Genomic DNA, 121,896 nt, shown 5'->3' on the forward strand with positions numbered 1-121,896 from the left:
TCACCAGAAATATAGCTCCTTCTCCAAGATCTTCCACTAAGTGACTCCTGACCTAGATACGGAACATTTTCAGCCTGTGTCTAGACTTCTAGCATTACTCAAAGATAAGGCTCATGAAATCAGTTATGGTCTTAGGACTCATGGTAGAGATCTGAAGACATCAAAGGCAGATGAAGCCAGAGAATTGAGGCACCCCTTCATGGGCAGATCCAGGATTCTAGGGGATCTAAAAGATACATAATTTGAGGGTCTAAATTCATTTTCTTAGACTCAAAGGTTCTACATGACTTGGTCCCTTATAAATAATCTTTATGAAGCCTCATATTAAATAAGAGGGAAAAAATTCACCCACTTGAATTGTCAACCAAATTGATGTTTGATTGACAGGGAAAAGAAAGCAATGGATCTGTGGCTCCCAAAATCCATTTTTTTAAATTATTTTTTTGGGGGAGGGCGGGTACTAGGAATTGAACTCAGGGGCACTTAACCACTGAGCCACATCCCCAGCCCTATTTTGTATTTTATTTAGAGGGTGTCTCACTGAGTTGCTTAGTGCCTCACTTTTGCTGAGGCTGGCTTTGAACTTGTGATCTTCCTGTCTCAGCCTCCCGAGCCACTGGGATCATAGTTCCTGTGCCACTGTACCTGGGTTCCAAAATTCAGTTTTCAAAAGACTATTTGGGATAATCTTTTGCCACAGGAGACCCCTGGCCCAACACTAGTTATACAGAATTAGAGTCAGTATGGATGTGAGTGTGGCTCCATTGATCTGAATTTTAGCCCAGAGTATCCCCAGAAAGTCTGATGCAGAGATGAAGTTTAAGATCACCGCTCTAAGTCTAGGCACAGGATCCAGATTTGGAAATCATTAACAACAGAACTTGGTTTATATTAGTTATAAGTGGAAAGATGAAGAGGTAGAAAGTTCTTAATCCTGGGCTGCTCATAATAATGACTGGACCCATACTCCTCCCCCATTCCGCTCCCAGATTCAGATATAACTAATCTGGGTGGCCTCTGTGTGTCATCTTTTAACATTCCCCAGACCATGTAAAGTATACTTTAAGAAATATTGTAGGAAATGATCCTAAAACGATACCAGGATACATAGGATTTCCTCAAGTATTGCATTATAACATCCCTCTTTCTTGTAGGAAAACAGCAATTCAGCCAGACTCAGTGGCCACACCTGTAATCCTAGCAAGATGAGAAGCTGAGTCAGGAAGATCACAAATTCAAGACCAGTCTCAGCTAGTCTTGAGACACTGTTTCAAAATAAATATATATATATATATATATATAAAAGGTGCAGGGATGGAGTTCAGTGGTAAAACATCCCTGGGTTCAATCCCCAACCTCCACCAACAATAAAAAAATAGCAATTTGAACCATGTTATGTTATGTCATTTATTTCAAATATTCTTAGGGGGTCTCAGTAATAAGATTTATGAAGTTTTTAAAGGAGTATGTAGTAGCTACTAGACAAGGGTAAATCAAGAAAAAAGTCGTGAAAATGAAATCTAGAGAGTATTTTGATTTAGGAGACAGAGCTCTGCTTTGTGACAGCAATTAGACTCCATTCATTTATTCTCAGTGCCTTTACCATATTCATGTGAATGCATATTATCAAACCCTCCTCGTCTGCAAGTGGAATATATTTCTCATATTGAAAATGGCAAGTTCCACTTACACCCAGACAGATGGCCATAAAGAACAATGAAAATATTAGAACAAATATTATTAAATCTTTAAAGTGAAGAGAAGTGCTTGATGAATCCCACATGTACCAGTTGGCACCTACAACCATTAAACAGAGACTAGCTTTTTCGTCTACACCCCCACACTATCACCTTGAGCAAACATAAATATTTTAAAGAACTGCTAAAATCAATCCAAATTTTGGCAAAAATCAGAATGATAAAAAAAAAAAGTGGCACCAAACTCACAAGAGCTAACAGGTGTGGAAACAAATCTAAGAGAGGAAATGGAAGAAGTAGCAAGCTCAAGAGACTTTCAACAAGTCCTTACAACCACAAAGCAGGAGCATGAGTTCTGACCTAGACAGGAGCTCCAAACAATACAAAAGGTGTTTAAAAGAAGGGAACTTTATTTTGGCTTTTAATTCATGAATAGGTAGGTGGCTTTTCGCCACAGATGTGTAGTTAAGCTTGTCTTGCCAGAATATTCTCGGAGAGCAAGTCGATCAGAACAAATTCCAAGAGGTGCACACCAAAATAACAGCAAGCTCAGTAAAGGGGAATCTTACCTTTTCTGCCATTCTTACCTCAACCTTGACACTGCAGCATCAAGACATCTGCTGCTAACAGTGTTTATAGAATGGGAATTTTAATTGGAGGCTCTTAAAAGATGACACCAGAGGTTAGGCAATAGACTGAGAATTGCTAAAGACACATTTTACACAAGACTATAAAGTCTCCACATTAGTCTGTATGTCCTCAGTCACAAACAATCCTGGATTTCAGGTACCACTGCTTCTGATAGCTTACTACACTTGCCTAGGCAATTCTAGACCCTAAGAAGATCTGTCCTTCCTCAGTGCATGCTAGAGAAAAAACTATCATAACTGTCATTTTCTTTCTTTCTTTCTTTCTTTCTTTCTTTCTTTCTTCTTCTTTTTTTTTTTTTTTTTTTTTTTTTTTTGGTACTGGGGATTGAGCCCAGGGGCACTTAACCACTGAACAACACCCCCAGTCCTTTTTTATATTTTATTTAGAGACAAGGTCTCACTGAGTTGCTTAGGGCCTTCCTAAGTTGCTGAGGCTGGCTTTGAGCTCACAATCCTCCTGCTTCAGCCTCCTGAGCCGCTGGGATTACAAGCATGCATCAAACACCTGGCTCGTTTTCTTGAAAATACCTCTTCTCCCTATTTTGCATTTCTCAAAATAAAACACGCACACACAAAATAAAACACACACACGTGCACGCACGTGCACACACACACGCACACACAATTTTATCCCTATCTCCCCCACTTTTTTTTTCCCATTCCCACCAACTAAATGACTCAAACCTATAAAATGTCCCAAATTTCTTCCCATTTAATAAAAAATGTCTTCCAAATTTAAAACTACTGAGGAATAATCTTTAAGTAGCACATGCATCTAATACAATGTAAAAAATAAGCATAAGCTTTTGGGAAAGAATTAAGAACAAAAATAACTTGTCAGGATTGACAAGTCTAGCACATTATGCTAGAAATAATTAAGAGGTTTTTTTGTTGAATGAATAATGCATAATTTCGCTGGCTCAGATTGTTCTCTTCTTATTTCTTCATTTTTCTTTTGTAAATAGAAATTAGTTATCAGAATTGCTCTGGTGAGCATGTTCTTTGACAATTAGCTGTGGAGGTTCAGAGAAAGTCTAGCAGAAAAAAATACCATGGAGATCTAGTGCTCCTTGGAAACGAGAGTATGCGTGTGAGCTGAAGAGGAACAGTTCACCTGGGCTCCACTTCAAGTCCACTGTAGTTATTGCACTAGAGCCCCTAGGGATATTGAATTGTTAGAAATACAGCATTACCATGCTCCCTGCTGGGTGAACTTCAGTCCTGCTCCAAGTAGAACAGAATGAGATGTACTTAACAGGAGGGAACAGTCTAACACAGATTGGGAAACTTCATTAGGATTTTAAAACTAAACCAAAGATGACTGAATTTTCTGAAACTTTGTCACCTAAGTCAGGCTTCCAGAATTTTCCAACAAATATATCTTTCTGATCTGGAATCTTGCACGTGTCCACCTTAAACTGTCTCTTATGAGCTTTGTTATTCTGTCAATGTCAAATCCAGGTGCACTTGTGGATTCCCCAAGACTAAGACTAAAGGAAGCTCCTGGATTCCTGTCTTCCACCCTCACGTCATCGCAGCTAGTGGAGTAACTAGTGTGGAAGGGTTGGTTTGTGCTTTTACTAACATATCCAAGAAACTGCTTTTGGAAAGTAGAACAGTAGTGAAGAGAAGAGCAACAGAAAGCAGAGGCAGAGGAGACACTGAGAAGTAAGACCCTACTCATCTTTCATACACCGCATGAAAGCTTCCGGAGTCCCTCTCCCCGCCAAGTGGAGCTCACCTTCATTCATAGCCAACTGTTCCCTTTTTCCCCTTCTACCAAAACATGTGTAATCTTTTGCTGCAGGTGTTGTTCACGTTTGAACAAAAAACGTTCATAAATTATTTTTTAATGAATTTTAAAAACAAGGATAAAGTTCTTGCACTGACTTTTTCTTTTTCCAGAATAATCATGGAAAATTGGGGAAGGTCCATACTCATAAATCATGCAGTCATAATATTGTGAATCATCTCATCTGGGTACTGACAGGAGGTCTTCAGCCAAGTTTTTATATACAGTGTTAACTATTTCATGGATTTGCTCTGAGTATAGGAAGGCATATACATTTTTAGTATGTCTTTCTCTATTTGTAGTTAGAACTTTTCTGGAGAGAGAAATGTTTTATTTTATAAGCAAACTCTCATTTATCCAGAGAATCCATGTCAAAAAACTAATCTGAACTTTTGGGAATTACTGAATAAATGCATGCTACTTATTACCCAAGACCTTGGCTTAAAATTTTTTTTGAAGTTATGTTGAATAATTGTGTTTTAGTATGACTGATTACTTGAAATCTGTTTTGTATGTACATGCATACATGATTGTATGATAATCTGATTAATTAAAAGATGAAAATATAAGGATATTCCTTTTTGGGGGAACTGTGATTCTCTACGCATTTTTCAGTTGTAAAATATGAGCCTTTAACTAACCATTAAAAGCAAATTCAACCATAGGTCACTCATTGTGTCTTATGTGCTTATGGTCTTTCAAGAGGGAGCCAATTTCAGAAACCACAAATATTTCAGTTGTGTAGTTTTCTCTTGGCACAGTATCATGTGTGTGTGTGTGTGTGTGTGTGTGTGTGTGTGTGTGTGTGTTGGAGTAGTGATGAAAAGCTGGCCCAGGGGACAGTTATGTGGTCCTAATTGGGTACAGAAGGCAAGGAAAGACCAGGGTTTTGCTCCAAAACTTTTCAAGTAAGTTGATGTTCTCATTTTGTAATTATTTTTCCCAGAACTTTCCCACATTATTTAGTCTTTGAAATACAGTAATTCTTAAGTATTTATTTGATGTAGACTTACACATATAACTCCTCCAGTATGCAAAATTTCTTCATGACTTTAAAGTTTCAACTCCTTGCCCATTTGGTTTAAAATTCAGTCCCCTCGTGCTGGTATTTTGGTGTTGACTTTTGGTGTTTATCTATCTGCAGGGTGTTAGGGCTCTCAAAGTGAGTATCTAAATTTCTATTTGAGGAAGGTTGAGGATTCTATGAGAAATGTCTTCATTCTCGTTTCATTTCATGAGAATTTCTCTCTCCTAAGGGCAAAATTTCTTTTAAAAGGAAACAGAATGCTCTAAGCACAAGAGAAACTATTAATAAATTTGAACTTTATTAAAGTAAATAAGTTATTTTCTACAAAACAAAACAAAAACTCCAAAACCCAAACATCATTAAAAGAGTAGAACAGCACACCAAATACTAGGAAAGATATTTGCATATAAAGATCAGTCAAAGGACTTTTGTTTAGAACCGAAATCCTTCAGTTGCAGCCCAACTTTTAAAAACAGAAGATTTAAGCAGAACTTCACAAGGTGATGTCCAAATGGCCAATATGCACACAAAATACTTCTCAATATGATTAGTCATCAGTGAAATGCAAATTATAACCACAGGGGTTATACTGTACACTCTCCAGAATGGCTAAAACTAAAAAGACCAGTAATATCAAGCCTCTCATAACCTGCTGATTTGAGTTTAAATTGTGGCACTTTTAGAGAAACTACTTAGTGGAATCTTAAAAGGGCTCTGCATTCAACTGTCTTATGACCTGGTAATTCCACTAGATACGAGAGTGTTTATTTCCATCAAAGATGTATTCAATTGGCCTTCCATATCTGGGAGTTCTACATCCATGGATTCAACCAACTGCATGTTGAAACTAGTAGGGGAAAAATTGCTTGTGTACTGATCATGTATAAACTTTTTCCTGTATTATTTCCTAAACAATGCATTATAATTATTTAGATAGCATTTACACTGTATTTGGTATCATAAACAATCTAAACATGATTTAAAGTAAATGGAAAGATGTGTATAGATTATATGCAAATACTATACTATTTGACATAGAGACTTGAGCATCCACAAATTCTGGCATTTGGTAAGGGTCCTGTACCAATTCTTCATAGATACGAATGGAAGACTAAATAGAAGTTATTTTTTGTTGATCTTTAAAATATATTTTTTTAGTTGTTGATAGACATTTATATTTTTTTAGTTGTTGATAGACATTTATTTATTTATTTATATGTGGTGCTGAGAATCGAACCCAGTGCCTCACACATGCCAGGCAAGTGCACTACCACTGAGCCACAACCACAGCCCCGAATAGAAGTTATTCTTAATAGTCCCAAACTGGAAACCTGTCCATCAATAGAAATGAATTGGTTTGGTGTATTTATAAATATGATTAATAACTCATCAAACTATGTGGCATACTTCCATCTCAGAGACATAGTATTAAGGAAAAACAGTACAAAGTCTGCAAGAGTATGACCTTTATGATGCCATTTATATAAAGTTTAAAAATAGGCAAAACTAACTGAGAGTGATGGAAATCAGAAAGTAGTATCTCAGCAGGGTTGGTCATTAATTTAGAAGGGGCTTGAAAGAGCCTTCAAGGTGTCTTGAAGATTATATTTTAATCTGCATGGTAGTTACATGAATAACTGACTTCCTCAACAAGACTCCTAAAGTGCAAGAAGTAAAATAAAAAATCAATAAAAGGGATGGAATCAAACTGAAATGCTTCTTCACAGCAAAGGAAACAATCATGAGCGTGAAAAGAAAGATTACAGAATGGGAGAAATAATTTTGCCATTTGTACCTCAGATAGAGCATTAATCCCCAGGATATATAAAGAACTCAAAAAACATCAAAAAAAATAACCCTATCAATAAATGGGCAAAGGAACTGAACAGGTACTTCATGGAAGAAAAATAAATGACCAACTAATGTATGAAAAGATATTCAACATCTCTAGTAATTAGGCAAATGTGAATTAAAACTACACTGAGATTTCACCTCATTCCAGTCAGAATGGCAATTATCACGAATACAAGTCACAAGAAATGTTGGTGAGGCTGAAGATAAAAAGGTACACTCCTACATTGCTAGAAATCTGGAGACTATCATGCTAAGTGAAATAAGCCAATCCCCCCCAAAAAAAAATAGATCAAATGGTCTCTCTGATATGTGGATGCTAACATACAGCAAGCAGGGAAGGGAGGGGAATAATAGAAGTTCATTGGATTAGATAAAGGAGAATGAAGGGAAGGAGGGGAAGATGGGCATAGACAGTGAAATCAATCTGACATAACTTTCCTACATTCATATGTAAATACACCACAGTGAATCTCCACATCATGTACAACCACAAGAATGGGATCCTAATTAGAGTAAGATATACTCCATATTTGTACAAATATGTCCAAATAGACTCTCCTGTCACATCTAACTAAAAAGAACAAATAAAGATATATAATTTAAATGTACTTCAGATTTGTGCATTTGTCTATATTTTGACTCAATAAAAATGTTATTTTAAAGCAAGGATGGAAAGTAAAGCAGAGGAGCATCCATCAAATTTGAGAGGCAATACACTATAGTGCACAGAGAAGAACAACTTTAATACTGAGAAGAAAATTGTTTCAAAAAAAGGAACTAGAAATATATGGTGTTAAATATACCTCATCTCAATGGAAAATTAGTTAGCATTATAAATATTCCGTGAGAGTCTTCTTAACATTTAAATAACACCCCCAGTTCTCTTCCAATTAAAAATGCAGTTAGTTTTATTTGCATAACTTGACTTTGGTAAGAAGCTCAATTCTACCATGTCATTCTAAAATAAATCTGCATCTCATGCCGGCATCATTTTCACTTCATTAATTAACATCTAATTTAGAAGCATATCAGCAATTGAAGCATTCTCACCAACAGGGCCAACTAAAATAGGTGCAGACAAATTTAAACATCGTGGCAATGTGAACAAATGACCCTTTCCTGTTCTGCGTATACCAATTTCAACATCTCTTCCCCTGTGACGACTTCTCAAGCTGCTTCATCAGAAGTAATCACTCCATTCTTATGTTCCTGTAACATTCTGTTCTAAGCCTGATTCTAGCACTTGTCTCTTTATAAATAAGACTTGTTAACCTGAGAATTCGTTGAGGAAAAAGAACAGTCTTATTAACCTTGCCATGCCTTTCACCCTGTAAACCGTGGGCATTCCATCAATGTTTTCTGAATGACTGAATGCATTAATAGACAGTTCTACTTCGTCATCTTGGGATGCATTTAACAACTTTGGAAATAAAGATTGCACCCCCATAGCCATGAGTTCCCAGAACTCTCCCTCTTGCTCACACTGTCCCTTCTGTTTTAGAATGTCTGTATTCTACTCAGACCTCCCATTGAACTTCTCTTTCATAACTTTTCTTCACTCTTTATGATTCAGTACAGGGGTTGAGAGCCTTCACTTCCTTCTGAGACTAAATTAGGTGTTACTGGCGCAGGTGAATCTCTAGCTCTGTTCTTGCCCCATGGAATCACTTTCTGCTCTAGGTCTCTATTTGCCCTGGGTGCTCAGACAGAGCTCAAAACTCCAGTCCAACTGTAAGGACCAGTCAAATACACAGGATATTTAGAATAAGACATAATCAAGGAAGCAGATGCCACTCCCTGGTGCCTCTTTCCTCTTAAGCAAGTTCACTGGAATGACACTGACACTGCACTTTCCAAGAGTCAGAACCCCTGTGGGACTGAAGAGGGAGGTACTCAGCTCACACATTATTGGCCACCTACTTCCAGGGGATACCTGCAGCTCCAGTGTACAGCACAGGCGAATTTGTATGGAAGTTTCCTATCTGTGCCATCAGGGAAAAGGGGCACACATTCCTTGAATTTGGACCTTGTCCCAGTCCCTTAATTTGGTGTAGCAAACATTAATCACATCACTATTCCAAGTGTTGGGCCTACTGCTCTATCAAAGGGCTCAGGCCTCTTACCCAAATCCAGGATTCTGTTCCCAACTACAAAGCTCCACACGTAGAAGGCAATAGCACCTCCATGGTGATGGAGGCTTCTCACTAGTCTACTAGCATATCCTGGGAGGGCAGGGAACATTTGTCATTCATTCTGTATTAGCCTAGATTTGGTACTAGTCCTGGAGGAGGAGGTTCAACGTCTAGGAGCCCCTCCCTAAGGACCTTCCTATGGAATGAAGCAGGGAGAAATCCAGGGGACTTCAGAGAATGGCCATGACAATGCTCAGGAAGGGGCCAGGGTCACTGCTACCTCTAGAGGCTCAGGACTCTTCCAAATGAACAGCTGGAGCCATAATCTCCGCCTCCTAAACTTCCTCCAAATTTATGTGTTTTGCTTCCTCCTGGTGCTGACCTCATTAGTGACAGACTGAGGAACCTGTTGTGGCAATAAGTCTTGCACTTCAAACCCCTCCCCAAATGCTCAGGTGCGGTCAGGGCACATTGAGCAACAGTCGCTGAAGGTGATGGCTTAAGAGCAGGCCTCCGTGGCAGGTGGCCTCACCTCTCCACTGCCTCACTCAGTCCTAATAGGGTGCCCTGATAGAGAGGCCTGGGTGGGCATGAGCTTGGTGGGCAGTTCATAAATTAGCCTTTAATACTTACTGGGCAGTCCAGGCTCTATTACCAGACAAGGCAATGTGGTGTTCTACTCTTTAGGCTTACAGAAGGGTTGGCTCTGCTGACCACACATTCCTCTTTCCTTTAGGTTCCTTGAAAGAAAGCAAGTCATGTCTTGTATCTCTTCATTTCCAGTTTCTACTACTGTGCCAGGTGTAGGAGGCACCCAGGGAATGTTTGTTGATCAACTGAGTAGACTCACTGGCTTTAAGTTCCAGCCCATTTCTTTCTGCCTTAGCATCTGTGTACTTATAAATGACATTGTCTGCCTGGTTAGTTGTCACAAGCTGTCCATGGGCTGTGAGTGGACTGTTGTGCATAGTAGCCAAATGAAGGGATAGGTCTGGCATTGGGAACTCCCTATAGCCCCCCCTCGGGGATTGATTGCCTGGTGCAGGTGAACCTCCCCCTGGAGCTGTGCCTAAGATCCCACACAGCACCTGAGATGGGTGTGACCTGCCAAGATGTCAATCAATCTGCTGACCACAAGACATCATGAAGCAAGATTCTGCCCTTGAAACCTTATCCCTGCTTTTAATGTCCCTGCTATAAAATAAACAGGGGCTCTCTTGCGCTCATATTCATTCTCTCTCCTCTCTCTATTTCTCTCTCTCTTTCTCTTTCTCTCTCTTTCTCTCTCCCCAGCATGAAAGCTCAACCCATAAGATCCAAGGAGAGCCATCCTTTCCCCATTTTTTGGATACTACTCTCTGTGTTCTGTGATTTTTGGCTATTGCCTTCTTAGCTTCTTGTTGCAGCCAGCCCATTGAAACCCAGTTTGTCTTGTCTGCGCAGCCAGAGTTACACAAGCCTTATTCTAGTGTAACTAGAATAATGAGTCTCCCTTATTCTGTACATCCAATCCATGGCCAAAATATATCGTGAATTTGATCCATCACTGAAGCCAGATGACCTTTTAAAAATGTAAATAAGATCATGACGTTTTCCACTCATTTAAACATCTAAAACCACCCTTATGGAATCATCCAGAACAGTGTTTTACCACAAAGGTGGGCACCATAGTCCAATCGAGTCAACACATAAAATTAACCATCACAATATCATCCACCATATTCTAGCCCCCCCTCTTTCTTCCAGTTTTCTAAAAATAGCTCTTTGGGTCCTCACATTCTTTGTAAATGTTGTTCCTTTTGCCTAAGAAGTCTTGCCTCATTCTCGACCTGGTTAACACCACTATTCTTTTGGTTAAACTATATGGCCATGAGAAATCAGAAGACTCCATCTTGTAGCCACCTGATGGAAGAGATTCCATCAAGCATTGATTTGCAGAAAGGAAAAACATGGTACGAGACACCTAAGACTTTACCTATGAAACATCTACAAAGCCTGTCTGGCTTGTTGTTCACACTAGGAAATGGTGTCATATACATGTCAACAGAATCAAGGAATTCAGCTGGAAACAGTGCAGGTGGGGTCAGTTTGGAGAGACACACTAGAAAATAGCCTGTTATGTCTCTGGAAAAGAATGATGTGCCTAGAAATTAGATTGAGAAGTCCCACAATAATCCACTCATATCCTCTAATTCAGAAGACATAATCAGAAGCGAGGACAGGTCTAGTTGGGAGAGAAGCCATCTGAAAGATGTCTTTGTTCTATGAGTTATCTGATTCATGGGAGATACCAGGAGAAAATAGAGAGAACTCAAATGTAGACTAAAACTGGCATGAAGGGGTTTTTCCTTCCCATTAGCAAGACCCACAAGTCCCTTTCATGCCTAGTTTAGAGTCCTAGGATATTATTGGAGCTTTTCAAGTTTCCTCTGTACATCTCATTCCCAGGGTTTTGTTTGTTTGTTTGTTTTTTAAGCCTTTTAGTTAATTTATTATTTGCCTCAATTGTTATACAGCATCTCAGGTAGCCATAAAGCTAAATAATCACCTCTAATTGTTTTTAACAAATATCCAAGGAGAAAGGATTTTTGCACTGAGTTAGCATTGAGTCAGGTCAAATAAAGATAGCCCTCCAAGTAGGGTCTTCCCGGGAACCACTGGAAAGATCAAATAATGGCAATTCTCTGGAAATGAGGTTTTGAAGCAACTACAGCTCTGTCTGACCCCTTTGAAGGTTTCCAGGGGGCTGGTTTCCACTATGATTGAAGGTAAATGATTTTTAAGGTAACTTCAAAGTTAAAGAAGAGAGAATGGAACTGGTCATGTTCACAAGTCAGAAATCTTGTTTTTAATAAGATTCAGATATTTCATTTTCACTAAGGTTGACCTAGCCTTCTTTTCAATCTCTTTTTTTCTTTATGAGTATATGTGCATTTAGAGTAGAATCCCAGAGTATGAAAGTAATAAGCCAGAAAACAAACTGAGCCTCAATAGACCGGGAAAGGGTAGGTACTTCTTCCAAATTTGTACTGCAGGTTGGTGAGTGTGAGGGCTAGAAACAAGGTCTCTCATTCTTGGACTCTTTTCCAAGTTTTACATACATATCATATTTCAGATTCATTACTTATGTAAAATTATTCAGAGTGGGATGATTGAGGTCAAGAAATTCTGCAGTCTTTTTTCAATACTTGATTTCCCTGAAGAAATAAGCTTCCCCAAATTTGGCAACTGGTATCACTTGACATTCCCTACCAATTCTGGGGTGGAAACATGGTTTTGTTAGGCCATTATACTTTTGAATTTGCAAGGTAGTGCTATCTACCCTTACTTCGTTGAGCTGATGTTATCATTTGGATATGAGGTATCCTCCAAAAGCTCATGTGTGAGATAATGCAAGAATGTTGGGAGGTGACATGATTAGACTATATGAACTGTATTCTAATCTATGAATTAATCCACTTGAATAAATTTAGGCAGGTTAGGTGTGACTTGAGGAAGTAGGTCACTGAGGCCACACCCTTGGAGGTTTATATTTTGTGTCTGGTGAGCATTGTGTTCTCTCTCTCTCTCTCTCTCTCTCTCTCTCTCTCTCTCTCTCTCTCTCCATCTTCTGATTGTCATGTCCTGAGCAGCATTCCTCTACCACGCCCTTCCACCATGATATTCTGCCTTCTTGGGGCCAGGGTGGTGGAATTGGCCATGTATGGACAGAGCCTCTATAACCCTGAGCCAAAATAAACTCTTCCCCCCCTCTAAGTTGTTTTTGTCAGGCTTTTTAGTCACGGTGATGCAAAAGTAGAGTAAAGCAGCTGGATAAAAACTGGTCCTATACTTACTGAAAAGCTGTAAGCAACGTATACATTTGAGATCTATGACATCTTTTTTTTTTTATTGTTGGTCGTTCAAAACATTACATAGTTCTTAATACATCATATTTCACAGTTTGATTCAAGTGGGTTATGAACTCCCAATTTTACCCCGTATACAGATTGCTGTATCACATCAGTTACCCTTCCATTGATTGACAAATTGCCTTTCTAGTGTCTGATGTATTCTGCTGTCTGTCCTATTCTCTACTATCCCCCCTCCCTTCCCCTCCCCTCCCCTTTTCTCTCTCTACCCCTTCTACTGTAAATCATTTCTTCGATTTGTATTATCTTGTCTTACCCCTCCTTTCCTCTTATATGTCATTTTGGATAACCCTGAGGATCGCCTTCCATTTCCATGCGGTTTCCCTTCTCACTCCCTTTCCCTCCCACCTCTCATCCCTGTTTAATGTAAATCTTCTTCTCAAACTTTCGTCCCTACCCTGTCCTTGTTTACTCCCCTTATATCAAAGGGGTCATTTGGTATTTATTTTTTAAAGATTGACTAGCTTCACTTAGCATAATCTGCTCTAATGCCATCCATTTCCCTCCAAATTCTATGATTTTGTCATTTCTTAATGCAGAGTAATACTCCATAGTGTATAAATGCCACATTTTTTTATCCATTCATCTATTGAAGGGCATCTAGGCTGATTCCACAATCTTGCTATCGTGAATTGTGCTGCTATGAACATCGATGTAGCAGTGTCCCTGTAGCATGCTCTTATTAGGTCTTTGGGGAATAGACCGAGAAGGGGAATAGCTGGGTCAAATGGTGGTTCCATTCCCAGCTTTCCAAGAAATCTCCATACTGCTTTCCAAATTGGCTGCACCAATTTGCAGTCCCACCAGCAATGAACAAGAGTGCCCTTTTCCCCGCATCCTCTCCAGCACTTATTGTTGTTTGACTTTCTAATGGCTGCCAATCTTACTGGGGTGAGATGGTATCTTAGGGTAGTTTTGATTTGCATTTCTCTGACTGCTAGCGATGGTGAGCATTTTTTCATGTACTTATTGATTGATTGTATGTCCTCCTCTGAGAAGTGTCTGTTCAGGTCCTTGGCCCATTTATTGATTGGGTTATTTGTTATCTTATTGTCTAATTTTTTGAGTTCTTTGTATATTCTGGTTATTAGGGCTCTATCTGAAGTGTGTGGAGTAAAGATTTGTTCCCAGGATGTAGGCTCCCTGTTTATCTCTCTTATTGTTTCTTTTGCTGAGAAAAAACTTTTTAGTTTGAGTAAGTCCCATTTGTTGATTCTAGTTGTTAACTTTTGCGCTATGGGTGTCCTATTGAGGAATTTGGAGCCCGATCCCACAGTATGTAGATCATACCCTACTTTTTCTTCTATCAGATGCCGTGTCTCTGATTTAATATCAAGCTCCTTGATCCATTTTGAGTTAACTTTTGTGCACGGCGAGAGATAGGGATTCAGATTCATTTTGATGCAAATGGATTTCCAGTTTTCCCAGCACCATTTGTTGAAGATGCTATCCTTCCTCCATTGCATGCTTTTAGACCCTTTATCAAATATAAGATAGTTGTAGTTTTGTGGGTTGGTTACTGTGTCCTCTATTCTGTACCATTGGTCCACCCGCCTGTTTTGGTACCAGTACCATGCTGTTTTAGTTACTATTGCTCTGTAGTATAGTTTGAAGTCTGGTATCGCTATACCGCCTGATTCACACTTCCTGCTTAGCATTGTTTTTGCTATTCTGGGTCTTTTATTATTCCATATGAATTTCATGATTCTTTTATCTATTTCTACAAGAAATGCTGCTGGGATTTTGATTGGCATTGCATTAAACTTATAGAGAACTTTTGGTAATATCGCCATCTTGATGATGTTGGTTCTGCCTATCCATGAGCAGGGTATATTTTTCCATCTTCTAAGGTCTTCTTCTATGTCTTTCTTTAGGGTTCTGTAATTTTCATTGTATAAATCTTTCACCTCTTTTGTTAGGTTGATTCCCAAGTATTTTATTTTTTGGGGGGATATTGTGAATGGAGTAGTTGTCCTCATTTCTGTTTCAGAGGATTTGTCGCTGATATACAGGAATGCCTTTGATTTATGCGTGTTGATCTTATATCCTGCCACTTTGCTGAATTCATTTATTAGCTCTAATAGCTTCTTTGTAGACCCTTTTGGGTCTGCTAGGTATAGAATCATATCATCTGCAAATAGTGATAATTTAAGTTCTTCTTTTCCTATTTTTATGCCTTTAATTTCTTTTGTCTGTCTAATTGCTCTGGCCAGTGTTTCGAGGACTATGTTGAACAGAAGTGGTGAGAGAGGGCATCCCTGTCTTGTACCAGATCTTAGAGGGAATGCCTTCAATTTTTCTCCATTCAGATATGACATCTTATTATTTCCTATAAACAAATGAGTTTTGAAGTTTACTACTAAAAACTTTTTAGGTGCTGGGAAATCATCAGGGGAAAAAAATGTTCATTATACTTTATTGCTTTCTGGAAGTCTTTGCTGCAAATAACGGGTATAAGAAGATCATGAGCATCCAAATTACTATGTCCACTATGATTAATTTTACTGAGTCAAATTAAACCAGTAACAGTTTGTTGAACAGCTGGCATGTGCTGCATATTATAGAGAAAACTTAATAAAAGATGGACTGATGGAATGAGGAATCAATGCTGACTCGGCCACTAGCTGGTTATAAATCTTAGGAAAGTCCCATCTTTTGTCCTTTAGCTTCCTTTAAGTCATCATAGTTTGATTCAAAAGCTCAATTCCTGCTCTAAATGAGATTAACAATAATTGTCAGTAAAAACAAACAAAGGAACACCCATTTCCTCCGTAGTCTGAAATAATCATCACAAAGACCTCGCCAGACCTTGCAGAAGCCCCTCCTACCTAAAGGAGGGGAAGAAGGCAGCTCCTGCTCCTTGCTCTGGGGCACCAGTTCCCAAGTACCCTGTAGCTCTCTGGGCTGCATCCTGAGAGCTTCTCTGAAGCATGGGGGAAGCATGTCTGAGAAGTGAGAGCAAGGGCTCAGAGTGCACATCCACTCCCAGGTGTGCAGCAGGCTCCAGGAATTTAAGAAATAAACACCCTACTTGTCCTAGACACTAGGCAAGGGAAAGTTGTTTTCTGCCTTTCTTCCTCTCAAGCTGACCTGACAGTGGGATTCATCTGTAACCTGTGAGTCAGAGAATCAAGCTCATTACTTCTGCTCTATAAAAATTCCTCCCAAATCCTGGTTATTTTTGTCATGTTTTTGTACACTTGATTGTGAGATGTCTAAAGGGAAATAAATCCAGGCTGAAAGGGTAAAGTTTCTAAGCTGCAAAGCCTGAGTTAAAATGTAAGGGACCAGGCATTGTAAAGTTTCTGAACTGCACACAGAACCTGAAATTCCTGAGGCAGTTAAGACAATGCCCCACTGACCATTTAGTTGATTAATAGCCTAGGACCCTGTGCAGCTTGGCACGTAGGCATTCAGGGCCCAAACTAATCAGTTTGAATGTAACCCCCTCCTTAGGAATGACCTATCACTCCAGCCCGACCTGTTCCCGCCAATGAATGTACTAATCAAGTCTAAGAATTGTTGTTTGATTTTCCCGTGGTGTAAGGTGATTTGTTAAAGGAGACTGTAATGTGTGTAAAGTCCCCGCCCTTCCCAAAAAGTTTACTTAAGCACTGCTCAACCCCTGCCCGGGGCTCTGGGCTGCTCTCCCTTCTTGAGTGAGCATGGAGCCCCAGCGCACTGGATCAATAAACCCCCTTCTGCGGATTGCATGAGTCAGTCTCTTGGTGGTCTCTTCCTCTGACATTCGCCGGACCCTTAAATCTAAATGCTAAGTGGATGCACTTGTATAAAAAAAAGATCATGTTTATGGGCTCAAGGGTAAAATGAGCAGTTCAAGTGATTTAAAAAAAAAAAAACTAAATGTGCAAATTTAATTAGCATCTTCAACAAACTCACCTTATCCTAGGAAGCACAAACAAGAGAATAAATAAATCATGACCAAAGCAACCTAACCACCAATCAACAACAACAAAATACTAGCAAGGGTTAAAACACAAGTCTAATAGATTTTGCTTAGAGTGAATGTACTATAGCTTAATAACATGATTATGAAATTAAGCTATTTGAAAAATATAATCCTTCCCTATAAAAACAGTTCTAACACTATATATGATTAGAGCTACCATGACTACAAATGCAACCAGTCTTAGAGAAAGTTAAGTCAGAATTACCAAATACAAGTCCATATACTTTTCTTATACTACCTGAAGCCTCTTAGTGTCATTGAGGCTGAATTCTGGTTCCACTTGATTGTGTCCTGGAATCCTTCCTCAGAAAACCTGATGGCTAAGCCTGGTTCTGTACATTCCATTCCTTCATCCTTTGCATTGTAAGGAGAGCCTGCTGGAGCCAAAATTAGACAGGCAGATAGGCAAGGGTTGGATCCAAAGAATGAAGGAACTGAAATGTTAATTCCTTCAGAGCCCTTCCTCCACCCTTATCAAGATAAACTGCCCCTGCTCCAACCTGCTGTTAAGATAACCTGTCCCAGGAATGGTCCCTCCCTACAGGGAGATGTAAAAGTTGTTAATTAATGCACCCTGGGCCCCCTTCCTGCCCAGACCACTCCACCTTGGTCCCTTGGCCCTGCCCCTCTGCTTCTCTCATTTTGGCCATCCCACCGAGCATCTCCTGGGCCTACTCACATATGCAGGAAGGAGAGAGACATGGAGAAGAGAATGGGAGAACAAAGGAAGCCATGTAAAAACTGGTATCCTTGGGATACCAGGACACCAGCTATGGCCCCCTCTCCCTCCTGGGAGAAGTCTGTTACCCTTTTTAAATAAACCCTGCCTTATATGCTTGCCTCGGCATGCTGCTCTAATGTTATACTTCAACACGTGAGGAAGCAGGACTCGCCACCAGTAACCGGGGGTATCATGGCTATTCATGAAGCACTTGGAGACCAGACTCCAATGCCTGAATTCTGGATCTAGCTTTTTCATTAATTATGATGTTGAATGATTTACTTCACTTTTCTGAACTTGAATTTCTTCATTTGTAAAATTATAGGATGATATTAGAGCTTAGGTAGCCCTAAAATTACTCTAAAGTGACTTAATTTCATGTCACACAGAGGTGATATTAAGATTTTTTAAATAATATATTAAGTTGGGCATGCGAGAAACTCCATTAAATCTTTTTTGGCCACCAGACAACTTTGGGTTAAACTGGAATGACCAAATTGTGCCCATGAGATTCTGGATACTAGCACTCCATGGTAGAATTATTTTGTCAAAGCACAGAAATACAGCTTAATTATTTATAAAAAGTGTGAATAATAACCCCAGCCATAAGGCTTATAGTACTTTTATTAACATTAAAAGATAATGTGGTAGCATTATAGAACTATCAGCAAATTTTGTCTCTAACAAAGTAACAATGGCCTACAGAGTAGTTGTCAACTCATACCAAACTAATTTTTCACAACACCCAAGATGGTGATTAATTGTACTCTCCTTATATGCTCAATAGCCAATCTCTGTAAAGATTCATCAAATTGGTTTATGAGTAGATTATAAAAAGTTCATATCTATGAGTTGGTTACTTCTTAGGTTCATTATGAATTTGGGTTTTAGAAGTTACTTCTGACAGTGTGAAAGTAATTCTTCTTTTACTATAATTTTCTTTAATGTAATAATAAATATCAACTTAATAAATAATATGTCAGCTAGGTGCAGTGGCATATGCCTGTAATCCCAGCAGCTCAAGAGGCTGAGGCAGGAGGATTGCAAGTTCAAAGCCAGCCTCAGCAAAATCAAGGAAATAAGCAACTCAGTAAGACCCTGTCTCTAAATAAAATACAAAATGGGCTGGGGATGTGGCTCAGTGGCTGAGTATCTCTGAGTTCAATCATTGGTAGCCTAAGACAAATATATAAATAAATAATATAATATATAAAAAATATTTGACCTGGGAGTGGCCAACTTTTTGTTCAAAGTTAGCAAATAGTTCTGTCTGACTCCCAAGCCCAGCCTCTTAACCACTAAGCCATCATTGCCTTTAATGACCATGTCTTGCGTCACATCAGCACAGATGAATTAATGTTGTTATACTGTGTACATTATTTGCTTTATAATCAGTGACTCCTCCCAATATTTGTGGGCAATCTCATTACACTAATGATCTAAAGGAATGAGATGGAGTTGGTGTAGCAAAAGCTTGCATTTAGAAGTAATATTTATGAGATCTGGCATTTTATTTAACTTCTAAGAGCCCTGAGACTCTGAGATTAAATATAAACCACAAGAAAGAAATCCCAGACTTCATGTAAAGCAGCTTCTTTTCAGAAACCCAACAAAGTAAATAGGATTCAAAATGTCCTTTACTTCTTTTTGAAGCAAGCCCTGACTCCAATCTTAGTCTGAATCTTACCTAACTCCTTTCCTTAATCCCTTGTGCATTTCACACAAGCCAGAATCAGACTTCTAGTAAGCAAGCAGCCAGGATGTGGGTTTTGATGTGTTGTGACAGTTCTCTCTCCCAAACAATATGGATATGGGTATATGGAAAGGAAGTTCTATTTTAACAAAAACCTGAATGTTTGACATAGAGTTCAGGCAGCAAGAGGTGAAGACACTGAGAAGACACAGAAGACATCCAAGGGTTGCCTGTGATCGCCTGGGAAGCCCTCCACAGCCCACTGAAGAAAAGAGGTTGAAAAATGAGACTCCTCAAGTGAGTGTTGGTTGTGACAGGCTATGATTAACGTAATAGCACAAGAAAGAGGTGAATTGTCTGTTTTTAAGCAAAAAATGAAAGGGAATAGTCTAGAAATGTAGGGCCTTCCTGGCCTAGAAAAACTGACTGCTTTTTGACCTTTAAAAAAAAAAAAAAAAAAAGCTAAGAAAGACTTTGGATGACACGGGCTCTGTGATTCCCAAAACAAATTGTAATTAATATTAGTAAAAATAAGCTTCTCTTTTGCCGAGTCACTAAGCTACTCACGTTTTCTTCTTTTAGCTGTTGAATGCACCTGTTAGGGTTTAGACCTGAGGTGTGGGAGAGCAAATGTGGGAGACCATGCAAGAACATTCAGAGGTGAACTGATGAGATGCAGAGTGTTTTGACTTCATCAGTTGGTGGATTAGCTGGGTGGTAATTGTAGGCAGGTGTGGAGGGAGGAGGAGGTCCCTGGAGGGCTGCCTTTGGAGTATATATTTTAGCCCTAGTCAGTGCTGCTGCTCTCTCTGCTTCCTGATTGCCCTAAGAGCTGTTTTCTTTTGCCATGTCTTTCCACCATGATGTTCTTCCTCACCTTGGGCCAGAGTTATGGAGTTGGAGTTATGGAGTTTATTTTAGTTATGACCTAAAAAATGACCTTTTCTTCCTCTACATTGTTCTTGTCAGGTCTTTTGGTTACAGTAATGCAAAACTGACTAAAACAGTGCCCTGAACCAACATACATTTATTACCATATTTAGTAACCATAGTTCTTTTTATCCCCAACCAGGAGTTGTGTGTGTTGATATTTTTTTTTGTGCAATTAGTAGATAGGCTCTATGAGAACTGGATCTTAGCTCAATAAAATCATTTGAATTTAATAGTGTTATTGGTGCTGCAAATCTACGTGACATACTCAGTGTTAGGATGAAAGTTTGTGGTCCTTGATTTTAATATTTAACATTTTCTGTTTTTTTTTTTTTTCCAATGGCCAAACTCACTTGCTCTCTCAGCAATGAATAAAAACGTTTTGCTGTTTGGCAATGGAATGAATTCTGTTTCAGTTTATCCGGAGAAAGAAAATACATACAGGTTAATGCTAAATAAGAACCTTCTTATCTAACCCTTGTAAATTAGATTATTAGCCAGAAGCAGGTAAAAATAAAATAGAATGATGAAGAGCTTACAGAAATAAAAACTTTTAACTTTTCATGGTAATGTGATGGCTCTAGAGTTGTTGGTGGGGTGATATTTTACAGTAAAACATTCCTATCACAATTTTTTTTGCTCTTTAAATGAATCTGAGTGAAATGATCTTCCCCCTTTATTAGTTTTTCATTGATGTGATCAAAATAATGAACATAAACAACTTGGAGGAGGAAAGATTTTTTTTTGGCTCATGGTTTCAGAGGATTAAGTCGGTTCGCTCCATTGCTCTGGACCGGAGATAAGAAAGAACATCATGACGGAAGCGGGTGGTGCCGGAGGGGTGGTGCTGTTCAGCTCAAGGAAGCCAGAAAGCAGAGGTAGGGAGAGGCCAAGGGACAAGATACATTCCCGAGAGCATGTTTTCTGTGATCTACTTTCTCCAGTCATGCCCCACCTGCCTACAGTTTCTACTATCTCTCAAAAGTCCACTCAGCCATCAATGGATTCATCTACTGATGAGATTAGACCCTCCTGTTCCAACCACTTTCCAAAAGTCTACCTTTAGAAAAGTGAATTCATACAAAAACATGGAAATTATTTTGTGGTCATTGTCATTACACTTTGCTTTGAAGACGACTTTTTGTCAATAGTCATGCAGAAGCGATTCATCCTGTCTGGTCACAGTGTACTGATGTCAGAAGTCACAGGACAACGCCTTGTAGTGGGGTAGCCTCAGGATCCTCCCAGAGTCTTCCACGCCCTCCTGCTCCTTTTACCTGGTCAGAGCCGCCTCATCTCTCCTGAATTCTCTTAACAGCTCCCCAGTTAATCACCTGAACTCTGTTTCTGCCCTCTACAGGGCAGTCACCAGAATGATCCTTCTAAAATGAAAGTCAAAAAATTTAAAAAAGAACTGTCCTGCTCTGGGGTATATGCCCAAAGGAAATGAAATCAGCATCTTGAAGAATTATCTGTGCTTCGTGTTCACTGAAGCACTATTCACAGTAACTGAGATATGGAAACAACCTGAAGGTCTGTTGACACGTGAATGAATAAAAAAAAAAATGCCCTTCTGCCATGGAATAGTATTCAGCCTTAAACAAGGAGATCCTGCAGCAGTTTCTCAATCAAACTGCTTAATGTTTGACACATCTACTGCTGTCTTCTTTGTCTTCTTTATGTCCTACATTAGATTGACCATAGATTGTCTTGGATATTCATTTTAATCTAATTAGTATAATATTCTTGGTATTGAAGTGGAGGTTTTCTGTAAGCATAAAAATGTCACAGGTGGTGAAAATGTTCTTGATTAAGAACCAAACGAACCTAGCACCATTGTCAACATGATGGTGACACTGAGGGTGTGAATCTTATTCCCTATGATAAAAGAATCTCTGCAGAATCTCTTACTTAACAACCTTTCTTTTTGCCCTCCAAGCTGATTTGAAGCAACCCATCTCAGTGATTTTCTCCAATCTTAGGAGAAACCACTGCCATATCTTTTATATATTGCTCAGAGGCCAGATAACACCCAGTCCCTGTCTGAGGAACTTTGAAATGGATGGCAAAATAGGGTAGGAATGCTGAAAGCTTATTGGAGTTAGGATTCTAACTCCACTGGAAGTCAGTGCCTTACAGACGTGGTACCCACTTAGGATTTCAGCTTTTCCTGTGGTCACCGAACCAGTGAGGAGGAGGTCACTGACTTTGCTTCCTCTCAGCAAGGTGTCCACCTTCCTCACTAACTCTCAGAATGCTTTTCTCTCCTTGACTTCACCAATTTTTTAAGTCTTTAACTTTTCATTTCTTCTTAGGTCCTTGGTCTTTTTAGTGAACTGGTATTTTCTGTTTTCTGCTGCTCCTCCTGATAACAGTGGTGTGGTTTGGATCTGGAATATTCTCCAAACACTCATGTGTTGAAGGCTGGGACCCCAATGTGGCAATGTTCAATATGGGGCTTTGGGGAAGCAGTTGGATCATGGGGACTCTAACCTTAGCCGTGGATGAATCCGTGGATAGGTTCATAATTCAATGACATTGTTGGGAAGTGGTGCAAACTTCAGGAGGTGAGGAGTTATTTGGAGGAAGTGGGTCACTGGGGGCATGCCCTTGAAAGGTACATCTCGTCCCAGGCCCCTCTGTTACTCTCTTCTATATTTACTTCCTGGCTGTAATGAGGTGAGCAACTTTGCTCTACCACATCCTTCTGCCATGATGCTCTGTGCTTCACTACGGGCCCCAAAACAATGGAGCCAACTGACCATGGACTTAAACTATCAGCCAAAATAAAATTTCCCTCCCTTAAGTTGTTTTCCTCAGGTGTCTTGTCACAGTGACAAAATCTGTCTAACACACTGGTATTCTGATACTACCTTGGGTTTCTTGGTTTTCAGATATTGTGAAATCAACTAACCCACCCCTGTATCTTGATCTCTGGGCCCCAATCAGAACTTGCCTAATTTGCATCACTATTAATTAAGTACCAGTTCTGTGAGACAAAAACTCATTAAGCTAAGCTATTGACATATTTGGCCTTAACCACTCATCTTCGATGGATGATCCTTACACTGCATGGAGTTGGAAATGTATCCAAAATTCATATCTCACATAAATCATGATATAAAAAAACACATGGTGCTCTGCTTTATTTTAGTATTCATATTTCATATGCCATTTTGAAGATTAAAACTCCAAGTGATTTACTGTGACTGGTACCATATCATTAGACTTCTAATTGCATGCATATAAGGCCCTGTTTAAGGAAAATAGACTAAGAATAGATATTTTTATTGGGCTATTTCAGAAAGGCTTTTTTTATGATTTCTGATGAAAATTACAGAAATTCAAATGTGGGAAATAGCTCAGGTTGTTGTTCCATTAAATAAAATAGATGAAAAAGACTATATTTTTCTACGTGCCTATGAATCAGTACTCTCAAAATCATTCATATACTGGCACAAATAGAAATTGCTAAAATTACATTGTCCACTGGAGAAAGCGGATTATTTGCTCAGCCCAAGATGAGTGATCGAAGGGACTGTGGCTATATGAAATCTACCTTAATAACCCCAAAGGCTGGGTGGGGCGGGGGTCAAGAACTTGCCATATCTGTGACTTCTATTTTGTCACATCAGATGAGAAGCTATCATATACCTAGGATTCCGTATGAAAGCAAGTGCACAAGAAAAATGTTCAGCATCATTTATGACTAAGGAAATGCACATCAAACTATAAGGAAGTATCCACTCACACACTAGGATGTCTACAATAAAGCAAAGTTTAAAAATAGAAAATAGCAGCAAGTGTCATCTAGGACATGGAAAAATTGCAATCCTTGTTCAGTGCTGGTGGGAATGTGAAATGCTTTGGCCATTGTAGAAAACAGCTGGGCAGTTCTTCAAATGTTCATTAGAGAATTACCATGTGGCGCTATAATTCCACTCCTAGGTGTATATCCCCAAAGAACTGAAAGCAATTTCTCAAATAAAAATATGTACATTCCTGTTTACAGAAGCACCATTTAAGTGTGGAAACAGCCCAACTCTTCATCAGTAACAAACATTTTTTTGGATAAACAAATTGTGGAATATCCCAAAATGGAATATTATTCAACACAGAAAGGAACTGATACATGATATGATGTGAGTGAACTTCAAAAACATTCTATTAGATGGAAGAAGCCAGACATAAAATATCATATAATATATGATTCCATTTATAAGAAAGAACAGAAATAGATAAATCGAGAGAGGACTCATATTGCTGATTGCCGGGGTCTTAGAAATGGGGGTGGGCAGAAACTGCTTAATGGGTTGGGAATTTACTGTGAAAGTGATGCAAATGTTTTGGAATTAGATAGAGATGGTGATTGCACAATATTGCTAATGTACTTAATGTCCACTTAAAACATGATTCACTTTATGTGAATTTTACTACCACAAATTATTTTTTTAATTATGTAAGTGAAGTAGAATTGGACATTTAAATATTATTCTATGCATTTCATCAATATCAATCCTAAGGTTAGCAATCAGGTACAAAGTTTACTTAAAACTAGTCCATGTGTTCCAGAATGCCTTTTTCCATTAAGTAGAAGAATTGTGCCAAGAGGAAATGGTTTATTCTATTTCAATTGAATGCTTTTAACATCAGACACTTAAAAAAAAAAAAGAAAAGAGGTCAATGTATTAGGTTAAGTGGATGAATAAAGAAAAGAAGGAAGATTAGAGAGTAAGAGACTCCTGTCTTCTTCACTTATTTTCCTACCACTTTCCTAAAGCAGGTTATACCCTAGGCCTTGGCATTTGTCTTTCATGGGGTTAGATGTGTTGGAAATGAATGGAACATGAGGATCCTTCTTGGATCATAACGTGACTGTAGGAAAGCTCCACTTAAAGTTGTTTTTCCACAGAGAAACACACAGTGGTTTTATCTTTTGCACTCATTTGAAGCAAGTAAAATTTATCCCACTGTGATGGTTAATTTTATGTGTCTCCCTTGGTCAAAATGCTATGCCCAGTTGTTTACTTAAACATTAATCTAGGTATTGCTATCAAGGTGTTTTTTGGATGTGATTAAAATCAGTTGTCTTTAAGTAAAATATATTACCCTCCATAATGTGACTGGGTCTCATCCAATTAATTGATAGACTTAAGAGCAAGGACCGGGATGTCTCAGAGAAGGAATTCTACCTCTAGACTGCATTATAGAAATGCTGCTTAAGTTTCCAGGCTTCAGACGTAAGACTGCAACATTGACTCTTACTTGAATTTTCAGCCTGCTAGCCTTCTTTACAGATTTGTCTTGCTAGACCATCAATCATATGAGACAGTTTCTGGAAATAAATTTCATGGTAGATAGATAGATAGTTTGCTTTTCATTTCTGTGACCAAGATACCAACAAGAACAACTTAGCAGAGGAAAGTTTATTTGGGGAACCACTCTTTCAGAGGTTCAGCCCATGGTCAGCTGACTCCATCACTGTGGGTTTGAGATGAGGCGGAATGTCATGGTAGAAGGGCGTGGGGGAGGAAAGCTTCTCAGCTCTTGGCAGCAAGAAGGCAGAGAAAAAAAATGTGTGTGTGTGTAGGGGGGTGTGTATGTGTGTGGGTGTGTATGTGTATGTGGAAGAGGACCAGGGACACAATATATACCCCAAAGACACACTGCTGGTAACTTACTTCCTCTATTTACAGTCTCCCTGCCTTATAGTTTCCATCCAGTTGGGCCATTCAAATTATTAATCCACCAAAGGAATTAATCCATTTGATTAGGTTACAGCTCTTATGATCTAATCAATTTACCTCTAAACATTCCTACATTAACACAGGAGTTTTGGGGGGACACATCAAACAATAGCAGATAGGTAGGTGATAGATAATATATAAATTGATAGATGAAATAGACAGATCGTTACCCTATTGAGTCTCAATGCCCTGGAGAACTCTGGCCAATACAACTACTTTAGTGCTACCCTCTATATGCTAATCATGGGCAATGCTCCTGGCTGCTGAGAGCCATAGCCAAGTAGGAATGATTCATGGCAATTTCCTTGTCAGCCTACCCAATGTTGCTTAGAGGGAGGACTCTCCATTGTGGAAATGGGCTTGCCTTGGACCCAGGTCATTTGCAGTGACATTGCATGAATGTTTAAGAGTTTTGGTTTGAAAGGTGACCTTGCTCAGGGATTAGGGAAGCTCTGGTTTAGGGTGGATCCTGCTGGATTAGGGTGGCTCCAGTTTTAGGGTGAATCCTGCTTGGAATAGGGCGTATCCTGCTGCCTCAGGCGCCCACTCCTTGAGTTCCTGTGGAGTTCTCGAGGGGTTCTGAGAGTATTTGGGATGCAGAGCCGGGTAGAGGGAGTGTATTTTTCCCAGAACGTGCATGTAGAGTGCCGGTGTGAGTTCGGGAATAAAGAATTGCTGTTTGAATCTACAAGGCTGTGAGTGGCTTGTGATTTTGTGCCCACCCAGACTGTGGCACCTGGCTACTAAAGGGGGCCACTAAGACCCTTTCAACAACCCCCCATGCCACTATATAAGAAATAAAGGATTAGCCCCACCACATTAATTGCCTTTAGACTCACTTGGAGAAACCAAAGGTTAATTTGATGTTCCCTGATTGTTCCCTGATTTTTCCGGCTTGGCCAGACATAGTTTTAGCCATACCCCAAACCACAGATCACTAGTGTCATCAGGAACTCAAAGACAGAACAAAGTGATGGTGCACTTTCAATCAAATCATATCAAATAACTAAATGTACTCAATGCAACGTGAACTCCTCAAAGAAAATAAATTAGAACAACATTCAGAAGGAAGCAGCTGACAGCTCTCTTCATTATTTCCCAAGATAACAAACAGAATTATCAAAGTATCCTGTAGACAGTCAGAATCAAATGAATTTGGAAAAGGCCAGAGTTTTATTGCATCTGATTCCAGGGAGACAGAAGATGCAGCACATAGACCTGTGGGACCCAGAGCAAACAGCTGCACTTATGCACCGTGTGCAATGACACATCCATGTCCTTAGGGCAAACAAACCTTCCTAGGAGACCAAGAGAGAAACGCAGTTCCTTTAGTTCTTACTAAATCCAATAAAGGAGCTTTTCATCTGATATGCTCAGTGTTTTTAGCAGTCAGAAAATTATAAATTAGAAAAATAATTAAATCATCACCCATCAGATTTATGGGTGAAAAATTAAAAACATTATTATGCCCAGGGCTGACCAGATTATGGCAAAAACTGGTAAAAAGAACACTTTCACACATTGCTGATACCAGTATCAATTGCTAAGTCATTTTGGAAAATAAATCTGTCACTATCTAACACATCCATTAACATTCACAAGGTACACATTAACTCTCCTATCCTACTTGGAAATAAGCATGGGAATATGAGCATTTACATGCAAAGATATGTTGGTAGAAGAATATGTATACTTATCTAAAGAAACAAAACCCAACAAGCCTGAAAATAGCCTATATGTCTATGGAAGAGAATGGTTGGATAAATCAGGATATTCTCCTATAAAATATCAAGCATCTATTAAAAGTAAAAAGTTATGTCAGCACATATTAAAGTGAAGGGCTATTCACTAAATCAAGTCCAATGGAAAATAACTAGCAGAGAGAGACAGTGTGAACCCACTTTTTTTATTTTTTTGTATCAGGTATTGTACCCAGGGGCACTTAAGCACTGAGCCACATTCTCAGCCCTTTTTTATATTTTATTTAGAGACAGGATCCCCCTGAATTGCTTAGGGCCTCTCTAAGTTGCTGAGGCTGGATTTGGGCTTGTGATCCTCCTGCCTCAGCTTCCCAAGTCATTGGGATTACTGGCATACACCACTGCACCCAGCCCACTTTTATTTTTAAAACCCTGCATTGAAGGGCCATATGTTTGTTCACATATCTTTGCATAGAAAACATAGTTGAGCACTAACTTTGCTTCAGATGAGATGGAATTACACAAGGGGTTGGAGAAGGATGTGGGAGAGACTGCTGATGTCTTGTTTTTATGCTTCTGTATTGTTTGATGTATTGATTTTTAAAATTTTTTCTGTGTATTACAATATGTTCTTCAGATTCTTAAGAACCTTTCTGGCGAAGAAGATACTGCCCCTCCCAAGGCTAGTTAACTCTTAAGAGTGGCCAGGGCTCAGCCAGGAGTATGCTTTTGTCATTCAAACGACCAGAACAGACTTCTTATATAATAGTGTAAAATATCTGTCATTGTTAAAAACTGTAATATATAAATAAAATAAAATTTAGTATATAAATTTAATATATAAATTTTAAAGGCAAGTGACAGTTTAGTTCTACCTGAAGAATGTGTCATATAATCCTATGCTTTTTTGACAAATGACTAAACAGATGAACACCTCCACAAGACTGGGTTGATTCTTGTCCCTCCAATCTCCTCTTGGTTGCAGGGTACAAAGCACAGCTCCTTCTGCCTGCTTCTTAGTTCCTCCAAATGTCACTGACCTCTTTACCACTTGTGATTGGTGAAAAAGCATTAACTCAAGATGTGCAGACGTGGCCAGCCCAGTGTGCCTCTCTGGGTCTCCATCTTCTTAAGTGTAAAGGGGGTGCCGAGGAGGTGACTCTTTGTCTTTGTAATCTGATATCCCAGGTCTGCCCCTCACTCCCCCACCTGGGGGTACTTTGGCTCTTGTTTTGGAATTCCTGTTCACATCTCTTCTGTCCCAGTTGGTTTGTCTAACAAATATGCAGCAGTTAAGTTCATAATTTATACCTCTTATTCTAAGTGATTGTTATAGTTTAGATATTAGATTTCCCCCAAAAGCTCCTATGTGAGACAGCACAAGAACATTCAGAGGTGAAATGATCGTGTTGTGAGAGCCTTAATCCAATCAGTAAATTAATTCCTTGATGGAGATTAACTGAATAGTAACTGAAGACAGGTGTGGTGTGGCTGGAGGAGGCAAGCACTGGGAAGTGTGCCTTTGGGGTATATATCTTGCATCTGATGAGTGGAGTCTCTCTTTCTCTATCTGCTTTCTGATCATCCTGTGAGCTGCTTCCCTCCACCACACACTTCTGCCATGATGTTCAGCCTCACCTTGAGCCCCAAGGAATGGAGCCAGCTGTCTATGGACTGAGACTTCTAAAACCATGAGCCCCTAAATAGACTTTTCTCCTCTAAAATTGCTTTTGTCAGGTCTTTTAGTCACAGCCCTGGAGAGACAATGAAAACTTTGTCATGGCAGAATTCCACAGGTTCCAGGAAACTTCCTTCTTCTTTTCTCTAATCTCTGCTCCCTGATGGACTGTTTCTGACCCAGTTCTCTGTGGTGCCTCTCCTAGGTTTCAGCTGAGGATTTATGATCCTGTGGAGACATGTGACTCCTGGCTCAGATTACTGGTGATTTAAACCACCTCTCTAAGTTCTTTTCTGAAGACTCCTGCAATTACCCATATTGTCTCTGGTTTCCATGTTTGGTCCGCTGAAGAAGCCCTCAATAATACTAATCTTTGTGTTGGCACTCAGTGAACTTTCAATAATCCTTGTGCTTTATTTTTTCTGAAGTGGGTGTATTCACAAAGAATTGCCTGTTTCAGAAATAAGAGAAGAAAAATTGGTGGCACTGTCTGGGGCAGATAAAAGGCTCTCCACCACCATTCCCCAAGCAGAAGAAGAACAGCCAAAGTTGGTCATGCCCAGTGATATTTTATTGTGCTGGTGGGAGAGGAATTTGCTACACCCAGACATGGGCCATTTGCATGTGGGTGCAGAGTTCAGATTCACCCCATGCCTCCTGCTGAGCTGTAGTGGTGGGCACAGGTCTCTTCCTTTCCACGCCTACCTTGACCCCAGTACTTAGCACAAAAGCTGTTGCCCCATCTGAGAAGAACCTGAGGTAAACACCTGACTTAGCTTGGGCTGCTGTAACAAAATACCACAGCCTGGGAACCAACCAAGCTGCCCTTCAACAGAAGAATGGATAAAGAAAATGTGGTACATATATACCATGGAATATTACTCCTCCCCAAAGAAGAATGAAATTATGGCACTTGCTGGTAAATGGATGGAACTGGAGACTATCTAAGCGAAATAAGCCCATCCCCAAAAAACAAAGGCTGAATATTCTCTCTATAAGACAATGATAACACACAATAAAGGAGGGTGTGGTGGGGAAGAATAGAAGTCCATTGGCTTAGACAAAGGGGAATGAAGGGATGGGTGGGGGATGGGAATAGGAAAGACAATAGAATGAATTGGACATACTTTCCTGTGCTCATATATGAATATAGGACCAGTGAAACTCCACACCATGTACAACCAAAAGAATGGGAAGTTATATCCATGTATGTATATATGTCATAATGCACTCGACTATCATGTGTATCTGAAAAGAACAAATAAAAATCCCCATAGCCTGGGTGACTTACACAACAAACATTAATTTCTCCTCGTTCAGGGGACTGGAAATTCAAGATCAAGGTACCAGCATGGTCAGGTACTGGGAGAGGCTCTGTGTCCCCTTCTCAGTGTTCCTCCACATGGCAGGAAGAAAGCTAGCTGACTCTGGGCTTTTCCTATAAGGACACTAACGTCATTATTAGGGTTCCAGCCTCCTGACATAATAACTCTGTAAAGGCCCCAGCCACCTAATACTGTGACCCTGGGGACTGATGTTTCCAATATGAATTGGGGAGTTAGAAGCCAAACTTTGAGGCCATTGACATACCTGCCTCCTTCGATGGTATGTTCCTTCCTGTTGGTGGACTTTCTTCTCATTGGAACAGTAAGATAGGACATTTGGGATTGGGCTTGGTGAAAGGGGTAGGCAAAGGAAGCCTTTTGAGTTCTAAGCAGAAAGAATGGAAGGGAGGGAGGGAGGGAGGAAGGAAAGCAAGCCTTAGAGGTCTATTCTTTTCCTCCAGTGCTACTTTGGGGTGTAAATAAAATCTTGCTTTTTCTTGCCTTGTCCACATGAACATATCCTTCTCCTGAAGCCTGAAGCCGGGGAGAAGAGAAGGGTGGCTGCTTTAGGGCCAGCCACAGGTGCTGGATGGTTTTTCTCCTTAGTTATGAATGAGTGTGCTTTTCTAACAATGCCCACGCAAACTTTCTAACATCCACTTACTATAAGAAGAGAATGTCATCACCTATTTCTTAGAAATAATAAAAAGTGATAAAAATATTTTAATATATAAAAATTTCAAATGTCTTGCAAAGTACCATTATAGAATATATGGCTATTTAAAAAAAAAAACTCAACAAACTTTCATCAACTGTGTTGATTCATTTAGCTAGATCTATCCACAAAAGCCAAATTGAATTCTGGTAATAACTTTGGGCAAAAAGTTTTAAATTTTTATCTTATGCTACTTTGAAATATAGAAGAAGAAAAAGAAAAAAACACAAGAACTGAAATTAAAACTTTATTTGGTCAATTTATATTCTTCTGCACAGATTAAGAAAGGCCAGAAAGAGAGATCTATAGATGTTCTTGACTAGCTAGCCACCGGCAACACTTTTACATCTGGGATACTTCTGAGATCCTACAATGAGAATCAAGCGCACTGGTATGCCAAAAGCAGGTGCCTGAGGGCTGAGGATATAGCTCAGTTGGTAGAGTGCTTGCCTCCAATGCTCAAGGTTCTGGGTTCAATCCCCAGCACCACTACCACCACCATCACCACCACCACCCCCAATGATTGAGGAAATAGTTCAAATGATTCTTTGAGGAGGAAGGACATCACCACCACATTTCGAATCCCAGGACAGGGCTGTGAAAGGTACAAACTTGTCATTGTCGCCTGCTTCTTCCCTATCTTAGCCCTCCATCCCTTCTCACGCCATTCTTGAGAGGGAAAAGATCCAAGGAAAATATACATGACTTTGTCTAGAGATGACAATGTTAGAAATACAGACTGGACTGGGACAAGAGTGTCCAAGTCCCTTAAAGACAAATGAAGAGATCCGAATGTTATTGAATGATAACAAACTGCCACGGGTTTTAAACTCTATGGGAAGCCTCTCCATTGCTGTTTTGTCTTCTATTTTGGCTCTTAGTCAAGATGTGTAGAAATCTCCTGTGACATGTAACTAATCCACAGGGCCACATGAATTTTAAAAATGACCTTCAAAAATCAAAGACCTTTAACTTTCATTACTTTTAATATCAAAGTAATAAAAGTTGATATTTCAGGCATCAGATGGAGGAAGGCAGCGAGAGAAGGGCCTGGGGTCACAGTGCACCCCGAGCTTTTCCATCAGAGTGTAGAAAAAGCTGGTTTGGGTGCATTTCTCAAAGGACTAGAGAAAGACAAGGACACAGTCTTGAAACTACTATAAGCTATTCAGAGAAGCAGCAAAAACAATGGGATTGTATGTAAGAAGAGAAGAAGGATAGGTAGTGGCATGGACAGATAGATACCATTCTTGGTGGTACCCACTGCCTATCTCTGCCCCTCCCCATTAGGTCATTGACACATGAGATTTTTTCATTATAAGAAGCTTGAGATGCTGGAGGAGATGTTTAATTTTAGCCTCCCATTCTTTACTTTCACTATGATTCAGCCTATTTGTTTTGAGTTTTTGGCTTCATTTTAGGAAGCAGATGCTTAACCTCCTGTTCCTTGAGCTAGTAATCTCTATAATTAAGAGTTTTGAAAGAATACTGGAAGGGGTACAGCCTAGTTCTTGGATAAATTTATATCTGTGCGTGGGAAATGTATTTCCTTCCGATTACTTTAATTATCATCTTGAGCGTCTATAGCATTTGTTTAGCATTTAAATTTCAACAACAGAGCTTTACTTGGAAAAGACTGCAGAGATTCTTGAGGAGAGACTCCTTTCAAATTAATCTTCCAATTTTACTTCCATATTTGCAACCAGTGAATTCTTGTGGACTCCTTTCAAGTTTTAAATGTATAACTCAAGACAGCTCAGATCAGCTTGGCTGGGCTACATAAATGACAAACCCGAAATCCTCAGTGGTTTTAAATCAATATCAGCTTCACACCAAGTCAGGAGGATCAGTTGGCTTTCCCCCGTTTTGAGGTGACACCATCTAGAACTTGTGGCCTCCGGGGTCACCATGACAGGGAAAGGGAAAGATGAAGGAGTATATGGGATCCTACATGAAGCTGGGTGCGGTGGCGCACACCTGGAATCCCAGCAACTGGGGAGACTGAGGCAGGAGGATCGTGAGTTCAAAGCCAGCCCCAGAAGATTAGCGAGGCACTTAGCAACTCAGTGAGACTTCTGGCTCTAATAAACACACACACACACACACACACACACACACACACACACACACACATAAAGACTACATGAACTAGGACATCAAGTGACATGCTTCACTTCTCCCAAGGACTGATGGGTAGACCCACAGCCCAACATCTCTGCAAGGGAAGCTGGGCAGGTACAAGAGTGGATGGATATTTGGAAGACATCATCAGCTTCCATAACAATAAAAGCATTTAAAATAAGCTAGGGACATAGTTCAGCGATAGAGCACTTGCCTAGCCCGAGTGAGGTCCTGGGTTTAATCCCAGTACTGCCAAAATAAATAAATAAATCCACAGAATATAAAAACAAAGAAGGAAGAGGACTATTTTAATAGTGTACCTTTTTCTGCTAGCTTGACGTGGCCTCAATGCTGTATGTCAGAATCTACTAACTATACTGACTCCTATTAGATACAGACCTTATTAGAACATGTGACACTCTCAACTGAGTGGCTCCATGTGGAGCAGGCTATGAGGATGCCTTCAGTTGGTGTAAAAGTTATGAGTGGCCCCTGAGAGGGAAAAGACCCAAGGAAAATATACACGACTTTGACTAGAAACGACAATGTTAGAAATACAGACTGGGACAAGAGTGTTCAGGTCCCTTAAAGACAAAAGAAGATATCCAAATATTATTGGATCAATGACAACAAACCACCACAGGTTTTAAACTTGTTCTGCAACTCTATGGGAAGCCTCGCAAACTGGTTTTTGTAGCTCAGTGTCCCTGCCCAATTTCTGTGCCCAACATGGTTTAGGAGACACATCATACTGTATGTCCTTCTTGGAATCTCACAGTAACAACAAACACAATAAACACTTGAGAATTCCTGAAATAAAGAAATGTGTTAAGTTTACTTAATTCAATATTTCCAAAATGAGCTTAAGGAAGCATATTGGCTATCGCTATGTAATAATGAGCACATGTTTAGCAATTTTAAGCCCATTTATTAGCTCAGAGTTCTGTTCATCAGAAGTCTGGCACAGCATGACTGGCTTCTCTGCTCAGGTTATCACAAGATTGAAGTCAAAGTGTCGGCCAAGCTTGATTCTTGTCTGGAGGGTCTGGGGAAGTTCCGACTATGAAGTGCCTACTTATTGACAGAATTTTGGTTATTTGTAGATACAGAATTAAAATATCCATGTCTTTTTCCCCCCAAGGATATTATTTTTCCATTTATTTTTTATTGGCACATTGTGGTCGTACATACTGGTGGGATTTGTTGTAACATATTCATACATGCACATAATATTAGAATATAATTTGGCCAATATCATTCCCTAGTATTTCCCCTGTTGAAATGTCCATTTCCTTGCTGGTTGCCAGCTGGGTGTTGCTCATGTCTCTTAATAGTCTCAGGTTGTTCTTTCAGATTCCTTCCAGGTGACATCCATAGACTTTGCCACATTCTGGGGCTTTGCATTCTTCCAGGTCAGCCAGAGCATGTCTCTGTCTTCCTTTCTCTGATCAGTAAAAAAGCTCTTTACTTTTAAAGGACTCCTGTGATTAGATCAAGCCCACCAGGTTACTCTCTGTATCTTAAGGTCAATTGCTATATCACATCTGCACTATCCCTTCACCACAGTAGGTAGATTAGTATTTGATTGAATAACTAGGGCCAGGAATCTTGGAGGTGTATTTTAAAATTTTGCCTACCATGATGAATTATGCTTTTTTCCCCATAGAAATCTTTTAAAACATGGCAAAATGCCCGGTTTGATAAACTGGGCTGATGATGTAGAGAGAACATTCAAGAGGGCACTGGCAATCAGAGGTGTAGAAGATAGAAGTTGGTGGAGAGGCTGTTGCTCTTAAAAGGAGCTAAAATAGGCATCTATGAAAAATATCTGGAGATAGAATGGAACTCTGAGGAAATAAAGGAGCTGATGATATATATATATATATATATATATTTGGGAATTATCCCAATGGATAAGATTTTCTAAAGTGGGTAAATAGGAGGAGAACAGAATAAATCTGGGGATGGAGTGAATAATCAAATTCATTAAAATATTTCATCAACAAAAATGTCAAGTTAAATTCCTAAAACCATTCACTTATTAGGGCAAGAGAATACTGCAGTCAAATTTATCTTAGCATTAAAGTATTTTATAGAGCATCCCATGATATCATTACAGATAGATGAAAGTAACACAGAGGCTTTGAGAATGACACAAACAGCTGCATTCAAATAATGATGAACAATGATTCATTGTCAGGAATTGATGGAAAAGAGTCCTGGCCTTAGAGGTAGAGGGAGACCTAACCATTTCCACTCAAACACACACACACACACACACACACACACACACACACACACACGCTTGAATGAATGAATACTTGGTTGCATGATCTTGAACCAGTCAACCCACTTTCCAGGTCTCTGTTTCTCAGCAATCTGTATGTTGCAGTAGAGGGTCTGAAAAATTCCTTTATCTCCAAGAATTCTAAGAATTAAAAATTACAAAGGAAGTAAAGTGTCCACTTGCAAAGCATCATATAGTTATTATCTAGCCTGTTCAATATTTTTTCTATGATATGCATAAGCACATTTTAACAATTTTGTAGTTGAAAGAAATCTGAGACGTAGATGGCAAAAATCCACATAAAATTGCTGGAAGGAATCTGGAAACGAACCCACAAATAAATATCCAATCCTTTCACTAAATAAAGATTGTTTTAGAACTTAAGATATATTTTTTTCAGTAATATAAATATCACAGATTGTAATGTGGTTTCTAGACCAAACCCCAAGGACCTCATTGATTAATTCCTGAGCCCTGGGTTACACTGTTCTCTAACTGACTGATTCCATGTTCAAAACTCATGTAACTTAGAATTCTTTACACATTCCTCCCTCAGAACAAAACTTTTCTTCTACAATAATCTCAACTAGATGCTGTTCTAAAATATTTGTTGTTTTAAAAACGTTTTAAATGATCATGTTAATAAATGGAAAGTTATGTCTTTCATGCTGTGGGTGAGGAATAGGTTCTAAAGTCAACATATAAAGGTAAAATAGTCTATAATAAAAATTACCATTGAAAATTCTATAGGCAGATGCCACATGAAGACCAACCTATGGTAATTTTGTAACTCCAGCACAGCTACTTCTCCATTGTTGGAACAGATTCTTCAGTTAAACACCAGATGAAGTAGTTGGCTTGTATTCAGGGGCAATATTGTATCCAAAATTATACATCTTAAAAACCCTAGGATCACACTGAGCACAGCCAGAAGCTCATTTGTTTTCAGTTCTCACCTTGTCCTCATTCTTGAACTGAATAGGTGGTGATTGGAGTAATGTGGAGTCAATTATCTATGTATCCATCTATTTCAAATATATGTCCAATGGATTATACTGTACAGACAGCTTAGAGAAACATGGCAGATTGAGCAATTTATCTCTCTGCTTCTAATTCCCCAGAAATAACACTAAGTGTGTGTGTGTGTGTGTGTGTGTGTGTATATATATATATATATATATTTCACAATCCAGAAAACAAGATAGTATTGTCTCAGTTGAAGAGAAGTAATGGCAAATTCCCCAAAGAAAGAGATGGGATGTTTGATTGATGGATCACATCCTGACACTCAGGTAAGAGAGCACTGCAGTGAAAGTTGTGTTGAAATGTGCCTTAAACTTGGAGGTGGTAGGTTGGGGAATTGAAAGGAGCCCTGGGGCAAACACTGAGGTCTGCTTGGGGTGCAGCAAAAGCTCATCCAGGCCATTGGTCACTTCCTGCAGAATCACCTGTCTTCTTGTCCAGAAGTTCAACTACTGTCATTCAGGAACTAGCAGCATATCCCATCCTTCCCTGACAATCTGTGCATAAAGGTTATGATTGGAAAATGTAGTAAACTTGCTAACTAGTAAAAAAAAATTAATAGTCATCAAATATTTAGGAAAAATTTGTGCAACAAAATATATACCAAACTGTTTTTGCCACCAAATTTGGCCATTTAAAAAAGCTAAAAATATCTTACACTGATGAGAATGTGGAAAAATAATATTGGTAGAATAAAATTATTATAAACAAGGCTGGGGCTGGGGCTGAGCAGGAACGCACTTGCCTAGCATGTGTGAGGCACTGAGTTCAATTCTCAGCACCACATATAAATAAATAAAATAAAGGTCTATCAACAACTAAAAAAATTTTTTTAAAAATTATTATAAACATTTTTGTGAACCATTTAGCAGGGTTTTTTTTTAATTTTAAAAGGTACATACTTGTTTTACTGGTGATTCCACTTCCTGATATCAAAAAGGGCTGTCTCATACATGTGCACAGAGAAATTCTTCCATCTCTACACAGAAAACAGTACCTAAGAAATCTCATTACAGCATTATTTGTAAAAGCCAAAAAAGGAGAGGGCGTTGGTGAAAAGAAAAGAAAATGAAATTATCTAAATGTCCATCAACAGGGCCATAGACAAATTATGATACATCATCATTATGCCTATTAGTTAGCTGGGAGTTTCATAATGAAGCGCAGCAGACTGTGTTGCTTAAATAACAGAAACATTTTCTCACAGATCTGGAAGTCAAAAGTCTGAGATGAAAGTGTCAGCAGGGTTAATTTCTTCTGAGGCTTGTTCCTCTCCTTGGGTTAGAGTGCCCATCTTCTTCCTGTGTGTTCATGTGGTTCCTGTGGCCTGCCTCCCACCATCTCTCTATGTCCTAATCTCCTCTTCACACATGATCACCAGTCATATCAACTTGGGGCCCACCACTATGACCTAATCTAATCTTAATTATCTCTTTAAAAGCCTTAATTCCAAACACAATCATATTCTGACATACTGGGGTTAACATCAATATGCAAATTTGAGGAAGATACAATTCTGCTCACAACACTCTTATATTATGCAACAGTTAAAAAGAAAGAAACTACATGCAGAGACATAGAAAGTTCTATGAGATAGAAAGTTAAGTGTAAAGTGCAAACTGATCTAATTTGCTTAAAAAAAGAGAGATGGAAACAGACCAATACCAGGCTCCCTGTAAAATTAAATTCAGACACATACACAATAAAGCAAATTGATCTCATTTACTTTTAAAAACCTAGTATTTGTGAGAGAAAATGGACTAATACACTAGGATAAGAGAGATGGCCAAGGGAACTTTGTTTTATATGTATTACTTACACTTGTATGAGAATATATTGCTGAATTGTTTGCAAATCCCTTCCCCCCAAAATTCCAAAACTAAAGCAGACAAATACCGTGCTCCCTGTAAAATTAAATTCAGAGACACACATAATAAAGCAGAAAAGTCCTTGTCTTCTGTCTTCATTCAGTGCACAAAGTGGAATGGATCCTCACAGGTTATTTTCTACACATTTACACACATGGATACATAGAGTCAGAGTCAGAGCACTAGGGAAGTGACCGTTCTAACTGGAAAACTTGCGAAAATGGAAGAGGACACTAGTAAAAACAACACTGGACAAGAAGTAGAAACAAAGACCCCGTGGTGGCATATACATGCTTTTCCCCCCACACAAATGAGACATGATTCATATGGTACTGGAACTGTTGTTCATCACTCTCCCCTCTCAGACAGCTTTCCTCTTAGAACAGGTAGGGTCTACCCCCACTTTGCTTGTTCCAATGGCTGTATAATTCTTCAGGGTGTAGATATACCGCAATTTATTTAAACAAGACTGACCTTCTAAAATTATTTTAAACTAGTTCTTTTGTTTTTACTAAAGAGATGTCTGCCTATGAGAGAAAGGGGAAAAAAAATCAAACCATGTAGAAACTTCTAGAATGGAAAGCTAGAGTCTTCTCACGGCGTTCCATTACCTTGAAGTAATCACCTTTAGCAGCTCATAGTTCACAGCGCTTCTGGTAGCTAATTTCATCATTTAAAATAATACATCCGTTTATGGATTTCCTGGATGAAAAAAATTAAGCATCTACATGAAAGATGAGAAACATAATGCATTTAGACTACCTTCTACAACCTCTCCCTGCTTCCAAAAATCTCATTACATTGAGAAATTAGAGTGATTAGAGTAAGTTCCTCTGATACACGAATGCTGACAAGCTCCCAGGGCTATCTGCATTTAAAGTGTTTTCATGCAAATTAATTTCTAGCAGATAGTAAAATGAAAAAAAAAAATCAAGTAGATTTTTGAATAGGGGGATGTCCAATGGGAAGGATATCTGGCCAGGGCCATTCTTCATCCTTTGCCAAGGGGCAGTCTTTCCCTACTTCCTCCAAATCTCATCAGCCTCAAAGACAAGGTCATCCTTTATGAGATGTTCCTTCTCTCCTGAAAGGGCTGCTTATTTATGTACAATTTTATCGTTTATCAGCTGGGGACTCTATTCCAACGTATGTCAGAGCTTGGTGCGTTGACACATGCCTGAAATCCCAGCGACTAGGGAAGCTGAGGCAGGAGGATCACAAGTTTGATGCCAGCCTCAGAAATTTAGCAAGACCCTGTCTCGAAATAAAAAATTAAAATTAAAGAGGGCTGGGGATGTAGAGCTCAGTGGTAGAGTAATCTCCAGTACCAGAATCTCCAGTGCCAAAAAAAGAAGGAGGGAGAGGAGGAGGATGTATATCAGCCTATTTCTTTATAGAGAGTGTGAAAAAGGGAAGGAAAGAATCTCTCCCAAAGTGCAGCTGTTACCGCTTTTGTTGTTGCTGCTAATGCATACCTGTAGGCTTTTACCTGATTCCACTGAGTCCATTTTACTGAAGTCAAAGTCTGAAAGCACTACCAGTATTCCCTCTCTCCAGCCTAGTAGAAAACCTCCCTATCAGAGAAGGATGACTCAGGTCCTGTGCTTGACACTGTAATTAGATTTACAAATGAATGATTGCATTAAAGGGATTACGATTTTTTTCAATTATCTTGATTTAATCTCTTCTATTAACTTAATAGAAATCTTGGTCAGAGGAATCAACCAGGAATACGATGTCATTTGCTAATGAAAAAATTGCATCAAAACAACAAGGCTATGGCCTAGATGAATGTATACGGCTCCCAGCACTGAATGCAGTCTTACTTGATCCTTTCTATGGGAGGGAGGAAGGAAAAGAGGGAGGGAGGGAAGAAGGAAGGAAGGAAGGAAGGGAGGGAGGGAGAGAGGGAGGGAGGAGGAAGGGAGGAAAACATTTTGAGAGGTTTTCTTGGCATCTCACTATTGATTAACATAATTAAAATTATGCCTTGCCTAACTCAGCTCCTTAACAAAAGTGGATTGAAAAGTAATAGCCCAGGCATTTTATGTTTCTGGACTGATCTAATGCTATCATTCCTGCATGTCTGTGTCCTGGTGGCCCAGTTTATACATGTGGAGTTTGACAGGCTCAGGAACATTTTCACTGCGCTGATAGGTTTCTTTCCTGAGAAAACACAATCAAACCGTGTTCCTTGGTCCAAAATGTGTGGACCCCAGAGACAATTTTAAATTTGCTGAGTTGATGTTTGGAAAGTACAGTGGGTAGTCTTGAAGGCAGGACCATGGTCAGAGTTTTGTGAGACAGTCTTGGAGGACTGTTTGTTTTCCTGTGAGGAGTCAGAGAAGAATGGGGGAGAGAAGTAGACTGTGTATTCCTACATGAAGAGAATCACCTTGCTATCTTGAACACTGAGAACTAAATGCACGAATCTTACTCCAAAGTTGTGAACAGCTCCGGTGGACTCCAAATTTTAGATCTTGTAAGTATTTATTTTCTTCCCAGTGCTTAAATATTTGTTGTGTTCTTTCTACCGTGTGTAAGGCATTGTTCTGTGGGTTATTGGGGGCGGGGGGGGGGAAATTAAGTAAGGCAGACGCCCTGTCTCCAAAGGGAGTGTTGAGATGAGCTGATGTACACAGAAGGGAACAATGGTCAAGGTAACTGTTGGTGGAAAGCAGTGTACAAGGTGGTGACTGAATGTGGCTTAGCAAGCAAGAGCTCCAGATTGGAACTATAATAGGTAATAGCAGCTGTTAAATATCATCTCTGCATTTGATGGTTAATGGCATGCTTTCCCACTCTGGGAGCAGAAGAGTATATGGGGTCTCAAGCTTCATTTTAAAAACTCATTCGAGAGTCTGGCTTACATGTGCCAAGTTCTGCCAAGAGCTGCCAGTCTCTTGAATCAACAGTTAACTTTCATCTCTGTTGGCAAATAAGGGTTTCAAATGTCATAAATTAAAAGCTGACTGATGAATTTAAAAGAAGGATCTGGTCCTCTGGCAAAATCCCTCCAATGACCTGCCTCCGTTCCAAGGTCCTCTCAGACAGATGAGATAAATGCATTTGAGTATGTCCTTGCTGGAAGTCATTTGACAAAAGCATTCCTGGAACCATGGGCTAATAGACTTAAATATTTTGCTGCTGTCAGCTTGGAAGGCTCTTGGAACATTGAGTTTAACCTAGAACGTTAAGCTTTTCAATCTTTTAGCTATTGGGTGGAAACTGATAAGGATAGTGACATGGAAGTTAAAATATACCAACAGAGCATTTAAGAACCTCTTTGCTGTGCTTTGATCTATCAGCATATTGCCTTGTATTTGGTTCCCAAGGCAACCAATAAAAGTAATCAGAGCCCACTTGTGGTGCTTCTCAGCCATATGTATTGAACCCCAGTGTGAGAATATGGGGGTCTCAATATGGAGTGCTGAGGGAGCAAAGGGCACCAAGATGAGAACATTCTGCTTGCTTAGGGATGGCTTCCAACTGTGGGTGAGCTACTTCCCTTAGTTGCCTTTAAAATATTTTCAGATAAAATCAGGGGCTAGAAATGTAACTCAGAGGAGGGCACTTGATTAGCATTCATGAGGTCTTAGGTTCAATCCCTAGTACTGGGGGGGGGGGAATATAAAAACATGAATCACACACACACAAAATCACAAATTGAAAGCAAGAAAGATCAAAAATTGATTTTTTTTTCTTTTGTATCAGGGATTGAACCTAGGGGCACTTAACCACTGAACCACATCCCAGCCCTTTTTCTTTTTTAAGACAGGATGTTGCTAAATTGCTGAGGCTGACTTTGAACATGCCATCTTCCTGCCTCAGCCTCCCAAGCTTCTGGATTTCATGTGTGTGCCAGCCACTGCACTCAACACAAGAACTCATTTTTATTGATCACATATGTCAGGCACTTGGCCAGGCACATCACATCACATCACATTTGATCTCTAATTTAATCCTCCAAATACCTATAAAGATAGTTGTTTGTATGACAGAAGCAAAATTTCTTCATCCTTCCCATCAATATGTACAACTATAATTCACCAATAAAAAAAATGAGGAAATTGAAAAAAAATTCTTAGTCCTTTAAAACCCCTCAAATGTTACCCAGAAAGCATAAATTCTGATCACCAAAGGGCCCAATGTTTGCTGATCTCAGTTAGGTGGAAGTACTGTAGATGCTAGAGCTAAATAGTTCTACTTAGGCAAGGCAGAGGGAAATTGGAGATAAGAACAGAGGAAAAGATGTAGGAAAAGATGTAGGGAAAGGAGAGGCTGTGTGTAATATCAGCTCAGGGCAAAGACAAAGAGGCCAGGAAGCTGATGACTGAGAAGAGACATCGGAGGGAAAGAAATGTTTATAGGATTTAAAAAATAATTTACTTGTGATCACCATGGAGATGGGCCATTCTGTGAACACTGGGTGTCAACACAAATACAAGACTGAATCATAGTCCTGTCTGAACACAGTCTTAGATGTGAATATGGTCTAAACCAGAAAACACCACCGCGTCCCAGGAGACTGCCTAATCCACCACCTACAACCTGACCTTTACTCTCGGCTTTGCTTCTTCTAGATAAAATGTATTGAGATACCCAGTTATAGAATTATGTCCTCTTCCTGAGAGCATCTAGACAAGCTAAAAGTCCCCCCACTCTCTCCCTCAAGTCATCCAGTATCCCCTAATATGAGCCCAGAGATTAGAACCAGTCCTCTCTAACATTCTTTTATTTTTATTTTTATTTTTTTTTAATTTAGAGTTGATTTTATTTCTGAAAATGATATATATTGAAAAGAACATTGAAATGGAGATCAGAAGATTGGATCCACTGTCTGATTTGGCATTTTCTAGTATAGTGATCTTGGAAAAGTTTCTAAGTCACTATTTATTTGTACACCTGTATTACAGGAAAATTTACAGCCCTTTCCTGTCTTCTAGAATTGTGGCTATCAAATAAAACTACATGTGAAACTGCTTTGAAAATTATAAATGGTGTATGTATATCCTTATTTTTTTAAAAGTGGAGACTTGCAGTGGGAGAAAGTGGAAAGAAACTTTGGCATCAGACAGGCCTGTTTCATAGTTATTCTGCCTCTTCTCAGCAGAGCTTTGTGGCCATGGGAAAGTCACTTAATCTTTCTTGATCTCAGATTCCCCGTATGTTAAAATGAATCTAATAAATACCACCTTCTTGTAGTTTTAAGGATTAGGAGAGAGAACGGATGGAAGCTCACAGACATTTGTGTTAGTAAGTTTTGTTGTTGATGGTGGTGCTGGGAAATTGAACCCGGGAGCCTTGGTGTATACTCTACCACTGAGCTCTGCCCCCAGCTCCTGTCTGCACTTTCTAAGTCATGTCTCATGCCCATGAATATGTCAGGCTGTTATCTTAATCATAAAGGCACTTGAATTTAGAGGTCAAGGGACCATCCCAAGTTTACTGAGCCATGTACCAGGAGATGTAGAACTCTCTAACATTCTTATCGAGGCACCAATGCTTCTCCACCATGTGTGTTCTCTGCTTCAGCAAACCCAACTGTCCAATTGCAGGTGTTTTCCTGGTGTCTTTGGCTACAGGGCTTTGACCCTGTCTACATATTGCTGCTGCTTTTCTGTCTGCTTCTCTGGATCATCTTCTCTTCTGTATGTGTCAGGGTTCACTAGAGGAACAGAACCAATAGAAGGTAAGATTATAAAGAGGGAATTTATTAGATTGGCTTACACAACCAGAAGCTGGGTAGTCCACAATGGCCATCTGCAGGCTAGAAAGTTGGAGGAACCAGTAGCTGTGCAGTCCAAGATGCTGAAACCTCAGAACAAGAGGGATCAATGTTTTTTTTTAACCCAGTCTGAGACCTAAGGCTTCTTGAAACTTCCTGGAGAATCAGTCGCAGAGTCCATTTTGGAAAAGTGAAGGAGCCAGACTGACATCCTCAGGGGATCCCACATTCAGAAAGAATCCAGCTTGCATCCACTGTAGCTTCCAATTTTTATTCCATCCAAGCTTCCAACTTATTGGAGGCTGCTGCTCATGCTTAGAGAGGGTCTCCCCTTCAGTTTGCTATCCCCCATGTCAATCATTCCTTGACACACCCCCACGGACACACCCAGGAGCCTCTTAATCCAATCAAATTGACAATTAAAATTAACCATTACATCTTCCAAATATCCAAAGCTTAGTTTTGCTTCCTTCCCACCCTCCCCTCTCCTCTTCTATCTAATACCCCCTTCACAGCCTTATCCATACTGCTGTGTACTGTGGTCTATTTGCATAGTGCTAATTTTCATATATATTCCAGCTTTGATCTTTCTCATAACTTTGGTCTCTGGCATTCATCTGCTTATACTCTTATGTCCAACAAATATCTAAAAGAATCTCCTACTTGCCCATAATTAAACTTTAAACTTTTTCCCCTTCAAACCTCCTCTATCTCCAAATTTTACCATCCCAGAAAATAGTATCAACAATTAATTCGATTTCTCTGAACAAATGATCTTTGACGCTTCTCACTATTTCACACTCAACATTCAATTCACTTAATTCCTTTGGGCTCAGTCTTTAAAATATGTTCTGAGTTCGAACATTTCTTGTCATCCCCACCCCCAATATTATACCATCATGTCTCTCTCCCAAGGTTCTGCAGTAGACTCCTGGCCACTCTTCCTGTTGCTACCCTTGCTCCTGCTTCTGGGTCAGAGATGAGTCTAATATTATTAGTATGGTGGAAAGAAATTTACTAGAAGCCGTTCAATAGTTTATAGAATCAATAGAGAGGCTGAAGAAACAAACATCAATCTGAGCCCACAGTAAAAACTCTTGAGATCCACTCTGTAGGACCAAGACACTGAGAGAGCCATGTCGTTTCTACAGTGACACAACTGGTCAGCAGACACATGCAAAACCATGCTGTCTGCTGTCAATGGGAAGATACTCTGGTAAAGAGAAGCCACTCCTGGCAATTATACTTTCCAACAGAAAATGGAACTAGCCAATCCATGGCCTTTACCTTACTAAATCATAATTGAGTGTAGCTCATTGGTAGAAGCTACATCAATCACATCCAGAACTCCATTTAAACAGGAATCCGGGGGACATGGCTTTTAACTTTTTGGTGCCTGTGGGATAGGAAGGTACTCTAGAAAGGTGTTGGAATGGATAATGAACATGAACACAAGTGCTTATTACATTCCCTGCTTCACTTAGCAGAGTGATCCTGTTAAATACAAACTTTACTACATCACTTCCTTGCTTAACACCCTCCACAAACCTTGTGCCATCATGCTTGGAATAAAAGCTTAAATCCCTACCAACCTTGATTGGAAAGAGGCTCTCCTTCCACTGTGCAAGGGTTTTTGTTTATTTGTTTGTTTGTTTTCACATACAGTCAACTCTTCATTTCCATAGAGTCTGCATGATTCAACCAACTACAAATCAAAAAAAAGTTTTTTAATTATATCTATACTGAATATATACAGACATTTCTCCCATCATTATTCCCAGCATAACAACTACTTACATTGTATAAAGTATTTTAAGTAAGTTGGAGATAAGTTGGAGTATATGGAGGGTGTATATGCAACTACTATACCATTTTATATCAGGGATTTGTGCATCCATGGAATTTGGTATCCATTGGAAGAAACTGTAGAGAAGGGGTTGTGGCTGGTACAGCATTTGCCTAACATGTGTGGGGCCCTGAGTTTGATTCTCAGCACCACATATAAATGAATAAAATAAACATATTGTGTCCAACTACAACTAAAAAAAGAAAAAAACAAGGAATGAGTGAACTTCAATCAAAACAACACATCACAACAGATTGAATGAAGCAGAAAATGTGGGAATCTCTTTTCTATGAAGCCAAACATTAAAGAAACTTATAAAAATGTAAAATAATTTCTCACAATTTTGGGGGGAATAAAACATGTTTTTTCATATTAAATATATACACAAATATGTAATGAATTTTAATAAGTTAGTACCTTCATTCCTTTTTTTTTTTTTTGGACTGGGAATTGAATCCAGGGGTGCTTTTTTTTTTTTTTTTAAAGAATTTTAATATTTATTTTTTAGTTATCGGCGGACATAACACCATTGTTTGTATGTGGTGCTGAGGATCGAACCCGGGCCGCATGCATGCCAGGTGAGCGCGCTACCACTTGAGCCACATCCCCAGCCCCAGGGGTGCTTTACCACTGAGTTTCATCATCCCCAGTACTATTTCTTTCTTTCTTTCTTTATTTAGTGAGGCAGGATCTCACTAAATTGCTGAGGGTCTTGTAGGTGTCAAACTTGCAATTCTCCTGCCTCAGCCTCCTAAATTGCTGGGATTATAGGTGTGCACTATCATATCCAACTGAATTAGTACATATTTCTAAATGCTATCAGTTTCTAATATGATAAATGTACACAGATATATATCAGATAAACAAGAGTTCTTTGAAGTCTTCATTAATTTTTTAAAAGTATAGAGGTCTTGAAACCAAAAAGTTTAAAAATTACTATTTTATAGTATCTTATTTGATTAGTCTATCCATAGAAGGAAAATGAAATTATATAATGCTAATTGTACATTTTATGCAACTAAACCAATTAATTTAGAAGATTATTTGTAAAATAAAAATGTAATAAACAGCCAAGGAAGTTTTGAAAAACTAAATGTAAAGAAACACCCTACTTGTATAAAAATAATATATAATTATAGTAGTAATTAGAACTGTGTAGAATCAGTACAAAAAGTAGTTAAGCAATCAATGAAATAGAAATAAGTACAGAAATTAACCTTAAAATGTAATTATAGAAACCTATTGGTATAAGCAAGTCAACCAAATGGAGAAAAAAATTGCTCAATAAATAATGTTAGAACAGATTTGGGGGAAAACATGATGTTAACCCTTTTTTAACCAAGGATCTTAGTTGTAGACAATGAAATCCACTTAATCTATTTTAAAGTAAATGGAATTTATTAAGGGTATGGGAAATGTGTGCAAATTGTTGCAGTGAGTACATGAAGAAAAGAATTTCAAGCAGGGCCTGGTGGCACATGCCTGTAATCTCAAGATGTTTAGGAGGCTAAAGCAGGAGGATCACAAATTTAAGGCCAGCTGCAGCAACTTAGCAAGGCCCTCAGCAATTTAGTGAGAAAGTGTCTCAAAATAAAAAATAAAAAGGACTAGGGATGTGGCTCAATGGTAAATTGCCCTTGGGTTAAATTCCCAGCAGAGCCGGGCACAGTGGCACACACTTGTAATCCCAGAGGCTTGGGAGGCTGAGGCAGGAGAATCGTTAGTTCAAAATCAGCCTCAGCAACTTAGTGAAACCCTAGGCAACTCAGCAAGACCCTGTCTCTAAATACAGAACAGAGCTGGGGATGTGGCTCAGGGGTTAAGTGCCCCTGAATTCAATCCCAGGTACAAAAAAATAAATAAATAAATAAATAAATCCCAGTACAAAAAAAGAAAAGAAAGAAAAAGAAAATGATCTCAGTCTCAATTTCTAGGAATGATTACCAAAACCACACCACAGAAGTAAACAGCCCTGGCTAATGGACACATATACTACAAGAGGAAGCTGTAGAAACAAGATATTTCTTCCACAGCTCTGGCTTCAGAGCTATACTCCTGCCATCTCAAGAAGCTGCCAAAATAGGAACCCATCTTATTAATTAAAAGTGGCCACCACAGTTGCTGATTTCTGGCTGCAGTGCCTCTGCTGTGATCAAAGCCTGCCAAATGAATAATCCATTCATTTCCTTTCTCTCTAAATAGGTCAGTTCTAATTACAAAAAAAAAAAAAAAAGTCTCACATAAGAAGCTCTGATTGGTAGAATGAGACCCACATCCAAAAACCCTCGTTATTGACGGGGGTATCCACTTGGTTGACATGAACCTTACCTCACACCATAGCAATATAATACTAACAATCAAAGGCATGATAAGCAAATACAGACATGTATTTTTTGTAATCATGGAGAAGGAGAAAAATTCATAAACAAAAGTAACCCCCAAAGCCATTAGATGAAAGATTAACAGGTTTGATGACCTAAAAGTTGAAAAATGTTATATAACAAAACATACACAACAAAATAAAAAGACTTGTAACTGGTAGAAAACATTTGCAATATTTATAGCAAACAAAGGGTTACTAGAATTTTAAAAAGCTCTTTTACAAATCAATAGGAAAAAAGGCAGTCAATCCAATGAAGTCAGGGGAAATACAATGAATAGGCAACTCATAAAAGGAATATAAATGAAAAAAAGTTGTTCAACCTTCCTAACAATTAGGAAAGTGAAAATTAAAAGAACAAGGAGAATTTTTTTAGTAGAAAATTGACCAAGAAAAAAATGACAAAGAATTTTAATGTCTATAGTTTTTATGTCTCATGAACTACAGTTGGCATAAAATATTTATGGAGCTTTCCCTGAGGAATAGCCATAATTTTTTAATTACTATAAATATCTTTTAATAAAGACATGACACTTTTCACTTTCCAACCTACTAGGCTATTCATATATGTGCTTAAACAGACATAAACAGTGATTTTAATTATTGCAGTTCACAATAACAGAACTTGAGAAATAATGAAAATATTTTAAAAAGTATGGTTAGATAAAATAAGGTAAATTCATGTGATAGATGTCACAACAACAGTTTAAAATGAGACAAATCTATATTTATACATAAAAGGAGTTTTCAAGGCATAATTGCCGAATAAAAAAGACAAATTGCAGAATAACACACATCATATGATGACATTTATGTAAAGCTACTCCATCACGTTTGCATAGACAAATATATTTTGCAATTGCAGGGAAGTCTAGAGTAGTAACATGAACTACTATACTAGCAAAGGTTACTTTTTGGAAACAAAGTGCAGTGAGTAGGTTGTGAAAGTTACTTTTTTTCTGTATATCTTCCTTATTATTTGAATTTTTATAAAAATATATTTAGATATTATTTGTACAATTAAAGTATAAAAGCCTTTCAGTCCTTTTTTTAAAGTTGTAGTTGGACACAATACCATTTTACTTATTTATTTTTATGTGGTGCTGAGGAATGAACCCACAGCCTCCCACATGCTAGGCCAGTGCTCTACCGCTAAGCCACAAGCCCAGCCCATGATCATATTCTTAAAAATTAATTAAAGGGGAGGGGAGGGGAGGGGAGGGGGGATAGTAGACAATAGGACAGACAGCAGAATACATCAGACACTAGAAAGGCAATATGTCAATCAATGGAAGGGTAACTGATGTGATACAGCAATTTGTATACGGGGTAAAAGCGGGAGTTCATAATCCACTTGAATCAAACCGTGTAATATGATGTATTAAGAACTATGTAATGTTATGAACGACCAATAAAAAAAAAAAAAAAAAAAAAAAATTAATTAATTCTGTGTGATTTTTTAACCACCTGACCTATTTACAAAATACATATTTATTGATTTTATAATTAGAAAATAAATAAATTTTATTTTCTATTTTAATACTAATTATTTAGTTTTCACAGTAAAGCTATCATCACCAATTTCCATGTTCCTAATTTCTCCCCATAATAATTATATCTCATTTTCCCACCCTACATATGAGCATGAATTTTGTGACTAATTATAGACATCAAAAGGGGAAAGGAAGACACAGTAGGCGAAGACTCTAAAAATCCTGTCTTTCTTGAAATAATGTAGTGGTATTGATTTAGAGCAGTTGAATCATTACCATCCCTTCTGTAAATACATCAATCAAACAGAAATAGCTACAAGAACTGAACCTCTTCCTGCTCAAAAGTGCTGTGGCTGTTGGGTTACTAAAAATCATGGAAGACTTGAAACTGCAACAAAAGGAATGTAGGTCAAATTTAATGATAAATTTCCCATCTGTGGTAGTTATTAAATGCTTGAAGAATCACAAAACTCTGATGATCTTCTATCCTGAAAAAAAATAATTTTTTTGCATCTTTCTCCATCACCAACAGTACTTCAGCCATTCTGCAAACATTTTCTCAGTGCCTTCCATGTGTCAACTTTTGTGCCTGCCACTGGGAAGTATAAAGATGAATGAGACATGATTCTACACTCAAAAGAATTTGTCAAACCTGTGGGAGGAATGAAATGCACTTTCCTATTCATTCATTCTTCATCCAATCACTCATTTGTTGGAGAAGAATCATCAAGTACCATAAGTGTCAGCCATTTGGCACTGGGAATGCAATGGGGACCAACACTCAACTATGGACAGTATAATAAGGAATATAATAAGGAACTGTGGCAGTTAGAATGGAGCAAGATTGTTCTACCTGTGATACGGAAATAAAACTTTATATAAGGAGTATTTGTGATCTGTCTCATTAGAGTTTAAATAGGTAAAGGTATGGGAGAAGGGCATTTCAGATTGAAGGAACTATAGGAGCAAAAGCAAGAGAAATGTGATAGTTGAGGGTATATTGAGATAGTGCCTAATGCATTAACTCAATAAGTCAATTGGATGCCAGGTGCTGTAACAGCCCCCAACTCTCTGTAGCTCACATCACAGCTGATTTTATTTATTTATTTATTTATTTGATTTTATTGATATGTTTATTCTTACTAATACAGCAAATATGATTTTTAAATTTTGTACCAGGGATTGAACTCAGGGGCACTTAGACATTGAGCCACATCCCCCACAGTTGATTTTAGTATTCAGTCAGTGGTCTTCAACATGGAGATTTACTGCCCATGAATCTAGTAGTTCTGTCTTCCTCAGTAATTTTGTATGCAGCAGAGACATACATAGAAAGAGAGCAGAAGAGCAGGAGACAGAGTGAGAAGTGGGACAGCAGGGGATCAAGAGCTAGGGATGAAGACAGAGATTGCAGGGAGAAAGAATCAGCCACAAAAAGGCCTATATCACTGCTGCCCACGTTCTTTTGGCCAGAAAATGAACATGGTCCACTTAACCACAAAGGATACTGAGCTATGTGGTTTCCTTGTGTCCAGAGGAGGTGACTACAGTATTATTTCTGTCACAAAGACAATATTATGTATCAACACTAATTCATTTAAAAGGACAATTGTTTCATATTTAAGTATTTAGTATTTAAGTACTGATACTCTGAACATAATCACCATTACATATATTGCAGGCAAATACTGAATAACTACTTTGCAGGATGAGGCATTAACCTCTGAAACGTAAGAAATACTTCAATATACTGAAGGAGCTTAAATTTTAGATAGCAATAAGGACTTAACATGGACTGAGATAAATAGTACATATGGCATATGGCAAGTGCCAAAATACAAAGTAACACTCTTTATGGCTGTGATTTATAGCTTATATAACACTATTATGAGATATTCCGCTCTCTGAATTTCCTTACATAATTTTAATTTTGGCTTATAGTATTCTTCAAACACCAAGGCAAATGTATTGGCTTTTTGAAAAATCAGAAATATGAAAAAGAAAACTGCAGATTCTGATGAACAGTGTGTTATTGGTTCTCTGAGGGAAGATGCAGTTCATCTAGCTGTCATGGTGATTTATTCAGGAAGCCTCCTGAAGGGAGTTATTCAATCTCCTGACAAGTTAAAAAGAAAGTTTTGGTATTTTATTTGGGTCATTTACATTTCTCATATAGATATGGTTTAGTTTGTCTACCCTCTGGCACAAGATATATATTTTAAAGTAAAATATTATGGTGATGTTAAAAGTATTGTCATTGGATATTATTTAACAACAAGATATTTTGCCCAAAAATACAGCTTAAAAGTAAAAAAAAAAAAAAAGTATAATATAATCCCAATTTGCTTGACACAGGAAGGAAATAGAACATGTTAATGGTAATGTCTTTAGCGGTACAGTTATAGATGTTTTTAATTTCATTGTCACACAATTTTGAATCTTCAGATGTTTTTAGAGTAAACATTTCTTTCTTTCTATATTTTTTCACCGCCCCCCCACCTCATTCTGGGGATCAAACCCAGGGCCTCATGCATACTAGGCAAGCATTCACCACTGAGCTACATCCCCAGTCTGTTTCTTTTATATGCACTCTTTATCTCTAAAATCCCTTACATCTCTTAAACTTGGCATGCACACATAATTGCTTTATTAACATGATGTGATTCTTTTACACTATTTTCTCATAAAGGCAAGACCTCCCTGAGGAAACCATTGCTTTGTTCTTGTCTTAGAATAATTGGCCAGCAACATTAAAAATTAATCCTCTGAGAAGCAAATAGGTTTTTTTGCTCCTAGATGTTTTCTCTCTCTCTTAGTCTTTAATAAAGAGCTAAAATATCTTTTCAATCATTGTTTTTCTCTTTTTTCCACTCTAACATGCACCTAGATTCTGAAACAATACTTGAAATACTTCCAATGTAAAATTTTACCAACAGTTGAACATGACAATCAGTGACATGGAACTCCAGAATCCTAAGCCATTCCAGGCTTTCTTTGAAGTTAAAGCTAAAATATACTAAATTTATATTTTCACTCCAGTTTACAGACTTATGTATAAATTGAATTATTGGGGGAAAATGTTCATGTTATTTTCATGTAATGGGGCTTTCTTTTTCGCATGAACATTTCTTAAGTCAAATTAACCCTTGTGTAAATGAATTTATTTTTTTAATGTGTATTCAATCTAGATTTGGGAAAACTGTGCTTGACATCTTGCTTAAATTCTTCACTGCAGGTTATACTGATCTGATTTATGATCAGATAGAATTGAGCTCATGAGGGAAGGTTACCCATGATGTTACACTTTCCTGAATGTGGCTGGAAAGTTTAAAAGAAAGTTTTGGTATTATATTTCTTTCCTGATGAGCTTTTGTCACATGGAATGAAAGTCACTATCCAAAATGATGTACAAATTCTCTTCTTTAATAATGGAGACTGTCCAGGCAAGAATTTTCTCACCTGTCTGTCCCAAGGCAGTGACTTCAACTTCTGACAATTTCACCTATAGTCTTCCTGGGGGAAGTCACTTATTCCTACTGTGCTATTCTTTTGGCACAATGGCTTTTTTTTTTTTTTACTCAAAAAAATATTTTTTATTCTTGTCAATGTTTTCCTTTCACAGTGCTTGGGATCAAACCCAGGGTCTCCAGCATGCCAGCAAGCAATATTTTTGGTTTTGAAAACAATCTTATCTGGCTTTTTGTGGGTGCTTTGTTTGCCCAGTTGGGCTTTTTATAGTTTTATCACCTTCCTACCGGTTATCTTTATTTGATTTTTATTTCCTTTTCCTTCTTTCATGTTAAGTAGGAAAAAGGATGCATCTCTTTTCCAGATTGACAGATATAAAGACAGTCCCTGTACCAAAACAAGGACCCAGTTTCCCCCCAGTTATCTGTGTCTCAGGTTCTTGGTGGTCTCCATGACAAAGAATAAGCTCTAGTCCCATCTGAACCCCTGAAATAATGATATGAAACCAATCTTTGCAACTACTATTTCAAACATAATCAGTTTTCCTAGAACAATACAGAGGATGACATGACTCAGACTGAGAGAGAGAAGAGCTACAAAGGCTGTACTGTGCAAATATCAGGCTTATTCTTAGTCCAAACACCTGGAAAGAATGTGGTAAAAAGGTTTGGTTTTTCTTTCTTTCTTTTTTTTTTTTTTTTTTTTTTTTGCAGTGCTGGGGATTGAACCCTCACTCATGCATGCTAAGCAAGCATTCTATCACTAAGCTACATTCTCAGACCTGAAGAGAATCTGTATGCATGCTGCCATTTATCAAAGTCCTTTATCAAAATCACATCAAAGGATCACAGTCTTGGAGAGGACTTTGAGGTGTCTAGCATGAGTTCCTCTCAAATATGGATTCCCTCTGCAAATATCATCAATAAGAGAGCCAGTCCTTTTGGTCTGCCCAGTCAAGGATAAATAACTGTACTCTTGAAAGAGTCCTACTTCAAGCAGTTTAAACCTGAAAACTCTCTTCCTCTTGTTGAGTCTAAATTTTCTTCCCCAGAACTCACATTCACTGGTCCAAGTCTGCCCTCTGGAGCCTCTTGGAATAAGTCTCCTTCCTCTTCAGTGTCATAGTTCTTCCTAAATTTGTCAAATGAATTAAATAAAAGCTGTTATTGAGTGTTAAATCTACATCCACTCCTTTGAAATTCAGCTTGGAAAATAGGAGCCTTCTATTGAAACTTTAGGTCATAAATAAATACCATTTCCAAAAGGCACCAAATCCCCTTTTATTGCCCAATTTTCCAGATCCAAGAAGAATTTTTTTGTTGTTGTTTTAAGAATGACGAGGCACCTTAATGATCTACTAACTTACCTCGAACTTTTCAGATAGATAACTTAAGGCCCAGAGATCTAGACTGAGTTAGGGTCATAGAGCTCCCGTGGTAGAACCCTACAAGCAGTACTGCAATTATGGTTTTACCTTTCTTGTTCTCAGAAGATAACTGAACTTCAGTGATTACAGCTCATTTTCTAATAAAATTTTCTTATTGCACAGTTTCCTGAAACTACTTTACCATAAGTGAATTCTAGTAGTATACATTTGCACCTACTCTTTTTTAAATTTTTTTTAACAAAATGATGGGATTTGTTGTTACATATTCTTATATGCACACAATATAACAATATAATTTAGCCAATATCACTCCCCAGCAATTTCCCCCTCGGTCCTCACCTCCCACCCCTTGGCCCCTTTCCTCCATTAATCTCCTGTGATTTTCTTGAGATCCACCCCCATTTTTCTTTTCCTTTTTCCTCTCTAGATTTCATATGTGAGAGAAAACATACAACCTTTGACCTTCTGAGCTCGACTTATTTTACTTAACATGATGGTTTCTAATTCCATTCATTTTCCCACAAAGGACACAATTTTTATGGCTGTATAAAACTCCATTTTATATATATATATATATATATATATATATATATATATATATATATATATATCACATTTTCTTTTTCAACTCATCTATTGATGGACACCTAGACTGATTTCATAGGTTGGCTATTGTGAACTGTAGCACTTAGCCTTAAATGTTAACTTATTCTAAAATTTTCTGTACTTGCATTCCCCCCCAAATTCCAAAAATACCAAGAGGAAAAAAAATAGAAACCAACCATCTCAAAATTCACTCTCTATTTTTCCCAGAATATCAATTCTCCATGGACTACACATGCTTGTAAGTACAAGTACTTATGGTCATGAATTGTCCGTTCCAAGCTAAAAATAAAACTCACAAACAAAAACCCCAGTTAATGCACAAATCAGACTTGAGATTCTGTACCTGAGAGTGCTTCTTGAAAAGTATTATGTAATCACACCCGGGAGAAAAAAAAATAGAAACAATATAAATCAAGTGATACATGTCACTCACTGTTCCAGCAAAAAGCTGACTCCAGAAATTTACAGGACCACAAATAGCAAAGGAGGAAAGAGCAACATGATAGAAAGTAAAACAGGATGGAAAGGTAATACCTACATAGCTTTAGAGATGCGGAGGAAGCGGGTAAATGATCCAAACGACATCTGAAGGATGACCCAGTTTCCTAAGAGGCAAAATAAAGGTTCTACCTCTTCAGCAAACCTTATCACCCTGAAAGAAGAGGGAGCAAGGGCTTGTATTGGTGAAGAAAGTGATTTATTAAAGTGTGTATTAGAGCTTCTGCCATAAAGAATGCTCTTGATAGTGTCATTAGGATAGCAAGCTTTGCATAGTGTCTTGCTAGCAAAAGAAACAGGATGTATTTGGAGATAGTTGACCAATGGATTTGTGGCAAAAGAAACAAAGCAAACAGCTTAAGTGGCAATGTCGAGGTCATCATTCGAGGATGTACCTGCTGTGTATTTAATTGAGCACTGTGCTGTCCAGAAAAAAATCATATACTTCTATGTCAGAAGATGAATATGGTCCTTCAACAAAAACTCACTGAATTCTCCAGGTGCACAGTTCTGAGCTACACTTGGAGGATACAAAAAGGAATCCTATACCTGTTCTCCCTCTGGAAGGCCTATAGAACATGATCCCTGTCATGGAAACTCTGACACTTTCCTTGAAGATATTCGTTTCATTTTGAGATTGCACATTTTATTTATTATCGTTGTGATATCCAGGGTAATGTCTGTTGTTGCTCTAGATTATAAATGCCACAGAAGTGAGTATTTTATCTGTTTTACTCACCCTCATTTTCCTAGCACAGTGCCTGACACATAAATTGCCATTTAATATTTGGTGAAAAAGTGAATGAATGAATAAATATTTTTATGAGGATTGTGATAAGTGTGGTAAGAGGAACAAAGACAAGAACTACTAAATTCTCAGGACAGAGTGGTAAGTTCCAGAAAAAAAAAAGCTAAAAGGTTTCATGGAAGAGATGGATTTGACAGTTAGGAAACCAGGTTAGGCAATTATTACAATCAGCTAGGAAATAATGGAACACATAAAACTAGAGTAGAAACAATTAGAAGAGAGAGAAATAGATGGATAAATATACTGCAAAGATAAAATGGGCAGATGGTGTGGCTGCCAGTGGTATATAGAAGGCAAGGAGAAGCAAGAGTCTAGGAATGTGCCAGGTGACTGGGAGGACAAGATTTGTAGAACAAAGCAAAGAGTAGCTGGATTAGGTCTATGCAGGGCACAGGACCTTGCTTTTAAATAGATCGAGTCACCCTGATGGAGATGTCAAGCGAGACACCAGCAATGTGGATCTGGAGGTTTATGAGAAGACTAGTTCAGAGGTACAGATTTTTGAGCCATCTCCATAGAGTTTCTCCTTGCAGTGAGAAAAGTGGGTGAGGTTGTCTAGAAAAAGATCATAGCGAGAGAAAGACAGGGGATGGAGGATCAGGGGCTTGAAAAATAAGGAGATCTGGCAGGTCTGTTTTCACATAATTCAGGATGACAGAGAGGAAACAGATTGTTTCTCTTCTGGACAAAAAAAAAGAGAACTCTGCCAAATAAGAAGCCATCTGATCCACCATGCTGGGAAATTCACTGTTGACCCAAGAAGGTTACACAGCATTCACAGGTGTGGAGGATCCCAGTTCCTTAGACAAAGGCAGCAGCTCTAGACTCTGGCACCAAAAGGACTGAAGAAGTAAAAGGCTTAGGATTTAGGCAGACAGCACACTGGGGTATAGCCCTTGCACATCCCAGGATGCCAAAGACAACTCTGGTTAGCGCTCCCATTTCTAGATCGTGCTGATTTGTATTGTAAGCAGCTGTGAGCTCTTTGATCCTCAGACCAGTCTGACAGCTTTGTTGCAAAAAAAAAAAAAAAAAAAATCCTTCAAAACTAATGAGGCCTTAAAGCTTGATCTTTGTCTGTCCCTATTGTGGGACTACTTTGTCTCCAGTCTTCTGAAGGGATTGTTCTGGGGAGACTGGAGCATCTCACAGTTTCTTCCTGTAAGCCAAAGCTGGTCTCACCCCTTTCTACCATGCAGCAAGGTAGTGTTATCAGGCACTAGTTAAAAGCACTCAAGAAAGTGAGATGACTTTGAAACGAGGAAACATTGGTTAAAACACAGCAGTTTTTAAAAATTCTTCATTATATCAATGATAGATAAAGCATACAAAGTGGCTAACAGCCAGGACTTAGACCAGGGCCTTGAATATAGTAGGTGATCAGAGTTTAAATGAATGAAATTGTGACACAAACATCATGTAGCTTGAGACTTATGGCAATATATACAAACTCAATTCAAATACATGCATTAAGTTATCACTAAGTACTGGGACTGTGATAAGAAATGAGGATAAAATGGGTAAGATAATGGTCAACAGCGATAGAAAAGAACTTACATGAATTATTTACCCAAATCCCACTCTTCAAGATACTAGAGGCTAAAACTTAGGGCTACATGAACTGGAGAAATCTCATGATTTCCCTTGGACCCTGAGAGCCAGTTTGGGCCCAGGTTGTGAGCAGTGCTGCACCCCCCTCTATGTGTTTGTGTTATCTAATGAGACCATGGAGAGGTGGTGAAGGACCTCAAGCAGTAGGGTCATGAAATAATCTGGTTTTAGTATTTATTGATCTTATTTTTATTCTATATTTCCTTCAAGAAATGGTTAGAATAATAGCTGCTAAATTCTAAATATATTTTCCATATGGTTCAGAAATTTTTTCTGAAAAAATATTTATTTTACTAATAAAATGTCAGTTGGAAAATGTGGCTTGATTTGCAGAAATTTATTTTAAGGTAACCTCTCTAAGAAGGTACATCTTCTGTTTGCATTAGAGACTGCTGCACAGAATAAAGTCATGGAAGGAAGACTCATAGCTCTATTTCCTGTCGTGAAGGTATTACAGGCAACAGTAGGTTATACGGTTCTATCGGCCCAGGTCAAAAAGAAGAGAAACGTGATCTGCATTGATATGACTTTATCATGGAGCTTCATGAGGAAGGAAGAAAGAACATATTAGTCTTCACAACTATGAACAACTCAGAAGGTTCTGGACCATCCATGAGGAAACACAGCAGTGCCAGGAAGTACACAAGAGTGAGCTCCTTAGTCACCCAGGCACCGGTTGCTCCCAATAATGTGACTTGGTCAGGCATGTGATTCAGTTTAACTATCTGTGCTTCTCCTGAGGCAGTGAACAGAGTGGTGAAGAGTGTGTGGAGCACTCACTGCCTGAGTTCAAATCCCAGCCCTGCCTCTAAGACACCTCTAAGGAGTAAGGAAAAACCTGATCTGCTCAGGTCATCAATATCCAACATAGTTTGTACCTAATGGGCAGTGTCCTCCAGAGTCTGCTTCCTAAGCCATAGGATAAGTTATGTCATTCCTTTGGGTAAGCAGCAATCCTTGACTGAATTAGTCACAGGATGAACAACACCAACCTGTGTGTAAGTTACCACTGTGGCTGCCTTTCTCAGAAGAAGGCAGCAAGCAAGGCAGGTACTCAGCGGATCATAGCCTGCCCTTGCTACTTCAGGAGGTGTGGGCCAGAACTAAAGAGTTAACAAAGGAACTACATTATCCAAGCAATATAATAATGATTATATAATATGTTGATAATATAGGGCAAAAATGAGTAATATTAATATATGGTATAATAGATACATAAATATGCACTATACAATTATATACTGTAATTAAAAGAAGCTTAGTTAATTAAGCAGTACAAACTGAGGTGTAAGATTATAAAGAAATATGGAATGCTATTCAGTGTTCACACAGTGGTCTGTCTGGCTTCTGTCAAGACTATGACGAACACGAGTCATGATTCATTCTAAGAGAAATCTATTATTTCAATAAAGACTCCACTTGTTATGCTAAGTGAAATAAGCCAATCCCCAAAAGCCAAAGGCCGAATGTTCTGTCTAATATGTGGATGCTGCCACACAATAAGGGGGGCAGGGAGAGTAGAAGTTCATTGGATTAGACAAAGGGGAATGAAGGGAAGGGAAGGAGGATGGGAATGGAAAGACAGTAGAATGAATCGGACATAACTTTCCTATGTTCATATATGAAGACACAACCAGTGAGACTCCACATCATTTACAAACACAAGAATGGGATTTTAATTAGAATGAATTATACTCTATGCATGTATATTATGTAAAAATATACTCTACTGTCATGTATATCTAAAAAGAACAACAACAACAAAAGGCTTGTTAATAATGATCTTATGTGTAACATCACTGACATCTTTATATTGTTTCCTTTTTCATTTCTTTTCTTCATAATATACAAATTCTCCATTCTAGGAAATGCCATAGGATTGGTTATGACTAACCCAGGGTAAAAGTTCATCAAATTTTTTTCCCTGAAAAATGTCAAGCATCCCAATGAAACAAGAATACAATAACCCCATGTACCCACCCAGCATCAGCAGCTGTCAATATTTAGACAACCCTATTTTATCTATCCCATTTCCCTTTTTGCTGAGATCTCAAATTCTCATATATAAAAAGAACATAATACTGTTTTTAAATTCTGCTATTTTTTTCTAGTGTACAAATTTTCTTTATATCACACTTTTCGTTCTATTCCCATACCCAAATACTCTTGGTGGGCCATGGAAGAAGTGCTTTCTCTCATGGTCTCAACTAGAATAATCTCTGTTATGGTTTGGATCTTAAATGTCCTCCAAAGGCCAACAAGCTAAAGACTTGGACTCCAGCTGTGGTGCTATTGGGAGGGGGTGGAACATTTAGGAGGTGGGGCTTAGTGGAAGGAAGTTAGATCATTGGGGGGTGTGTCCTTGAGGAAGATATTTAGATTCTAGCTCCTCTTTTTCCTCTCTTTGCTTCTGAGCCATCAAATATGAGCAGCTTTACTCTGTCATACACTCCCCACCATGATGTGCTTGCTATCTTGCCACAGGCCCCCAAACAACAGAGCCAACCTATCATAGACTGAAAACTCTGAAATTGTGAGCCAAAATAAACTTTTCTTCCTCTTAAGTAACTTATCTCAGGTATTTTGTCACAGGAGCAAACAGCTAACACAATGTCTTTATTTTTCTCCCTGCTTTCAAACAAAGAATTAGAAATTCAAGTCTGCAGACTTTAGAGATTCTACAGATCTGCTTCAGCCGTCTATGAACTCCCAGAATACATATGTAAATATCTTTATCATTTGTTTATTAGGTAGGGTGCCTCTAGAACTTCTGTCACATTCTTATAAGGATCTATTTGTACAAAAAGTTAAGAACCTCTACCATGCCCATATCTTGAAATCACATCAAACATACTTTTATTCTCCCTCCTCCTAAGCCAGTTCCTTTGTATCAAAATTCCTCACCTGTCACTTCCTCTAGGATTATTTCCCTGACCACCTCATCTGAATGTGAATGTTTTCCTAAAACATTTAAAACAGGCCACTTTCCTGTTCATCACACTCTGTTTAGAAAACATTCACTCCATAAGTATTGATTAGGTCTCTACAATATGTCAGGCACTATACTATTTAGATGTGCTTTGTCTTGCTCTGTTGGAAGAGGCAGGGAACATTTCAGTATCTAATACTCGTCCTCTGTACTGAAGTTGCAGCTTCACTGAATGGAAACGAAAATGAACAGTGACATTTCTAGTGGGTGGCATTCAGCTGAAGAAGAATACATAAAACCAGGCTCATGACCTTCCCTGCACCTCACCACTAAACAGGGGTGGGGGAGTGAGGGTACTTACAGAAAAAGGCAATGCCTATTTGGTTACCCTTGGCATGACAATAAAGAGGTGTGAGCAGATGTTCCCTGTACCCCACCTCAATATACTGTGGTACTAGGAAACTGTTCCAGAATCAGAAACTGTCTGCTGATCTCCAACAGGCCCTCTTAGTACCACCCTGAATATACCAGTGTCTACACACTAGACATACAGCTGGGTCCACACAAACGAACGAGACTGGAAAAACAACTCAAGGTGAAGTGGTCCCTCCATCCCATGGGAACGGGAGTCCCAGCCTTGTTCATAAAGGTCAACAGAACAGTTAAAGTACTAATCATTTGACTTGGAAAACTAGGGTTTTTGTTTTTTTTTTTTTAAATACATAGACCCCTGATGACAATTGAGTAGTTTACTGATAGAGGTTGAATGTGATTACGCTAAAGACGTGGTGGCAGAGAGATTCTTACAGAAATAAGGGGGTGTGTGTCTGTGTCCCCTTTTGGGGAAAAACTTCTAGGTTCCATCCTGTCCTCTGATAGATGCCACTTGATGGGGCTCCTTTGGCAAAAACTCTTTAACAGATGGAGCACACTGTTTCAGTAAAACGATTCGGAGCGTCCATGCAGTGGCACTCTGGACTATGCAAAAATCCTCTGATCTAGTTATCTATCCCATGTACACAGGTACCCAAGGGGGGGCATTTCCGTTGAAGTAGGTGGCTGCCAGGACCAAATGAGAAAAGACGCCCTGAAGCGTCACGGTGTTGTCACCCCAGGTACTGCGTTGCAGCGCTTTGGGCCGACCAGGTGTACCCGCCTCGGTGTCCTCGCCCACTGAGGACGGGCCACGCCAGAGACCGAGCAGAAGAGCGAGGGGGAGGAGGCAGGAAGGTCACCCCCGGCCTCAGGCAGGGAGAGAGCGCTCGAGCCTCACTTCCCCGGCACGTTCGGAGGGGACGGGGTGGGGAGGGGACACTCCCCCGGCTCGCCTGGCGTCCGCCGCCCCTCCAAGTCGGCTCGTCCTCCCGACCCGGAGACGCCGAGGGCCCGAGTTCCCGGACAGCCGGAGCCGGAGCGCCGCCTCCTGAGAGGTGAGGGCGGGTCTGGGAGGCGGGGTGGTGACTGGGCGGGAGCCCGCGCTCCCGGGGCCGCGGGCGGTCGTCCAGGTACCGTTGCCGGGACTGCCCGAAGCACCCCGAGCTCCGGAAGCTCGTTTCCACGCGGGGAAGGGTCTGGCGAGGGTGGTACTCCGGCCGCGGCGGGAGGAGCCGGGCAGCGAGCCTCGGAGCGGGAGGCCTCTGGGGCCTCGCTCCAACTTCTCTTCCAGAGCCCCACAGGAGCTCGGGCGCGCGCGCGGGCGCGCGCGCGTTCCCCGCGGCCTCGCGCGCAACAGCACCCCACGCGCTCGCGCGCCCTCCGTCTATTTTTTTTCCCTCTTCCTTTCATTCTCACGCTCCAAAATAGGTCAAGAGGTGGAAGTTACACCTAGAACCGCCCCGACCTGGATGCAAAAGAGCTTTTCTTCGGCAGCTCCCCGGAGAGCACTGTAACTATTGGGTTCGGAGAGCTTCCCGCCCCGATACCGTGCCGAAAGCGCCCGCGACCCGGGCGCTGACAATGGTCTGCAGAGGGGAGCCGCGAGAAGCCTCTTTTCCGCCCTAGTTCTGCTGGCTCTGCGCCCTTTGGGAGGAGAGGGCGCGACAGGTCGCCTTGCACGCCCGGGGTCTGACCGCCTGGGTGAGTTCCTGCTCTTCCTAGGCCGTTCCAGTCGCCGTGGGTGACCTGGTTACCCTGCAAACTTAGACACGACCCAAACCGGCGAGCCTGCGGGCAGTAAGGGATCGCGGGATGTGCTTCAGATGGGAGAACCGATCAGTCAGAGCTGAAGGGGACACGGTTAGTGGCTTAGAGGCGAAAATGAATTTGTATTTTCGTGGAGTGCACGTGTATCTTTCCCTTCAGAAGCTATCACTTGGGAATTGATTTTTAACTAGCAGGAGGCGGAGAACTAAGATAACTCGAAGGCAGAAAGTTTTCAAAGCTGAAGATGAAAATACGGTTTTTAGAAAGGAATGCCAAAATAGGATGGTAGGATTTATATAATATTACTTGTGTTCTCAATTTCTCTCTCTCTCTCTCTCTCTCTCTCTCTCTCTCTGTTTATATTGCTTTGGTTCTTTGTGATACATGATATAAGCAAACTATACTTTATGTAGAAAGAAGGGAAGATTACAAGATATACGGGCAAAGCTTTATTTAAGTGGGTATGCATGAATTTGAATGTACATAGGAAATTTCACATGGGGAAAAGAGCTAGAATGAATCTAAATAGCTTTGTATTAAGGTTATTGCAATATTACAGGTAACGATTGGTGTTGTTTCAGCAGAGGAAAACATTATTCGTGTGACTAATTAGCAAGTCAAATCCTTTGCCTTCCTGGCTAATGAATGGTTAATTTGTTTTGAAGTTTACAAGGGAGACTGTAGGTTTTTATGTCCTTGATTCCTGGCTGAAAATGCACTGTAAACAACTCTGATATTGTGAGTGGTGCCTTAGAGAGGCTCAGAAGAGAGGATCACTGGAGAAGGATGCTAGCGGCTCTGATGCCGTTGATTGCGTGTAACTTATTTAAAGGAGACCTTGACAAGTTGGAAAGTATCTCGTCACTAAGGAAACTGCTTCAGAAAACTGCCGCTTTATTAATGTGCTTGGTCAGATTTGAAAAAGAGAACTCTTACAGACTCTCCCTAATTCAAAAGAAATCATATTTCTAGAAAGATTCAATTACTGTAATGATGTTCTTTGGAAATAATTTGCCCCGCCCCCATTGGGGGCATATATCTTAATATAGTTAAAGCATCAAGGTAGTTTGGAGGTTTCCATAAAATTTTACTTACCAGAGGGATGATGACATTGAAAATACTTAGTCTGCATAGTTAACTAATTCTGCCTTAAAATAGAGGGTCAGGTTAGCAGGAGGAAGTCCCAGAACATCTTAAATCTCTGTATATGTGTATTTTCCAAAGCCAAATCTTACTTATGATTAAAAGGGCTATGTAGAAAAGGTATTAGTCAGACACCGCATATAGTATTTCTGAGAGATGGGTATGTGAATACTTCAATGCATTTCACTTGAAAGTATGGAGAACTAGGCTCCAAAATTTGAGACACATGTGGTAGGCTTTATCATTGCTTTGAAGAAGGCACAAGCTAGGGATGCTTAGCAATACTCAGAATCTAAATTTTGAGAGAAAAACGCAATGAATTTCTTGTGTTATTGCATGTGGATGTTGGGTTTATATTTTTTTTATTGGTTGTTCACAACATTACAAAGCTCTTGACATATCATATTTCATACATTAGATTGAAGTGGGTTATGAACTCCCAATTTTACCCCAAATGCAGATTGCAGAATCATGTCGGTTACACATCCACAATTGGGTTTATATTTTTAAGAAGGAATTGAGTGAATACTCTAATTGCAGTTAGCCCATGGTGTAACGAATGTTAAAATTAGGCTGTCAGCACTTGTCTGTGCAATTTTATGTTTTTACTCTTAGACAAATTAGGAAGTGTTCTGAAGAGTGGCATGCAAGTATTAAGATAACTGAAGAATTATGTAAGGACAAACTGAAGGATCTACATATTGAGCTGGATCTGGCATAGTTTGGTCCCTGGGAAGGCTGAAAGGAATAGTGATCCTACATGGCCATAGCTTTTGTGATTCTCTTCTCTTGATGGCATAAGAGAGGATAAAAGCCCTAGCTAAGAGCTGTTCAAAGAGGGGATAATGCCATTTATTTCGGGTACTTACATCTCATGCAGAGACCCTTCCAACTACTCCAGGGAGGCTTTTTAAGTTTGAACTAGATTGCCTGGAATGAAATTTAGCTTAGTGCCATTTCCCCATCTGTGAAATGGGCATAATGATCCTTCTAAGGTGGTTATGAGAAGCAGATGGAATAATGAGTGTGAAATGCTGAGTATACTGTTGGCACATTGTGAACAGTCGTGAAGAGTGGTTATAGTAAGAAGTAGCAGTGTTGATTTAATATCATTTCCCAGGGCTGCAGAGGGGTTGCTGCATAATTGACTCTAGAATTTAATATTTGAGTCAATGGGTCATTCCCCCTTCCTCTCCTAGTCAGTGTTGCCTAGGAGCTTGAGGCTAACACTGTCACACTTGCTTCTCCTCTACCCTAGACAGACCTTTGAGTTACCAAGGTTAAAGAGGTCACTTGCAATTATTTTTGGAGATAATGATGAGATAGATAATAGGGCGAGGGAGGAGCTTTCCAAGTGAACTTGTAAAATAAATTTTATGCATTTGCTTAACTAGTTTCTGTTAATGTCTTTAGAAATATAGTCTTGATAACAGGATGTTAATTTTTGGTTTTTACAAAATTTACATCCTTTAGGATTTAGAAATAGGGTCTAGTATTTAGACTGTGGAAAGGAAGCAGAAATACTATTTATTCAGCTTTTCAGGCATTCAACATTCCCAAGGCACCCAAGGTACTAAGAGCAAGAAAAACATACTTGAACCTTTTGCTTGCAGAATGCATGTCTGCTGGTAAGAGGTAAACCTATCATTTTAATCTTTACTAAGTGCTTTGCGGGGAAAAATGTCAAGGGAAGTACTATAGTCTAGGTGTGTGTCCCTCCGAAACTCCTGTTGAAACTTAATCCTCGGAGTTGTATGTTAATGGTATTTGGAAATGGGGCTTTTGGGGGTCAGAATAATGAGGTCATAAGGCTGGAGTCCTAGGATTGTATTAGTGGTTTTTAGGAAAAGATCCAAGTCACTAGGCTTGCTCTCTTGCCATGTGATACCTCTTTGGGATTTTGCAGAGATTCACCACCAGCAAGAAGTCCCCTACCAGATGCTGAGTAGAGCAATATTCTTAGATTGCCTAGCCTCCAGAACCATGAGATAAATAAGACTCAATTCTTTATGAATTACCCAGTCTTTGCTACTCAGTTATAGCATCTAGAAATGCATGAAGGTAGAAATAAGGAATTAGATCTGTGGGATAGGAGGTGAGGAATGCTTACATAAGGAAGTGATATGAGGGAAGAATGTTTAATGCAGAATAAACAGCACCTGCAGGGACCCTGAATGTGACTGTGTGTGTGTGTGCGTGTGTGTTTCAGGGAGAACAAAGAAGAGAGCAGGTACTTTTGAAGAAGGGAGCAAGACAGTATTTAGGAGGCCGAAGCAGTAGGTCTGTTATGAGAAACATTTTTTTTCTATGTAAGGCTATGGTTTGAGTAGAACTCTTAATTGTTTTTGAAACATATTACCTTAGAGTTTTTCAGACTACTCTACTGAATTAGAAAAATGATATTTGTAATCTTTTATTAACTGATCAGAAATGAAAACAGTTTTACCATGATAGATTAATTTGCCAGCTCTTTGTATTATAGTCTGAATTTAAAATACTTTGGATTAATTTCTTTTTCAAATTGAACAGATTTTCTGTTTAAAATACATGTCATGGATACTTCTAGCTATCATAATATCACACCCACACACCCACACACAGTCACCCCTTCAGTTTTAATCCATATCTATAGAAGAGCTGCAGGGACGGATTGCTTCATATTTCTCACATGGAAAGGTCACCAAAGTATCTGAGAGTCCCTGAGCCCAGCTCTGTGAGGTTGTGACATACACTCTGCAGAGCAGTGGCCGGAAGCAGCCTCCCCCTTGGATTGCTCTCTCAAGGTCATTTCAAGGACTTGGTGTGCGGTTCTCTTTCCCAAGTACATAGTATTATTCTCTGTTTTTTTCCTTGTCTCCTTCTCTCTCCAGTGTTCCCTATGGTTATTTCCCAGATTTCATAAGTTTTTTCTTTTTTTTCCCTCAATTCCAGACCCTAAAGTGCCATCAATCCTGACTTAGGTTTTGTATTGCATAACTGTGTTTGCCAGATGGGCACAACCTTTCCCCCTTCATGGTTCTCCCAAGGTATTCCCTTCCATCTTGGTGTACAGAATGCTCTCATCTCTGCCTTCACTTTCTCTTATCAGTAAGGTTGCAGATAAGGGAAACAGCCCTAGCTACCATAAGCATAAAGAGCTTTAATAAGGGAATTAGTTGCTCACAGAGAAGGTTGGAAGGGAAAGTTGCTACTTATAAGAGATGCGAGGATCTTGGCTAAGCCTCAGGAGGTGATTCTCAGGCAGCTTGCCTGAACCTGCCCAGGTTTGCTCCCATTACTGCCACAGGCTGGAGGCTGGGAATGAGAACCACTGGAACTGCTGACATCAAAAGCACACTGTTTGGCTGTATTCCATTGATCAGAGAAGCTGCTGCAAAGTGCCAGGAAGCTAGTGACTGACCATTGCTACCAACAACAAAAACCAGCTAGCAAACATCATCCTTAGAAACCCTCCACCTCCCTTCTTCTCCATCTCATCTTATTGGTAGAATCTATTCCATGCCCAGAGTCCTGGGGGCAAGGGACTCTGGGAAATGTAATTTTTAGGCCTCTAGCCAGAGTTGTGAAATAATGTACAGTTGAAGGAGGTAGAAACAAATGTTAAGTGACAAGCCATCATATCCAACACATCTAAAATACAGTTTGTTGGAGATTTAGAATACTTAATTTGAAGCAGGTTGAGATTGATTTTGGAAGATGTGTTATAAAAATCAAAACCAACCTAGTAGCTAGCATGGTAGCACGCACCTGTAATCCCAGTAGCTCAGGAGGCTGAGGCAGGAGGATCCTGAGTTCAAAGCCAGCCTCAGCAATTTAGCAGGGCACTAAATAACTCAGTGAGAACCTGTCTCTAATAAAATACAAAATAGGGCTAGGGATGTGGCTCAGTAGTCAAGGGCCCGTAAGTTCAATCCCTGGTACCCCTCCCCCCCCCCAAAAAAAAAAAACCTAGTTACTAACCAGTTACTCTTTCAAACAGATGGATATTATAGGTTATAATTACTAGAATAAGCATTAAGTAAATAAACAAAAAATTTATTTTAAGTAGAAATAAATTTTTAAGTAAAAAAAAATATTCCTTTGATTTGGATTAGTAATCAAAGTAAAATATTTTAAAAAATGATTTTTAAAATGGTTCTCCCCACCAAAGCTCCAGATAGCCTTCCCATTTCATGAATCATAATGCAAAGAAAGAATATAGTACTATTATTAGAAATAATAGTCCTGACTGGCTAGTTTATTCATTAGATGTATTAACTGTGTACTTGTGTTTTTGCTGAATCTATCTTTTCTCTGTAACTTTCATAGTGTTCTTTTTAAGGATTACAAAGATAGACATGATCTATTTATCATAGATTAAAATAAGAGTATGCTTGAATTTACTCCAATCACTTATTTTATACCCTCACACCTGTTCAATTCCCTTTTTTTTTAACAAACCACTAATGTGAATATGATTGGATCTCTTCTATTCCTGGGTAATAAATTATCAGTTTATTCTCACTCAGAAATTACATGAGTATATCTAAGAAGAGTCTTGATTGTTGGATAAAAATCATCTTGAATTTGCCTCTGATGCTTGGAGTTAGAAAAGGACAGAAGGGTAGCTTAAGGAAATGGACTAACTTGGTGAATTTGTCACTGTTTGCATGCATTTTCTTAGATTGAGTATCTCAGAAGTTAAGATTATTCATCTCTTGTTAGGTGATGAAAGCATTTTAGTGCAGAATTACAAATGCTGCTGGGAGCAAATTATACTATAATATGACTGCATTTTGGGGTTCAGTGGTGATAATTTTGGCTCCACCCCAAGCCACCTCAGATTAACACATGAAGATAAAACAATGCTTGTACTCTGTAAATGCAGCTTTAAGTCTTCCATCCAGGGAATAACTAAATTGAATGTTATTTGACCAAATAAAGGAGAGTAGGAGTATTCATCTTTGTGTTATAGTAATGCATGAACGCTCTCTCCCTTCAGGCACTTTTTCCCTTTGATTCAAATTTGTACAAACATTAGAGGCAAGACCCTGGGTTTCCCTTACTCTAGGTTATAAGAATCATAAATTCTTGTTTTCTCTTGCTGCATGGAGCTTGGTTGAAAATAGAGTTCAAGTACAAAATTTCCTTCTGTGGATTGAAAATCAAAATTATCTTTTAATTTGCTAAATAGTCTATAAAATTTTTTTAGAAAATCCCAATCTAAAATATCTCTCAGGTTAGATCATTGATGAGCCATATGGAAGGGGGGGGGGAAGCCAGGTAAAGAGAACATGCATCTTTTTTAAGGCAAAATTTGAAGAGAATTAAGCAAAACTAGTATTTGAACATCACTGAATGATTTGTTTACTTGGCAATTCAAGAAGTGGATATTAAGAGCATGTTGTGTATGGAGAATGGTGACTGGTGTTCTATCCTTGAGAGGCAGATGGTCTAAGGGGTAGATAACAAAGGGTTGTGATAGTGGGCTCTCTTGTAATAAGCACGAAGAACATGGCTTCGTCAAAGAGAAAGTGGCATATTCTGTCATTGCAAGGTGAAAGATGGAATTATTTCAAACAAATATAGTTTTGACCTCAAAGAATAGTTGCTCATATTTTTAACAAAAATAAAAAGGTAACTAAGAGGCAAAAAGTAACTGCATTTCTTATATTTGTTTCTTCAGCCCACAGAAATTGAAATAGGTAAGCTTGTTGAAAATCAAAGGGCTTTAGTATTTAAAGAGGTAATGTGTTTGTAAGAGAAAAGGACTGCTTTTGGTACTCTAATCAATGTTCAAAAAGTAATCAGGTATCCTTAAAAAATTCTCAGACTCTGTAATTACTCACTGGACATCAAACTTAGAGTTAGAGTAATTCAACTTAAAACTAAAAAATAAATATTTAGAATTAGAGTAATTCAAGAAAATACAGAGACAGTCAGAATAAGTCCTTCGTAAACAAAGATGGCAATGAAATGATTTATGCAGTTATGAACTAGATCTAAGGTGAACATGTCTACAGTGACCAACTTGTTGTCTAAACCAGGACACTCTAAGAATAAAGAGGACAGTCCTAATATTTGCCCTGGGAAAAGAAGTCATAAGTGAAGACTACTCAGAAAACTTTGAGTGATCAAAACTTATGGATGTCCAAGATTGAGGTGCTAGTTATCTCACAGGATTGCATTAATTTTAATATTGACTTTTTTTAAAAAAAAAAGCCATTGTGGTGAGATATGCATAACTTAAAATATATTATTTTAACCACTTTTAAAGTACAGTTCAACAAACAGCATGAAATACATTCCCATTGATTAACAATCACTACCATCCATCTCCAGAACTTTTTCATCTTCTCAAAGTTGAATACCAGACTCACTAAACAATAACTCCCCCTCCCCCTCCCCAAGGTCCCTAGCAACACCATTCTACCTTCTGCCTGTGTGACTTTGACTATTCTAGGAATCTTACATAAGTGGAATCATACGGTATTGGTTGTGTTGTGACTGGCACATTTCACTTGGCATAATGTCTTTAAGATTCATCTGTGTTGTAGCATGTATTAGAATTCCATTCCTTTTTAAGGTTGAATAATATTCTATAATATGTACATACCATACTTTGTTTACCCATTCATCTGTAGTTGAACATTTCAGTTGCTTCCACCTTTTGGCTACTGTATATAATGCTGCCCTGAACTTGGGTATATAAATATCTCTTCCAGTTACTGCTTTCAGTTCTTTTTGGTATATTCTCACAATATTGATTTTATTTTATTTTATTTTTTAATATTTATTTTTTTAGTTTTCAGTGGACACAACATCTTTATTTTTATGTGGTGCTGAGGATCAAACCCAGCCCCCCGTGCATGCCAGGCAAGCACGCTACCACTTGAGCTACATCCCCAGCCCACAATATTGATTTTAAATGAAGAAGTTCAAAATGGAGGAAAAAGAAAAAAAATTATTTTACTCTATAGGATCTTTCTGATCATGTTTCTCCAACACAGTATTGCTTCAGATTGGAGCCCAGCTCAGCCTTTGCAGAATTCATCAGAAACAGCAGATGTTGCAGATAACCTCAAGAAACTTCCTGCTGCAAAAAGCATCCAAGGTCTCAAATTTCATCCCAACACAGAAAGGAAGCTCTTTTTTCTGTCATAACTACCAGTCATACACAGACTACAGATGTTGCTAGGGGGAAAGGGCAGGCATCTTAAATATCTGATTCTAGATCAGGCAAGTGGCCTTCAAGAGAACCAAAAACTAGAACAGCATGAGGTGGAACCCAGAATATTCCACGTGACCAAGAACATTTCTGAAACACAGGGGATCATGTACTTCTTGGGGAAAAGGGAATGGAACCAACTACTATTGAGTTGGGAACTGAAACAGATTCTACTTGAATATGGACCTTCCAGTTACAGAAAAAAGTAATCTACCTTTGACTGTGGATATTGATATCAGAACGCCAATGTCAAGAATATTGGTGCCTGTGATCTAAATTTAGCTAATCCCCTTATAGAAGCAGAGGCATCAAAATGTGACTATTCTTTGAAATTTTAAGTAGCTCTATTTCCACTGGGTAGGTATAGTCCTGGAGAATAATGTTGACATGTGGAATTGCCATATTCATTGGATGTAATTGTTCCTCCTCTCTTTAGGCAGAATCAGTACTCTGTAGTCCACAGAGAATACCTGTTCATTAATAACAGGATCCTTGGAAAAAATTGATAAACTTTTGTATATAGGTAGTAACTGAACTGCAGAAAATACATTTGCAGAAGTTATCTGATAATCAGAAATGGTAGCCAAAAGCCAAAGAATTATTAAGGTGCTTTCAGAAAAAAATGGACCCCAAATTAGTGTCTTTCAGCTTCCTGGAACGAACAGTATCTTCAGGTCTACTCTCATCGAACTGCTCCTATATCAATAAAGATTGGAAAATTAATAGGCAAGTCAACACAAAAACCAGCATATGAATATTTGTAGCAGCTTTATTCATAATTGTCAAAACTGGATGCAATCAAGGTGTCCTTCCATAGGTGAATGAATAAATAGATTGTAGCATATCCATACAATAGAATATCATTTAGTGATTTTAAAAAAATGATCAAGCTACAAGAAGACATGGAGGAACTTTAAATGCATATTGCTAGGTGAAAGAAACCAGTCTGAAGAGGGTACATACTGTATGATTCTAACCATATGACATGCTGGAAAGGCAAAATTATAGAGATATTAAAAAGATCATTGGTTGCCGGAGGGCTGGATTCAGAAGGAGAGATGAATAAGTGGAGCCCAGGGAAGTTTTAGGGCCATAAAACTGTTCTGTGTGAGGCTGTAATTGTGGATACACAACATTATGCATTTTTCAAAATTCAGAACTGTGCAATACAAAGAGTAGATCCTAGAATAGACTATGGGTGTTTATTAATATTCACGAATCAATATTGGTTCATTAGTGGTAACTTAAGAATCACACAGATGCAAGGTTTTAATTTAAACATTTCATGAAATATTTTTTTAAATGAACAAGAAATTCTATTTGGTGCTAGAATAGAAGATGTAGAAAGTGTTAACTCCAGGGGTCTGAGTGACAGCAGGTCCAGTAGTAAGGAGCAGAGCTCCAGGTCAAGGACATTAATATTTCTGTTGTTCCTTTCCCAGCAGAAACATCTTATCAGCTTCAATGCACCATAAGTGCAGAAATTTCTCCCAAGCTTTTAGCAGGAGAAGAGGATGCACTCAGCCAGATTTCTGAGCAGAGTTGCCATCCAGTTTCATATTGGTTAAAGGTTTGAGTTAGAGCCCACGGAATGCATTGACAGGCCAAAAACAGAGAAATCTACAGCCCCAAGTGGCAATGACATCCATCTTCATGGCCCTCCAACCTTCTACTATTGATTTTTCTTACTGCAGACCTGAACAGATTCTCCACCCGGCTTTCCTCTGCAGGAAGCTGTTGAGATTTTGCATCAAGTTGGCTGAAAAGCCAATCTAACTTCTCTTGTTTTGCTAGGAAGGAATATTGTGGTTGCTACATAATTGTAGGAAAGGAAGGAGATCATATACCATTTCCTTAAAAAGGCTAGATAGCCACTCCTGTAAGGAGGCAGTATATAGAGAAACCTGTGAGCAGAACTTTGAGCTAGATATTTTTAAAGAATCTTTTTTTTTTTTTTAGCCAAAGTAATTTATGATATCTTGTTTGATAGTTTGTCTATTCTGCCTGTTAAAATGTGAGTCTTTTGAAATGTAGTGGCAGGGTGTGTGAACAGAAAGTTTTATTCTCATTAAGATGATGAATTTGGACATAAAATGAATGGCTTTATGGGTGGTATACCACGTGAACCTCTGAAATGAGAAGGTCCTAGGATTCCTACTCCCGGTGCAACTAAAATCTGATCAACTTCATACTAAGGCTCTGTATTTTGCTATTGGCCATGTTTACCTTGCCAGCTTACTTTTTTAAGTTACCAACTTTTAACCACATTATTTTGAAGTTTGAATTATTCCCACTGCTCTGTGTATTATGACTGATTCATTAAAGTGAGAAATCAAAGACTAACTGAATAATTAAAAAATGGGGGAAATACTGTTGTATTTGGACATGTTAAATTTTATTGCAGGTAAATAATAATCACTGAAACATTCACATAGTTTATTGACTGTTTTGTGTAACATGTACTTTGGTTAAGGTTGTGTATGAGTAATGTCAGTTTTGTTTATTTGAACTAAACTGCAGGATGACATGGTGGATCTATGGACTTGTAGAATCAACACCCATGGATTCCAGTCCTTGGTCCTCAAGAAACTAATTAGATAGTTTTTGTACTGGTTGATTCTCAAGTATTTACAAAACGACAGCTTTGGTTTTACACCCATTTGCTGAATTTTGCATCTGGTTTTCTTATGTCTAAGCTCTGGAACTTCTTATTTTCCAAAAACTTGGGACACCATAAAACAAAGAAATTTGTTGACCAAAATAGAATGTTGGTCTTCCTAAGAAAATTTAAAAGACTCAAGTCATTTGTTGTCATGTTATTTCTGTGATTTTAAAACTAAATTCCAAAAATATTGTATTTCATTATTTTAAAAACATTATTTCACATTTCAACATCACTGGCATGAGTGTGCATCTTCAGTGGATGGCATATCCTCATCTTTCTTGGCAATAAGTAAAATAATTATACATATGAGAAAACAGATGGCATCCTAGCTTCCATGAAATGTTGTATATCCATTTACAAGAAATATTTCTATCCTGCCTCAGGAACTTCGGGTTGAATGTTTCGTCTTTACTTATTTTTTTTAATTTTTAGCTTAGGACCCGAATACTGTTTTCCTGTTTGTTTACTTATTTTTTAATTTTTTAAAAGGAGATTATGATGGCACCCCTTGAGGGTTAAAGAAATGATATCTGACCTTTTAAATGGAAAATAATAGGCGATATGCTTTTACGCAGCCTTACCTCTGAAGAAACAAACACAGTCATAAAATGGAGTATGGAAACTGAAAAAAATTAAACTTTCCAAAACAGTCTGGTTTATTCTGGGCACAGACTTAATAACTCCGGCTGCTAGGAGAAGTATAATTTGCTGCCACGGGAAAGCTTAAAATGTCAAACACATTCTTATAAAATACAATGCGAGCTGCCTGCAAATGAGACCGTTCTTTCAACTGGTCTATTTCCTATTTCAGTGCAGCTTTCATAATTGTGGCACTTACTCGGAATTGAAAGCCTCTCTGTGTGATGTAAACATGCAAATCATACTCCCTGCATCAGTTTTCACAGGTATTAAGCAGGTGTGGGGTGCTGCAGACAATGGGGGAGCTACGGGCTACTAAGGGGCTCAGAATATATAAAAGCAAACTAGCCCAGGAAGGAACACAGAGCCCTGAAAAGGTGTCAGGGACTAAAATGCAGAAGGCTGGCTATCAGAGGCCCGGTACCCAAGGACACAGCAGAGGTCACAGGTGCAGCCAGCCTTCCCCAGCATCCCACCCAGAGCAAAGAGCCTGTAAACTGATGTCACCAAGCCCATTTATCCAAAGCTGACCCCTCCTGACCCGAACCATATGACATGCTGGAAAGGCAAATGTTTTTCTTCATATTTTAGATAGGATTCCAACAGCATTTAAGTCCAAAGCAGACTAAATGCAGCAAATTAGAAAGTGGAAGCACTTACTGGAGATGGGAACACTGAGAATGAGAAGTGACAGCCAGCAAGGTAGGGCAGAGGAAGGATGAAGAAGTACACTTTGGCCGGGCATGGTGGCAAACGCCTGTAATCCCAGCAGCTGGGGAGGCTGAGGTGGGAGGATTGCCTGTTCAAAGTAAGCCTCAGCAACTTAGTGAGGCACTAAGCAACTCAGTGAGACTCTATCTCTAAATAAAATACAAAAAAAGGGCTGGGGGTGTGACTCAGTGGTTAAGTGCCCCTGGGTAGAATTCCAGGAAAAAAAAAAAAAAAAGGAGTACACTTTGCCCTCAAAATCTGTGGTTTCGCAGGAACTGAAAATATTTGGAAAAAACAACTGTGTACTGAACTTATACAGAATTTTTCTTGTCATTACTCCCTAAACAATACGCTATAACAACGATTTACATAGCATTTTCATTGTGTTTGATAGTATAAATAATCTGGAGATAATTTAAAATACGTAAGAAGAGTTGCATATATTTATATGCAAATACATAATTTTAAATAAGGGTCATAAGCATCTTCATATTTTGGTATCCATGGGTGGAGTGGAGTTTCCAGAAATAAATCCCCTGGAACTTTATTAAGCCTGGGAGAACATCGCTGCTATTATTGTGGCAAATAAAATATGTTATTTATAGACTACTTAGAATAAAAGTATGTAAAATATGTTCGAAAGGTTTCCATGAACATTATTAAAATATCGAAAAGGATCAATCTCAGCTTTATCTATTGTTAAATATTGTGACTTAGCGTTTACTTAAATTGAGCTGGATTTCGACATCAGTAACTATTTATTTAGCCTTGGACTTTCAGACTAATACAGAGGGCACACACACCATCCATTACATATGATGGGAGCAGATCATGGTGCAGCTGGGACTTGTGGTCTTCAAAGTCCTGTTCTTAACTCCTGCCCCACTGATGGGATTACCAGCATGCCCACAGGGTAGATTCCTGCTCAGGAGGTGTGAGCCACCTGGGAAATAAGAAGTCTGAAATAATCAGTAAGAAATAAAAACAGATCCAGAAACTAGATATGGAAAGGGGAGACCTGATGGGTCTTGCAGTCCTGATAGGAGCTGGAACTGAAAACTGGAAAGGGCTCCCATTCTTTATTTAAGGGGGAGTACATCAAAGGCAGGGATAAGGTTTTAATGGGAGGAGTCATGGTTGGGTGCTTGCTTCTGGGTGTGGCAGGGTCTTGCAGTAAACACCGTTGACTGGCATTTTGGCAAGCCACACCCATCTGGGAGAGGCTATGTGACTCCAAAGGGTCACCCCATCTCCGGAACTATGCTAGAGCTTGAGTGGGAGGTAGGTAGAATGTCACATGATCCCTGGCTTTCCTGCCTGGTGGCTTCAACAGGGCTCAGTGTACACATGGCTCAGTTCACATGTGGGTCATGGATGGCTTCTGGCACTCCACTCTCCAGCTTCCACACAAAGGCTGACCCTCATTGGATCACAGCGCAGTGGCAGGGAGGATGACAATGGTGATGTGCCTGCCCCACCAATTTTTCTTATATTAATGTTGACGTGGAAAGTGAACTTACTCCTGTTAGGCATTTGACCAACTCAGGCTTTCTCCATTTAGATTGTTAAATTCTCTCCACCAATGCGCTATAACTAAATGGATCCTTTCAAATTAAAGTGACTTTTTTAAAAATGACAAAACCTGCTGGTTTAAAAAAAAATTTTTTTTAAGTAGTCACTTCCCTGGTAGAATTACAATTACTAATCCACTTAGAATGCCAGAATAATATTAATACATTTTCAGAACATTCACTTTAGACCTTAGAGTCATCGTAGGTATGAAAGTGGTAACTGGGACTTAACGGATGGATTTTGAAGCATTATTGCAGGTTTACTTTAGCCATTGTCATTGCCTAGGCTGAGGGAATCTTTCAACACAGCTGCTAAAAAAAAGACGACAGAATAGAACTATTCGTGTTTTAAGTGAGATACTACTCAAATCACAAAGGGCATCCAAGATCCAAGGGACAATAAAGGTCTGCAGAAGTATGTGAAGGCCCTGAAATGTGGCCTGTTTGATGAAGATGAGGTCAGGAAGAGGTGGGCAGATCTTCCCAGTTTTTACTCCTTTCATTTAGAAACTTACCGGCTACATCTTTTAGATGAAATTGCTATAAATGAAAATTTTTCCTCTCATAAACAAATATTAGCTAGTGCTGAAGTCAGCTTTTTCACTGCTATCACCAAAAAAACCTGATGAGAACAATTGGGGGAGGAAACGTTTATTTGGAGCTCATAGTTTTAGATGTCTCAGTCCACAGACTGCCAACCCCATTGCTGTGGGCCCACAGTGAAGAATATCATGGAGGAAAGCAGTTTAGGACATGGCCACAAGGAAACAGAAGAGAGCCCTGCTCGCCAGAGACAGAATATATACCCCAAAGGCACACCTTCAGAGACCTGTCCCCTCCAGCGACACCCTACCTGGCTAAGATTATCATCTAGTTAATCCATTCAACTGGATTAATGCGCTAATTAGGTTAAGGCTCTTATGACCCAATTATTTCACCTCTAAATTTCTTGCTTGTCTTACACATGAACTTTGGGGGGAAATGCCTCATATCGAAACCATAACATCTAGTGAAAGATGTTGATAATAATTCAGGTTGATTTATCATAAAGAGCTCGATGGCTTCTAATTAATTACCAAAATCTTTTCCTGCTTTTAATATGTGGCCCAATTTTTTTATAAAATGAAATTAGGTTAGGAGGAATCTTAAGACAGGGTTGTTTCCAGGGGTGAGCTGATGCCCACATGAATCCCATGTTCAGCTCCCCACTCAGGGAGGACCCAGTCCTCAGAATGGTAAGGACAAGCCTGAGCATGAGGCTGCCCTCATGTCGCTGACACAGGGCTCCTTGTGTGTACCTCCTCCTCTACCAGTATGTATCTTCCAGTTAGTCACTAGAAGAGATGATATGCAGCCATGCTTTCATTAACTACATGGGCCAGGTCTGCAATACTGCACTTCAGAAGTCTCCTAAGTAAGCATATACTTACTTACATACAGACCTCACTTGGCATATAGGAGGGACTAGTTCCAGAACCCCCAAGAGGACCAAAATCTGCAGATGCACTAGTCCCTTATAGAAAATGTTTAAGTATTTGCATAACCTGCCTATCTCCTCCCAGATGATTTAAATCATCTTTAGATGACTCATAACTCCTAATACAACATAGATGCTGTATGAATAGTTGTTACAATGGATTACTCAGGGAATAATGGCAAAAAAAAAATCTGTACATGCTCAATATGGATTCTTTTTTTTTTCAAATATTTTTCATCTGAGGTTGGTTAAATCTGCAGATACTAGAGGGCTGATTATTTATATAAAACCAGAGTTCCTGCCTCTCTTGGTCACACCTGGGTTTTCCTCCTGGGCTCTGGGACAGTGCTACCTATTTTTGTATTCACATAAGTTTATAAGTCCACCACTCTTGGTTTTTGTACTGTTTACTACACATATTTACATATTTAAATTTATTTATTTGTTTGTTTGTCTTGCAGTATTGGAGGTGAAACCTAGGGCCTCTTACATACAAGGTAAACTCTGTACCACTGAACTATACCCCCAGCCCCTGACACACAGATTTAAATAGAATTGTTCTAGGTGCTAGGTTCCCTAATTGATGCCAAGTTTCCCTTTTTTTTTTAAGGTCTTTCCTGGTGATAATTCCAATACTACTTGATCTTGTTCTAGGCATATGCAAACCATACTTCTATGAATAAAATTTTATGAAAAAAAAAACAAATTTCCTCCGCTAACTTCTGTAGACATGTGTTGTTACTAAATGGCTTGGTGTGTTCTTCACTCTCCTTGAACTTTTGTTTCTGGGGTTCATGTTTCAGGGGAAGCCTGTTTTCTCTCTGTTTTCACTATTTCTAAAGAAGCATTTGGCCAACATCCATTTATTTATTTCTTTATTTATTTAGCGGTCCTGGAGATTGACTTCACACAAGCTAGGCAAGCTCCCTAACATTGAGCTATACTGTCCCAGCCCTCAGCCAACATTTATATTGCGGTTCTCTCCCTCCAGTAAAGAGAGAACATATGTGGTGGTTACATTCCACTGTGCCATGATTTCAGTTCATGTTCATGGCATGTCCTTGGGTTCAGGGTTCCCCTTTGGTAATCGTGTGTTCTGTTCAGATCTCAGGCAGTTGCCTTCTGGGCTGTCTGACACAGTCTGGCCACTGTGTCAGTAAAAGAGATGAGCTGACTGCCCCGATCTGGTCTTTTCTGAGCTGTATTCCAGTGTGTTTGATGATCTACGCAGCTGTCAATACTCTTCCACTGGTCAGGGTCTTACAAATACCCAGATAACTTTCTTACTACAGAAAATTATAATTTCATTTTGAAGTGGAACTAGAAATTGCCACCACAGCTTTTTCTTAGACTGCCTGTTTACTCTAAATCACTTCGTGCCTTTCAGACCCTGGGAATCATGAGCATGGAGACTGTGATGAGAAGAGATTTGAGTCTGCATGGTGACTACCAGTGTTTGTAAATTCTGTTGTACTCTTGGAAATTTAGAGAACATTTCTATATGAAGAATCAGGAGTCATAAAAAGGAAGGACTCTTGAGAAATTATCTATACTTCTTTATTTCTAAGAGGAGGCAACAGATACCTAGAGAAGCCAAATTACTTGACCAAGCTCTTATTGCCAGGGAATAGCAGGCCTGGGTTTACAACCTGGGTATTCTTCTTCTAGCATAGTATTGTTTTGTTGTTGTTGTTGTTGTTGTTTTGTTTTGTTTTTATCATCCCCAAATGCTGTGACTTTCACTTTCGAAGTTTTGTGAGATTTAAACACATCATATTGATGCTTCAGTTTTCACTTATATATTAGCTGGATTTAAAATGGACTTATCATTAAAGCATCTAGAATAATATCTAGTATATAGTTGAGATTAAAAAGTATCATGCACAAGAAGAATATAGAGAAACTTGCACTGATAATAATTAGTAAGCAAGAAAATCAGTAAGCAAGATAAAAAGCAGAAAATAAATATTGCTAAAAAATTTTGAAAGAGAGTTTTGCAAAGTTGAGTTACTTATCTTCCTCTGAATATATTTACCTTATATGTTATAAACATAGTTTTATAACCCATATTTTGTGTGTGTATATTGAAATTAAATATTTCCTTTTCATTTATCCAATGAATATGATGGGTTACCTGCTGTAGGCCAGGTTGTGTTCAGAGTGCTATGTGTATATTTTACCAACCCAGATTCCCTGGTGGGTATAATATCATGGTGTTTACAAACTAGTTGGAAGAAATGGACAATAAATAACTGTTGTAGGATGATGAAGTGGAAATCATTTCTTGTTTTTGTATTTTTTCAAAGAAGTGTTAGTCAGGAGTCTGGTCAGGAAAACAAACCACACTAGTGATGTTAGCAGAGAGAATTTAATGTAAGGAATTGGCTGGACCAATGTTAGAGGAGTAGAAATGCAAACAAGGAATAAGGTAGGAAGGAAGAGTGACTGCAGGAAGCGCCTCCCGCTGTGTTTGGGAGGGGCAAAGAGAAGAGCCAGGGCTTGTCAGAACCTGAGGACTGAAGGAGACCCAGACTTGGGAACTGAGAGGGGTTCCCTGGAGTTGGGACCCAGTCCTGTGAGGAGGGGTCCCAGAGCAGCTTGTGCTGATACGTGGAGAACACAGAACAGGTCCCCTGAGGATGTGGGACACAGGTCTCTTGGAAGGTCTTGCTTGGTTGGTATGGTGCCTCTTGGGGTGCAAAGGGCTCTCTGGGAGAGTGGAAAAGACCGGAAGCTAAGGATATACCTGGAAACAAACACTGCTGCCCGGGAAGGCCTGTTGCTGGGCAACACTGGCAGGAAAAGGACAGACAGGAGCTGGTCCCTTCTGCCTCTTGTGCCCACAGGGATCCCCATGGTGTCCCCTCTGGCAGAGTCACCTGGCAAAGAAAAAATGTTGTTTGTAGAGTTCCCACCCTCACTACACAGAGCAGAGTGTAGAAGGGAGAGTCCAGAGACAATTACTTGATAACAGGCACAGTCCCAAGTGTGTTAGTGGCAGTCACTCCCCTGTCCTCAAGCCAGTTGCCAGATGACACAAGCAGGACTTGTAGAAGAAATGGCTGCAATTTATGGCTTATTGTGGTAAAATATACATGACAATATTTATCATTTTCACCATTCCTTAATGTGCAGTTCGGTGGCATTATGTACTGTCACATCACTGTGCAACATCACCTCTATTCATTTCCAGCACTTTCCACCCTTCCCAACTGTCCCCGGCAACCACCCTTCTACTTCTCATCTCTGAGAATTTGTTTGGGGAACCTCATGTCATTGAAATCATAGAGCATTGGTTCTTTCATGACTGGCTAATTTCACTTAGCATAATGCCTTCTAGGTCCATCCAGGTTGTAGCACACATCAGAATTTCCTTCCTTTTCAAGGAAATCTGGTTCTGTGGCCCTTGGGATAACCCCTATGTTGAAGCAGTTGGGTGCTGGAGAGAGGATGCTTTTAGGGAGAATTTTAACATGCTGTGCTTGCTTCTTCCCTTGCTAACACACATGTGGCTTCTTGGAAGAGGAGAGGGAGCTATTTGTCCTCATCTTCAAGCCAAGTGGCAGGGGACTGAAAAGGACCACACAGTGAACTCCACGTGTGCCTCCTGCAGTTTAGGGAGCTTCGTGGTCTGTGGTCCAGCGTACACCTGGAAAGCCCAAAGGCTGGTGAAAGCAGCCTGAAGCAGTGGAGAAGGGATATTATTCGGGGAGCACCAGCACCCTCACTGAGCTGGATCACAGGCATGTGTTTTCCTTGGACTGGATATTGGCCTCACAAGACAGATGGCATTGGCCTAGGTGATGGTCTCATCTGGACAGGTGAAGAGGTCAAGGGTGGAAAGTGGTGGACATATAAGGCTAGATGACCCCCTGCTGAAGGAATTGTCATAAGCAGTCAGCAGAACAATGACTCACTGTGTCAGGAAACTACAGGTGACAGGTTTTCGGCCACGAGGGTCTGCAAAGAACCAGTGGAATGTTCCATGAGGACAAAATGCTCCAGCCTTCAGTTCCCACCATGCCCAGAGATCACTGACACTGATATCATTCAAAAAGGATTTGTATGGCTCCCTGACTTCTCCTTGCCAGCTCCTCTCCTCTAACCCTGCAGCCCTAGAAGGGCCAGAAACTAGCTGGAGCTGGGAGTGAGGGGGTCAAGAAAGAAAGGAGACCACCATGCTCCAACTTCCTACCACGGGCTTTCTGATGGCAGCAAGCTGCTCTGGGGATGAGGAATTTCAAAGGGGAATGAAATCCGGAGCCTTGATTTTTACACTGGATGGGCAATATTAATTTCAGAAGGGGGAGCGTTTTGCAAATGAAGGGTTTGGAGAGCATCTTCTTAACTGAAAGTTAATGTAAAAATCAGTGGCCCTGCCTGGGTTTTCTTCAAAAGCAGCAGAAGAACAGGCCCCACGGGCTAGATTTCCAGGGACATAAAATCGCCTACAAATCCTGCTTGTGTGACATGATGGCTTTGCAAGTCAACGTTTTCAGTAGCGGGGAAGACCTCAGGTTAAACGAAGCAGTGTGTGGCAGTCTGGGGCAGCCCGATCTGCAGCAAAAGTGATGATCTGGGGTGATGGAAAGTGGAGGACCCTGGGCCACCCCTGCATTCTTAGTGAAACAAGATTTCACCTCTTCTGCATGAAGCAAGACAGCAGCAGGTGACACTCTTTTCCTCTTCTTTTCTTGCCACCCAGTCTTCTGGGTACAGCTCCGCAGTCCTGAGACAGGCAGATGTTTTGCGCTCACCTAAAAGATCATAAGCCGGAAGTTGTCAACAAATAGAGACTTTCTAAAAGGACTTTGCCATAAGAGGAAGCAGTAAAAATAGGACCTAAAACAGACCGTGATCTGTGATGATGTAAGAGGGGATGGTTGTGTTTTTTAAGAGATCTTGAAGCGTATATTGACACTAATGGGAAAGATCCAGCCGTGAGGGGGGAAATTGATTAAGGAAATTGTAGGAGGGAAGTTGTTCATTATCCAAACAGGATTCCATGTACAGCTGATTGAGGATGTTTCATTGGATGGTACAGACAGTCTGTGCTCGTCCCTCTGGCAGGAAGAGCCACCTCTGAGAACAGATACAAATAGATGAGTGGATTCACTGTGATGAGACCCTGGGAACCCAATGTTCCACTCCCTGGAACAACATACTTGACATATATAGCAAATATTAGGTTGCACACATAATTGTCAAGCATATGTAGGGTAACATTTAGAATTTATCTTTTGCTTCTTTCTTCTAAAAGTAGTGGAAGAGGAAAAAGATGCTTTTAAATAGATGCTTCTGGCTATTTGGGGACATTCATTCGCTTAACCACCTGTAATTTTTCTGTAGTGTTCAGCCCTCCGGGTTTGACTTTATAATTATCTCTCTGGAACACTCAGAAAGTGACTAGTTACAGATTTGGGGACAGTGAGAGGTGGAGGGAAGGCAGAGGTGTAGAATGGGCAGCACTATGTCCCTCTTACAGGTGGAGAGAATTGTAGGGCCTTTTGGAAAATAAGGATTGTCCTTATCAGGCAGGGAGGAGGGGCTGCATCCATCTATTCTTATTGCTGTTCTCGGGACAATGGCCTGAAATACATGTAAAATACCTGGAAAGACTGCAGGTTTAAGTAATCTGTCAAGCCACTGGCTCTAACCAGGATTTTATTTTTTCAGTCTGTCCTGGCCCTGTGCAGCTTCAAGAGGGAAGAGAATCAAGGCTGCTTCTTGAGCTAAGAATTAAGTGGTGAGAGTTTTCCTTCTTAAGTTATGCAGATGCCTCATCACCCCCTTATTTTCCAGGCCGTCATATATTCTCTGATGGGAGCAGCTTTGACCGCCCCCCACAAACCCTGCCTTATTTGGAAACTAATTCCTATGACCACAGGTCATAACTAATTAAATTAGATTTTAACGACCGTATACTGTTGGCTGCCAGGTTCCCTTTCTGGAATATTAATGATGCTTTTTGAAATTCATATTTCCTTAAATAGATTGAACAACAGCCACCCATGCTTTTTTTTTAAATGAATCAAAATTTTGAATTGCAAGCAATAGCAATTAATTCTAGACATCTTAAGCAGGGAAGAAACTTTCTAGAATATGCTGGGGACTGCACAGACTCAAGAGAACCCAAACTGGGAAATGGGACAAGGCAGTTCGAGAAAGACAAGGTCCCTTTGTAATTGCAGTCACTTGGCCAGGCCACTGCCACCACTGCTATAGGCTAGTTGCAGCTGACACCATCACAGTGCATTGGCCTTTGGACATTTTGCTTTGGTTTCAGAATCCAGGGTTGACCAAATCTAGGTCACATGACCAGGCCATTGTGTTTGTTTCCTAGCACCGTTGTAAATAAACTACCACAAACTGGGCGGATGAGAACAATAGAAATTCATTCTCTCACGGCTCTAGAGATATCTTAAATCAGTCCTCAGTGGGGGTAATGCTCCCCTTGAAGGTTCTAGAAGAGAATCTGTCCTTGCCTTTTCCTGCTCCTGATACCGTGGGCATTTCTTGGCTTGTGGCAGCTTTGCTCTCATCCCTGCCTCTGGGCTTTTCCTCTCTGCCTTCTCCTCTTCTACTTGTTGTGAGGACACTTGCCATTGGATGTAGGATCTACCTGTACAAAACAGGATGATCTCATCTCGAGATCCTTAATTACATGTCAGTTCTCTTTTTGCAAACAAAGTCACATTCACAGGTTCTACTGATCAAATCATGGACATTTGGGGAGGGGATGGGGGGAGGTCACCAGTCAGCTCCCTATACCATCCCACCAGAGCGCAGGGAGTGGGAAATATTCTGTTTCAGTGTCTATAGTGAGAGGCAAGGCCCAGATCCCACCAGTACTCTACACAATGAGGTTGTTCCAAGGGAAAACCCAGCAGGACATTAGACAGCCAAGGTAAACAAAAGACTGTCCACCACAGTGCCAAGACCCAAGTGCGTGTGTCTAATTCAGGAACAGCACAGGGAGCACCGGTGATGAATCCTATCTGGGGCACAGGAAAGACTTCATAGAGAGATGACACAGCTGGGTCTCAGTTATATCAGGTATGTGGTCTAGAGGAAGAAGAAAATTCCAGGAAAAAAAGAGAACAAAAATATGAAAACTTCAACTGTCCAAAACCTGACCTTAGGCTGAGGAGGTGGCATGGAGATGGGGAGATTGGTGAGAGGAGAGAGTCTGAGGTAGAATGCACAGGATGAGATTTCAACAACCCAGATTTCACTCCACCTTGTGTGCAAATGGAATCTCTTCCTGAAACCCAAATACACAGACCTTATTTTTTATTTTAGTAACTACTCCTGGAATGCCTGTTTGGGGGTCAATTATATTGTAAATATATTCACATGAAAGAGGCTCATATGTAAATCATCCTCATGTTTCCCCCTTAATCCCATTGCTGGAAGATCATTAGATGATTTATAGGTTTACAGATTTCAAACAGTCCTTTGCGGGGGAAATAACTGGGATTCCTCATCTCCCATTCTGCCCAAACCATCCTTCCTGAGAGGAAAGAGGGAGAATAATGAAGGTTTTCCTTCTGCTCTGGGATTGTCATTCATAACAGCAGAACCCTCGTCTTGCAAGCTGCTGTTCTGGGGATCCTATTCCTTTTGTCTTAGCACAGACTGAGAGCTGGTTTTGTCAAATTGACACCAGCAGTGAATGCCTGGGGGAAGCCGGTGCTTTATTTTCATTTTCCTTAAATCTCATATTTGATTTTTCTTGTTCTTTTCTGGCATCCTCTAATCTACAAAATCAAAATGAATTGTAACACAGTTAGATCCAATATGGCCTCGGCATGGCCTGTGGAGGAACAACCTGGAGATAGTAGCCTTCTCCTATCAGAAGTCCATTGAGACATGGAATCCTTGAAAATTTTCAAGAAAAACAAAATACTCTTAGGGAATATATGGTCTCTCTCCTTTAAGATAAATTTCACTCCCATTGCCTATTTTCTTTCAACATATAGTTCCTCCAGGTAAATCTATAGTCCCTGTTGGGATTATAGAGGGGGTCATATTTTCCCAGTGTCACATATTTTGTTGTTTTGAAGCCCTGAGTTTGTTCTGCTCTTAGAATTTCAATTAGAAATGCCAGTTAGTTGTTCCTCTGCCTTCCATGTTCACTGTGATCTCTCTGACGCATCATTAAGGAGTTCAGTGTAGAGCTGGGAATATTAATGAGGCTATTTCACTTGCCTCATTATTTAGAGGGAGTCAGAATCACAATGTCACCCCCAAACTGTGGAATCGACTACTGCTTGCTATCTGTAATTTTCTATCAATCAGTCACACACTTGCTTCCTACCCTTGTGATTCAGCTGTCATGCTATGCTAGTCTTGTGTGAGCCTGTAGTTTCTAGACAGTGGGACCTTCCTCCCCATATCTTTGGCTCTTACAGCTTCCAATGCCACTGTTGCCTAGTTAGGTGCTTAGTCAATAATTCTTTAATTCAATTCAGTTGCAGTAGCTGTGTTACCTCTTTATTGCTGACCAAAACACCTGATAAAAACAACTTAGAGGAGGAAAATTTTATTCTGTGCTCATGGTTTCAGAGGTTTAGTCCATGGGCGGCTGATTCCATTCTTCTGGGCTCCAAGATAGGGCAGAGCATCATGGCCCTTCCTTGGGCATGGCAGAGGAAAGTTGCTCAGCTCAGGACAGCCAGAATGCAGAGAGAGAGGAAGGGAAGGGGCCATAGAGAACATGCACCCTTTTGGAGCAGCCCCCAGTGACCTAACTTCCTCCAGCCACACTCCACCTGCCTGGAGTTACCACCCAGTTAGTCCATTCAGATTTGGATGGACTGATTAGGTTATGGCTCTCATAATCAAATCATTTCACTTCCTGTATTCACACAGGAGCTTTTAAGAGACACCACCTAGCCGAGCCATAATGGTAGCATTCTAATGCAGGTGGCTAGCTGCTCCTCTAGAACTGGCATTTACGGGGGTTAAATGTTCGTGATCCTTGGTGTTCTGACCTCATTCCTTTTCTTACTCTGCACATTATCTTTTGATTTAATTTATGCCCTGGGCTGTAACTGCCAAGTCCTAGGATAATGATGATTTTTTACATGATCTCTAATCCAGCCTGCTCCCTGAGCTTCATGTCCATCTCACTTATACGTCCTTCTGTTATTACAGAAACACTGCCCAAGCCTGAAAACCCCACCTCCTCTTGCATTCTTTCTGGTGGTAAATCAGCATCAGACACCCAGGGTCATTGTTTTAACCTCTTTGTTTTTCTTTCTTCACCTGCTTATGTAGTAGACATTTATTGAACACCGTAAACCGCAGTACTAGACAAAGATGCAGAGATCGTAAGAGACGTTGCCTCTGGGCGTTGCCTGGAAAGTGCTGAAATCAAATACACAATATAAAGAACTATACAGACAATTTTATATTTTATCATATAAAATATAACACATTGATGATCATGTTGGCATTTCAAAACCCATTAACAACATCTAGATTTTCCTATATTCTGTGTCCTGCAAATGCATAAATCTTAAGTAAATGTCTTTGGATATATTCATGTGCATTCCAAAGGAAGGGTTCTCAGAGATTTTTAAGATTCCTAACAGAGTTTCCTATTGTTTACCTTGCATATTTTTTCTTCCACCTCACTTTAGTACAGAAGTGGCACATGCAACTATGTCAGCCCCATGCTTACCACAACTTCACCTTCAGAGTGTCCTTTGCCTTAATTCTTCATCAGTCACCTATCAATTTAGTTCTTTCTCCCTTTTTACCCCTTTTAAGTATCTTTAATATCATTCTTTTTTTTTAAAGAGAAAGTGAGAGAGGAGAGAGAGGAGAGAGAATTTTTAATATTTATTTTTTAGTTGGCGGACACAACATCTTTGTTGGTATGTGGTGCTGAGGATTGAACCCGGGCCGCACGCATGCCAGGCCAGCGTGCTACCGCTTGAGCCACATCCCCAGCCCCTTTAATATCATTCTTTGTCTGAAGAGTTTAACCAGGTTCTTTCTCTGTCTTCGTTGTGATCCATCTAGGCAATGCTAATCTGCACCATCGCCATAAGAGATTTCTAAAACCCAGGACCAATTTTGTCATTGCTTCTACTTAAATAACTCAAGGGTTCCCCATTTTATGTTCAGGATAAAATCCAGACTCCTTCAAATTAGGTCCTGTGAGAACTGACTCCTTCCTACTATTGTAGCCTTTGATTTCTCCCTCCCTTCCCTTCCTCCTCTCTTCCCCATCAGCTGGAGTTAGGAATGTGAACTACGGAGTCAAACTTTCTGGGTTCAAATCCTGGCTGTGCCATTTATTAGCTGTGTTACTCTGAGAAAGTCACTTGTGCTCTCTTTACCTCAGATTTTTTTTTGTCTGGAAGGTGGGAGAAATAGTAATTTCTGTTTCATACAGTTATTGGGAAGATTTCAGTGAGCTAATGGAATATGCTAAACACTTACAAGAGGGCCTGACCCATAGTAAGTAATTAATATATTGTGTTACTATTGTTGTTGTTATAAGTTTGCCTTAAATTTATCCAAAAAATCGTGATTGGTCTCATTTCTTCCTTTGGGGAGCATAGAATCACCACCTTCAGCTGACTCCCTGCCCATCTTTTGAGCTTCAGTTTGGCTGTGACCCCTTTGGGGGAGACTTCACCGCCCCCCTCCCCCACCATAGGCTGCATTAGTTGTCTCGCCCATGTGCCCCTATGTTACCTGTGCACGCTCGGATCATAACTTGAACACTCCAGATGTGGGCCATGGGCATGTGTGATTTTGAATATTTGTGAGTGACCTAAAAGTTCATAATGTTTAGCAATTTATAATGGGGTTAATAAAATTATATCTAAATATTTGTGATTATTTGGATAAAATAAAGCAAGGCATGAAGTTAGCAATTGTCAGGAGCTATCCATCCCCAAACTAAATTCTATATATTTCTCTATCTACTATATTTAAATTTTCTGTTTCTTTGTATATTTCCCATATTAAATCCTGGGTTTCTGATTGATGGGGAAGGGATGTGGATATCTTTCTCTTTAATAATTTGTAAGTATCAGAATATTTTCCTGGCAAATACTTAATTAGTATTTGTTGAATAGATGAATGTATTTTTAAATTGACACAGAATTCCTTTTTTATTTGGGTACTGGGGATTGAACTCAGGGGTACCTGACCACTGAGCCACATCCCCAGTCCTATCTTGTATTTTATTTAGAGATAGGGTCTCACTGAGTTGCTTAATGCCTTGCCATTGCAGAGAATGGCTTTGAACTCTCAGTCCTCCTGCTTCAGCCTCCCCAGCTGCTGGGATTACAGGAGGGTGCCACCACCTCTGGCTCCTTTTTTTAATATTAAAAAAAAAACCTGACTTTGCTGAGAGTGAGGTGTTGACCCTCTTCCTAGGACGATTCACACACATGACTTTACCCCAAAATTTCAGGAGGTTTAAGTTATGGAGCTTTGCTTGAGAATATGGCTTCCCATTTATTCAACAAGAAAGAAGAGAGGGAAACACATTTCTTTCCATTCTAAATATGCAGAGCTATATGGCTGCTATAGTAAAAGGACTTACCAACATTCAACTTTTTTTTTTTTTAGATTGTACTATACTAGTTTATCCTTACCCAGCAAGTTCTTGCTAAAGATAGTAGGATTCATACATTTTAGAGGCAAAATTTTCCTGTGATTTTGGAAAATTAAGGGAAATCAGTAATATGTGTAGGTATGTGTTTGTGGGGGGTGTAAATTAGACATATAGAAAAACCTCCAGTCCCGCTCCTACTCCATTAGCTCACATAAGCCTTAATCACTATCTAAAATTCTTTTCATAGGTTACTCTTTCTAACTATGGTGTTGAACACTGTCTTGAGTAGCTACCTGAGAAGGCTAATATCTTTGGGCATAGGAAAGGTATATAGGAAAGATATATAGAGAGCCAGGTCAGCTGGGACAGAGGATGCCCAGGCCAGGTCTAGAAGGGCATCCAAGTAGAGAGCCGTTAGCTTGCAGCCCTGCATGAGGGTGAATTAACAAATGCACGCTCCTTTATAGATTCTAAAACTATATGAGGAAAGATGAGGTGCTTTGATTGGTAGCTCTTTCAAAATCCTTCTTAAATGTACCTCCTAAAGAGCCAGCTTCTATGACTCTCAATAGCACAGTTCATATACTCCCAGATGGTTAGGAAAGAGTTGCCTCAGGGTGAATTATATATGCAGATTCCCAAGACCAGAGGGAAGCTTGCGAAAGCACACACAGATTGATGATTCTTAAACAGGGATCCAGATTAGGGTGAGGTGGGCAGCAGCCAGAAGTTGGGGGAAGCCATATGCATCCCACGCTGCCATCTTGAGAATCCCTGTGTAGTAAGAGGCACAGCTGGTGGTGGCAGTGGTGTACACACTAGAGATATGGAGACCAGGAGAAGTGACTGTGATCCAGCCTTGGGTCCAGTCATCTCCTTTACAGATAAGCAGTTAGGACCTGGAGTAGGGTAGGCGGGGTTTTCCTACCATACTAGACTGCTCTTGGGATCTCATGCTCTATCCAAACGCTTTTATGTTACAAAGTGTTTTTTGGTATGCAAAGTACAATTTTTTTCAAGTAGCTAGGAACCTTTTGATGGGGCTCATGACAGGCTTATAAAAAAGAAAAAAAATAAGTATGAACAAATGAAGAAGAACCAGGATTCCTTGTCAAAGTAATGGAAGTGGCTGATACTAGGAACAAAAACGGAGCAGTCCTGTTGTATCAGAATAATATAATGTAGTAACATTGTTTTAAATAGTTGATATATATTTAATTTAGTTACTGGATTCAGAGTTTACTGTCCATCCTTGTAATTTTTCCAGGAACAAGATGAAATCATTCAATTTAATTTGGGGAGAAAGTACTGTATATTTTATAGAAAGCTGAAGAATTGGTTTGTAAACTGCTCTTGTAATTCTGGCACATTAACTTTTCTCTTTAGTCCCTTCATTGCTGGATGATTTATGCAGAGGTCAAGAGGCCAGGCTGGGCTATAGCTGCTTCAGTATTTCTGTTATGTAAAATGACCTCAGTATTTGTTTTTTCCTTGTAGGGCCCATATTCCCTTCAGAGACTCCTACCAAGTGGCTGATCATGTGAAGGACCGAGCTATTTGATTTCACTCCTACTACTTTTCATTTACGTTACACATTGAGTCATGAGAAACAACTGTCACTCTCCGAAGGAGGAAACTGCCATGATTTACAAAGTCAAGAAGTAATTTCCTTGTAACCACAAGATGACTCAGGTTAGTAGCTGTCAGCTCTTACTGCAATTCAAATACTGTGTTTTTGATAATGTGCATGTTAAATAAACCTAATGAATCCCAAATCCCATAATTTTAAATGCATAACAATGTGATATAAAGTAAGCTGAAGTTTGTTTGTGCACCAAGTAGAAAAACATTTGAAAATATTTTTTTGGGGGGGGGCACGTGCAGGGGGTAAGGAAAATCTTACAAACATATTTATTTATTTTTGGTGCTTTTCTAAGACTTTAGTGATAGTTTTTTAAAATAATATAGAGATGTTAAGTTTGAAGTACCCATGAATTAAAAAGCATAAAAGCTACATATATTTCATTTAAGTCTTTTTAATAATATAAAGGTTTTAACTGTCTTGACCAACTTGTATTTGGAATTAGGATTTGAGTGTATCTTTGAAATTTAATGCAGAAATTCTTGCTCTTTCTCTTTCTCTAATACTTGTCTTCTATGGCATTTAAAATAGAGGAAGAATTTATAATACTTATAGTTGGCTTTAGTTATTAAAATGTGGCAATTATATACCTAAGGTATGTCTATAAAACAAATCACTGCTAGGGCAGGGAATCTTAAAACACAAAACAAATCCAGGTAAGCTCAGTATCAGCTCTGCTTTCCTATGAGTGCTGCTGGGCCCATAGTAGTGTATTTATAATTTATGACCAAAGACTTGAAGAACAACTTGCTGGAGTAAAGTATCATGGTTTTGCAGAGGAAGTCAAAGAAACAGCCCATTGATTCATTTGCTATATAATTAATTGTTCACACACATATATATATGATCCATACATGGGATCCATGTATATATAGCTTGAATTATATTTATCCCATATATGTGTTATCCATATATACATCATACATATCACATGTATGTATATATATGTGTGTGTAAATGTGTATGTGTGTGACCATGTATATACATGTGATCACACACATATGGATCAAATGTCATATCCACCCTCCAAGAACTTATAATACAGTTTCGAACACAGAGTTGGGAGCTTAAAATGGTATCAGGAGAAATGACCTAAAAGAGGTAGAGATGATAAATTTTCAATATGTAGAAATATAGGAGAGACCATTTTTATCTATAGTTATCCACAAAGCCTTTATGGAGCAAGAAGAAGCTGTGCTAAAATTTGAAAACCAGGTAAGATTTTGAAGGGGAATGTGTTTAGGAGAGCATTTCAGATGATAAAGTTATAGATGATAGAGAAAGTTTGCTGGATTCACCAAAGACATGAATAAGGGATAGTATAAGGGACAGGATGCAAGACCCACTCAGGAAAAAGTGAGTAGATGTGTTAGCCATTTTCTGTTCCTGTGTAAAACATCTGAGGCTGGGTAATGTGTAGGAAAACAAGTTTATTTAGCTTGTAATTTGGGAAGTTGAAAATCCCAGATTGAGTGGCTGCATTATTTCAGCCTCTGGTGGGGGCCTGCCGGGCCACATCACAACATGCTGAATGGAGTGTGGCAAGAGTGTGCAAAAGAGGTAGAGTGAAGACACGGTGACACAGGAAGTCAGAGGAATTTAGGAGCCTGGCTTGATCTTTTCATAACAACTCGCTCTTGCAAGAACTGGCCACTCCACAAGAACAACATTAATGCCTTCGAGGGAGGATGCCCTCATTACTTCATTACCCTGCACTAGGATCTTAAAGATCCTACCTCTTAAAGCTTCTACCACCTTAACATCACCATACTGGGACCAAACTTCCAGCTTGTGCAACTCTGGGGGACAGACCCAAACCCTAGCAGATTTCTTTGGGTGGAGCTGAGATTGCAGTTGTGGCAATTACAGGATCTGAGACAGGACAGGTAGGCTGGCCCCAAGCTGTGGAGGGTTTTCATGGCAACAGAGGACCCTTGAAGGGTTTTTCAACAGGAGGGAGTATTAGTAAAAGGATATTGCAGGAAAAATAATCCAGCTCTGGCCTGAAATAGAGTTCTAATCTTCTTCTTTGGATCCATGGGGTGGGGATTACAAATTGTAGGTAGAAGCCAAGCATGACACAAATGATTTATCGCCCCTAGGGACAGGAACCACTCTTGGGGACAAAACAAAGCCTTCTCAAACCTAGATCCCTATCTGTGTAGGTCAAGTGCAGTGTCTCATCTCTTTGATGACATATGAGGAAAACCTTTTCCCTGTTGCTGAAAATATTTGGCAACACTGAGGTGGATGGGTACTGGGGATTGAACTCAGGGCCACTCAATCACTGAGCCACATACCCAGCCCTATTTTGTATTTTTATTTAAAGACAGGATCTCACTGAGTTGCTTAGTGCCTCTCTTTTGCTAAGGTTGGCTTTGAACTCGTGATCCTCTGGTCTCAACCTCCCGAGCCTCTGGGATTATAGGTGTGTGCCACTGTGCCCAGCAATATTTTTACTCTTGATTTATGTGTGCATGTGTGCACTTTGCAGTGATCATTAGGAAGTTATACACTTGGAAAAAAAATCTTTTTCATTTTGTTTTATTTGTGGACATACCACATATTTAAAGTTGCCTTGGCAATCATGACCGGTGGATAGACACCTCAGTGTTCACCCTTTCTGTCACTGTTTCCATTCCAGAAACATAGCATTCAGGAAGATCATTCAAGGTGGGGACTGATGGGAGGGATGTCTTACAGAGGGACATAAGGAAACTTCAGGGTGATGGATTCATCATCTTGCCTTGCTGGCTTCCTGGGTGTATACATATGTCAGAACTTATCAAACTATACACTTTAAATATGCGCAGGTTGTTATGTGTCAATTATACCTAAATAAAAGTATTGAAAAATAAATTTAAAAAATAAAAATTAAATTTAAAAATAAAAACAGAGATATTGCTCACTTGGCTGGAGTTTCATTCTTCATCTACTCATTAAACATATGTAGTCTGAGAAGCAAAGGACATGTCATTTCAAAATGTGTCGGATTGATATATTGATTGTGTCAAGCGAAATCACCTGAGGAACTATAACTTCAGAATGGGCCATTTGACCTGTATATTACTCCGGGCAGCAAGCCATGAAGATTCTTGTGGGATGGATGTCCTTCACATACAAGGTTGAGAATTCACCCCGATCGCCATAGACACATAACTGGGGCTGCAGTGAACCTGAAGAAGCAAAAGTTGCCCTCGTCTTGCACTTGCTTTTATGTCCCTGCCCACCATGTAGCTGCCCTTACCCAGATCCATCTGGCCTTTCATTCTTTCCAAACTTACTACTTTTTGTCTAAAAAGCATTAAAAGTGCCATGCTTTAGTCATTTCTTCAGACTTCACTAGCTCCTGAAGATCCCCACGTACATGCAAAATTAATAAAACTTTTATGCTTTCTTTTTTTTTAATATCTTTTAGTTGCCAATGGATTTTTTTTAAATTTTATTTGTTTATTCATATGTGGTGCTGAGGATCCAAACCCAGGGCCTCATACATGCTAGGCAAGCGCTGTAACCACTGAGCAACAACCCCAGTCCCTTTTATGCTTTCTTTTATTAATCAGCTTTTATATTAATTGTCTTCCTAGATTTCAATCAAAGAGCTCTAAGAACTAAGGGGTGTAGAGGGTATCTCTTTTCTCCACAATACCTATAAGTCTAGTGCTAGATACTGGGGGCTAAATAAACATACAAGGAAATGTTTCTTCTTTTAAAATTAAGAATCCAGTAAAAGTACCTAATTTTCTATGATAGAAGTACCCAAGTCTTCAATAGTATACGATAACTTTGCAAAACATTTCAAGTCCTATAGAATTCAGGCATTAAATCTTCTAGGATTTAGGCATTAAATCTTCCAAGATTGGAGAATACCATAGGTAAAAATTACTACTTTGTTCACAACATTAAATTAAATTTTTAAAATACGATATGAAACTGTATCCAGTTTTCTAATTTTTTAATAATACATCTACATGAAATAGGAAAGATTGATCAAGAAAAAATTAGTAGCAAGTTACTTTTTTAAATTTTTTTTGAGTTGTAGATGGACACAATATCTTTATTTTATGTTTATGTGGTGCTGAGGATCGAACCCAGTGCCTCCCAAGTGTGAAAAGAGCACTCTACCACTGAGCTACAACCCCAGCTCATAGCAAGTTACTTTCTAATAGGACATTTTCATTATTTAGATAGTTAGCATTTCTTACAATGAGCTAAGCTATTCATTCCTTTCTTTGTTTCTTCTTCTTCTTCTTCTTTTTTTTTTTTTTGAAAAGCCTAAAATGCCTCTGGAGACCTAACCTTCCATGACAAGAAAACTTTCCTTGCAGAGAGCAGGGAAAGAGAATTTAGCAAGCCACACACTGGCCTGTGCAGCTGCTGCCAAGCAGCTAATCATGTTTAATACCCACAGCAAGTCCCATGGCTTTGCCTGAATTCAAGTGGGTGAATGTTATCCTAATCACATATCCAAAAAAGGAAATCTGAACACTGGGACTTCCCAATGGGATCCTGATGCTAGAAGCAGGAATTGTTCATGTCCTTCTGACTCTGCATCCATTGGGAAATATATTAAACCATTTACCCCTCCTGTCAACTTCCTGTTCCTTTCTTCCCGCTCTTCCATCCTCCAAGAAGTAAAGACTGCAAGTAAAACAAAACCCCAAATACTTGGTGTAAAAAGTCTGCTGAATTAGGGTGGACTCTTCTGATGGTAAGGTCAGAAATTCTACAATATTAAGCATAGCGGAAATTATGGACTCTTTGTGTTGAAAAAGGTAAGGTGTAATCCTCAGAAGCCAAACCTCAGAGACTTGAACAAGAAATCCATGCTGCCATGACTCGTTCTTCTCATTTATCTTTCCTCTCAGATTGTTTTACCTGACTTCACCCTCTCTACCTAAAGACAGGTCTTTTCTGTACAGTACAAAACATGCTGCCAACACCTTAATCTTTACATCCTTCAGTTCAGTGATGCCAAAGGCAGCACCATTTCTTATTAGCCCCATACTGAGATATCTTAGACAGCCACAGTGCTAGGCTCGCCTTTCATCACCAGCCCACTTCTGACCAAGGCCTGTGGCCCAGGATATGGGATACCAAGAATGGCCAGGCCTGGGTCATATGCTCATCCAGGGAGGGCAAGATACAAATGATCAGAAGAAGGTTGATGATGAACAGAATTGGACAAATAAAAAACAACAGCTATTCTAGTTTACTGAGTTGGATAAACCTCTAGGGGTCTTCTAAAATTGTAAATCCATTCATGCTTCCTCTCCCCATGCCTGCAACATAAAGCTTCCTGCCATTTCACTTCGAATAAAATCCCAATTAGTTTTGATTTTCAGGGCTGTACTTTATATGACTAATCCCTACCTTTCACATGATCTTCCCTTCTCTTGCGGCGTCAGCTACAGGAGCCTTCTTTCCCCAAGTATGTTTTAACCTTTGGGCAATGAAACTAGTTCACTTATCTTTACATGCTTAACCTTTCTTATCCTTCACTCCCTTTGTCTGTCTGTCTTCCCCTCTTCTCTCTTGTTCCCAACCTCCCAAAACACACACACACACACACACACACACACACACACACACAGCAGGTTTATTGTTGGGAGATAATTCTCCACATTTTGCTCTCATTTCTGCTTGTGTGTATCAACTTTTGTTCTAGACTATCTTTTCAAGGATGGTTGGATAGCTAATGGGCTTGAAATTCAGCCACAGGCCTGCAAATGCCCCAATGTACTATTCACTGATCCTCAAAAAGAACTTGGAAGATTCAATGAAGAGGGTTTGGACATTTTATTACTCTCCTGCTTCTTGGTGGCAGCAGATTAGGATACAATGGAGGGCCACATCACACCCACAAGCAGGAAGAATATATATGATAGGTTGCATGCCAACTGCACAGGTGGATTCCTTCAGATGTTTTTCTCAATGAGAACATTCTTTTACTTTACAACCAAGGTTGCTCTGCTTTGATCCTCACCTAAGGATTAGAGACAAGGGAAGTGACCAACTTCCCTCCTCCATTTCCTTTGTTATCACATTCTTTAGAGTCTTTCTTATCTCACTGCAAGCTTTCCTAAGGCACTGACTAATGTTTAACCCAACATGTCTCCTTTAGGCAGAGAGCAGATTTATCCATTTTTTTTTTCTCTGATAATAAAATGTCTCTCTTCAGGGCAAGAGTAATGTAGGTTGACTAGGAGCCCCCTTGTCAGATTGAGCTTCCCTGAAGTTGGAGATTCCTCATCTGTAATGCAAACTCACTGGTTGTAGATTTTCTGCCTCGGCATCATCTATCTGCATGAGACTTGAGGCCAAGGGGAAACATTGCAAACCTCAGCTCATGCTGTGTGCTGTGCTTTGAAAAATAACATCCTTTGTCCATGACCTTGGAGTCTTGTGCCTTCTTCCAGCATCCATGAAACTTGCAGGATAAAATCTCAGATGTTTGGTGGTTTGTTAACATATGTGTAATTGACTTCCAGTCAAAATTCATACTTTTAAAGTTTACTTTTCCCTATGTTGTAACATAGGTTATACCAAAAATTAACGAAACCAAGCCTGGAGGTATAGCTCAGTGGTAGCAAGGTTGCCTAGCATGCACAGGCCCTGAGTTCCAGCCTCAGCACTGCAAGAAAACCACAACAATAAAAGTTGCATAACCAACACTACAATCAAAACATGGACTATTTCTGTCACCCTGAAAAATATCCTCATTCCCCTTTGCAGTCAGTTCCGACCCTCTATCTCAAGCTCTGGCAGACACTAATCAGAATCTAGTACATTTAGGCTTTCTCTGATAATTAGGGGAAAAAAATCTTTTAAATTACTTCAGAGATTAAGAAAACAAAAAGAACTTGAACTCTGAAGCGTCAGCAGGATGCCTGCAATAGAAGCAAACAGGAAGGGAAAGCACAGACTGGGCTTTTTTTAGAGTCAGAATAAGAAAGATTTGCAAATGATTGATAGGTCATGAACAAGTATAGGAAGTATTAAGAAGTAGCTAAAAGCAGCGTGTTCCTGAATACCAGTCCGAGACCTAGGGAGGGCAAGCAGAGTTTGTCAGGGAAGGGGAGGGACAGCAGAGTTGATTTAATACTCAGGGGGTTCTTGTGTGCTTCCATCAGCTTCCTGGCAAAATTAGTTACTACTTTCTGTTCTCAGTTTTGCTTATGGTGTTTTGTTGTTGCTATTTGTTTTCTAGTGTTGGGGATTAAATCCAGGGCCTTGTGCATGCCAGGCAAGTGCTCCAACACTGAGTCACATCTCCAACCCTTACTTATTGGTTTTGTTCTAATGTTTACGATTTCTTTTGACTGTTAGCATTCTATTTTTTTGTTTGTTTGTTTGTTTCAAGGTTCCATTGTAAGCTTTACAAGACTGCTTGAATAGTAGCAATGAAGGTAAGATATTGTAACAATACATGTCAGCATCCAGAACACTAATTATTTGAAGTGCAAAATCATATTTTACTTTTCAATGTTTTGAAATGTTCTTTAATTAAAAACAGTGTACCTGCATAGGAAAGATATAGTTATAAGAAACAGAAATAAGCTGAAGTGAAGAATATTTTACAGCTAAAATGAGATGTGATGGAGAGTCAAAGTTAGGGAGTGAAGTACATCAAAAGCAAGCCCAGTCCTATAAAATCAACAGGTTTCTTGGAATTGAGTTACCCTGAGCTGCTGCCTAGACCCCACACAGGAACTAAAACACTAAGATCAGATAAGCCAGGCACAGTGGAGCATGCCTGTAACCCAGCTGATCTAGATAGAGGCTGGGGGTGGGGGGAGTGTCACAAGTTCAAAGCCAGCCTCAGCAACTTAGTGAGGGCCTAAGCAACTCAGTGACACCCTGTCTCTAAATAAAATACAAAAAAAAAAAAAAGGTTGGGGATGTGGCCTAGTGGTTGAGTGCCCCTGGGTTCAACCCCTGGTACCAAAAAACATAAAAAATAAACAAGAAGATCAGATATCAGTTATCCCTCTCAGTTTCCCTTTCTCCTCTCCACAATCTTTATAAAAAGACTGTGTCCTGCTTTTCTCACTATAGCTACATTTATTTTTCAGATCAGTTTTCTCCTGATTCATCTACATGTGCATGGTTTAAAATAGATTTCCAAATACAGGCTCCAAGTGACCACATCCAACCACCTGCAGGCATCTGACTATGCAGGTCCTTAGTTCAGCTCCTTAAGGCTGGACCAGACTCACCCATGAACTGTCTCCCTGAGGATCCAGTTTTCAGTGTGGGTCCAGCCAGCATAGCTAGCATCTAGCATGTGCTCCAGAAGCAGCTTCTCTCAGATACACGGTGGTGAGCAACTGTTAGGCTTCCTTCTGACTCTTCACTTAAAATTACATGAATGTTGAAGGAGACCCAGGGAATATAGTTCCCTTTGTTCTGGGGATACTCTTAAATTGGAAAACATTAAAGTAATATTTCCCAAAATATAGTTCTATAAGAAGACAAGAGATATTTAAAGAAAGAAAAAAGCATTATAGGCACAATGATTTTGAGAAAACCAAATTTGAAAAAAAAAAATCAATTGGGACACTTTAGCAGGTTTCTCAAACCTATAGTATGGTAGTGTACATTTTGGATATCAAAGAAGGGGCAAAAATCTGGGGCTTTGACTCTTGACCCCTTCATCTGGAACATTTTATTGCTCTGGAATTTGGTAGTACACAGGTTGGGAAACTTGACTGAACTGATTCCATATTCTTGCTTCAACTGGAATCCTGTGCTCTTTTTTTTTTTTCCTTTTCTTTTTATTATTTATCTATTTATTTTGGTACTAGGGATAGAACCCAGGGATGCTTTACCACTGAGCTACATCCCCTATCATTTTATGTTTTATTTTGAGACAGGACCTTGCTAAATTGCTTAGGGTCTCACTAAGTTGCTGAGACTGGCCTATAACTTTCAATCCTCCTATCTTAACCTCTTCAGTCACTGGGATTACAGGCATGTGTCACAGTACCTGTCATTTTTATTTTACTACTGTTTTACTATTATCTTACTCATGCTATCAAATTCACAAGGAATTTGCTTTTATAGTATATATAACATTCACAGAGAAAATTTTATAGGAGGGGCTGGGGCTTGGGCTCAGTGGTAGAGCACTCACCTAGCATGTGTGAGGCACTGGATTTGATCCTCAGCAACACATTAAATAAATAATTAAATAAATAAAGGTATTGTGTCCATCTACCAAAAAAAATATATTATAGGAAATTTAAATCCAGAGAGTTTTAGAAATAGCATTTTGGATAGCCCCGACTATATAAATCAATATTCATGGTCAGCAATTTATTCTGCAGCATTTAAACTTAACTATAAAATATAATAAAAATGAAATGGATTCGTATTGCCAACTCATTTAAGAATAGCAGTCTCAAGGTTACTTATAGTCAAGGCCAGGCAACTTGGGGGAGAATTAAGAGAAATGTCTCCAAGTAGTGCTGTTCTGATACTACACATTCTGAGCTTAAATTGGAACTATTTCTTAAATGCAAATTGGAAGGAATCAAGTTTATGTCAGTTGTCACTTAACATTTGCAAGTACAATAAAATTAAATGTATTTGTTCCAGGGTTCTCCAAATTATACCATCTGGTTGATTTCTTGAGGGGGGAATTTAAATAGACTTAAATCTATTGAGATTTTTGATTTAAAAGAAAAGCATGCAGGGGCTGGGGATGTGGCTCAAGCGGTAGCGCGCTCGCCTGGCATGCGTGCGGCCCGGGTTCGATCCTCAGCACCACATACCAACAAAGATGTTGTGTCCACCAATAACTAAAAAATAAATATTAAAAAATTTGAAAAAAAAAAAAAGAAAAGCATGCAGTGTTTGGATATTTCTCCTATGTGAGCAATTAAAGCCAGCCATATATTTACTTTGTAAATTCCATTTGAAGGTGCCACATAAAAATCTTTCAATTTGCGTGGAAGTTTTGACAGGCCTCACAGATTAGATTTATATGGTTAGCAGTTTGGTAGGGCGTTTTGAAGGGACTGTGGGCAGGCCCACCAAGATAAAAGACAGCCTATTGCTTCTAAAGAGTAAATCCCCCCAAAATCAATCAATCAATCTCTCTCTCTCTCTCTCTCTCTCTCTCTCTCTCTCTCTCTCTCTTGCAGTAGAAGGAATGATGGAATTAGGTACATGGGAATTTGGTGATACTGGTGGGAATGATTGTTTTGTGCAAGAATCAACAGTGGATGCTTAAACGGGAGATGAACATATGAAAAACAGAATGTGTGGGAGTCGCAAAGTATCTCTCCACCAGATATTTGTTAAATTTATAAAAGGTACTTTACAGTGACATGACCTGGTAGATGCCATTTTACCCAAATGCCTTCCACTTCACAGGCTGGAGGTAGGGAAGAGAGGACAGAAGCTATCCAGGGACAATACTTTCCTTTTGTCACACTGAACAAGCACTCTTGGCAGTGGAGGGTCCCCGCCTTTGCCTCACTCTCCTGTGTGACATTTGTTGGGGGCCTGCTCTGCCTAAGTGCTAAAGATTCAGCATTATATAAGACAAGTCCCTGCCCTTTAGGGCCTTCCAGCTAATGGTAGAGATACATATCTAAATACAACTATTACAGAACTTCGTGACACATATAGATTTACAAGAGAGGCAATTGTCCAAGGGAAGGTGCTGAGCTAGCTGTTAGGCACAAGTAGGGACAAATGGGTTTTTTTAATTATTGAAAATAATGCTGATTGGTAAAAGCCACCAAATCCTTGGCCTTTTCCCTGGGCTGCCCCTCACTCCTATGTCACACTAGAATAAAGGATTAAGTGCTAAGCAGCTGGGACCTCCAGGACCTGCCCTTGTACCATTCTCATTCCTTTCTAATTGACCTCCTCTCACAAGAAAGGTCAGGGAAGCCTTCCTGAAGGAAGTGATGCTTATGCCAAGAATGAATAGAAGTCAGCCGCATAAAGTACAGTATCTATTCAGGTCCCTGGATGTCAGGGAATGTATCACTTATGAGAAACCATGGATCATTGGGTGTTCCAGGCTCTTTGATACTGGGGGAAGATGTGAGAAATGAATCCTAAGAAGTAAGTTGAGGACAGATCAGAAAGGCTCTGCATGACCTCCTACACCAACTGTACTCAACTGGACAACTATAAAAGGCCTTTGGAGAAGTGGTAGCATTGTAAGCAACTCAATTAGATCTATATTTCAGAAAAAAATAGTTAAGGCATAATTGAGGGAAAAGCATTGAAGAGTTAGAAAATGCATTTGCAGACTGTTGAAGTAATTCAGGCAAGAAATCAGCACCTTATTTAAAACAGAAGCAGTAACGGATGTGGGAAAATGGCTGAAATCCAAAGACATTAAAAAGGTAAAATTCCTAGGGCTTCTTGATTGGAGTGAAGAACTACTTGTTATAAAACGTTAAAATCTATTTAGCCTCAGATAGAATGATCTTATCGGAAGTGAACCATTTGGTAAGAATGTGCCTGTGCTTCCAAAATTTAAGAATTCATCTTGCACAGGAACTCACAAGGATTAGCTCATTCCCCAACCATTCTTTTCTGAAGATTAGCAGATGCATACTTTGCTAATCTTTTGTCAACAGTGCAGTTACATGAAAGTTTCCCTGCAGCACCGAGAAAGCCTAAGAACCCTACCACTTTTGCAGTTGTAGGTCCCGAGTTCAGGAAGTCTGCACCTCCCTCAGCCACCTCTGGTGCGTTCTCTGACCTGCTTGCTTTGGGTGGGTCCTGCTTTCCCCAGGATGGATCAGGAAGCTGCCCTGCTGGAGAAGCAGCACGTGCACGATGTCTACGAGAACACGGCCCCCTTCTTCAGTGACCTGCAGAGCAAAGCCTGGCCCCGAGTTCGCCAGTTCCTCCAGGAGCAGAAGCCAGGCAGCCTCGTCGCCGACATCGGTAATCCAGGCTTGTGCCCCCTAGCATGACGTATATTCCATCACGCCTGTTCTTTTCAGATTCATTTTTCATTTTTATTGTAACAAGAACCCTGAAATGGTGCCCTTGGCCTGCCCGTTCCTAGAATATTCTCTTTTTATAGCAGAAATGCATACCATCAAGTCACAAAGCAGATAGAGCACAGCTTCAAACCTACATTTAGATAGGGTCCATCTTTGCACATTCTCCACCAAAGCTGACCTAATCAATTGAATGAATAAGATAGAAACGATAGTGACAATGATAATTTCATATGTAGTGATGGTCATATTTATAAAATGTGTTTTACAGTGGAGACTCACCTTGGGTAAAAGAGCCAGAATCGTGGGGCTATGGAAGAGGTCTTACATCCTTTTATTAATCTCATGGTTCCTCTTCTCTTGTATTGTGTAGTTATTTTGTTATTAGAGCATAGCTTTAAATGGATAACATTTTCATAATCACTGATTTGTCTGGAAGACTTTAGCGCTGTATCTTTCTGAATCAAGAAGTGATAAACCACAGCTCAGTAGATCTAAGACTAAAATTAACATGGGGTTGGTTTCCCATTGAGGCATGCCTGTCTAAAACTGCTTTCTAGCAATTACACCCTTGATTGTGCCCGTAAGAATCGTTAAGTCTGCAGTTACAATCTCAGTCTAGTTGACCCACTCAGTAAGGGTAAGAGAAACACATACATGTCCACAGTTCCTGGCTTGTTATATGGTTATAAACAGTGTGGAATTTTTGGAAGAGGAGCATGTCACATTGAAATTAGGAGTCTTTCAAAAATACCACTGTAATGTCGATTTTTAAAAATAAATCTGATTTCAGAGGTTGGGGATGGAATTCAGTGTGGAGTATGTGCTCTGCATGCATGGAACCTTGGCTTCAGTCCCCAGCACCTCATAAGGGGGAAAAAGATTTCAGAAGATGCAGTGATTCTGAAACTCCTACTACCCACAATCTAAGCAAAGTACCAAGACCTTAAAATTAATGGGGGAGTGGGTATTCAATAAATGGCTTTGGCACAATTGTACATATAGTAAGAGAGTTACTTTCTTATAGCTTTCACCAAAATAAGTTCCACATAAAGCAAAGATATAAGAAAATGAAATCATTGAAGGACTAGATGATGATTAGTTTATTTAAAAATATTTTCCAAAGCAAATGGCCTCTCTGCATATAACACCTATGCACACACACCTAAAATTATAAAATAGAATTGTCGTTATTCGTGGTATTCATGTTTTACGAAGTTCTCATAAATACAGAATTAGTGAATACTGAAACATTGTTCTGAGAAGAATTATAGGAAGGGTTCCTGTAAGGCTTTGGTCCCAACATTTTTGTCAGTGTATCAATGCATAACCTTGAGTTCCTGTTTAAAGGCATCTTACTTACTATCTATTGTTGATTCATTAACACTGAACTCACAATAGCACATTACAACTCATACTTGAACAAAGCTTATCATTTCCATATTTTGTTCCTAAGAGACCTTACAGCCTTCTTCTGTTCTGAAAGACTAGACTATTGGGGGGCCTTTTGAAAAGAAAGATCACCAACAAAATAATCACAAAAATGCAAAAAAACATGGCACTCGATAGATTATGGAAAGAACACTTATTTATAGTGTTGACTGAGATAAAAATCAATCTAGTCAAGAACAAAGGATAATTACATGTATTTTGGGACTTATTAGGATTGGAATCCAGGAGACACTGAATTTAAGTAGCCATGAAACTGTGCTCTTAGGTTTTGCAAGAAGATGCCTGCTTTTATAGCATAAATAGCAAGGCAGGTGGCTAATTACACCACTTCTTTGTCAGGAATTATGATTATAAGAAAGGAAATAGGCACATTCTCAGTCTCTGGACAGTTTTAAGGGGGAAGAGGAGTCTCACAAACTGTTGCAAAGACTGGTGAATTTCATTCCAGAAAATTGCATTTTGGCCCAGTTAACAAGAACAGTTTGTCCTGGGGTGGTGTAGACAGCTCCGTTCAAAGATCAGCTGCAGTTGTGTCTGAAACCTGGCTTAACAAGTTCTCCCAGCGCCATTCTAAGTGCCTGGGATCAATGCAGCTCCACTTAGATCTCCCCTGGCAACAGCAGGAGAGCTGAAACAGGAAGGCCCGATACAAGGATCTTGGGCAGGTCAAAGTTTGGGCTGCTGTGTCAATGCACATGTCTGAGAGCGACCACGCAAGTGCTCAGACTTTAGGGTAACAAGTAAATTTTAACATACAAAAGAGTAAGCAAAGATGAATCTTTTAGGAACAAAGATCAACTGTATTGATAACTTTCACTCCCATGGAAACTAAAAAATACTGTTAAGACAAAAATCTAGATAAATATATAAATGAAGTCAAAAGACAAAAAAACCCTGAAGTATCTGCAACACATCTGATAGAAAAAAAATACATTATTTTCTTAATCTCCAGGACATTTTTAAGTCAATATTAAAAAAGGCCCAACATCCTATCATTTGTTATAGTAGGGTTAACCTGGAGGATGTTATGTTCAGTGAAATAAGCAGGGCATAGAAGGAAAATACTGCAACAACTTTAAAAAGATGAACTTGCAAAGCAGAGAATAGAATAGTGGTTACTAAGGGCTGGGGCAGGGCTGGGGAGGGATGGGAGGGAAATGGGAAGTTTTTGGTTAAAGGGTGCAGAGTTTCAGTTAGACAAAAAAAAATAATAATTTTTAAAAGGGGAAGAAAAATGACAACCAAGCTGGGCAAAGTGGCACACATCTTTAATCCCAGCGGTTTAGGAGGCTGAGGCAGGAGGATTTCCAGTTCAAAGCCAGCCTCAGCAACAGCGAGGCACTAAGCAACTCAGTGAGACCCTGTCTCTAAATAAAATACAAAATAGGGCTGGTGTTGTGACTCAGTGGCCTAGTGCTCCTGAGTTCAATCCCTGGTATCTCCCCCCCCACACACACACACACACAAAATGACAACCAAAAGAAAATGGGAAAAGGATATGAACAAATGGGGTTTTTTTTAAGTTGCTGTTTACAAACTGCTTAAAGATGTTTTGATAGGCAATCCATTGACAAGGTTCAGCAACAAAGACACATAAGGGTGCAAAACATCTTCATCCCAGTCCCTGGTACCAAATAAACCCATGCCCGAGGTAACCATGCTCTTAGCTTCTTATGTACCTTGGGACAGGTTATGTAAATATAAGTATCTTTGTGCCTCTAGGAATGTGTTTGGTTGGGCATTTGTAGAGTTGCGTAAGATTTAAAACTACATAGCATTTTATACTAATAGTGCCAAGTTAACAAACAATATGTTATTTTATATACAAATTAACAAACAATATGTTATTTTATATACTTTACTGCTACAAATTATGAGCAAATAATATTCTTTGAGCACTTCAATGGGAACCAACAATTGGATCGGTAACAAATATTTCTCTGCCCGTTTGTACATATGTTTTGAATTTTGTATAATTCACACTTTTAAACTCGTCAATAAGCAGTAATGTTTTGATGACAAAAGGAAGGATATATTATAAAATAAAGTCAAGGAAGAAATAGAAGAAAATGAAAGAAAGGAGTCCAAAGGGATGAGCAGAAGAAAAGACAACCTGATAATATGACTATCTTCATAAGGAAAGTTGATTTCCAGGTTTTTTATGTTGCCAAAACCGACTGTTATGCTGTTTAATTTGACTGGTTATTACTTTAGCAATTTATAATTAATTATAATGAGTTAAAACTAGTCAAACATGGTAGTAAAAAAAAAATTCAGCAGTAACCAGGTTCCAGTTCCCAGACTGGAAATGTCTAGGCAGTTTCACAAGTTTAGTGGGAAGCTTTTAGTTAACTGAAATGTTATTCACCGCATCACCCCGTTCCCTAGCCAAGCTGATTGGCTGAGGTGTGTGGCAGGCACTCCCAGAGAGAAGCTAAATCTCAGAATCAGGGAGTAAATGAGCAGGAGAAGTGGCCTAACTAAAAACAACTTCAAAGAGCAGGAACATCACAGTACTTTCAGGCAATACTGTGACTCGGGCAATTATGGCAATACCTTGACCTGAAACACATCATACATAAATGGAGTATAATTTCTCATTCTTCTAGTTGTACATGATGTAGAATTACACTGGTCGTGTAATCATACATGTGCATAGGGTAATAATATCCAATTTGTTCTACTATCCTTCCTACCAGTATCCCTTCCCCTCCCTTCACTCCCCTCTGTCTAATCCAAAGTACCTCTCTTCTTCCCTAACACTCCCCCACCCCCGTCAATTTTAAGTGCATCAGACATGGAGGGCATTGTGTGCTTTGAAATCTTCACTTGCATGAATTTAGAAAGTAGGAGAAAGTCCAGAGCTGGATTTTTTTTTTTTTTGAGCAAAATTCCCTTTTTTTTTTCTTGACCCCAAAGAAAAGTATCCTAAAATCTTAAAAAAAAAAAATATTTTTTTACTTGTTGATGTACCTTTATTCTTTATTTATTTATATGTGGTGCTGAGGATCGAACCCAGTGCCTCACACATGCTAGGCAAGTGCTCTGCCACTGAGCCACAACCCCAGCCCCTTAAAAATGTTATTTTTGTGTATATAAAAATTAACTTGTCAGTAATTAGGATTCCATTTGCCTCTTAACTCTCAAAGTATTTATCCTCAGTATCAATAGTCATTTTTGACTGACTAAATCCCATACAGCAGAAACCATGCCTAATAGAATAAAACATTTCCTCATTCCTGGACTTAAGAAATTGTGTATAAAATGCATATAGTATTTGCCTTTTTTTGTCATAGGAAAAGAGAATTCTCTTTCAGAGAAGATTTTAGTCAAGAACTCCCAATTTTAAAAATGTGATTCTTTTTCAAAACTTTGGAGAGAATGTTTGTATTAGTATATCAGCAAATATTTGCCCATACTGGACCAAAACATTTTGTTGAATTGAGGCAATTATCTGTTCTCTCCTTTAGCCATAGTGTGGTGCAGAATACAAAATCCAGGAGACTGTAAGCATGCAGACACTTCCTGGTATCTCTCTTTAGTACTATGCAAGGTTATCACTTAATGAGATTTTGTAAAGGAGCGTGATTATTGTGGACTGAAGCAAAGCGTGCCGCAGTATTCAGCTTCTGATTTACATTGAAAATAATGGAACAATTTAGCCTGGCAATATTCTTGATTTCCTTATTAGGACGGAATCTTCCCCTCACTAGCATCTCAGTGTATGCACTTAGAATATGGGTAATTGCATCATATTTGGAAGTTCCACTACTACCTTTTAAAGTGAATGTCATTAGAAATGAATATGGGATAAATCTAATGTCATTAGAAATGAATACGGGATAAATCAAGGATGCCAGGACATTGGAAAGGTATCAGACACTGTTTAAATTTGAAAATACCTCAGTTTCTTCTTTTTTACTAAATGTTTTCTGAATAGTTCCTTTCAGCAGTAATGGTTTATTAACCTATTTTTATTAATATCTTTAAAGTGATTTTCTCTTTCATTTTTCCAAATGTATCTTTCAAGCCAATAAATAAGCAAATGAATTTGCAAGATTTTTTTAAGTATAACTATCATCTTTGAAATATACAGGATTTCAATTTTAAAATACATTGTGAAATATATTTTCCCCATGATTACCTTCAAACAATGGGGCTTTTTCTCATAAGCATTAGGAACAGGGGCTGTGAGATCTAAAGTTTCTAAGACCTCAGTCATTGTCATTGAGATAATAATGTTGCAAATGTTATATTTATCCATATGCTCTCCACTATCTCATCTGGCATCAGAGGACTTTAAATTGGTTTTTATTTTTTTAGAAGTTTGAAAAGCACCTATTAAGGAGGAGTTAATAAGGAGTGTCATGACGTATTAACAAAGCTGCAAACCAGTAGTCTTTGACTAGTGATAGATAAGTAATGGCAATAATATAATAATTGAATGAAATGATGTTAACAATTCTTTTTTTCATTCATTTTAGATTTTTTAAAAAATTTTAAGAAGTCCACCTGAGCCATCTTTTTTTAAATATTTTTTAGTTGTGGATAGACACAATGCTTTTATTTTATTTATTTATTTATTTTTATGTGGTGCCACCGGATGGCTTGAACAACACACACTTATTTCTCACATATGCACATAGGCAAGCACTCTACCACTAAGCTACAACACCCCTTTCAGATTTAAGAATTTTAAGAGTGTGTTTTACTGTGTAGCTTCTTTTATTTATAGCTACTGAAAGTTGCTGGCAGTAGTTGAACCTAGTGGGCAAATGATAAGAATCTTTGGAGAAGCATCAGAAGAACAAATGCTATAATATACACACATGCACAGTGGGAATACATGTTAAGATAGAGACTGTACACTGTCTGTCCCTCGTTCAGGTTGCTGAAACTGTCATTCCCAGCAATGGGCTAGCTAACATGTCTAGTTGTGCAAGTATGCTCAGTCAGTCCTAAGGGCATTAACTCAGTGACTATTCAAGAAATATTTTTTTCCATTCCATTTCTCTTTTCTCTTTTATATGAAAGTATGTGAGTGCTCTCTGAAGCCTCTTCCTTTGCCTCCGTGAATACCTTCACACTCATATTCTACCTTGGTGATGTAAACTTCATATTGATGTGAGAAAAATTATTTTCCTCACTCTCTATTAAAGATTGCATATAACACAGGTTTTTCTTTTATAGGCTGTGGAACTGGAAAGTATCTTAAAGTAAACAGCCAGGTACATACCCTGGGCTGTGACTACTGTGGACCATTGGTAGAGATTGCCCGGAGTAGAGGATGTGAAGTCATGGTATGTGACAACCTTAATCTCCCCTTTAGGGATCAGGGCTTCGATGCCATCATCTCCATAGGAGGTAAGGCAGCAGGGTCACATGTTCATATTTTGCCATGAGAATAACTTACATGGTTGAAGCTACTCTCATGACTCAACATTTTTTCTGTATATAGAGTGGTCTATGTAATCCAGTTTATCTAATTTTTTTTAAATATTTCAGCTGCTTGAGTTATTTGGCTAACCTCAAATACATTTATGGTACATATGTTGTTATAACTATTTAAACCTTTAAGCTGTTATTCTATTATTTTTGGTAATTAATTCCCATTTCTTTCACTGATGAATAAGGAAATATTAGAGAAATCTTGCTCATTGAAAATGGTACTTTGTTCTATTGAAATGAAGCCAGGCTCCTCCAAAATGAAGTAGATTTGGGGGCATCATATTGGCTTTTTCAGGCTACAATAGTGCCCTTTATTAACATAATTCTAAGACTAATAAAACCAAATGTTATCAAGATCAACTGCCATTCACTGGTACTCAAGTTCCTGGAGAAGACAGGTTCCACCTGGTCCCAGATGCTATTCTGTTCCTTAATACCAGAAATTGTTTATGAGTATAAGGAATGAATTCCTCATATTTTTCCAACAAATATGCCCAGAAAACACATATACCAAAAAAAGAAAAAAGGTGCTTGAAATATATTCCTGATACCTAATATGTCAGTCATTTATAAATGTGCTAGGAAACCTTGTATTTAAGGGAATCACGTGATATGCTCTTTTGCAATGGGAAATCTTTTTCAGAGTCAATCACTTGCTCCAAAACACTTAAAAATTAGTCTATTTGAATATGACAAGCTTTATCAAAGCAAAATGAACTTACATAAAACTGACTACTACTATTCATGAAGAAATACAGAATAAGACTGTTTTCTCTTTCCTGAAATACATGAGGATTTGGTTGGTTCAACTCCATTACTACGCACAATTAGGGATGCCAGCCCAGATACCGTAACCTTGGAACTGATGAGAACTGACAAGAGGTGGTTGCCATGGGAACCTGCACTATGACGTCTTACTTCTCTGCACTTGAAACTGTTTAGTCCATTTGGTTGTAAGGATTAGTCTGTTCAGGCGGCCGTAACAAAATGTCACAGACTGGAGGGCTTGAACCACACGCACTTATTTCTCACAATTCTAAAGGGTGAGAGTCGGATCAATCAGGTACCAACAGAGTCGAATTCTGGCGAAGGCTCTCTTCCTGGCTAATAGATGGCCCACCTTATTGCGGTGTCTTCACAAGGTCCTTTCATATATGGGGACCCTCCCTTGTGTCCTCATCTAAGTCTAATTACTTCCCAGAACTCCTGCCTCCTAACACACTGCGGGTAGGACATGGACGTGAATCTTGGGGGAACATAAACATTACAAAGATTCTTGTTGAAGGAAGCAACATTAGGCAATGTTTTGAATCTTTTGTGGGAAAAGTTTGTGGCTTAGTCATTCCACCGAAAGAACTAGAGATCAGAGGGAGTTCTCTTTGTTCTTTCATTTGCCTGAGTTTTAGGACCATGGAGGATATCGACATTCAGGCTGTGCCACGGAGCCATGGCTGAGGAAGAGAATATTGACCAGCTTTTTGACTTTGAGTAAATGTTCCTTGTGAATCTGGGTAATCCTCTGTTTTCCTCAGAGAAAATGGAGTGTACCTGATGCTATGATTTGAATGCCCCCTCTAAAACCCATGTTGAAATTTAGTTGCCATCATAATGATATCAAGAGGTGGGACCGTTCCGAGTTTAAGAGGGCATGCCCCTTGTGAATGTATTAAGGGTGGTATGGTGAGAGTGGTTTTGTTATCACAGAAATTGACCTCAAATGAAAGGATCAGTTGGGCAGATTTTTCTTCTTTCCTGGCCATGGGATGCTCCCCACCGTGTTATGATGCAGCAAGAAGGATCTTGCCAGATGCTGGTCCCTTGATCTTGAACTTCTCAGCATCCAGAACCATGAGCCAAATAAACTTGTATTGTTTATAATTTACCCAGTGTGTGGTAATCTGTTACAGCAACAGAAATGACTAGCATGCCTGATTGCTGTTCCAATTTAAGATGCTCCCTTAGGTGGAAAAATAGCACATATTTCTATAACCTGTAACTATGAATTAATGGGCTATGGTCATTTTCAGTTATGTTTCACATTTAGAACAAAAGTATGAGAAATTTCAGTAGACTCTTCATGTCTACATGTTTCTATTTCCCTATTTAAAATTTTTTATTTGGCACTTTTTGCTTATCTTTACATGAAAATTTTACTTTTTGGTATCTCTTAATAATAATATGAAAGATAAGCATCATGCCTAGTTATATATTCATCATGTGTTACTGACACATTAGAAAAAGAAACATTCTGGGGCTGGGATTATAGCTTAGTGGCACAGCACTTACCTACCATGTATAAGGAGCTGGGTTAGATTCTCAGCACCGCATATAAATAAAATAAAGGTACAAATGGGGGTTATGTTACTCCTCTCCCCCATCCCTCTAGGACATTTGGCAATGTCTGGAGATATTTTTGATGGTTACAAATGGGTAGGTGAATGTGTGCTAATGTCATCTAAGGGGGCTTCCCCACAGCAGAGAATTATCTATACCCAAATGTCATTAGGGTTAGGGTTTTACGTTAAACCTATAACTTCTTTATGCTTAGAGAGATAAACACCACACACTTAAAATTAAATAACAGTAAATCAAAAAATATCAAGATATGACAGGACCTTAAAGGTAATCTTGTGTCACTTTTCACCTGATTCTGGAATCCATTAATTGAATTCAACCTATCTATTTTCTAGGCTCTTAGCATCTTAGCAGGAAAATATTGCTATAGAAAAAAAAATAGCCTTTAAGCTATTTTTTATCATGATTTATAAACAAGGGGACTTTTTTCATCTTTTAAAAATTCAATGTAGTTTCCTGACATTGATATTTCAGATAAATTCTGTGTCCCATTGCAGATACACTTGCAATGCTTCTTAAGAGATTATGTATATGCATGTGTGTCTCATTGTATATGTAATGAAGAAATATTTATTTTTAACCTTTTTTTCCTCCAAAACGTTGATTTAAAGTTGTTACTTATTACGTGTTTAATATTCAGATTTTTCTGGGTGAAAATATGTTAGAGGTGAATTGTTACTTACTCATCAATAAATCAATAAATACTTTCTTTCTTAAAATATAAAACTTCTTTGGAAGCTGAATGGAATCTTGAAATATCAGAGACCTATCAGTCTACCATAAAATAATTCAGTTTAGTTGTTTTTTTTTTCCTTTGATAGCCTTTGTAAAGCAACACAATAAATTGTCACTAGTCACATGAATTATGTTCTATAAAAGTTCCCGTGAACACAAAATTAGGAAATTTGTGGGCATTTGTGACCTCAGAAGGAATACAGGATGGGATTCCTGCAAGCTGCTGACCTTAGCATTTTTGTCAATATATATCTTTGTCAATAACCAATTGATACATAAACTTGTTTGATGTGTGTTTCTGTTTAAATTCACTTTAATTTTAAGCTCAGGCCAACAGCATTCTCAGTCATGCCTGGATGAAGCCCATGTAGCTCCTGTGCTTTCTCCCTGGGGCACATAATGTCACAGCCTCTGTGCTTAGGAGCCCAGACAATAGGACAGTGCTATGCTCGGATGCTGTTTTAAACAGGGAACTAAATAGACCATGAAAAGAGCACTTGTTTACAGTATTAGAGTTGAAATTAAAATGAGAAGGTTGCTTTGTTCCACCTCAGCTGGGAACATGTTCTTTGAAAGGCTCAAATTGCTTCTCTGCACAAGCTAATGAATGACCATGAGAGTCTGGGACTGTTCATTTTGGGGGGTTACAAATAAATCTTAGCAAGTGGGCAAATTTGCAAATACAGAATCTGTGAATAATGAGAATAGGTTTTATTTTAGAAACGTACTCACAGTGTACAACCAGAGATCTGAAAAATTGTGCTCTATATGTGTAATATGAATTGTAAAGCATTCTGTTGTCATATATAACAAATTAAATTTTTTTTTAAAAAGTACCCATAGATATTTTAGAGTGCATCAGGCACAGGTTATGGGAGAGGTCAACAGCCCTGAACAGTGGTAGATAAGATAAAAACATCAGCAATGCATGACCCCTAGGCCTCCTTGTAGCTCAGTGACCAAAGAACTACTTCTAGAAACAAATGCTTTCAAATGAACCTTTTGAGGGTCCATAAAGGGCCCTCTCTCTGGGGACTGGGAAAAGAAGACTAAGGCCTAGTATGACAGAGTGCTTGGTCAAAGATCACAAGGCTAGCTCTTGATAGATCTAGGTTGGAATATGCTGGTGTCTTGTTCTTCAACACATCTAACCCTCACACCTCTAGCTTTCTCACACTGCTGCGTGGTAAAGATAGCAGGGTTTGTGTGCTCTTGATTGGAATAAAAATCTGATGGCTATTAATACAGTTTGCCTCTTGCATGAACTGCCTTTAATAGTAGTTCATGCAAAAGGCATTTTAGATACTTAATATATCTCTGGTAAACTGCAGACATTAATATACCTAAAATCACTACGAACAGCAAGATAATGGTGAGCTTTAGAGCAGTGGTGTTAGCCACTGTCTGCCCTTACTGCTCATATGGGAGCCAGAGTCTCCCAGCTTTGCTTGGGACTCCTTTCCTCGCTAAGATGTATAGTGCACTTGTGTTCAGAAAAATAATTTGATGTTTTCTCTTGACTCAATACTGTGATTAGATTCCTCCAGGAACTAACAGACTAACACTTTCTACATATTTGGGATAAAAATAAGCCTAGATAAAGGCAGTTTTTCTTGAGCCTCATTTTGAAGGGATTGGAAGCAAAATGATAATCTATCAATTTAGTTTTTAACTACACACAATTATAGTATATTAGCATTTTAAAAAACATGTAATCATTTGGACTTGTGGTAGGCTGACGTATCTTTGATATTATTTAGACAGAAAAGCAATCTTTAACATTTTTCTTGATTTTTGTTTGCTTTATTAATTTTATTGACACTAATAATTAGTGATGTTGATTTTTTTATTGCTATAGAAGTACAATCATTCATTAAAGCAGTGAGTCATTTTATAAAATCCTACCAGAAAACATTTACCTAACTTAGTATTCCTTACAATTTTAGTAGTTCAGACCTGACCCTCTGGTTAACAAAATTCACAGGATTTTGGAATGGGATCTCAGAGGTTATTTATTCTAGGCTTCTTGTTATGATTTAAGAAACTTAAAATCGATTGTACTTAAATAACTGGCCCAAGATTAGCTGCCTAATAGGTACAGAAGCCAAAGCAAAAATTATGTCTCCCAAAACCTATGCTTTTTCTTCCGTCTCTCCTCCCATGTAGGAAAGAAGGAGGTTTTACTATATGTCAAAATTTCATCATTGTTATGTGCAAACCTATTATGTATGTATGTTAAGTGTGTGTGTTTATGTGTGTATACACACATTGAGATCTCGTTTTCTCTTTTTCAGTTATACACCACTTTTCTACAAAACAAAGAAGAATCCGAGCAATAAAAGAAATGGCCAGGGTTTTAGTTCCCGGAGGACAGATGATGATTTATGTTTGGGCAATGGAACAAAAGAACCGACATTTTGAGAAGCAAGATGTGCTCGTTCCTTGGAACAGGGACTTCTGTTCCCAGCCCTTCTCAGAATCCAGCCAGTCCGGGAGAAAGAGGCAGTGTGGACATCCAGAAACAAGCCATCCCTGCCACCCCCCTTGCCCTGAGTATGGCTGTTCCATGTGTTTTAAAGAGCGATGTGATTCCAAACGGTCCCACAGCGTGGACTATGAACCTGTTATGGCTAGGACCTGTTGTGGAAACACTTCAAAGGAAGGTGAGGAAGAAAATGGCATCTATAACACATTAGGAAGATCTTTTCGTTCCTGGTTTTTCTCCAGATCTTTGGATGAGTCCACTCTGCGGAAGCAAATTGAAAAAGTGAGACCCTTGAAAACCACAGAAGTTTGGGCCAATAGCACTGTATCCATCCAGCCTTCTCGACATTCCAGTTTAGACTTGGATCACCAAGAGCCATTTTCAACGAAAGCATCAAGCTTAGATGAGGAAGTGTTTGTAGAAACTTCTCAAAAACACTTGGAGTGGCTGAGAGCTTCAGGTACTTCAAAGCACTTAAATGGAGACCATCAAGGAGAAAATCAGAGAAATGGAGAGGGGAACCTTCTGGACAGCACCAATACCAATGAGAATCATGTGACTGCAGGTAGCTTAGAGGAAGGCAACCCTTCTGCCCGTAAAATATTGAGAAGGATTTCTACCGTCGACTCTACAGATTCCAACCCAGATGACACAATTTCTGTCCAAGAACAACAGCCTGACATTTTGGATTCCAGAGCCTTTATGCGCTACTACCATGTGTTTCGTGAAGGTGAGCTCTGTGACCTGCTGCAGGAGAACGTGACCGAGCTCCGTATTCTGAGCTCCGGAAATGATCATGGCAACTGGTGTATTATTGCAGAGAAAAAGGAAAGTTGTGATTAATTGGATTGTTTTAGAGACAACTTCTCCAAAAGATGAACCACAATCTTTTCACTAAGTTATGTATGGTTACCTACATTTGCATCCAATTTTATCATTTTTAAACCCACATATGCTTTGCTCCATAAATACTATGAACTGATAATCTTTTAAATCTTTGGGTAAGCACAACACCTTGCACCTAAAGCAATTGACACAGGATATTTGTGCTTAAGTGTATATAAAAAGATCTGAAAAAGCAATAGAAGATGCACTTCAGTACAGTTTAGATTTTATTTCCCCCCCAACGATGAAATTCTTATGAGAATATATGTAGATTAGTTTTCAGTATTACATATTGATTTTAAAAGATTCTGCTGTTAAGTAAACCTTTAAAAACAGTATTTTTATAAAGTAAGAGGGTAAATTCTGGTTCTCAGGTAATAATTTAGATCTATGTGTAAGATAACAAGGAAACCTATTGTGTTTCTCAGATGAACAGAATATTGAAACATGATGGGATATTTTATTGTCAAGGCCTGACTTCTACTTAAAGTCTTCAGAAAATTGAGAGACAAGGAAAAGAGAAACAGGTAGTGTTATAGGGACTCTTCAAAGGGAAACTTCCTTTTCTTTTGAAGTGAAACTAGGAGAGACTAGTTGAAGCACTGTATTATTTTAGCTCTGAGGAGAAATAGATTGCGAAGTTGCCAGTTATTTGGTCTTGGTCAGGGGTTATAACTGGGATATGTTGTTGGATTTTTAAAAAACAATATCTGGGCATTGATCTTATTGAAGATGACCGCATTCTATTAGTTACATTAGTGATTTTAGGTAGAACTAACTCCTATTACTAAAGGTTGAATTTCTTCCACTTTACAGCGAAATGAATAGTCTAGGTATTGTGGGATCACTGCATCTATTGAATTTAACCTTGGAGAGCTAGAGGATGTAGATCATCATAGAACATTTGCCTAGCATGCATGAGACCCTGGGTTCAATTCCCAGAACCACCCAAAGAAAATAAAAAAGATTTTTAAATCCATGTCATGGATTCTGAGATATAAAGATAATCAAGACAGAACTAGAGACAGGACAAACAAAAACAAATTGACCCAGGAATATGGTCTCACTTCCTTAATGAGGAGAAATTGAAAAACCTTTTTATTTCTAGGACCACTGTAATCCTGCGTGAAAATCCAATTTTGTGTTATTTTCCCACTAAAAAATTAACTAAAATAGTCATGAATGTCATTTGTTTTGGAGTTCTCTTTTCCATCAGCTATTGTGCTGTAACCTAAAATGATGTTGTTTTGAAGAAATTTCAAGGATTATTTTCAAAGTGCATCTGCAAATTATTAATATTTCTATCTTTTGGCTTCAAAATAAGATTGCATCATTGCTGTTTTGGTGGGTGAGATTCTCTGATGGAAATGATACATATGATTTGTATCATTTGGTGCATATTTTGCATTAGAGAAACAAAGAAAGCAGACATAGAAGTGCAGTATAAATTAAAATTTAATTTAGTGTGTCTTCCATTTTTCAAATTAGGACATTAAACCAAGAGCATAAGTGGTTTTCTTGGTGGAAATAAAAGATTCTGAGTCAAAGATGTTCTTACACCTGGAGCTTAATGGCCTTTTTATGATGAATGGATTTTCCCTCTCTCTGAAGTCTGTTGTCACATCTTTAATCCAGGCCTTGCTATGAGAAATTTGAGCTTGAAGTCATCTCTTTCTGGGTAGTAGCCTACTATTTAAAGGTCATTACATGCAATTCAGTTTATCAGATTGTGCCAGAATAGCTTTTGAGCTAATCTGTATGACCAATCTCTCTCTCTCTCTCTCTCTCTCTCTCTCTCTCTCTCTCTCTCTCTCTCTCTCTCTCTCTCTCAAATACACACACACCACACACACACAAACTCACTCCAATTTGTATAGAAAGATGTCTAGAATGATTCTTGGGAGAGAATTATTTTCACATAATTTTGACAGAGCTGTAAATAAAATCCACTGATAAAAGCAATATTTTTGCTCTTCATCTGTAGAGTACAAGAATTCTATGCATCAAAAATCACTTTGTGCATAAATATTTAACCTATGGCTGATAAGCTCTCTTTGGGATACCCATATGAAAAACCCTTAAATTCAGCTTTTGCCTTTGGATTGGAGGGGAGGGAGCGATGGGAGGCCATTAAAGAGCCAAACTAATGTAAATATCCTGACCATGTAAAAATCTTGTTCATCTTTAGAATTGTCCTCAAAAGGAAATGCAAGTCATAAATAAGTACAAATATAGACAACGTATTTGTAAGTGTTTGGTCAGCCTCCACTGGCTTGATTCTAGATTTTACCCATCTAGCTGAAGAACTTTTAAAATTCTCTTCATTGTTAACCCTGGATCAAAGAGTGTCCTTCTGCTTCCTTCTCTTTTACTTGCTGGCATCAGTGTGGAACCCCACTATCTCACATAGAAGGGAGAGTTTGCAGGATTATTGGAGAGGCTTTTAAATAATTTTTCTGGCTCACGTTGATGCCCACTGAGCTATTTGAGGAATTTTCTGTAAACATCCAAATAATCTGAGAGGAAAATGCATTGACATGACCACAGGATACACCCAAAACAACATTATACTGGGAGCCGTACAAACAGCCTTTCTAAATTATTGGGTTGTAGTTGTTGGCAGAACAATGAAATAACACCAGCATGGAACAGGTAACTAACTTACAAGCCAGACAAATATTTTGGACCGTCGTATTGTCTTGGTCTCCTTTTCTCATCACACATTCCTATGCAGAATAGTGTCAGTATTTCAGTTTTCCTTTCTATTTCCTTCCTAATCCTAGATACCAAGAGTTCCTCTATATATAAACTGATCTTTGATTGAATGGGCAAAAACTGGAGGTAATCCAGTGAAGAAATAGTCAAAGTATAAATTAGCCAGGAACATGAATGTACTTGTTTATTATTGGCCCCCAAAAAAAGAATGCACAGGTAGATATATATATATATGTATGTATATATATGTGTATATATATATATATATGTATATATATATTTGGTTAAAGAACAGAAAGTCTAACTCAACAGTTGAAATTTGTGGGGGAGGGAATTCTTAAAAATGAGCTGGGAATGCTCAGTTTGGGAGTAAGGGGGAAAGATGGACCAGTTGCAGCCTAGGAAGAACAAGTTAGGGCAAGCCTCATTTTTCCTTTCCTGTTACATAGAAAATTTTGAAATAATAATAACAGCTAGCTTTTCTTCATCTCCAACATTGCCATGTCAAACTGGAACATTTGTCACATTTGTTATACGTCTATTACCATGTTGCATTCTTTAGTTTGAGAAAGAGAATAAAAACCCCCTCTTGTAGAATCACAATGCACATAAGCATATTTAAGGCCTATTATAAGTAAACCCAAATGTATTTAACTGAGCTTGCCTTGAGCATAATAACATCCTCTAGCACAAATGCTCTGTGAAAATAATTTCACCAAATAATGGGTCCTATAGAGTAAAATGCAAATTCTTTTGGATGGCATTCAGGCCCTTCATATTTCAGCTCTGACTTATTTTTTAGCCTTCTGAAATTGCACCTATGTTTCCTATTCTGTAATCTGCGATTTTAAACAATGCTATCATTAGAAATTACATAACAACAAGTAATTGCCCCACCCCCTAGGTATACATTCAGATTTAAAATACTATAATTGTAAGCCTTCTCCAAAAAAACAAATGCATGAAATGGGTTTCCTTCCATTAAGCAACATAAGAGAGAACTGTTATTGCACACCCATCCAACAGATGACAAAGCAAGGGAATAGAAGAGAATTATAGAAGCGTTAGTGGGCCCCAGGTTGGAATGCTTAATTTTCCTCATCTCAACCTTAGCTCAGATTTATAATTCCTGTTTTGCTATTATAAATTCCATTTGCAACCTCGGTTATGTACAAAACTGGAATGGGAACATTTAAAAAGAACTCTCATCAGCCAAAGATTAAAGTTGTAATGAAAATAGAATATATTTGGCATGAGAGCACAAACAGAAACCTAAGATAATCAAAGAGAAAACACCGACTGAATTGTACAGTTTTTGATTCACCAGGGAACCCATGGTATGTGAATGTGACACAATTGGAATGTGAATCATTTCATTTATACCCCATATTCTATCCCCTCTTGATAATACAGGTTTTCCCCAATTGATTATGCACAGATAATGAGTCACTTTATCTGGGAAGGATG

General features: G+C 39.0%; 1 protein-coding gene across 2 annotated transcripts; it reads left to right on the forward strand.

Annotated features, from left to right (window-relative positions):
* Positions 1–63,342: 63,342 nt before the first annotated feature.
* Positions 63,343–117,778, forward strand: Trmt9b (tRNA methyltransferase 9B (putative)). Of its 2 annotated transcripts, XM_026402913.2 has the most exons (6): positions 63,343–63,671; positions 92,232–92,426; positions 99,740–99,785; positions 104,141–104,295; positions 110,997–111,170; positions 116,639–117,778. In XM_026402913.2, the coding sequence occupies exons 4-6, from the start codon at positions 104,142–104,144 to the stop codon at positions 117,670–117,672; spliced, it is 1,362 nt and encodes a 453-aa protein (XP_026258698.2). In that variant the 5' UTR covers positions 63,343–63,671; positions 92,232–92,426; positions 99,740–99,785; position 104,141; the 3' UTR covers positions 117,673–117,778. The 2 variants fall into 2 exon arrangements, with proteins under 2 accessions (XP_026258698.2, XP_077648805.1); XM_077792679.1 differs by lacking the exons at positions 63,343–63,671; positions 92,232–92,426; positions 99,740–99,785; positions 104,141–104,295 and having other exon boundaries at positions 111,051–111,106.
* Positions 117,779–121,896: the final 4,118 nt, after the last annotated feature.

Source organism: Urocitellus parryii, chromosome 14 (genome assembly GCF_045843805.1).
Source record: "Urocitellus parryii isolate mUroPar1 chromosome 14, mUroPar1.hap1, whole genome shotgun sequence".
NCBI classification, from domain to species: Eukaryota; Metazoa; Chordata; class Mammalia; order Rodentia; family Sciuridae; genus Urocitellus; species Urocitellus parryii.

Bases quoted from the DNA above. Each gene is read 5' to 3' on its own strand.
- Trmt9b (XM_026402913.2), top strand. From the start codon at position 104,142: ATGGATCAGGAAGCTGCCCTGCTGGAGAAGCAGCACGTGCACGATGTC. The intron at 104,296-110,996 runs GTAATCCAGGCT...TTTCTTTTATAG, and splicing joins CAGCCTCGTCGCCGACATCG to GCTGTGGAACTGGAAAGTAT. The intron at 111,171-116,638 runs GTAAGGCAGCAG...TCTCTTTTTCAG, and splicing joins TGCCATCATCTCCATAGGAG to TTATACACCACTTTTCTACA.